The 144,179-nt window shown below is 41.6% G+C and overlaps 2 protein-coding genes across 3 annotated transcripts; both read right to left on the bottom strand.

Moving 5' to 3' along the window:
* Nucleotides 1–59,062: 59,062 nt before the first annotated feature.
* ADRA2A (adrenoceptor alpha 2A) lies at nucleotides 59,063–62,869 on the bottom strand. Its single transcript, XM_079312678.1, has one exon. It carries the CDS (start codon nucleotides 62,384–62,386, stop codon nucleotides 61,052–61,054), a length of 1,335 nt encoding a protein of 444 aa, XP_079168804.1. The 5' UTR covers nucleotides 62,387–62,869; the 3' UTR covers nucleotides 59,063–61,051.
* Nucleotides 62,870–78,527: 15,658 nt separating this feature from the next.
* On the bottom strand, nucleotides 78,528–140,195 carry SHOC2 (SHOC2 leucine rich repeat scaffold protein). 2 transcript variants are annotated; one of them, XM_079313234.1, is made up of 10 exons: nucleotides 140,044–140,191; nucleotides 139,161–139,311; nucleotides 115,421–116,355; nucleotides 102,358–102,495; nucleotides 90,264–90,394; nucleotides 87,360–87,548; nucleotides 85,971–86,093; nucleotides 83,756–83,893; nucleotides 83,150–83,267; nucleotides 78,528–81,322 (listed from the first exon to the last, which is right to left on the bottom strand). In XM_079313234.1, exons 3-10 carry the CDS (start codon nucleotides 116,121–116,123, stop codon nucleotides 81,114–81,116), a joined length of 1,749 nt encoding a protein of 582 aa, XP_079169360.1. In that variant the 5' UTR covers nucleotides 116,124–116,355; nucleotides 139,161–139,311; nucleotides 140,044–140,191; the 3' UTR covers nucleotides 78,528–81,113. The 2 variants fall into 2 exon arrangements, with proteins under 2 accessions (XP_079169360.1, XP_079169359.1); XM_079313233.1 differs by lacking the exon at nucleotides 139,161–139,311 and having other exon boundaries at nucleotides 140,044–140,195.
* Between the last annotated feature and the right edge of the window lie 3,984 nt (nucleotides 140,196–144,179).

Here is a 144,179-nt window from a genome sequence, read left to right as displayed (position 1 = left end):
ATATGGAATATTTTTAAATGGTCTCATAAGTGGCAAATTTTAGAACACAACATTACAAAATATGAGAAAAAAAAAAGAAAAATGTGACTCCAGTCTAATTTCCCTGCAGCATTGAATTTGGTTTTAAAGAAAAAGAAACTGTGAACACAGACAAAGACATAGCTCTGTTTTTACAAGGATGAAAAAGAAAATATAAAAACTTGTCATTTTATTTGCTATTTACCCAGAATTTTCTAAATTCTTTGTATAAGTTCAAAGTATATCAAGTAAGAAGAAAAATAGACAGTTTCTCTATTAAACTTTTTGTGAAAACACATAACATTCTTTTTATGTTGTATCTCTTTCTGAAATGTCACAGAGAAGTCTCAACAAACAATGATTACCTTTTTCACTGCCAGCCATAAGAAAATCCAGCCAGAAAGAGGGCATTGATTCAGAATATTCCTCATTTTCCCACAAAACATCTGATGATGTAGCATCAGCATCTTTTCCTTGGCAGGGTTGCTTTTTACAGGCTAAAAATATGGATCAAGCATAGTTCAGTTTTCTTTGTGGTTCTCCATTGTCTCAGTACACAATTATGTAACAATGAGGGTGATCTGGGATAAGAGCAACAGCAAAGGGGGATGTCAGGATCTCTGCCTCTTGGGGTCTTCTGGTTAAGACAGAAGCAGCACTAGAAGCTCTGTTTGGATGAAGACTGGACCTGCTGGACTCCAAACAGGAGGAAAGAGGAAATTCTGTGTTTAATGTTATAAATACCTCAAAGATCCATTTTGATCTTTAAATCTCAGTTGACAGCCTATGTGTTACCTTGCAACTTGAACTCATGCTCAAGCTCAAGCCTGTGATCTGAAACACACCAAGTGTCTCAAGCAAAGCTTATAGCAGCAGATGAAAGGAATTGCCTTGAACTGATTTTCACCCATTTTGACCCAGGGTACATGAACAGTGCAGCAGAATTTGGTATCACGTTAAAGATCATAGCTTATGAAACACAGGAAAATGTTTGCAAAAAAATCTCAGAGGCTGCACTTCATGATCAGCTCTTCTAAATAAACAGATCACCTCTGAACAGAGTCTAGTCCTAATTGCTACACCACAGCAATATTAAACATATTAATATTTTAACATATTAAACATTTCTTTCACTTGATTGAGGAGCAGATTTACTGTCCTGTGGACAAGACAGTAATAACAGGAGCAACACCTGAGAAATGGCACAATTTAGGATCTAGCCAGTGTTTCACATTTATTTCTACATTAATGTATAATTATGTGCAGTGGATAGACATGGAAAACAATTATAGCCTTGGCATGGAGAATTTCTGTACAGACATAGCATTTACAAAGTATATTATTACTGACACCTAATTTAGTCTGTCAGAGCAGCACTATGAGGGACTAATTAAAGTCAAAGCAGAACAAATGCTTGTACTCAAGAAAAACACCAGGGAAAACACAAACAGATTTTACCCATCTGCACATAGTTCATGCCTGTCAGTGTGAAGTGTGTCTGAGGTGGTACATTTTATACATTTTACCTGCTTCAAAGCAGAGCCTGTTCCACTAAGATAGCTCTCAATTTCAAAAGAGCAGATCACTGGCACTCACTGTTTGCCCAGGCTTGCTTACTTAACCAAGCTTAAGATTTTGAATTTTGAGCCTTCAATTACATTTTTAAAGTTTTCTCTGGCTTTTCATGGTCCCAGAAATCTATATCCCAAATATGACAAATCTCCCATGCCAAGAAGGAAAAAACAAAGCAAACAAACAAACAAAAATGACAGGGAGGATGAAGAGAAGATGGAGGTAAAGATACAACATGGTATTTCCAGCAAAACTGTTGGACCAACTTACTGTAAGTTGCTTGTATGAAGTAAGAGCCCAGAACTACCAGGATATTTTTCAGGGCACAAAATTCACTCAATATAGGGCTGGGGCAAAGGGAGAAAGGCTGCTGAGGCTGTTATATGCCAAGTTTTGATTATTTCAGCAAATGAGGATCTTTCTTGCCAGAGGCCAGTATTTTGAAGATGCCCTAAAAAGTTCTGTTTTAAAACTCACTGAAGCTACAGGATTGCAAGTCAACTAGTCAAAGAGCCTGGTACTCCTGAGTAGCTGTTTGCTGTTTGCAGTACATATGCAAGGAATGGGAATTTGCAATTATTCATTCTCAGCACCTGAAATTACCCCAGTTCTGCTACCAGCATTTGGGATATGGAACCTACAAAGTGTGAAAGAAGACCACATATTTCTGCTTAGGCTTCTGAGGTTCAGCAAGCCAGGGAGACAGGACCCAAAGCTGTGCATGCCAAAATCCACCACTTTTCCATATCAATTAGCTGTGTGATATTCAGTGGGTGTTCCCAGCATGGGCTTTGGTCACAGAGCAGTGCAACATTGGTGATAGCTCCAAGTGAGACTAAGCTCCATCCTTTCCCAATGGTCAGACCACTTGAATGACAAAAAAAAATAGTCTGTGTGATGGCTTAGGGTAAGAGTGACAAAGAGGTTTCATGATTGCACAGGAAGGCTTTCAGAACTGAGTTATGAAAGACATTTCAACAATCACCCAGGAGCTTAAAAAAGAAAGTCAGCCCAATGCTGGCTTTCTTAGCTTGGCTGCAGAGTATTTTTCAAAGTCCAACCCTTTCAAATTAGTCCTGCAGGGCCTCATGTACCCTTCATCAAGGCCAAGCTGCTCCCCTCTATTGCTACATTCACAGAATAATTCAGTTATTGTTATTCCCTGTACAGTCACTGGATCCCATTCCTCTGCCTTGTTCTGTGCTAGAGCTGCTCCTCACAGCCTACACAATGTGTACATCCAGGCAGCAGGATTTTATACAGCCTGAAGGAACAGTGGCTGAGTTTAGAGCAGCTCCTGTCCTCATGCTTGAGATGGTTTTCAGAAGGACAGGAGCTGAGCTTTCCTAGAAGAACAATCAGAGGCTGACGTACAATTACACTGTATTACTTCAGTCAGATAAATCACTTTTGGGAAAAGAGGTTCATAACAACTCCAGACATGCCTAATAGTCCTACTGTGAGTCTCTGGACAAAGCCAGGGACTGGAAACAAAATGAAATCATTACATGAAATTATTTGTACTACTGTAATGTTTGAGAGCTGCAGCTAAAATGAGACCTTACTTCAGCAGGTGCTTGCAGAGCCAGACAGAGGCAGTTTCTGCCTGAATTATTTTGCCATCTCAACACAAAGGAGAAAGGCAGGGGTGCACTTGTTCCCTCTCTTCCCACGGGCATAGGCACAGAGGAGCTCTGGGGCCAGCCAAGGCTGGTGTGAATGACAGCTGAGAGCAGAGGTTTTGCAACCTCATATAACCCAGATAGCCTTTTTGTTGTTGTTGTTGTTGTTGTTATTAAATACATTATCAGAGCCTCCTCAAGCAGTGTAAACCAAGATGATTTCCTCAAGCTATGCTCCAAGAGGCATATTACACCCCCCACCAAACTTATTGAATTAAGTGAAGTGTGCATATTATCTTTGCTTATGGCTTTCAAGGCTCATGAATGCTACCATAATTGTTTCATAACACAGATCAATAAGTACAGCCCAAATATGCCCTGTCTGCCTCAGGGAAGGCATTAAGAGTAGCTGGGTAGCAGCTTTTTCAAGATCTTTCTGCCCATCAAACAATGGGAACTCACTGTAAACTCACTTCTCAGGAAAAGATCTGATTTGCAAGTCAGTCTATGCATTGTTTTTAAACAGAAGTTTTTATTTGGAATTAAGGGATCAAGTTAACTGGCTAGGGTTTTCTTAAAAAGTCCTAAATCTTAAACCATTTTAAAGGGCCTCCCTTTGCCCCACATCAGTGTTGTCAGGTTTCATGTGTCATTTGGATACAAACAGAGATCTGCTAGATATTCCAGAAAGATCACATGGATGAAGTTTGTGTTTACTTGAGGACAATAAGAAACACAAAAATACCAAAGGATAGTAAAATAAATGGAAAAAAAAATCCTCATTTCTTGCTATGTTAAGAAATTTTTGATTATGTTTGTCATTTGCTCTAAGAAGAAATATGCTTTGCTCTTTATGCAGCAAGTTAGCATATTTCTGAAGCCATAAATAAAAAAAACCAAGGTGAAACACTGAGGACTTTATTAGCTTAGTTATTAAGAGCTCTTTACACTTAACAACCTAAAGCATACACAGAGTAATTTGCAATCAGCACTTTTTAAGCTCTGAATAATCCATTCCTTAAGCAAGCTTTCTTTCTTCCTGGAAAACATCTTTCATGTCTTTAAACTTTCAAGTAGGAAAGCCAAATTCATTAAAGCAAGTTCTTAGCTATGCTTTCCTCTCTCTCCCTTATTCCATCATATCTCCTGCTCTCAAGTGAGCTAATTACTTTGTAATTGGAGCTACAGAGCCTCCTGCCAGGGCAGGTCTCAGCCCAGCAAGAACATCTCTCGTGGATGGGATCCAGCTGGATAAGGGACCAGGGCAACCCAGGGATGTGACAAGTGGCAGAGCTGTTGGCCTGGGACTCCTGGTCCCCTTTTCTGGTTACACTTTCTCCTCTAATCAGAAATCCCCTCCAGATTCCCTCCTTCCACTGCCATCTCCTCTGCCATCCAGACTGCTCTATTCTTCCCTCATACACAAACTCCCATCTCCCATCTCCTTCAGCCCTTCCAATCCCTGCAGCACCTGAATACCTCCTCTCCCTTCACTCATCAGTTTTTTCTTTCAACCTCCTCTCTTTTCCCCTTTTTCCTTATTGGTTTTGTCTCTTTTCAACACAATCGACACTGGAAAAAAAAATATTTCTGCTGCTAAATATAATTTCTGAGATGTGCTGTGCTTATTCAAGCTTTGCATCCACAATACCCAGGTTAGCTTAATATATTCTCTTAATTATCCTGCTGGCTGGCTGCAATATATCATCTTAAACCAAGCTAGCAACATGCAGTGCACTTACAGATAGCTCATGGAGTGTAAATGATCCTACAGGTCCTTGCAATGATCATGCAAGTGAGACACCTTCTGGCAAGGGTAACATGAAACAGATAGTTTTAACATAAGACCCTTTTTTTTTAAGTAATCCATGAAAACATACCCAATAAAAAGAAATGAGTAGCAACAGAGAAGCAAAATTCATGTTTCAGATATAAATCCTGAAATTCTGACCTTTTAACAGACTTTCTTAGATCTGAGAATCACAGCACTTCAACTTCTCTCCCTGACTGTTTAAATAACACTTCTCTCTTTCTCTGGACTGGAAGCCTTTAGCAATCATCTCATAGCAGTCCCTTAAATTTTCCTGAAATTCAAGAGAAGAATGTAAGTTTCTGCAACACCCACCTGGTAGCTTTCAGGACAGCTCCAACACCAGAGGCACAACAAGGTGCTCTGTGACCTCTCCTATAGGCTGTGCATTCACTTGTTCTTTATGTTGTTACCATTAATCTGAAATAATTATTAGACAGAGAGCATATGGTGAATCTAAGAACCTAATACAGGCAGTCTATTCGAGTTGATAGGAGAAGAGATGGTTTTACAAGAAGACAATGAGAAAAGGAATCAGTAGAAAAAAAATGACATAATAACTCTCTTTATCATGAGCCAGGCCAAGAATCCCACTAAAATAAAAAAAAAAAAATACTAAAACTATAGCAGAGAACACTCTGGGCAGCACCTCATTTGTTTTGACATAACACAATACCAAAAAGTCATGGTGTAATACTCAGTTCTTTTGGTTGCTTTTCAAATCTCTATGCTTCTCAGTCTTGTATGAACATATTTTTCTGAGGACAAGAAAAAAAGAGACCCAGGAGATTTGTTCCGAAATAGTGCAGTATTTCCCAAATCTGCAATGAGTAAAAATATTTTCATAAACTAACTTAATTAAACTTTGAAGAGAAAATATTAAAAAAATATTCTGTTTAGGTGATAATGCAACAGCTCAGGTGAAAATTAGTATAAACTAATCAATGTAAACTAAAGGGAGTACTAAAACAGTTCCTCATTCTTGCATTTATACTGCCAACACTGAATTCAAATAGGATCGTGCTGACAGCAATATAAAGAATATCCAAAAATTAATCCTAGGCAGCCAAAATGCAGGATACAATATTGAAACAGAAATGATACATACAGAGCATCATCACTGAGATAATTTTATTTAATTTGACAGCATCGTGAATTATTAGAAAAACTACTTCAGTAGATAGGAAATTCCAACACAGACATCAGCTTCCTGAACTCTCACCACCTGTTTCTAAATTCATGAACATTTTAGACATATACAAGGAGAGTCTATTCAACTGATTGCAAATAGGAAAAGAACAGATTCTGACACACAGCTCTGTTTGCCATTTGTGGATGTGATTGAAAACAAGACCTCCCTTGCACTGTATTTGGCTGATTGAGTTGCAGAGTCCTTGTTGTATTATCAGGGGTTTGGAGACCATTGGATCTGAATGCAGGAAATAATTTTCTCCCTGTTCAGATTCACAGTAGTTTATTGCTGACAGAGGGAAGGACAACTTTTGCATTTTTCTGCAACATGGCAAAATGTTTTCACAATCACTTTCTGCCCCTTTCTTTTTCCTCCCACAGTAGTTTTAAAGGATTCTTAACTTTGATGACATCTTTTCTCCCTGCTGGTGATTAATTTCTAGTTAACAGAAGACATTACACAAAGCTATCAGTGAGCAAATTAAAATGATCTAATAGTCCTTTCTGGCTTCATACTTTCTGAAACCATTAGAGAGGCAAGCATACCTGTGCCATTGCAATGGAAAAGATCCTGTAGTGTTTAATCTGCTTGTGATTTCTGGGCACCTGTCCAGTGATGTAGGACTGCCAGGGGAAGACAGTATTGTGTCCCTGGGGACTGCACTGGAGCAGGGCTTCCCAGCACCTCATCATCCTGCACTGCACAAAGTTCAGGAGGTGCCTTCCCTTAAAAAGAGACAGCAGTGAAGGGAGGTGGGTCCAAAGACAGGTTTGCCTGAACCTTCAGAGATTTGACAGTTCAGCCAAAGGGGGTTTTTTTTTTAGGTTTTACTTAAAAAAAAAAAATAATAATAAATCTATTTTCCACATTTTAAAAATGGACAGATGTTGTTGTTAGAAAAACATTTTTTACAGATTGACTGAAATGATAAGCTCTTGGAGCTTGGGTTTCTGCAAAAAGCTATAATATTTTCTGAAAAATCAATCAATTAATAATAGTTAGCACACGGGAACAGCCCCAGAGCAAATTCTTCCTCCTGGTATTTGACTCTTTAGAAGTTGTACAGAATACACCTCCTTCTCCTACCGACAGGGGATCGTTCCACTCCTCCCATTCCTGCCTTCCAGAAACCAGCTGAAAACTTGGCAACAGAGAGAAATAAACCTCAGCCCCCATGTTTTCCCTGCTCCCTGGAGGAGCGGGCTGCTCTGGGGCCATGGAGAACAGCAGAGAGGAGCGGGCTGCGCTGGGGCCATGGAGAACAGCAGAGAGGAGCGGGCTGCGCTGGGGCCATGGAGAGCAGCAGAGAGAGGAGCGGGCTGCGCTGGGGCCATGGAGAACAGCAGAGAGGAGCGGGCTGCGCTGGGGCCATGGAGAGCAGCAGAGAGGAGCGGGCTGGGCTGGGGCCATGGAGAACAGCAGAGAGGAGCGGGCTGCTCTGGGGCCATGGAGAACAGCAGAGAGGAGCGGGCTGCGCTGGGGCCGCGGAGAGCAGCAGAGAGGAGCGGGCTGCTCTGGGGCCGCGGAGAGCACCAGAGGGCTCTGTGGCTGCTCTGGGGCCATGGAGAACAGCAGAGGGCTCTGTGGCCGCGCCGAGCCGCTCCAGCGCCGCCGTGCCCGCTGCCGCTCCTCCGAGCAGCCCGGCCGCCGGCAGCCCCTTGCCGCGGCCCGGGCGGGCAGAGCGCTCCTGCTGCCTCCAGCACCGCCCGGCTCGCAGGGAGCGCGGCAGGGAGGGCTGCGACACTGCAACTGCCTGTCCCCTCTCCCCAGTATCTTTCCACAGAGGCTCAAAGCAGGCAAAGCGCTTGGTTTCATTTCAGCTCTTTCTCGCCTGAGATCATTAAGGCTTGTGCTGCAGGCAGAGCTGGCCACGTGGATGGTGTCAGCAGTGTGTGGCCAGAGTAGTTCCTTCTTGTTCCTGATCCTGCTCCCTTCTTGTTCCTGATCCTGCTCCCATCTCCTTCCTGATCCTGCTCCCATCTCCTTCCTCGTGCTTTCTCCCAACTTGCTCTTGATATCTGCTCCCATCTTGTTCCTGATGCCTGCTCCCATCTCATCCCCATCTCCATCCCGTGGTTTCTCCCCCAACCTGCAGTCACCACTTTTGCTGCAGGAGCCACAGTCTGAGTGAGCTATGAGTTTGTTTTCCATTATTACCATTTTGCCACCACAGCTTCCACAGGTTTTTTGCAGGAGAACTTTCTGGAAAATTTCCCCGCTTGTCTCAAAAATCTGTGGAATTTGTTACAGTGAGAAAAATCTCCCCTTTTCACTGACAAGCTCTGACATTTGAAAATCAGGTAGTTGCTGGCCCTATCATAGCTCTGGCATAGGTGGGCTCCTCTCTGTTCCTGCAAAAGACAGCTGTGAATGCCCTCCTCAGAAATTCCCCTGGACCACAGAGCCATGGCTCTTGCCTTGCTAACTGCCCTTGTTTTTTCTAGCCACCAGAAGTCATAGATGGCATTTTTTCTAAATTATCTCCTTTACTCTTTTGAAACTGACACCAAATAAAATCTCAACCTATTGATGGAGAAAATAAACAAAACAAAAACCAAAAAAAAAAAAAGAAAAAACACCAGCAAACCAAGAGCTAAATCGGGTAGAAACCAAAATTCCCTGATCTCTTCAGAATGTGGAGAGTGCTATTGCAATAGCTGTCACAGTTTAATAAACTGTCAAAGACAGGGTAACCCAAGCACATGTGACACCATCTCACTTCAGACCGTGCAGGTGCATCCATCCATGCAGGCAAGAGCAGCAGGAGCCTGCACTGAGGAGCCTTACAGCATTAACCTGTGTTTGTTTGAAGCATAGACAGGCTGTAACCACATCAGTGCAGGGCACTGGCCCTTACCCAGGGATTCTCTGAGTGTGTGGCTGTCAAAACTCCATCATCCCCATCTGGTCTCACCTGCACAACATGCCCAAAGGAAGACATAAACACCTCTTCATCAACAGTTTCTCCAAGGACAACAACAAAACATTTAATTAATGTCATCTTCCTCCCCTGGACAAAGGGCAGTACAGCCCACATGGAGATCTCCAGCTGGTGTCTGTAGCACCAAATGGCAGGGTCAAGGGAGGGCAGGGAATCAGTGCCCTGCCTGCCCCCCATCCCCTCCCACACATGCACAAGCCTTTTTCCAGGCTGCTTCCATGAACACACTTGAATCTCTTCACTACAAGAGGATCCCTGGAGCCTGCTGCACTGCTAGGAGTTGTGCATCTTCTTCCCAGCCCATGACATCCTCTAACAGCATCCAGCAGATCCCAAAGGAGTGGGGACAGGGGTAAGTTTCCCCCCTGCCTGCAGGGTGACAGCAGAGATGGCACAGCTGGAGGAGCACTGGTCTGCCCTGCCTGCAGACACATTCCCTGTCAGCCAAGTCTCCAGGTAGCAGATCAGAGGAGCCAGCTGCTCTCATGGAAATGAACCTGTTTTCTCCCTCTCATACACAAATACAAGCCACAGATAAAAGAAGTCATGCTGGAAGCTGCTGTTTATGAGGAGCAGTTTAACACAGATTACTTAGACGGCAAGTTTAAACTAAGGCTCAGGCTGAGATCACAGATAAGAGGGGCAATGGGGAGGAGGTCATTTCTAGACATAGATCTCAATGCACAGTGATGAGAAAAATGTTGAGGCCAGCTCAGGGCTCTCAGGAGCAGAGTTTCCACTCACAGCTTGAAAGTCTGCTGTGGAAACCACAAGGAGAGACATGGGACTGCAATGGAGCACAGGGAGAGACAAGGCAGGAGGGAGGGAGAGGGGACTCTGTGGTGAACCTGACACCAAAAATCCATTTTTCCTGTGTCCAAGCTCCAGCCTTCACAAGATCCTCACAAATATTTCTAGATTACAGAAATACTAACAGCATCCTTAAACCTGATGGAAAGAGCCTGGGGAGGAGTGGGTAAAGTAAAGGGATGTCATCTTCATGAAACAAGCCACTGCTCTGTGCCTGTGAGCTACTCAGTGCCCAGTCTTGCCACCCCCACACCCAGCAGGGCCCCTTCTAGGAAAAAACCTGATTGATGCTACTTTTCCTTGAACATGCTTGGAGAAGTGCAATGAAGTTTCCTTTCCAGAGTGACAGGACATGGAACATTCTAGCTGAGAGCCCACAAACCTGCCCTCCACAATGGCACAACCTCCTCCTCTCCCTCTCCTCTCATTCATGCTATTGTGTCCGTGACTGAGCTCTGCCTGCAGAGACAATTCCATTTCAGTGCAACAGATTCAAACTCTAATTGAGTTTTCCCATTTAAATCCAGGCAGGAACAGCTCTGCCAGCCTGCAATCATGAGAGCTATTTTTGAAGAGAATTTTCAAACTAGCCAGGAAGTCAAATATAACATTTTTATAACATTTTTAAGTGTGTGTATGTGTGCACACGTGAGTGCATTTCCTTCTGCAAGCAAAGGAACAATTGCTCCCTGAGCATGAAAAGAGCCAGGTTGCTTTAATTGTGTGGCTGCTGATATGACTTCTCTGTGGCAGTTGAAAACAAAAAAATCTTCAGTTTATGTGTGTATTCCTGCTTTAAGTGACTCACTGTAATGGAAAAAACCATAATGCTGCTTTTCTTCTTTCAGCCCTCTCTCATCCCAGGCACCATCTATCTTCATGCCACTCTACTTGCTGCTTGTAGAGTGATGTCCCTTCCCTTGTGCTCCTTAATTCAAGTGCACAGTCTGGGGATTATTTGGAATATCTTATCCCCATGTCTGTACAGCACAAGGAAGAACTGTTTTATGATAAAGCTATCAGATATGGGCTCACACCCAGATTTTGCATTCAATACTGATTCAAGCTTCTCATGGAACTCAGCCTTTCATCTTCTATTATGCAAAAGTGCAAAAAATCCTTTGTCTTTCATTCTATTCTCTTTCAAGGCAAAGTTGAAGCCATTTTCTCTTTGCCAAGATTCAGCACACTGAACACCTATGAACCTTTCATCACTACTTGTATTGCAAACCTGTATTTTCTATCACTTTCCCTATATTATCTTCTAAATACTGTGGGTTTTTTTAAAGACCTAAGTGAACTCTTTGATAGATGTTTTGATCTCTAGTTTAATAGGCCTTTACAGTTTAAATCTGTGACAGGAATAAAAGTCAATACTTGCATACTGAGATAGCTTCAATTTCATTGATCCTTTAGTAAGGACAAGTGTGCTTTGCAGGGTTTACCATCTTATAGATAAATTGACTGGAATGTTTTGAAGGTTCAAATACTTTAAGAAAGATGTTTTTCCTAGGATAAAAATGTTTGCACAAAAGCATACATTTTGCTGTAGAACAATTAACAATTAAATGATGATGAACCCATCATCATTCTGTGCTATAAACACAAACTCTCAGCTAAGAGAAACTCTGGATTTCTCTCTAAGCTGAGCCAGTTCACCTCATGTCATTTCCATTTATCATTTCCCTACTTCAGCTTTTTTCTGAGGACCTAATGTAAAACAATGTTGAAAGTCTCTCCCTAAAATTAAGATAACCAATGTCCACCTCTCTCCTCTCATCCTCTAAGCCAGTCACCTCACTGGAGAGCTTATCATCATTCCTCTGTGCAAGGAAGAAGAAGGTCTGAAAGTCAAGATGGACAGACCAGTTTTGTTTTCCTACTGCTTGCAATTGTTTATTCCTGTGATGAGTCAATTCTGTCATGAAGAAGGTAGAAGTGATATCTTCATTTTTGTTTTAAGTTAGCAGATCTTGTTTAACCTCAATCTCAGATACTTAAATGCATTGTAATATTCTGGGCTTAAAATTGTGCAGTGACCTTTAGAAAAGGATCCTGAGGCTAAAATATCAGTTGTGCCATTCCAAGGACAGCTCATTTCCCCATACAGAGCTTTTTGTGTTGCTAACAAGGAGCCTGGTTTTTATGTTGTTCTTCACGAAAACAGAGCTCAGCCTTGGCATCAGCTCTCCTTGAAGTAACTGAGAAGTGAAATTGGCCCATGTTTTATGACAAATGCAGTTGAAAGCTTAGTTGAAAATTGGATTTTCTTTAGAACAGGAACAATAAGGACAAACGTCAATGGAAATACTCTTTTTGGCATCTCTGTGCCTTGGAGCAGCTCCCTGAAGATGGGTTTTCCTGGGGAGAGAATCTATGATGAACTAGGCTCTGAAATTACTTCCATAGTCTAAATTCTTAAATATTTTACCACCACATTAAAGAGGAAGACTCTCCCTGCCACCCTCAGTCCTTCAAAGCCAGAGATGTGAAGGAGCAGACAACAGGTATCACCAACACAGATTAATTTGGAGATCAGGAAATAAGAGTATACAGGTGTATAGCACTGCTCAGAGCTCAGACATACCTGGAGCAGTGAAATCAGCACTGTGGTGTGGCACACACAAGAGGCACCAGGTTTGCTGACAGCCTGGGGAGGGCCCAGCTGAAGGAAACAGGATGAGAGGAGGAAACACAAGGGATGCTCAGCCTGGCAGGGAGAAGCTTCAGGAGAAACTTGCTGCCTTCTACTGCCTGAAAGGATTTTATAAAAAACGAGCCAAGCTCCTCTTGTAGAATCACAAGGACAGGATGAAGGAAATGACCACAAAGGCACAAAGAAATAAATCTCTATGGACTACAATAACCACTGAAACACAGGGCCAGTGAGTTTTTGGATTCTCCATGCTCAGTCCAAAGTCCTGAGCAACCTGACCTGCCTTGGGAGTTTCCCTTGTTTTGGGATGGAGATTTGGATTTGGCTGGACAATCTCCAGAGGTCTGTTCTAGCCTCAACCACTCCTTGAGCCAGTGACTTACACAGGATTTAATAAAACTTAATTATCCCAGGCTAAGACAGGATATCCAAACACTTACTGAGATTTAGAGATGCACAACAACAGTGAGAGTCCTGCTTACATCAGAAAAGATACTGAAAACTTTGGTTAAAATTCTTTCAGCAGTAAGTGAAGTTTCAGTAAGTCCAGGGCTATTACTAATATAAGTAAACATTGAGATTATATAGACATTTCAAATAAGCAGAAAATGTCTAAATTATATGTCTACCCTTTACTTAGTTTCCTGATAGCAGAGCTGTTCTTGCTATAAACTGGTATATTTTTCTCTTGGGAGACATTTTTTTCAGATATTCATTATGGCATAATTTGAGAGAAAATGCTCATTTTTTTGTCAGCAGTCTGTTGTATCACATGAAGCATCAAATGCTAGGAAAATGTTCTGATAACTGAATATGAAAATTATATATATATATATACATATATATCTATAAATATAGGATATTTCAAAGATGTCTTTTTAAAAGTCTGTGTTAGATACAGACCACTCTTCCTTTGCATGCTGCTGCTGCTTTCTCAATAATTTATCTGTAATCAATTATTGAGATACATTTTTTTAAATATAAGTAAAATCTTCACAGAACAAAACACAGAATCATGAATCCAACATTGAACTGCTCAAGCAGAAACAGAGTAGAAAGGCAAAACAATTGTTATTAGCATACAAATAGATGAGATAATGGAAAAGGGGATATACTGCTCAGGAAGCAGTTTTACAAATGTTATTTTTCAAGTGTTCTACAGGATGGAAGTCCCCATTTAATAACAGCATTTTAAAAATTGTCATTAAACCCTTAATCCTTTAATGTGCCACATGTGGGTGGCTGCTGTCCAGATGCCAAGTGAGGCTGGGGAGGAGGTGAGATTCATGAGAAGGGGGAGTTCTTCAGATAAGCACCACATTGTCCTGCAGCTTACAGATCCTCCCTGCACCATCCCCCAGAGACCTCTGAGATGATTTTCAGCCAAGTGCAACAAGAGAAATTAAAAAAAAAAAAAAAAAATATATATATATATATATATATATATATATATACACATATATATTTTTTTTTAATAATGTGAAAAAAAAATATGAAGTGCATTCCTCTCAACAACAACCTTCTAAGGTTTCTCTGTCACTCTTTAGCAAAGGTACAGTCACGGGTCCCCAGAAATAACAATGATTTTTAATATTAATGTACATTGATACTAATACCTATTAAAAGAATTTACTTACCTTTAGCTGAACCACAGAAACTGAAAGCTGCTGGGCTTCCAGCAACCTGCAATGCAATATAAAATGGATTATCTCAAACAATCTTTTCTGGAAATGGTTGGCACAAAATTATGCAGAAAATTGCATCTTCTCACCTGAGAGATGATAATTTCATTGCTTGCAACAATCTGACCATAATTATAAGGAATTCCTTGTGGACCTCAAAAGGAACCTTGCATTGCACCCTTATGCCAAGGCAGTGGATGCAGTCTGAACAAGAAAAACCCTCATTAAAATACTCTTTACAAAATAACTGCATATTCCACCTAACATCCTGCATTCTTGGCCCAGTCTAATCACTCAGGAAAATGTTGAGATATCTGTGACTGAATGTCACATAGGTAAGTACACAGAAGAGCTAATCACTGTGCAGGATATTAGGCTATTTTTGCTTACACATACAAGCCATTGAAGCCATTGCAATGGAGTGCAGCAAGATGTGTTTCAATCACAGAATGGTTAAATTACAGCTACTGCTCTCAACATTAGGAAAAAATAGTATAAAAAGGATACCTCAAGGACCTAAGCTCTTTATAACCTCTGAAGCAGCAAATCTGACAATACTTCATAGAGTAAGTACTGGAAGATAAACAGCTGCACCAGTACACATTATTATCAGTTAAATTATCAGATTCCAGCTGGCACAAAAGTCAAGTCAAGCAAATAATTAAAACTTCCAGGAGGAGCTATGTGCCTATGGGGTTCATCCTGAAAGTCACTGGAGTGATTCACTCACAGAAGTCCTGATGCCTAAATATCTAAAAGAAGATATTTGTAACTAGAATATCCATTGCTCAGATTTTGGTCAGAAGATTAAAAGGAAATTGGAGCTAATAGAAAGCTCAACAAAATTAATATCCCATGTCACTGACCTGAGTATTTGTAGCTGTTCTATACCTTTGATCTAGTGGGTGAAACACAATATGTCTCAGGACTCCTTGATCCTACCTCTAATGTTGATATTAACATCTTGATTACAATTACCCAGGCACTGTAATCTAGACATGTACACACCAACAGTTAAAATAACCAGTGCTATTTTATATGCCAAAGCTGCTTTCCAGTTGGTGTCAATATAAGAAATTAAACTTAGTGTAAATAAACCAAACTGCCTGAAAATTACAGAAAAGACAGCTGGGAAGCTGCTGAGAACCTGAGAGAGCAGAAGTTTTTCTGTGTTGCTGGATGATATTGCAGCATTCAAAGAAATCTCCCTTTGAGATAGATCACTGCCAATCCTGTTCCAATTCTCACCTTTTTGTTGAAATATTTCTTGAGCTTGAATACCCTCCCAAAAATGGCAAGGAGGAGTGAGTTGAAACTGAAAATTGGGGATTTTAATCTTCTGTGCTCTCTTTGTTGTCACTGGAGAGATATCCTTAGTGCTTCTCCCCATGGCAACCTGGAGGTAAAGTGGCAACACAGTACTGAAATAACCCTTTTTCCACAAATTTTCACCTACATCCAAGGTGACAGAGACTGTGTAGTGGACAGATTTGGAAGCTGTAATAAATGAGGTCCCCAGGTGCAGAGCCCTGATGCCTCACTTCAACAATTCAAAAAGATGTCCACAAAAACCATCTGAAACTCGTGCTGAAAAGATTTAGATAGAAGAAAGTAAGAAAGGAAGCAGAAGAAAAAATGAAAGGGGAGAAAAAACCAAAACAAAAGGAATGGTGAAAGAGGAGCTCAACAGAAGAACATCTGAGTCACTTTTTTATTAAAACTTTCTGTAAAGTTCAAAAACCTTACTGCATTTTATCTGTGAGTCCGAAAAGATGAAAGGAGCAAGGAGCAGAAGGTTGTAACTTTCATGTTTACCCACAAGTACTTAGAAGGAACCTACCCTTACCTTACAACCTCATTCAGTACTTAGAAGTGCAAACACAAATTAAGCAAAGGCTTTGAAGTCCTCAGCCACGCAGAAATCCCAGCAGAACAAGGAGTTCTGAGCTGAGGCAGAAAGGTGCCTGCAGTGCTGGAGGAACATGAGTGCAAGCAGGCAGAGACAGAAGATATGTCTGCTAATCCTCTGAGTTTCATTTGTGCCAAAAGTCACGCTGAATCCGTAGGGGGAGCTGGTCTTGGAATGCCAGGAGAGCTGCTGGCCTGGCTGCCAGCATTGTCCAAAGCCTCTCTGCCAGCCAGCTCTGCTGGCCTCAAGAGCACAGGGTGAGCACACACTTCCAGGGCTGGAAGGTTGGGAGTGAATGCAGCAGGAAGGGAGGCACCAAGCAGAAGAGGCTCTGCTCACATCCCCAGCTGTGCACAGCAGGAAATGCTGCTGCAGCCAAAACACCTCAGCTGTCAGTGGAGGTACCAGATATCTCCACATCAGCCCTGCTGGGGAAGGTGTGAGAAATCCTCCACAGCCACAGGGCACCAAAAATACCCCAAGAGAGTCCTCCAAGCAAAAAAGCTCAAAATAGATGGTATTCAATGCACTGTCTCCAGGCTAGACTGTCTCCATGGGCCATCTCTATCCCTTCCCTCTGACTATGTGGTTCTGTATTGCTCTGGTCTTGCCCCAGCCAGACTTTACCCAGAAAGGTTTACTGAGCTTTCAATGACTGTTAGCATAACTAGGGAATTAGAGAGAGGAAAAATAACCAACATCAGCAGAGATGTGCTACAAATATCCAGGTTGGTAGAGAACACTGGAAGAGAAAGTAAAATTACAATAGTATTATTGTGCACACAAGAACTAAAATTCTACATCCCATATGAGAAGATAAAGCAAAAAACCTGCAGAAAATGAGTTATTCTATTTGTTCCTGGAGCCTGATGATGCCTTGTTTTGTGTATAAAGGGAATATTGACTTTAGCAGCACAGGGTACATCCTACAGGCCTCCAAGTCTCTTAAACCCACTGCCCCTACTTTTTACTCCTATAAATTCCTCTTAAGAATGAATAAACTTTATTATTAAAAAAAAAAAAAACCCAAAAAAACAACTGCATAATGAGTTTTCTCAAGTATGGTCAAGATGAAAAAGCAAATGTTTAGCCTCTGAACTCAGGGCTAAATGACAGCATGGTAAGTGAAGAGAACCTGTTGCTCACTATTTATTTTCTTTAGAACAGTAACAATGTCACCATTTCCAGCCAGCAGTTATCACTCTGCTGGGTTAGTACTGGAGGGTTTTTTTCTCAGTGGAATCAAACAGTTCAGGGCTTTTCCTCTCAAATTTACAGAATATCTCTGTAAATGCAAGTCATCAAAATCCTGCTGATCATCCAGATGTTGCTGTTAAACTACATGGCCATATATACATATATGAGTGTTTATATATACATAAATATAAAAATATAAAAATGTGCATATATAAGCTCTATTCATGTAAATTTTAAAAGTATATAAATATGTCTATGTGTGCTTGAATATACACATGCAATGGAAGAAAACAGATCCTGCTGTTGGACTTACTGAAAAGTCATCTGGACATTGTTCTGTGCAACTGGTTGTAGGTGGACCTGCTTGAGTAGAGGGGTGGATAAGAAGACCTTGGGAGGTCTCTTCCCATTCCAGATATTCTGTGGTCCTGCAATTCTAAAATTCTAAAATACCTAAAAGCAATTATTCAAGTTGGTTGTCTTCTAATGGCATCCATCTCTGGAGCATAGGAACAATTTAGCAGCAGCAGCAGTTTATCTAGTTGCTAAGGTCCCAGAAGTTTTTCTTTGTTTTTTCTTTTGGGACCTGCTGTGAAAAGTTCATTGTTTTACTGTTAGCAGTTCAATATGCTCCAGGCTGCAACACTGAGCCCAATGACAAAAGTTAAATATCCCTACATTCAACAACTTCATGGAAGATTTTAATCTCTAAAGTAAAATCCTTCTAACTGCTTTGCCCAGAAGGACAGATTCTGCAAACATAAATTTTACAAAAAAGCTTTTCTTCCACTCAGTGGTGAGCTTTTCTTCCTTATAGCTGTCTCTAGGTTAAAATTAGATGGAAGAGAAAACTTTTCTAAGCTTGTCATGAGAAATGTTGTATCCCAAGTCACTGAGAAATATTAATGAGTGTACTAATGGATAGAATTAGGAGCTTTAATGACTTACATTCAGCTGCCCGGAGCCTTACAATCTATGAAGGGCTGAGGGAAGGCTCCCAGAGGGTCTCATGATGTGCTGATTCTCAAATCAATCCTTGGATTGGTTTCCTGGGAGTGCTCACAGGCTCAGTAGTTTCAGGCACCAATTCAAGAAAATTGTCTTATTCACTATCTGCCACTGCAGATACTCCAGAGTGTTCAGCACCCAGCAACTAAAACAGGAAAAGCTCCTGATTTCTAACAATTTTGCAACGTGCTTAAAAACATGCATAGGTTTTAAATCCTTGGATTAGGCCATATTCCTAACAGCTTTCCATAGTTTGACCATTTTTGGGACTGGGTTACACAGTTCTAAATCTGGCATATGATGCCTCATAACCAAGTGAATTCCAGATTCTTGCTGTTCCAGCTAGGAAGAGATTTTAGGTTGATTTGGGACCTTTATTGCACAAACTCTATTTTGTGTCTACTTGAACACAATTTCAGTTTTAGTTTCTTTGTAGGCCTCAAATAAGATAAATAGTTGTCATTATTTACTATTGATTTTTTTCTTAATTTTATTGCCCTTTGGCAGTAAATGCATTTTGCTTAACCACAGCAAAGCCCCAGGGACTCTGCTGCAAGAGCCCTGAAATCTCCAGCAAAGAAGAATGACCCATCTTCTTTACATCTAGAGCAGGGTCCAGCATTAGTGTAAAGAAAAAGTGACACTTTACATTTTTAGGAGATATTCATGTTTCATCTTAGCCATTTGAAACCCCATTGTTCTCTGCCACAGCAAAAGAATGTCTTGAGTTCCTACAGAAGCAGAAGCCTGATAGGATATTTGAAGGGAGAAAACCAGGTAGCCCTAATTGTGATCTTGCAGAGAGTGTCAAGAAAGAAATCACAGTTGAGAGGAAAGGCAGGTAATCTTTGTGTGGTTGAAAGGAAAAGTCTGGCGCCGACTGCCAGAGAATAGTACAATCAATGGCACCACCAGCCTATGGAAATGGAGAAATTATTTTCATAATGCTGCATAATGATAAAAGAATGGCTGGATTTGCTGCTTGTGGTTTCTTATACTGAGGAACATCAGAAATGCCTCGACATTTTCAGCACTTCAGACAGAAGTCCAGGTCATGGCAGACAACAGCTGAGCTAATTCTGAGGAAAGTGTAGGGCAAAAAAAAAGAAAGGCTCCTCCCAGCATGTCACAGCTTTTCTCACTCAGGACTTCTTGTGACATGAAGAAGATAGAAGCAAATTTTTCTCCCTTAAGTCTTTTGTGTCCCTCGGACAGCCTGAGCTGGCAGTGCTATTACAGGACTATGATACCCCTCAGCCACACTCCACAGCTTTGCTAAAGCACTTTCTGCAGCAAAATAAAGACATCATTCACTATGGGAAGCTGCCAGCATGCAGCCATTACTGCAGGTTTGCTTTCTGATTCCTAAGGATCAGAGTTTCACAGCCTCTAGGAGGGACAGCAGGAAGCTCAGCCCCAGCATTCCCTCTATTCCTGCTTCATATCTATAGAGATACTGGATTAATTCCCTGCAGCTTCACTCCACGGCTCCTCTGAAATCCACCCATGCTGGAGAAGATGCTCTCAGTTAAATTTGCAATCAGCAGTATCTGCTGCTATATACCATCAAAGAACCAACTCTGAAAGTTTGTACTGAGCTGAAAAATCTCTCTGAATTATTCTCTCTTGCCCAAGATGAGGAATTTAATGTTTTATTTTTCTCCCCAGAGGCAGTAAAGATGAGTGAACAATGGACATGTAAAATGGAAACAAAAATACAGGGGGATGTATCATCTCCATGAAGTGGAATCTGCTTGGGTCTTTTCAGATGTTCACATTGCAGCCTGGTGGGATCATCAACAACCACTGAGCTCCTGCATGTCCAGACTATACCAATAATGTGACTGCACAAAGGCTGGAGGTGCTCACTGACCAACACATCTCCCTGACTGCTATTTAAGCACTGAAGATATGGCTGGCCCTAGTTAGGCTGTGCTGCATTTTATTTCAGTGCTCCATGGTGGGGTTTGCTCTATCTGAACTCAGGTTATGATGCTACAGAGATGGCTCTAGTGGAGAGCATGCTACCCCTTTACTTCATTTCTGTGGTATTTCATGAGGCAGAATGTAGGCAAGGTAGAAAAGCTGTGATTCAAATCATCTCACAAGTAACATTGCTCTGCTCTGAGTCACTGAGGTGACTTTGGCCCACAGCTGACAGCTAACACAGCTCTACCCCTCCAGTACATCAGCTTAAAAGTGAGTCCTGTGGGCTCCTCACTTCTTTTGAAACTATCCTGTAAGAGATGTACAACCAAGGAATAAATACAATTTCTCAGAGTGCTTAGTTTTCACCTTGGCACAATCTGTAGGTATTGTGTTCCAAAAACCCCATGGGAATTGAATTATCCCAAGTCCTACTGTCCTTCTCCCCTTCACCTAAATTGTCTGAAATTGGTTAATATACTTAGAAGTATGAGACATTACAAACAGAGAATGAAACTGAACAAACTATACTGAACCAAGCAGCTGTTTTCCTTCTGGGGTTCCTTTCAGTGACTAAGATTGTCATTTTCAAGAGTCAATTAAAAATACTAAGAAAGTCTCTTCAAGAAAATCAGTATCTCCCTCTGTGTTCCCTGAGTGATGCTCAGTGCTTGCCACAACCTCCCCATCTGTGAGACATCCTGACACCCTGATTTATGTGAGAAATGGGTAAGTAGGTCCTTGGGATCAAGGCACAATACAGAATGAATGTGTTTAAACCAGCTTTTAATGCTATTATTATTAGGTTTTCTTTGCACAAATAATCTTCTTCTCTCTCAGTCCTTGCCAAAGTGTCACCTTCCACTGGAAGGCCCCTGTAGGAACCACTAGGAGATATAAAGTATGATATCAAGAGGCTAAAAAGAGCCCTCAAGAAAGAAACAAAAAACAAAAAACAAAAAACACCAAAACAAACCAAAAAAAAATTTAAAAAAAAAAACAACCACACACACACAAAAAAAACCTTCTGAAAACTTCTGGCAAAGCCAGAAACTGTCTGTGAATCCACACTGAAAAAAACTTCCACCAATAACTCTCAGTTCCACCTGTCCCAGGCAGACAGACTTCCCATGGGTTTTCCCACTTTTGGTAATTATCTGGATACTATAAAATATAATTACCAGCTTTATAAATACCAGTTCAGATGACACCTTAGTCTTTTAGTTCTTTTAAGAGTTGGGCAATCTAAACTTGTTTCATACTTATTCAATTAGTTGAATTCCACCATGGAACTAGAAAACAAATTGAGTTTAGTGTTTAATATCTCTGCAGTTGCAAGACAAAGAAAACACAATTTCATAAAGCAAAACTTCCCAACTTCCATATCCAATAAGCATTTTTTTCATAGGATCTAATGGGAAAAAACTTTTTGCTTGCTCTTCCATAACTGCACAGAATTGACCTAGATTACCATAAAACCTGAACTCTAGAGGAAACTGAATTCTGACAAGGCAATCCAGATTTTAGCCCAAATGACATGTACCTGGAGGTACCCTTTGTACATCACTTAAACACTGCTGCCAGTCTGCATCAACTGAAGGATAAAAGGCTATAAGTTGACCTCTAACAGTTCTGAAATCTGGGGGAAGTGAGGGAGTTTAAATGATAGATGCTTTTGGTTAGAAATACATCATCATCATTCATTTCATCAGCTGCAGGAAAATGAAAAATGAAAATAGCAGAGATGATAGTTTAATGGTCTAGTAGGATGTGTATTACAAGACTCTGAAAGCACAAGGATTGTTTAAACATGGAATGATGAATATGACCTTATCTCACAAAGAGTCAGAACAGCTGCATCCTGATGCCAAATGTAAACAAAAGCAAGGCAAGATGTGCAGTGAATAATCTGGATTTGCTTCTCTAGTCAGCAGTGGAAAGTAGAGCACAGCAAAGACATCTCAGTTTCCCACCTCTCCAGCATCTATACATAAATATAAAAGAGCACAACCCATACGTGTTTAAACAGACACTCAAAAATATTTGAACTTCAGGGAAGCTCAAGAGATGTCCTAGAGATTCTCTCAGGGAAAGAAAACTTCAGAACTCATTTATGCCAAATTGCACAAAATGCCCAGCTTTCTAGCATTATTCAAAGCTTTTTCATCCACAGGAGGGGATAACTCGTGAGGAAGATCCACAAATTTCATAAACACTATGATTTTCAAGTGATCTCTCCATGCCCATTCTTCAGTATATTCAATACTCTGACTGAGAAACAGGTGGGGGTTTTTTTGGCCTTTTTTTTTTTTTTTTTTTTTTTTTTTTTTTTTTTTTTTTTTTTTTTTTTTTTTTTTTTTTTGAGGTAGGACTCTAATTTTGGAAGTAGAAGAGTGACAATAGGATCTCCACTGATTGGACAGCTCTTCTATATGAAAAAATATATGTTGGCTCCAGAGAGTTCTTTATAAAAGAATGAACTGAAAAGGCCAGTGAGTGCAAAATAAACTTCATAGCATTTAAAAAATCATATAGGCAATAAGAATATGAGCCTTTTTTAGGAAAGAGAAAAGCAGAAGGAGGTAGCTTAGATGAATCTGTGCATTCTAAGAAACCCTAAGGTGAGAAGAAATAAAAAAAATAAGGAATTTCATCAAGGAATATGCTCAGGTATCAAGGAGGAAATTATTTTGAGGGGGGGTTTCTAATTTAAAGACACCAGTGATGAAAAATATAAAAACTAAAACCCAAGGTATCACCAGCTCAGCAGGGCTTTGAGAGATCTCTGAATAAGACAAGAGAAGTAATGAGTGTCATTTGAGAGACAATTCTCTGAAGAGCCTTGAAGAGAAGAGACATGACAGGAGATACAGACAGAAATCCTGCCATCAGCAACCACTCCAAAGCAGGGATATTTCCTCATCAAAATACTCAGAACAGTGCTATAAGCTCTGTAAGGGAACAGATTGACAGGCAGCACAGAATCAAGATTAATGATGAGTCTCTAACCATCTAATTGCAGCTGAATATCTGAGTGCAGCAAATCACACCAAATATAGTGAATATAATCAAATGCACTTCCCATGCAGGGAAAATATCTCTCTGAGGCTCCTGTACTTGCCTGGTTCCCAGATGAATCAGTCAAATTCCTGCTTTAAGCTTCCAAGACCCAGTCAGAGATGCTGTCTATATGAGGGTAGTTACTCACAGAAGAGCAAATCCCATTCACCTGGGGTGAATTCAGCTGCTGCTCCTGCTGCCATGGCTGATCCATGGCTGCAGTGTCATGCAGGATCAGAAGCCCCACTCTGGGATTTTTCAGCATATGTTTTTCCTGTTTTTACTGTTTTCTCCAGCAATCTGATCACCACCATGAATTCCCCTCTCCCTCTGTGCCACCAAAACACAAGATATGGTCCTGGAAATGACCCACAAATAGCCTGGAAATAACTCTGTAAATGCTGCCCCTTATTCAGGAGGAGCGAATGGCAGCACTGACATTGCTCTGGGAAGAGACAAAGCCCACACATTCTGACTGCTGATCCACACACACTGCAGCAAATTAAACTTGACATGCACTCCTATAAATCCAGCCTGGCAGTGGAAGAGCTGGATACAGAGCTCTTCAGCAGTATAATATAAAATAAATAATATAATATAAAAGCGTGAGGATCTGATAGCCCACCTGGAGAAGGAAGATGGGATGGGACCATTGCTACCATCTTCTCCCAAAAAAAGGAAAGAAACTTTCCTATTGCACAATTCAAGGAGTATCAGAAGTATTACAGGAGCTTTATCTCCAGGGTAGCCCTTGTTTTTGGGAGAAAACTGCCAAGAAACCATAATTTTATTGCCACAGTTTGTAACACAGTGGGCAGTGGTGAATGCAAAATGATGCCTGTTCACATTCAGGTGCCAAGTGAGTGCTTTAGGTACATTACCTGTTTGTTCTTTTCTAAGGAGCTAAAATAGGTGTATTTGCATTTACTTCTTTTTGTGCAAACATTCTCATTTGTGTTTCCCTGATAGTCAAAACATTTTAGAGCCATGCAATGATTACATTTATCCTAGAGGTATTCTGCCTACACTGGGTACACTCCTAAGGTGCTTTAACACTGTCTTGAACCCAAACCTTTAAAAAGACTCATCATACCCTGGATGATCAAGGGAATATTATATTCAGTTCTAATGCACATCTAAGGAGACTTTTGGCAATAACCTTTGCTTTGACCCATGTTCAGCTCCAAGGCAGCCCTAATTATTGAAGAGCCATAGCCCCTCTCTTATACAAAGCAAGAAACACTGAATTCCTTTCAGTTCCTCCTTAATTCACATTTGTCAATGTTATAGACCACCCTCAGAAAAATTATTGCAAGACAAATATACACAGATGCAGAGATTTTATTTGCTACTGCACTATTTTATGAGTGTGTACCGCAGAGCCCAACTTCAAGGCAAGAAGATTTATGATGTAATTACTTTAGTATATTGTTGTACAATTTGCAACTAATGGAAAAGAAATTTACTGGCTACACTTCAGCTGTCAGAAAGTCTGTCTGCAGAATAAGAGTGGAGGGAATGTGTGCTTCTCCCCATGAGTGGAAATGTTAAATGACAGGCATCACTTAACCTGATCAAACATTTTAAACCTGTTCAGCTACCCATGTCACAATAAGTAAATTTTACAGCAAAGAAAATTTATTCTTTTTCATAAGGCAACAGAAGCATGCGATATCAAGAAGCAAATAAAAACCTACCCAGCACAACTACTCCCAGGAGAGTCAAAGCCAGTCAATCAACTTTCCAGTCAAGTGTAAAAATTAAGAATTTCATGTCCTTTTTTAAATTGCTTTAATTGGTGGTATTTCCCAGTGGACTTTCATGTTTCACTTAGCCTTTTTTCCCTCCAAGTTGAAAAAAATGAATCTGATTAATAATCATGTAATTGGATTTCCAGTTCAATGTTTAATGTCTAACATCCCGTAATTAGGAAGAGCAAAAGCAGAGACTTGTCTTCACTTTTGACATAAGATCTTTTTGATGGAGAAAAAAAATCATTCATATCAAATGTTTTGCAACTTACATTTCTCAGCAGCTTGCCAAATCTGTTCAAGTGAGATGCCTGGTAGTAAACATCCCTTTCATTACAAACAGAGAAATTGGAGGCATGAAATTGAATGGAGGAGGATGGAAGGGTTCAGTTGCAGTTTTCACTGGCCCTAATACACAACTTAATTTAGAAGGAACCCAAACTCAAGTCCCTTGGAAATAAAATCAAAGTTTCATGTTGCAGCAGAGATGAAAAAGCTGATGCAATCTGATGGGTTTCTAAGCCTAAAGTGAATTTAGCCTGTATCAAATCGCAGTGAATGTGAAGATTTTTGTTTAATCTTTATATTTTGGACACTTAAATGCTCTCTGAAGCAGAGAGGCAGCTGTGGCTCTCTCTGTTCCTTTCTCCATTTTCTACCCTTTGCTCTCTACAACTACCATTGGTTAAAGAATTCTGATTAATAATAATAACAATAATAATAATAACAACAGGAATTCTGGACTCCTGTTACAGAGATAGTAATATAACATGTCTGCATCATAAAACTTCCCCTTACACAATTAGAATTGGAACTATTAAACAAACCAATTAAAATGCAGAAATACCTTTGTTCCATATCGAATATTCAATGAAACCAAGGAAAACTTGAAACGAAAATAAGTCAGGCTACCATCCAGGATCATGCATAGTGGGCAGGTTTCATATGCTCAACTTCAGCCTATTTCCTGGCCAATTTAATGTAATTATGAGGGTATTAAACAAATCTTGATATAAGGCAGGCTACGAAGCCACATAACCATGTCCATATCAGAAGGAAACCATGATAAGTTTCCAGTCCCAAATATTTCAAAAAAGCCTTTCAAGTCCCTTTAAACAGTCAGCTACCATCTTATCACAAGTTCAGCAAATGGGAGCTGAAAACACTGAGGTGCTGCCATATTTTGGACTGGAGTGTAATGGTGGTGATCTGCACCTTGACAAAGTCTTCACCTACAACCAATTTTTAGTCAGGACCTTCAAAAGGCAGTGAAGTGTTTCCCTTGACTTCTTATTTCTTGTTCATCACACTCCAAGTTTCTGATCTCTTCCCACATATTAAGTATCAGCAGCAATCCTCTGACCATGCCCTGAGCTGATGGACAGACCTGCACAGGAGCAGAGGCACCCCAAAAGGACTCATTGAGGAATTCAGTCAAGAATTCATAGGTAAAATAAGCTAATACCTGGTAATAACCATAACAACAAAAATTATAATAATAACAAAATGTTTTTTTATTGTCTCTGGGCACACATTTTCTATTCCCTTAGAACATCCTGAAGGCACATTTCATTGAGAGGTGACTGTATTTCTCCAACATCTTGCCTCCTCCCAGGGTGAATTCAAATTCAAGGCATATTTCTGGAACAGGATTATAGCTCATACAGAAGAAATCAAGGCATTAAAAGGTACTTTACCCTGCAGTATGAGACATGTGAGTATTTAAACATCTTTTAGTGTGCACAGCACATTGCAGGCATAGGGCAACCTGTGACCTGAGACAGTCTCAAGCCCAAAGGACAGCCTGTTCTCTCATGCCTGGTCCTTTTCCTCTGCTCCTTTGGGACTCCAGGGTGCCCAGAACATTGGCCTCCAAGGTCACATATGCCAGCATATCCCACTCATCACTACTGCAGCACAAACCAAAATAAGTAATTTAACCTCTTCCTTGACTAATTTTTCATTTTGCATAAAAATGGCAATGATATTGATATCTCTTCCAGAATAATGAAAAAACTCCTACTCAAATGTTTATGCAAAAAAAGAGAAAATATTTTTGTAGTAAAATGGAAGATATTCTGTAGAAAAAAATCTCTCATTATGTAAGTAAAAGGCAACAAAAATTACAGGACCCTTGTTGAAAAGGCCTGAAACAGAAAAGCCAAATAATTTCTTAGCAATAGCAGTCTCAACAATGGCTTAGGGAAAAGAATTTATGAACCAATTATAAGTCTCCATAGCTCTATAAACCTAACTGAGATGAGCATTGACTAACATCTCAAATTCCTGGTAGGGATTGGATTGCTAATGTGGACACCAAGATATGGCCACACCATTCAGCACCCAGGCCAGTGAGACTGTTGTGTGCTGCTTTTCCCTGAGTTAGCTTCCACCTCTGTGCTTGGTTGGGTTTGGGAGAGGAACTGTTTCTTTTTTCATGCTCCACTGAGCTGGAGACATAGAAATTACAAATTAAGTTAGACCCTCCCAAAGGGTTACTTTTTTAAAAACTGTAGATTGGCTGTGAGGCAGCCTTTTATATGTGCAGTCTTCTCTGCTTCCTATGAATTGAAATATGGCTTTTAAAAATAATGTGAGTTTGGGGGTGAGTAGATCTAATAATCTTGCCCTGATGAAATTATTTACATGACATTAGTCCATTCCTGAGCATTATACTAACAAGCAGTATGCAAAAATAAGGAATGTCTATGTATGACATATTGACCTGAATGCCAAATACCTGAGATTTCTATATTAAGAGGCTGATGGGTACTATTACAGCAATTATGTGAAATAAACCAAAGCTGACTTTGAAGGTCTGCCTAAAAAATGAGAGCCAAGAACATAATCATTGATGAGTCTGCAGCTGTGCTGAAGCTTATTCTGTATTAAACAACTCATATACTTTTATTTTGGTATGGCTTGTAGGATACCTCCAAGACCAAAAAGTTCTGCTTTTCCCATGATTCAGAGCTGGTAGAAATGGGAATGCAAGCAAAGGAGGAGCTCTGTAAGGCACTGGGGGCATCTTCTGCCTCAGGAGAGGAAACAGCTGCCCTAATTCTCACAAGCAGGCTGCCTGGGAAGCCAGCACAGCCCTGCACAAACCCTGTCAGAGGAACCCTGGCAGATGAAGAGTTAATAAATCTCCTGGCCAGAAGGGCTGTATCTCTCCAATGTAGCTGTACCCACCAGATAACACTGTGCTCCAGCAGCAGCTTTTTTCTGCCCCATATCTGATCCAAGCTGACTTACCAGAACTGGTCTGACTCACAAGTACCAACAGCCTGCTCTCCTGCAGGAGCCAGGGATGAAGACAGAGCTTCCCTCAGATGTGTGTTGGTGGGATTGCAGCCACTTCAAAGAAATTGGGGTGCCAGGGACTGGCCATGTACTTTATCATCCTACATGCAGCTGTATTTTCATTTTCTGACAATTTTTCAAACCAGTAACCCCAGGGCAGCATACAGACTCTCTCCATGAAATTCAGGTTCCCCATTAGATTACTGTAGCTTCACAAGCAAAATCCATCAACTATAAGTTATCACTTTAATCCCTCTATTATTATTTTGCTTTCCAGATTACAATACTGAAGACCATGCTGTTGCCTTTCTGTTTTATCTGTCTAGAGTGAGTCTGAAGTTAGCAAATGTGATGCCCATCTATAGGAGGGGTTGGAAGGAGGATCCAGGGAACTACAGATCTGTCAGTCTGACCTCAGGCCCAGGGAAGGCTATGGAACAGATTATCTGGTCTGTTTAGACTGAATATTAAGAAAACTTCTTCACCAAAGGGTTGTCATGCATTGAAACAGGCTGCCAAGGGAAGTGGTGGAGTCACCATCCCTGCAGGTATTTAGAAGATATGTACACTTGGCACTTAATGACATTTTTTAGTCCTTTTCTTCTGTATATCAGGCTCTAGATTCACTTTATACTATTTTGCTGTTGTCCAAGTGACTTGAAGGCTACACTGTTTTCTATATTAGCTGTACCCAGGAGAATGTGATACACAAAAATGTAATTTAAAATCAGGCAAGAGGAATTCTTGATTGATATTCATCCCTCCTCTTTTGTGTGTACATCGCTTCAATTGTAAGTCTGGACATTGCTCAGTGTTACCAGGATCCCTGCAGATTTTCTTTACACATTTAATTGACAGAGACCAGATTCTAACAGGAGAAACAGCAGTATGCCATTTGTCACTCCACGAAGGACTTTGGGAAAGCAAGAGATGTGAACTATATTCCCCAATAATTCAGCAAGACTGCACAATCTGTAACTTCCTGCTCTGTTTCCAACTCACTCCCTCTCATAAATCTATCAACATTTATAATGAGCTTTTGATACTTTATATAATAGGGGATACCATACAAAGGGCTTAGTTACATGTAGCTAGTTTATATCTCCAAATATTCTTTTTAGTTTGTTTTTTTTTTTAACACTGGCCTTCCCTTCCTTTCTCCCACTGCTAAAACTGGTCAGTATTAACACCACTGATGGTCAATGAACCCAGAATGATCTGAACTGGTAATCTCACTGACATACACACAGCAGCAAAACCACTGTCAGCCACCAGCACATCTTTCCACAGCATCTTCAAGTCTCAAGTCCCTCAAAACCCAAGCAGAAATTACATTTCCTAGTGAGGTCTATGACTTGTTTCTGACAAAGTAAGAAATGCCCATGAGTTGCCATCTGTTGCACATCACCTCTCCCCACACCTCACTAAACCATTCCTTCACACAGTTTGAGAAACCTGTCCCAGGTCAAAAGTACCACAAAGCTGGAAGAGAAGCATTAAATTGATTTTCCATGACAATTTAGGTGAAGGTCTGCTGTGGTATGTTTGCACAGCACTTTGTACAGCAGAGCCATGATTTTAATACCAGATATATTGTGATCCAAAAGACAGCCAGCAAGACCTAAAATGTTTCTTGGATTCCTTAAGTTTTGCAGTCTGGTAATACTACAGGAAACCCCTTTTCCTTCTGTTGGTACATCATATCTGTAATTATGGTGCCAGTAACATGGTACAAACTCAGGAGAATATAGGAAAGAGGATTTGCCCAATGCCTCTTTGCTCCAACCTTGTTCAGATGCTATTGCTCTCTCTGATTTCTTATTTACCTTCATATAATACATCCCAACTGATATCAAATTGCAGTTTCTTCAAGACAAAAACTTGTGGCTTTATTTCTGTACTAGCTACTCAGTACTACTGTTTTCTTATTCAAGACAGTTCCAAGAAAAGATCTTCCTTCATGTTGCCCTGCCATTAGTCCCCATCAATCACAGCCCTGTCTGCACTGAGTGACCAGCACTGAATGCCTCAGAAAAGGTTACAAAACTTCCATAATTGGGTAATAATTCACCTTAGGGAAGTTTGTGCCTAGTGACAGGATGCTAGTGGGCAGCTTAAGCACTCATAGGCAGAGCTAATGGAATTAGAGGCTATCTGCAGTGTTTGGGAGGCAGCAGGCAATACAGTGAAGAAGGAAACAATGAGATGATTGAAAAGGATCTTGGACCACAGACACCTTTTCTTGTTTTTAAGCAGTCATTCTCTTCCTTACAATAATACATGCCAAGGTGCTCAGAGTCTCAGAATCTGTATAGCTAGAGATGAGGAGAGTTATAGCATGTACAATATGATCACCATAGACCTGGGATATATATTTTAGATATTTATGTACCCATGAAAGGTCTTGCTTTTCCTTTCCTGAAGCTGCCATATGCTGCCATCATGAGAGCTGACAGTCAGACTGGTTTGGAGACTGAGTCTATCTAACACCATAGGCTATCACCAACAGCCTTGAAATTTCCCCAACACACCTTCACAGCCTCTGGTAGTTTTGTCCTGAATGCACATACACTTTCAGATCCAATAACATCTTACAGCAATCAGTCCAACAGCAAAACTCCCCTGAACTTCATCACCTTTCCTGCAGGTGATGACAGGCAATTAATCCAAGGCTTTCCAGGAAAATTTGAAAGGCTCAAATTAACACAAACTATAAAATGAGCAATGTGCACCTATGTCTCTTAATAATTAGTGTAACATTGGCCAGTTTGTTGTACTTTAGGCCCCAGGTTTCACAGGCAGTTGAATAACTTCCCTGGAATGCAATAACAGCAAAAGAGGACTGACCAGGGATGAATCCTTTTCATCTGAGTCACTCAGTAACACATAACTACTCTGTAAACATAACAGTAAATGTTGCTTCATCAGTTCCTTCCAAGCTTATCTGCTGTAGAAAAGGTTAAACATATTGACCAGGTGTTGCCTTTTGTGATATGTTTATTTTATTAGTGCATGTCCTTGAACTAACACTGCATTTCATGTACCTGTCAGGTAAGTAAGGAACTGAGATCTGGGATTGAGAACTCAGGGGAGGGAGAAGGGTGAATTTTAGTACAGATAAGGAGTTCCAATTCTCATGCTCATGCAAATGGCAGGGACAGAAGTGGCTCACCTTGTGGAGGACAGATTTGCAAGTATTTTACTCTTCAAAACTGATTTTGGAGTACCAGGAATCAGGTCCCATTCCAAAATCTCACTGATTTTTTCCTAATAATGCTATCATCTACTTGAGCCTGTGAGGCTGTCTCTGTTAGATGAGACATTTTGGGATAAAAAGACATACTGAGCAATCTCCCAAAGGTCTATCCATAGCCTTAGACAGACAGGAGGGTAAACCTGAGGAATTCCTTTCTGTGAACAGTCACTGATGGTACTAATCCCAGGCTGATGGCTGAACCATGCCATGGGCACTTCCCAGTGCAGACTGGTTTGCAGTCTGCACACACCACCTTACATGGATTCATTGCTTCCAGAGGAGCCTGGGGCTGACCTGGGCTCAGGCATGTACCAAGCTTAGAGACAAAAACTACTCTAGCACAGTGAAGGCTTAATTAAGTTCTCAGCTACCAAGCTGAAGACTTGAAAAAGATAATCAGAGACATTGAAAAGAATGTGCTTGGCACTGACCTTCTGTCCCATGGTCCCAGTTTGACCCCCTTGAAGGCACTGCTGCAAAGGGAGCTCAGCATCCTCCACCAGCTGACAAGACTTCAGGTTCAGCCAAGTTCAGGTGGGTCCAGCCCCACACCAAGGAGCTCCCTGCAAGTCAGCTCTTTGTCCTCTTGCTCAAGACAGACTGCTTCTCTCTCACTCCTGACTTCTGCACCTTTCTTCCTTCAGGAATGCAGCTTCAGCAGCCCCATCCAGCAATGATCACTGCAGCTCCCTCAGTCCTTTTTCCTTTTGTGTGTATGTTGCATATGGAAGCATAGCAAGGGAAACCTTCTCCTCACAGGTGTCTCTGAACTCAAATTGCTGCTTTGTTACAGAACTAGCAAATGTCTTTTATTTTAAATAACCTTTTTGTCAGATACATATTTTAGAGGCCACTACAACACTTTGTGGTTTTAAATTACTTCCTTTGCACATGTTCACAGTTAGCCATTAGAGTGATTTCCTATCCCTTCAGTTGCCAACAGCTACTGGCCTCACACAGATTCACTCTCACTTTACTCTGGGGGCTTGGTTTCACAACTCTCCAGCAGAAATTAAAACAGAGATTGAGCAGATCAGCTGGGAATTTCAGGACTTCTGGTTTTGCAGAAATTCACTTCTGTTAGAAGGTGGAGACAGAGACCACTAGATCATCTCCTGTCTATCACTAAATGTCTCAGTAGGTAAACAACATTCCCTAACAAGTGCTGTGGAATCTATGGAATGTGTTCTCAGCTCATCTGACTGCAGATGCTGAGGTTTGATGCTTGTTATAAACCAAGCACAGTTAGCACACAGGCATTAGGTCTGTGGTCCTGCAGTATCAATAACTCCACAGCTTCTCTCTGGTGTTCCTCTCTTTTTTTCTTCCTCTGCCTCCATACCATTTTATTCTCCTTATACTTTCTCAAGCCTGAAATGGCCTCCTGTTTTATTATTTCTGTCTACTTTGGTTTTCCTTAGCAGGGATTTGCCCTCCTTCTCTCAGTTCTCTTGGCGAATCTCCATCTTCCTTGTGTGAACCAAGAAATTCCTGACAGCTGCACTTCCCATCTTGTGTTTTGCCATCACACATTTTGTTTGTGTGCATGAAGGGGAGCGTGAGAGGAGCCCAGCCAGGCAGTGACATGGTTTGAATCCCACAACAACTGCAGGTGGAGCCAAACACTCCCTCCATCCTTACAGCAGCTGCTTCCCTGGAGCAGGGCAGCCCCAGCTCGGTGACAAAACCCCAGCTCAGAGCCTCGAGCACCTGGGAGAGCCCAGAGCTCCTGCCTTGGCACCACATTTACCACCAGATTTGTTTGAGCTGTGCAGCTGCACATCCCCCTGCACTGTTCTATTGCTCTGTGCTGGATTCCTCCTTTCATAGCAGACAGCTGTGCTCCATGAAGAGATTGGGCAGGATTTAATAAATAAATGTTACAAAACTGACCAGTTTTACCTTTATTCACTCTCCAGACTCTCAGCACTGCTTTCCCCCCCCTATGCACTGGCTGGTTTTTCAGTCTATCTCTCTCCTGCCCTAAGACCTGCACCAGCTGGAGCTGTTGCTGTGGCAGGGTCAGATGCTGCCCCACATTGACCAGAAATTATAACTGGCATTGATCCTGGACAAGCAAGAACCATTGGTGATATATATTGATGATTTTGAGTAAGGATAAATACTGAATCCTACAAACTCTATCTATAATCCATTACTTCTGAAACATCTCTCTCTTTATGACTCAGCGTCTAGTAGTCAGCTGGCAGTCAGAATCCAAACTTTTATAGTATTGCATTAAAGCCATCTTCAGAATGTTTTCTTCACATTCCTAGAACTGTACAAAACCACAGGAGCAGTTAAGTAAAATATGCAATAATTCATAGTTATCGCTGCAACAACGGTATAATATATGCTTCCTGCTTTTTTCTTTTTTTTTTTTAATTAAGAAAATTATTCACATGGCATCAGATGTTTGGAAAGAAATCCATCTTGTGGTCTGTTAATCAGAACAATATACTCTAAACTACTGAGAGAGAATTCTCAGGGCTGAAAGGCTCTGCCAGTTATTTCCTAGAGGAAGATGATGAGACTACATGCATTGGTTAGCCTGGAATTTGATGCTGTCTATCCATAAACATTTTCAACCTGAAAGCACTTAAACATAAGATTAATTTTAAGCATAAAAAGAGTAACAAAAATTCAAGCTGAGCAGTTATGACCTGGAACACAAACTGCATGAGTTGCTGAAAACACTCAAAAAAATCACAGTGGCCAACATATCTCAGAGATTCAGTTGGGAAGTTTTATATAGATTACTTTTTTCTCATATTTTGTCTTTATCATTAGCCCATGCATGTGCCATCCCCAAGCACTACAGTGTCTCTCTAGAGGAATGGCTGCATTTCAGCTGTCTCTGCAAAGCTTATCAATTTTGCTGTTACTCTAGGGCTCCTGGTAAAGCTGTTCCATAATGGTGTGATCTTGTAAATAATCCATTATAAATTATTCTTTGTCTGCACACAGGTAAGCAAACGTCTCACACCTTGCAGATGTTGTTAGCTGAGGTGAAAAATCACCAGCTGGCTGTTGGTTTTAGCAGAACAATCAGCACAAAGTAGCAAAAGGTGGTTTTGTCTCTGCCCTACCGTGTGGTGTGATCAGCTCGAGGCTGATGCATTTTTTAGGTATGTCCTTTGTTTAGCAAAACGAGACAGCTGAGGACAGGATGCAGTCCTAGAGGCATGGTGAGCAGATCACATCTATCTTGTTCATCCATTTTTCCAGCTTCTGAGAGATCCACTGGAACACAGTATCACCAGAAAGATACGTGTTTTATAAACAAGCAATGACAGGCAAAAAGCAATTGAATTAGATCCCCAAAGCTTTACTAAGACAGATGATCTTTGAAACCACAGCTAAGATATTAAACATAGTGAAAGTATAATTCTTAATTTCTAGGCATCTGTGAGAATAATTACCATTCTTTTGGGAGCATTGTAGTGACTGTAGCTGGTAGATGTCTAAATGAGACAATATTTCCTTTTGGTATTGCATCATTAAGATAACTGATTCCTATACCCAGACAAATGCTTCATATAACTCTTTCCTCCCTTTTCTTAATGTGTGCAATTGTGAAAGAGGAGCACTGTGGGGATTTAGTGGCTGTATCTCTTTATGAATCTGAACTGTGACATGGAGAACTCAGTGAGTTTATTGATTTTAATTTCTTATATTTGGGATTTATCTTCTCAGCTCTTACTTAACAGCTGAGAATACTCACAGTATTGATACAGAAGGCTGGCTACCCAAGGGCAAATTTCAGATCCTCATTTCTACACCTGTGTACTTATTTTTCTGTTCCTGGATGGATACCAGCTGCCAGGCTTTGATCCAGACTTTGATCAAGAGTGGCTGACTGGTACACTCTGTGAGAGAGCATTCCTCTCTGTGCCTCCATAACCAGAGCTCAGAGTAGGGGGGGACATTAAGGGGATTTCCATGAGCACCAGAGAGAAAGATCAGGCATTCCCTTTGAAGATCCTTTGTTATTGACATTGAGATTACAACTTCAAATTTGGCTTGAAAACCCTTAAACTACAAGGCAGGCAGTACTTCTAGGGGGTAAAAGGGTCTGAAAGGCAGGGGTTGATAGCTGTAGGTGCCAAGATATTTATTTTCCCAGGAAGACAGCCAGAATGGTCTTGGAAGCAAAGACCCAGAAAACCTGGTGAGAAATCCCCTTTCCAGGCTGTTACATAAGAACCATCCTGTTTTGCAGTAGTGAGGAAAAGTTTCCAGTTTTTGTTTAAACCAAACTCAGCAATTCTCAGGCTGTTCCAGTATAGGAAGGAGAGTTAGGCTGATTTCCTTACTGGATCATTTAAAGATCTAGCTAATAAGGAGCATTATGACTGAGAAATCATGTGACAATATAAAAATGTAAAGAGATATGAAACAATAGATGGAGCTCATCTATCACCCTCAGAAGAGGTGTTTCTTCCAGTGGATCACTGAACTCTGATGCCAGAAGGAGCAATATCTGTCAATGATTTGTGGTTCCCTTTGCTCACTTAACTGTTCTTTTCCCCTTGGCACCATTTTTATCTTCTTCAACTTCCTTGACATCTATGAGGAAAATACTTGTGCCCTATGGTGTCTCTTCATTCCAGCACTCAGAGTCATAGTCTGGATGTTCCTCCTCCCTTAGGTATTGCTGCCAGAGAGAATTAATGGCCATAGGTTGCCAGGGGTAATAAACTCTAATGACTTCTCACTTGAGACTGTCTTGGTCCAGTAACACAGGGATTGATGTAAGATTTTCTTTAAAAGGTATTTCACTTACATGATTCCTCGCCTTCTTTGGTTGCTCCTCCCTCCCTTCCTTTCCCTTCTCTCTGCCAGTACTGCCAAGCCTGGCAGACCATTAGTGCTGTTTCCATCTTCTATTTTGGGATGGGTTCAACACCAACCAGCCACAGGGCTCCACCCAAATGCTTTTTCAGCCCTCCCACGTGCAAAGGGCCAGCACACATTTATGCCCATTATGGTGCTACAGTGGGCTCATTCATGGATTTCTTCCTGCTATGAGATTGCCTTGCTTCAGTGCTGTTTTCCTTGGCACAATCCATGAGCCAAGAAGGAATTTTTACATCGAAATTGCTCTATCTCTGGGAAACATTTCCCCATGCACACATCCTAGCAAGAGATCTACTGCATCCATGATTGCACTCAGCACTTGGAATGCAGTGACGTCCCCACATTTCATGACCAAGCATAGTCTTTGTCCTTGTCCAAGGGTGGAATAGGTTCTACCAGCATTGCCCTGTGGTTATCTTCTGCTTTCCTCATGCTTATTTTTATGTATTTGGAGGAAAGTTGTGCTGTCTGCTGCTGTGATACCCCACTGCCTGGCAAAGGAGATTTGCTGTGTTCATGGTATTTCTGCTCTTCTCCTTTCAGCTTTCTAGGCTGCAACAAGTCAGTGTTCTGCTTTCTGGTTCTGTCCTTCCCAACGCTTCTGGTCTCGTGAAAGACTTTTCTAAAATTCATGAATGCTCATTGCAAGCTGACACATAAGAGGCTCAGTGCTCCAGCTTTCCTTTCTTCTGGGACAAATTAAGTAAGGACAAGCCACTGTTTTATCTGATGAGAGGATACTGCAAAGAGATGCAGTTCTACCACACAGTACTCAAGCCTGGATGCCACACCAGCTGAGACCAGTGTCACAGCAAGTCTGTCATCAGAGGTGCCAGAATGCACCCTTTGTACAGTAGCTTCAGGTTAATCCTGGTATTAGTGAGTCCTGAAAACAACCACAGCAAGTTTCAATCAACCAAAGCACAAGCAATTCTCACCTAGGATGGGAGGGGAAATGACAAGGGTGATTTCATCTAATGCAGACTATGACAGATGGGGGAACCATGAAGCATACCAAGAAAATGGGATAGGAAGGAGAGCCTTCATGGTGGGAGCACCTGACTGCTGAGTTATCCTTCATCCCAGGTACCTCCTGGCTGTTTGAACAGGAGTAGCTGCATTTGCAGTCATGAGCACACACAGTTCCTCCCACTAACTGGTTGTGCACTTACTCCTGTCCAGCTCAGTGCTTCTCACACAAAGTGCCTTTCCTTGGGTAAAGCTGCTTCAGCTTTCCCCACACTTAAAAGTGAGATTTCAATTTCCAGCATCAGACTGGACATGTTCATTGCCAATGGCTCTCTTACATCCCTGTGCCCACAGCAAATAGACCCCACTGATTAACACAGATGCAAACTATCCTTTTAGCACTGTGATTAGTAAAATCAGAATTAAGAAACCAGAGCTTTCCCATTCTTCCTTTTTCCCTGCTCCACAAATAAAATCTATGGATATAAAATATGAATAAGTCTATGGAGAGTGTTTGGTAAAATATTAATAAATCTATGGAATTATGGATCTATTCATGATAGGTTTTTTGTTTCTTCTGCAAAGTGTACCTGAGCTTGAGTTTTGGATGAACATTCAAACATTAGAAAATTCATTTCACCTACCAAATTGAGATTTGTCTTTGCTGATCTTCTGAAGGGGTAAATGAGCCCTTTAGCAGCCCCATGGCAGTCTGACTAAACTGCTTATTGTGCTAACTAAATTGATTATGGTTAGTTTGATAAATCTCCACTACATCATGCAATATAGATATAACTCAAGTCAATGGAGCAGCACTACCCTTTAATAACTGCACTTGAATCAGATTGTAGGTGAGCTCATGAGCTGCAGTCCAGGAGAAGCAGTTTGCTCCAGGCATCTCTGCAGAGAGATGGAGGTTGAATATGAGAATTGAGTCAAATAATTCTGAAAGAGTTTTTAGAGGAGCTTCAGACAGAAAGAAGAGAAAGGTTTGGTAACAAAGAAGATGTACAGGTGAGGACTGAAAAAAGAGAAAGCAACCACTGTCAGGAACAATTCCACAGCCCAGCAGTCAGCATCAAACCCCTGTCTCTTTTTCCATGCTCTCAAGACACTCCTAAAAAAGCAGCAGAGCTGTGCACTGGCAGAGATATTTCCCTGCCTGACCCCTGCACAGGGACTGAGCCCTGCAACAAGGCTGGGGCAGCCCAGAGGTTGGAGCAGAGGAAATGTCCTGCAGGGAAAGCTTTTCCCTGCATCACTACATCAGACCAGCACTCATGCAGGAGGCATAATTAAAACACAGTGCATTGACAGATAGCTGCTTAATGAAAAAATTAACGAACCTGCTCTGGAAGATACAAATCTAAGGAAAAACAAACAACACACTGGTGCCCAGCCTGACAGGCTATCACAAAAAAAATTGGTTTCATCATTTAACCACTGTTTTGTCCTTCCCAACACTTACTGTGCTGTGCATTTTTTTCTCCATTTTTCTAGCAGTTTGCACCCTTGAAACCCAACTCTATGTGGTTCTGGGGAGAAAATGTTCAGTCCAGGCTGCCCCTGCAATGACAAAGAAAAATCTTTCCAGGCAGAGGAGGGCAAAAGGCATATATTCCACTTTTCAGGTTATTTAGCTGCATCAAAAGAAATCTGAAAGACAATGATGCAGGAGATGAGCTAAAATTGGAGATGAGAATTAACACCATCTCACTGGGGAAGGAGATTTCCAACTGGCCTATGCAAACAAAGCCAGGGGTGAGTTCAACTCATTAACTCAGCATAACCCATCTTCTTTCCTGTTGTACTGTTTGTTCTGCCACATTAGTGAGCTGAATCAGCATGGAGAGGGTCCTACTGGTGCCAGAGCTTGGATAAATGGCAGAATCTTAAATGCTGGACTAGAAAGAAGCTTAGTGAGCAGTAGGCATCAAGGAGATCTTACCCCACCTGAGGGTACTGTTAGTCTGTAAAATTGGTGACACAGCACTTCTGTGCACTTTTTGATCTGTGCTTACATCTGTGGAAGACAGAATTAATAATACAACCAGAATAAAATATAAACTATGATGAACACACCACCACCTCTACATAAGAGTATAATGTAATCTCTGCAATAAATTTGGTAGGTGGGTGTGAAAAGCAGTAATCAAGGTTATGTACAGGAGCTGCTGGTCCTGCAGGACCAGTGACACTTGTGAATTGTGCATGGATCCTCCCAGAAGTGTGTTTAACATCTGATGGGTTGGCTCCAGTTGAAGTACAAACCATTGCCATTTTCTGCTCCTTTGGCTGCTGGACAGAGATCTCCAGCCTCCACAGAGGACACCTGGCCTCCCTAGGACCAGCTTAGCAGGATTGTGCTAGTCCTGATCTCCTGCCTGCCAAGGGGAGTGGCAGAGTCCCCTGCAGACACCCTCCCCTACTTACTGCACCTCTTGTCAGTGGGAGAGGTGCCTCGAAGGCAGCAGAGGAGAACAGGCTGGCTCTTCAGCACCAGCTCAGCACCCCCACACTGCCAAGCTGCCCTCCAGACTGGCCTGGGGTAGGTGCCACAGCCACACAGCCACTTGCATCATGAAGCCAAACAGCCTCCTTGGTGCCACTGAGCCCTGGGCACTCAGGAGTGAGTCACAGCCCTGGCCATGGCTTTCCCCTGCTCCAGAGAGTCCCAGCATACACATTTGTCATTTGCTGACCATATGCTCAGAGATTTTCACTTTTTCCTGTTCTTCTTTCTTTTTTTTTTTTTTTTTTTTTTTTTTACAAGATAGTGAAGCTTATGGTGTATCTGATTAGCTAACATCTTCCTGGTGCCTGTGGGAATTACTATATCCAATGCTTTTAGGGAAGGTATTTATACTGCTTTTACCTGCCACTCTCCATATCGATCAATTGCAGCTTTCAGGAATTTATTTCTACCATATTACAAAGATCACCTTACTTCAAATCCACTCTGTCTCCTGGATACATGCTAGCAGGAGAAGTATGGTTTGTGTTGCATTTTCTTAGACTATTATTCTATATTAAAAGAAGATTAATTATAATGACTTTGCTTAAAATGTCATGGTGCAGTGAGATGACTTTCAGTTCGCCCAATTTAAGGTACTTAAGGCTACTCCTCCTGTTGTGCCTGTGTTTGCATTATTTATATATATATCTTTTTATCCAGTAATTTTTCCTTCTGGTGAAGTCTGCTGGGTAACAGCCCTGGAGCCTGCAGGCTCACATCTGCAACCAGCTCTCCCTCTCCAGTACTCTGAGTGTCCCCTGGGAAGGGTGATGCCAGAGGAGCAGCTCTAGGAGGAAAGCAAGGAGCTTTCTCCAGGTCCAGGGCTGCCCCACCCCTGCCAGGCTTTGGCAGAGACACACGGGCAACTCAACACAGGGAGAGAAATTCAACATGAACCCTCTGCCAGGTAGAACGTTATAAAGAACAAATAATAAAGAGAGTGAAGAATGCTAGGTTATAATCTCATCTGGTACAGAAATTATATAATATATAGTGTTATACTGCATGATATATAGGGTATTTCAATGGGGTTTCAGTGTCTGGAAACAAAACTTCAGAAGAACTGTTTTCTGTTTTCCAGCATTTTATGAGGAGGTACATTCTTTCCTTACAAGGTCCCCACACCTAAAATCCAAATACTGGATCAAAAAGTATGGTGACTTTTAGTCAAACCTTCTGCTTCTCAATGCATTCTCACACTGAAATTTATAAGCTTCTGCTCATTCTTTTTTACCAAATAATAAAAATTTGAAAGTGACCTAAGCACAGTCATTATTGCTTGGCTGTTTGCCATTTTAGACAGAAATCTGCTCAGAAGGGAAGTCCTGGGCATTATAGTCACACTAACAGGAGATATTTGTCCATGGTGAAGACCTCCCTGAAGACAACAGCAATACTTCATTGGTAAATTTAATCCATGGCATCACAAGTTTGACACTCCCAGCAGCCACTTGCAGAGAGTTCCCAGGGCTCAGCACTGACCCTACTCACCTGCTGCCTATATCCATGGTGATATATCCAAGGATGAAGTGGGAAGGAATGCTTTGGAAAATACCACCACATAAATGGAAAACAATGGAAAATTCCTAGTTTGGGTTAATTTCAGAAATTGTCCAAGAATCTAGTGTCAGCAAGCTTTCAACTTGATGATGAAGTGGAAAAAGGAAAAAAAAAAAAGCAAAGTTAAAAAAAAATATTCCTAGCTGACGGAAAGAGAGATATATATGTATATATATTAAAATTCATGGAAATATAGTAGCTTCCAAGTCAGTTACTGCCAATAAAGCAAGTGCTGTTGACTGCAGAGTATCCAGGATATGTCATTTGTTTATATTAATGAAGGAAAAAAAATCCAGCAAATTGGGAGCATGGTGCAGAGAGAAACTTCCTGGGTCATAAAGTCCAGACTATGAGTATCCCAGGCACCACATAATTGACTCCTTTTCATCTGAGTTATCTCTGGTATCCTAGATTGATGTGGAAAGAATGTAAACCAGGAGATATTAGCAATCAGAAAGTAAAAAAATGACTGTATCATAAACAAAGCCACACCAGCACTGAGAGCAGCCACAAACATAACAATGTGTAAAGCTCAGACAGGTAAGGCAAAAACTAAGGTGTAATGAAAAGTCTGATTGATTTTTGAAGAAATGTGTTGTGGTCTCAACAGAAGGGCAGAAGGGCTCCTGGGCAGGGCACTGAAGGAGGGACCATGGGTGGGGCTGCTTGGTGCCCCCTGTGCTCTGGGGTTTCTTCCACTCCCACCTGATGGTGTGTGAACACTCTCCACTCAGAGTTTCAGCCCATGGTGATGAAATGTTCAGCCTGAGGTTGTCAGGGATGGGAGCACAGCTGTGCCCTGCAGGGATAAACCATGTGTCTGCCAAAGATGTTCAGATCTGCTGATTCACTGCTTCTACCAAGTGGTTTACCATCACTGTAGCAGGCATCAGCATCCACCCTCTCTTCCCTGCCCTGCAGTGCCCACTAAACTGCAGAGTTCTGTTTCCATTCAGTCTTCTTGCCTCCATCCCCTATAATCACCTCTAATTCACCTCTGTGAAAACTGAGATTTAGGAACTCAGTTCTCCTTGGGTAGAGGTGAAAATCAAAGTCTTTATTTTTTGTCAAATTAAAACCTCATGTCTTTTTCAGGAAGGGAAGGAAAGGGGGAAACAATAGCAAACTCCATGAGGCAGAGGGAATTGATTGCAACCAGCCATGTGTAATTGTATTGTGGAGGACATTTAATATTTCAGCTTGATCTTTGCTGTATCAGGAGAGCAAAGAAAATCAACATATGAGGAAGAGAGAGGCTGCAACATCTCAATTTGAATTGTAAATGCCCACAAGCAAAACCATGAGGTGCTTTACAATCTGTACTGCTGTTGACTGAATGTATGTGACCCAGACTGCAGGGAGAACCAGAAAGCCACTGCACCTGCTTGGAGACATCATGGCAGGTATTTAATCCAATTCTAGTCACGAATTTCTCTCTCTCCTTCACTCCCAGGTAGATACAAAGGCTCTCAGACCCCTGCAAGGAGCAAAGAGCTTTGCATCCTATAGTCTTCAATGGCCCTACCCTCAAAGCCAGACCTTATAACTCTGACTGGACCAACTTGTCTGTAGCACTTTGGCCACCTGCCACAGAAATGCAGCTCCCTGAGGTGGATCAGAGCTGGCTGGAGCTACAGTTTACATTGCAGAGGGAATAATTGCCCCAAGAGCTCCATATGCTCATCCCTTCCCACAGCCCAAAGCTGCCAAACACCTCTCTGTTTGCCTTGATCATTTCCACGCCACTCAGCCAACTGCAATCCAGCTGTACATATTCATTATTGCAAAAGAGGGGGAGATTTACTCATTGCTCCAGATGATTAATCAGCTAGTCAGGCATAACACCACCCATGCTATTGTAATTGCAGTCAAATAATAATGTTCTATGTACTGCAATCATAGCCATCATCAAACACCAGAGGAGCCTGGTAATATAAGCAATGTTATCTGTTCACAGTCTCTACAACCTGAAATTATCTAGAATGTGGAAAAAATTCTTAAAGACAGCACATAAGATCAAAGTCTTGGTACAGAGAAAGATTGGAAACAGACCAGTGATGGAAGCCAAAACAGGAGAGGTTTTTTGGGGCAGCATGTCCCCACAAGGATGCAAATTGCTTTCAGTTTTGGTTCTCCTGAGCTGGTAGCACACATGTGCAGACAGGAGTCGGTCAAGAGGTCAGTGCACTACAAAATGCTGCTGCAAGCACTGCCCCAGTCCCTGCTGCTGGGACACATTCCCCCAGCCCTGAGCATGCTGCTCATCCCAGGGTGTGAGGTGGGAGCCACCCCTCACCATCTAATGGAGAAGAGATGGGCAGGGCCAAGCTCACCAGCATTCCATGCATCCAAAATCTTCTCTCGAGGATGACCTCCACAAAGGTGAGCTGGAGAGAGAAGACAGATTTCTTGGCTGATTACTCCCTTAAAACAAACTCAGTCTTCCTTTTGTTATCCATTCTGCTTTTGAAGCAGCCTGTAAATAGCCAAGAGAGGGAATTTGTTTAACAGAATTTACCAGCTTTGCATCTTTGCATCCTTATCCGTAGCTCTTCCTGGTTTGCTGAGTAAATACCCAGCTCTTGGTTACCTTCTCAGTAATTCTCCATGCACAACTGGCCCTCCCATCTTACTGACCTTGTCACTGAACCTGCTGCAGTGAAATGTCTCCACTAAATTTCTGTTCATTCTCTTTATTCAGATCTCAAACCAAAACCATAAAAATACAATTATTTAGCCCCCAATCCTATTGCTCAATGTGCATTTTTTTTCTCTGCATTCTCCATTTCACAAAGTATCAATCCCTCCTCCAACTTTCTAAACTAGCAAACTTCTGAGAAGGGATGGTAGTGTTGGATCCTGAAACTGGGCTGCACAAGGAGCCATTTTCACTGCCTATATATTCATATGAGCAGCCAAAGTACTTATTTCCTAGGGGATGCAGGTGAGGATGCCCCCAATCCAGATCCTGCACACACACAGTGGCCAGCAGTGCAGTCCCCAAAGCCACACACACACACAGAGTAGGCAAGGGCACTGCCAACTCTGTCAACCCCTCTCAGATTCCAAAGCTGCTTTGAAACACTTTGAGTGCTTACATAAATGCCTTGAACTCATCATAAGTTTGGGCCAAGCACTTGACTTCTGTCTCACCACTCAAAATAGACTCAACAAAGAATATTTGGCTATCTGTCAGCCTTGTAGCACTACATCTTGTATCTTAGCACTGAAATGAAAAGACTTGATGATGTAGCCAGAGCCTAAAAGAAAGGATATAATGAAGAAGCAGCATGAGAGCTTACAGTCATCACAGCAAGTGTAAAAAAGTGTCTTCTGTGTTGTTACTTTTTTTCCCCAGTGTGTATTTTGCCCCAGGCTGGTGGTATTCTCTTGTTGTGAGCAGCTCTTTGGTGGTCTGCGGGAAGCTGATCAGCCTTCTCAGTGGGACAGTTTTGCTTTAGAACAGATAATTTAAGACAAAGCCATCAGCCTGTTGTCTGGCTTACAAACAGTGGCTGAGCCTGCTCAAGGCCTGCCTTCAGTGGAACTGACACAGGGATCTTTTCTCGGCTAAGTAATGAGCTGTATTGATTTTCCTCAAAAAGAAAATTGGACTTTTACAAACAACACAACAACCTCCTTGAGACAGGATGTTGCTGAACAGATCTTGTGACCACCACAGGTTCTTGTGCTTATCATGAAAGAGAGAAAAAAAACAAACCTCAGCAGGTTTTCTCTGCCAGGGCAGGTTACACTGTCAAAAGTAAATCTCCCTCTTAATACCTTGGACAGTACCAGACTAACATACCCAGCCAAGGCAAATGACATTCTCTCATTTGAAAAGCATCTGAATTAAAACTTAGTGCTTGTTCTTGTGACTGAAGGCCCAAAGACTGCACCAGGAGGCCACGTCTCTCTCCAGCCTTTTCCCAGTCTCTTCCCAGTCTCCTGGAAATGCCCCACTGCTGGCTGGCCACCTCAGCAGCAAGGAGCACTGGGCACTCCATTCAGGCCACCTGGCAGATCACTGCTGTTCATCTAGGCAAAATAACTCCAAGGGTTGAGCCCCTGGCAACATCTCTCTGCTCCTCCCTGAGCATTTTGGACCTTCTGAGGAAGTCTCATCACATGGCAGAGCACATGGGATTGTCCTCTTCATTTACACCAGACTATTCAGGTCTGGCCAGCATAGGTTTAGTTCTTACCTCCTAAAGCTTAAAATTCACTGTGATCTCCATTCCAATCTCCAAATCTACAGCATGTTCCTGAAGCTGATCTGCCAGGAGAACATTCAGCCAGCTCCTCAGTGGTCAGTGGTCACTACTCCTGCCCCATAGCTCTCCAAAGGTTCTGGTGGCCTGGAACAGAGCACAGAGCTCACACCCAGCCCCTGGCTGTGTGCACAGCTTGCTCAGGCTCACCTGCACACCTCTGTCCCCTCTGACCCTCCCCACTTGCCAGGACAGAACACCCATCTCTCTTCCAGAGGATGCCACTCTCTGGGCACCCTGATATGCAAGGATGCAAAGGAAATCCCCTTCCTCCACTGAAAGGGATCATTGAAGAGCATCTGAAAGAATGCACCTAACCATGGAGAGACAATGAAGCTGGTCTGATGGGTCAGGAACCAAACCCCAGCAGGGTTCTGAGTGTGCCCCAGCCCTTTGGGGGCTGTCACATCCTCACATCAATACCACCAGTGCCATCTCCAGCCCCCCAAGAGGCACCACCAGCACCAAGGCAGGCAGGAAGGCTGGGAGGGTATTCCCTGGACACCCCAATCCCAAGGCTTTGCCATGCAGTGCAGCCTCAGGCACCCAGTGCTTCCCATGGCCCCAGAAGGCAGCAAGACACCCACACAAGCAGGAGGCAGCTCCAGCCTTGCCCTGTCAGGAGCCTGGCTGTTAACTGCCATGGCATCCAATTGTTTTTGCAGTTTCACCCAGAGATCAGGACTTCTAGCTCTGTCTTAAATTTTAAGCCTTTGGACTCTGAAATTAAGCACAATCTCTCTGAACAGGCATGGACACCTATAGAAGCATACAGAGGAAAAAAACTAATAAAAGTTTGCATAATTAGAAAAGTAATGAAAAAAATCAGTAGCAGTAAGCTCAGCAGGGACAAGAAGTGTTAATTTTGTGTTGGTAAATGGCAATTACAAGAAAATGGAAAATACATAATATGCAAATTCAAAGTCACAAAAAAAAAAAAAAAAAAAGCAATTAGAAGAAGTAACTGACATGTTTACCTGGGCCAGAAAGGCAATTAAAACCACAAAATAGACTTTTCTCATATTTTCCATTCAGTCATTTTTGTGTATTATTTAGTGCATTATAAAATCTGGAGAAATATTAAAATCTCTCCAGTAAACCAATATCTTATTATTTCATTTTAACACATGAGGGGAAGAAGGTTTTACAAGACCTCTGGCTTGTCTTCCTTCCTAATGGGATAAATAGAGATCATGGCAGTAAGTAAACTAGAAGGAGCTAAATCTGAAACACAAGAGCTTTGGTGATGCATGGAAAGGTGAGCACCATGTTGTAGTGATGTGCTCAGGTCCCAGCTCCTGTATGGGGCATTTCCCCAGGAACCAGGAGCAATTTGCTGTGCCCAACCCCACTGGCAGCACCTTGAAAGGAGGGGTGGGAAAGCTGAGGTGATCACCAGCTCAGAGCAGACATAATAATCCCATTTTCCAAAGATTCTCCATTTACAATCCCTCTTCCCTTTAATACAGACTGGGTTGTTTTAGTGATGAATGAGCTTCTTTGACCTAGTTTTGGGAAGTAACAGATCTCCAAAGCTCAGGCTAGCGATGCCTTTTGCAGACAAAAAAAAAAAAAAAAAAAAAAAAAAGAAAAAAAAAAAAAAAAAAAAAAAAAAAAAGAAAAACAGTGACAAATTTTGCTCCCTGCCTTATTTAAAAAATAAGATGTTGATGTCACCTAACCAGATTTACACGACACCTGTCCTCCTTCCTAAAAATATTTTAAAAGTAGCAAGATATCTCCTCTCCCCTTGCTATCATCCCTTCAATAATTCTGCAGAATTAGGCTGAATGCACTGATTATTTTCCATGTGCATTAATCATGGCTAAATCATGCTAGAGAAGAAAAATGTGCAGCCTGCTGTTCCTTCTCAGCATCCTCCTCTCACCCTGCTCTCAGAACAGTCTCAGCCTGGAGGGCATCCTGCCAGTGTGATTAACAGTGCAAAGTGGGGAAGGGAAAGAGATGGGAAGATGAAGCAAAAAGACCTTTCCTTAAAACTCAGATATTTCTTTTGGTGTATAAGAGCAGCAAACCCTTGAGAGCATCATGGACCTGCTCCCATGAGCTTCCTCAGCCCATGAAATCCAGACAGGATGGACTGCTGTCATCTTCTGCAGTCTCCTTCCTGTCCCTGTCCAGAGCCCCACTCCAACCTTACATACCCCAACATTAGATTCATGAGAAATGCTTTTTCTCTTTTTCTGCTGTGGCTGTGCTCATTAAAATATTCAGTAAAGATTTAATAAATTATGAAGAGTTGAGAATGGTCAGCCTATTGAGCTGGATGGAGCCCACCAGGACAAAAAGTAGAAGGAAAGCAGGTTATTCCCTCCTTGACTGGATTTCTCTCTCCCAGTGTTGCTCTAGAGAGAGGATTTTCCTAGAGCTGGCCAGGAGGTTCCCTTCACCATGGACCAAGAAAAAGTGAGTGTTCAGGGTGACTCAGCTTTCACACAGACATTTAAACAGGCTGAATCTATTAAGTCCTGGACTGGCTGGTCACCGAGGAAGTTCCTAGACTACCTTTTGGCAAGCACTGGAAGATACATTCACCTGCTTGGGCTGGATTCTGGAGTCAAAGTGAAACTGCAAATATCTAATTAGAGCTGTGATTGTCACATTTCAAGCTTGATTTGGCTACCACCTCTTCCTGCTGGGTGGCAGCTTGTGCTACCAAGCAAGGAGAGAAGTATAAGCTCTGATCCTCAGCCTGTAAACTCCTCCAGAGAGGATCCCTGCTGCTGGCTCTCCTCCACAGCAGCTGCTGCTGTGTCAGAAGAATGGGTCCTGCCAGGAAGAATTTTCCATTTTGCTTTTCTTTTGCCAGAATCCTTGAGGGCACTGTCACTTAAAAAAATTGCATCCAAAAGAAAGCAGATCTTGAGTGGAGATGACCTGGCAGAAGGAATGGATGGCAAGGCCAGGAAGTGAGCAGTTAGTGCTGGGCTTTTTCCAGACACTGTGGTCATGCCACACATTAATAAGTTGTGACAGGCATAAAGATGAGCAAACATCTGCCTACAAAGCCAGCTGCTTCATCCATAGATGCAGTCACTGAGAAGCTCAGGAGAAGGTTTAGTCCCTGTTTTTGCAGCATAAGGCTAGAGAGTGGGGATCCAGAATAGGGGAAACCCAGAGTTCAATTATAAAGCCTCCAGAGGCTGTTGATGCAGCTGGGGATGGATAAACACACTCAAGTTTCATGTACCATGGCAAAAGGATTAAGGTGCATGTCAGAGCACTCAGCACACAGTGCCTGAGTTTTTCCCAGACAAGTACAAAAGTGTCTCAGAGAGACAAAAGGGTTTTTGCTGAAGGATGTTCCTCTTCCTCTGGCCTGGAAATCCAAATCCTCTAAGCATTTGCACATGAGATTCACATTCTATGTTACAGATGTTTCATGCTTATAGCAGAATGTTTTGGGCTACATCCAAAACATGCTGAAAATTTTGCACTGTGAGGTGGATCAGATAGCAGAAGGCATGGAACACAACCTGAAATTTCAGATTTACAATGGTTTTGTTCTCTGGGAACAGAGACACGCAGCAATCTGCTGTGACAGCAGGTGGCTTGAGGAGTATTTACTGAAAGATGGATTTTCCTCCCCATCATGCCCAGAGCAACACAGTTGGGCAAAACAAAGTGATCACAAAAACTGCACACAGTGGCAGAATCAAAACATGGCACAAAAAAATCACCTTCTGGTGTTATTTTGGTTTTGAGGGGGGCATCCTGGTTGGGTACTGAAAACCTCCCAACACTGCCATCGATCATTCAACCAGTTTCAAAACAGCTCAAAGAAATATTGCAGCTTTGTCCCTGTGATAGTTCAGGCACAGTTTGGGTGAAGTTGTGATGACTTGAAGCCATCCAGCTTTCAGGATATGGGATGTTCCAGCTTGCAGGGTCTATTTAAGTCCCAGGAACATTTATATGTTTTTGGGCAAGTCATCTTGAAGACAGGACTACCAAGCAAGGGCAAAGAGGGTGAGCTTGCTCACTACCCTCAGCCCAAGGGACTTGCTGTCTGGCCCTCCCTGTACTACCTGGCAGCTCTCTTGGCTTTAGGCATCATGCCAAAGGATTTTTCTGATGGGCTAGCAAAGGTGAGAGCAGCTGAGGCCACTATAAACCCCTGGGGAAGTACAGCTGACACCCACAGACCTTTTCCATTGGATCACCTATTGCTGACTCCTGGTGTGATCTTGGCCTCTCAGTCCCATCATGACATCATCTACATTTTCAAGCAGACAGAGGCAGATGAATTAAATCCCTTTAAGGAGATCCAAGGGAAAATTTTCTCTCCAGAGACATACACTGATTCATACCTAGGAAAGGTCCAGTGCTACCCAATGCAAACACTGCACAGGCTGGTGGTCTCAGTGCTGCATCATTGTGTTCTCTCAGACACTGATCACAAAGGGCACAGGGAGGCTTTTCCCCAGCATACATTGCAAAGGTCAGGTGAAGCCATCAGGCAGAACTGTGCACTCTGTAGGGTGCATGTCCTCATACTCCTGCCTGAGGTGGAGTGCTCTGAGCAGTACATTTCAAATAAAACACACTCACACTCACTGGCTCCAAAGGAAGAAAAAGCTTCTTGTAAGCTTTTCACTGAAGGGCAGGGGACAGCTGGATCACTGCTTGGAAAGGGCGAAGTTGGAGCATCACTTAATATTAGATTAGTGAGAAGTCTATGAAAACACTCCAAAACTGCTTGTATGCTGTCTGAGTTAGTATTGAAGGGTACCCTGAAGGTTTTCAATCATTTGCAAGGTTTTGGCACCAGCACTGATGTTTCCAATCTGAACTCAGTTTGAACACAGTGTTCTCAGCTGTTGGCTGATGAAAAAGAACCGCTTGAGATGCTGAGGAAAAGATGTGCAAAAATAAGATAAACCTACCTTGCTGCTCCTACAAGATTCTCAGGAACAGTGCACCAGAGAGGCAAGGACAGCCAAAAGGGCTTGGAATAGTTGAACAGGAAGAGAGCTCTGATGTGGCCTCTCTTGCAAGGACCATTCCTTCTTCTACCCCATCCTTTGATATTGCTCCTGCTTCTACTTGGAAAATTAAAACCACCAGAAGTTAACAGTGGGCTCCTCCTTTTCTCACACCAATGCCATTGCTGATGGGAAGCATGGCCATCCTGGTGCCATTCCCCTGATCCTCAGAAACTCTCACATACTCAAAATACTCCCAGGGCCATGACTGAAGATGCTGCCAGCACAAGTGTGAACCTGAATTCAGCAGTCTGTGGGCAAATTCTGCTCGTTGACATCCCCATTTCTTTCCAAAGCTGTGCTTTGGATTCCACACAGGCTGATTTCTGCTGTGGCTCTGAGAGCCTGCAGCTCCAATGAGAGGCCTCCATCCCTCCTCCTCTGGAGTGACAGGCTGCATTAGACCGTTCAGAATCACATTTGGTTCTCATTTTCAAACAGACATCCAAGATACTATTTTTAGAAGAAGCTATACTGGTATTTGCAAAAAATAGCCTTCTTTGCTTTTATCCCAAATGGGGTCTTTTCCAAGTTTCTTTTCCTACTTTAGTCATATCTCTAAAGCTGTTTGCATTAAACACTCCAATTCCAAAAGCACATTAATCAGCCTCTCTTTGGGCTCCTATTGCATGTGCCTTTCTCTGTGTCACAAGGCAAAAACACAACCAGCTCAGCTGTCACCTAATTCTCTTCCCCAGCAGATGAAGCCCCAATTTGAGGGCCATGTATGAGTGATAGCAAGTCCATTCAGCATTGGCCTGGTGCCACTGACATCCATGAATCAAGAGGGCAGCCTCCCAGGACCTGTGCCCAGCTCTGGGGAGTCAGCCCTCACCAGTCCCTCACAGTTAAAAATGCAGATCAAAAGCTTGGTGCAATTCACCAAAATGAGAGGAGAGCTGCCAGCAATGGTTGGCTTTCCCAGGTGCTGACCTGCCTTCCTGGCTGTAATCCTGTGGGGGCCCTCAGAAATCTGCTCTGGAAATGGTTTTCTCTGCTTGGCTATGTTTACAGCTCTGAGAAAACCTGGCAGGATAAGTGAAAAAAACATCCCTGATGGGTATGGGGGTTCTGCTGCCTGCTGGCAATGAAGCTCAAGGCAATTCAGCAGCACAGAGATAAACCATAAAAACAAAGACAGGTTTGTTTGGGTTTTCTTCAGCAGATTCCTAGAAAAAGACCTGGATTTAATGAGGTATTGCTGCAGCATCCAGAGGCAAGGCAAGCCTGGAGTGCTGGTGTCTGGAGACAGGCTGCCAGTCAGCCTGCAGCCACAGAACAGGGAGGCAGAGAAAAGCTGGAAGCCCCACAGTCTGCATCCTTCCCCAGCCCCTCAGGTGATGCTGTGAGCACTGGGGATGCACATTCCTCAAGCAGGGACCAGCACCATGGGCCTCTGTGACCTGGGAATCCAGGCTCCCTTGCCCACCACCAGCAAACTGTAGAGCTGCCTTTCCCAGGCACCATGAACAACATGGACTCACAAGCCCACCCAGACCAGGGTGCTCTTTACTGGGAGGAAACCCAAAAGCACCCTAAAAACATCAAAGGACAATTGCCACCACACCAAACACAAATCCACCATCCCCAACCAATCTCTGAGAATCACAGTGAGATTAGAAATGGGGTGGGCAAACATGCCCATAGATCATGAGACCCCTCCCAGAGGTCCTCAGCATCCCTTCCCTCCTGCCAAAAAGCTGGCCAGACACTGCTGCACACCAAGCTGAATGAGATCAGCTTTCTGGTCCTGTTAAGCTCCTTCAGCTGGTCCATGCTGAATTATTTAAAACCATCTTTTATTAATCTACCACAGCTTTTTTCACTCAACCTCTAGCAAGTCACTTAACCACTGTGAATGGGTTGCACTGGCTTCATCCCCATGCAGTGATGCTGGCAGAGGTGAGAGGGACAAGCCATTGCTCTGCTACTGCTTCTGAAGCATTCCAGTAGAACAAAGAGCTCTGTTGGACAACAAGAGCACTGGATCTCTTGATGGGAGGTCTTATCTAAACTCAAAAGTATTTTTGCTGGGTTATAACAATACTTTTGTTTAGAAAGCTCCTACTAGGATCATGCACATACTTTTAAAACAAGCTCAATATAGCCAAAACCAAGTAAATTCTGGCTACTGCCAGTGCCAGCACAGGGGCCAAGCAGCAGCACTAGAAGTTGAGCACTGCAGGAAATGCATCCCCATTCCCTCCCCTCCCAGTGTCCATCATCACCTGAGCCCTGGGTACAGGACAGGCAGGCAGGGGCTGTAGCTCCAAGCCATCATTGCTTGGACCAAACCATTTTTTCAGTCTCTCCACACTGGCAGGTGGATTTTGACAGGAAGACTATTTCTAGTTAAGCATTCACCACCAAGGCCAAGCAGCTGATTTCTGATTTGTGGGCAGTGGTCCCACTCTTGCTCTGGTGGGGGATACACAGCACCAGCCTGCACCACTGGTGAGGACTTAGCTGCCCTCCTTCAGGCAAGATGCTGCTTTCCCACATTTTCTTCTTCAGGAACATAATTAATCTGTATGAAGCAATGTTGTTTTCTTCTCAGTTTGTGTCCACTGCCTTGATAAATGAGAAGCATGGGACAAAACCCTTCCCCATGAGGCCTCTTTCCCCACTGAAGATGAATGTGGCAGGAGAACTTCAGCCTGCAATGAAGTGGTACCTGAAGTCCCAGCAGGTCTTGGCTCAATAATCCCAGAGGAAGGAAGACCACATTCCCATATGGGCTGCCAAAGACAAGGATCCAAGAGAAATTTAATTCATACCCACAGATGATATTCCCATGTAACTCTGATCTTTGAACACACTCTGACATTCAAAAGATGTTCTAGCTTTACTGCTCACATAAACATCCACTGGGTCTGCTATGTGGGGGGAAGAGGGATGTAAATATTTAATTTCAGTCCATTTCATCAAATATTTAATATATTTATTATTAATTAAATCTTGGTCTGAGTACACAACAGCTAAAAATTCACCTCTCCCCCAAACATCTGATAGCTTGAAGATGTCAGTCTATGCAATCCCAAATGAGATGTCAATTAATAAGAGGGGAGGGTCCTATCTTTATGTTCTCTGTTGCTGTAATTGCTGTGGTGGGTTGTTTGCCTCCCATCACATTTCAGACTGAATCCTTTTATGTACAGTACAAAATCTAGTTTACACCAACCATTTACACACACAGCTTCACTGAGTCTCATTTTCATCACTTAATTTGTACACCCCCAAGTGTGTGCCCTCCTCCACTCCCAGCCACTGCCACATCCTCAGCAGTGGGGATCCATGAAGCCAAGGGGATCAACACAGCTATTGGACTTAGGGCAAACAAAACCCAGGCCCCTCATGGGTGGACATCACTGATGTGGATTGTCTCCTAGTCCTTGATCACCCTCCTGACAGGGCTGCACATCTCACATCAGCCAGCAGCCTTGTCAGGAGCAGGCATTGCTGGGAACAATGAGCAGCAGCTGCAGCAGGAGCAGATCATTTCCAATGCCAATGTTTAAGCAATCAACACAGGGCTTTAAAGGCAGTTGCCACCATTGCAGCTGCTGCTACAACCATCTTATTTCACTACAGAAAACCCTGTTTGGACCAAATTCCATCCAATACGAGTCACATCAGCCAGAACACACCCTCTAATTACCCCCCACAGAGCCAAGAGTGGTGGAACATTGCCCTGCATCCAGCCCTGCTTACCTTGCTCTCCTTGGTGCCCAGCTCAGCGCAGCAGGATTTAACTTTTCTTTTCTGCTGCACTGTTTAAAATCCATCTCACCCAAACACTGACTGGTGTTGATGAAAGCAATTATACTGCTTCTCAAAATGTATCAGATGTATCTTCATTATCCTGAGACAGCAATGCCAAAGGCCCTAGATGGTAAATCTTTCAAAGTAAGCAAGTCAGGTGATTTCATTTAAACTGGACATTTTTGCTCTTCTGTCCCCACTAAATTTTGAGACTGGTTTAAAGCCACAAGATATTTGTTTTAAAATAATACATGCAGGATTACTTTTAACTGACATCTCTGAAGTAGAAATCTTTGGGTTGTGCTTAGGTTACAGGTCAAACCTATAACCAAGAGAAAAACAGGGAGACTCCATTCCCTTTTCATTTTGGCCTTGTGGCTGACTGTGACACTTCTCTGTGTTTTGGGTACTCCCTGGGGAAGAGCTCAGTGCTGCATTTGGTGTCCCCTGTGGAAGTGTGCCCTGTCTGGGTAAGAGCACAGCAGAGACAACGAGCATGGAGAAGTGTTTGTGCCAAGGAAAGGCTGCCTAAATTAACAGGAACTTCATTCTGGCAAACCCTGCTCAAGGAGCCATTTCAGGTCAGGTATCTGCATCGTGGAACCAAGAACAAACTCAGCCTTACACAGAGAGGACTCATCACTAGATTACCCAGGAATTGTGGCTGCAGGAATAAGCTGGGAAAGGGAAGCTCCAGCAGAGTATAAATCAGCATCCCAGCAGCCAAGCTGCCAGATCTGCCACACTGAGGGTCCAACCCTGCACAGTTTGCTCTGCAAGAATAGTTTGTCCAAATTTTTCTAGTTCCAAAAGTTATCCTGGTAGCAAAGACCAGAATTCAGCTTTCAATCCTTCAAAAAAGTTCAGTCAGTTCAGAAAAGAAGTTTGGGTGCAGCATTCTAAATATTTATCTCTACATTTATTTCGTTCTTTACTCAGGCAACCTTTAGGTAACACCTTATGGTATCAAAATTAAGATGAATACTTTGCAGCAAGGCTACATGCACAGATGAAGAAAAGGCAGCCTTCACCAGAAATTATTTTATCAGAGATGTCCAGCAGAGAGAAACTAGTTCTTTTCTTCTTTTCTGTGGAGATCAATTGAAAAACAAACAAGAAAAAAGGCCATAAAGTCATGGTCCAGCAAAACACAACTGTTTCAAACAGCAACACAGCAATCAATTCCTCCATGTAGCAGCTGACTCAAAGCAAATGTTTCTCATGTCTGGGAGTGAACCCTGCAGCAGGTCACAGTGTTCTGGAGGACCTCAAGGCTGCTCCTGCCACTGCAATATCCTGGGCTGGCCCAAAGCAGTTTGGGCCAAAGGCTGCAGGCACTGCACACGGGAAAGCAGGGATGCCCAGGTCAGCTCACCTCACCTCCTGATAAAACCCATTCACCCCATTGCTCTCACACAGACCCAGCTGCTAGCTTTTGACTCAAACATGCTCCTGAAAGCCATCCAGACCTCCTGCTGCACAGCCCTGCTGACAGGAAACACATGTCAGTGGAATTTCTGCACTAGTGCAAAAGGCACTGCTGACCCCAGGAAATCCCAGAGCACCTAATGACCCCGAGCCTCCTGGGAAGGGTTCTTGCTCTTCACTATTCCCTAAAATCTGCTGCAGGCCACTCTCAGAGCCACAGAAGCAAAGCAGGACCTTGGATCCAAGGCAGCACAGAGGCTCCCTCTGAACTTGGCCAACATGGAATTGACAATCAAACCAACAGACTCCACTAGAGCCAGCTTAAGCAGTTTTAAGCTAGTTTAAGCCAAGTTTAAACCTTTGCTGATGACACCTGTGCTCAAGTGAGGGAGTTGTCCTCCTGCTCCCTTTTATGGTCTATCTTCATGTCTCTCTGTTAGATTTGGGTGCTGAAACCCATCTCACACCCCCATACTCCTGGATGTGAGATGATGTCCTCAATATCTGTGGTCCTCCTTGGGAAATAAGTTCTCCTAGGGGACAACTGAAATGGCCAAGAAGGTGTCCCAAGATGGAAGGATGTTGAATGACCAGCTCAAACATCAGCATTTCCATTCAACACCTCTCAACAACCCCTGCTCCACAGCAGCAGGCCTCCTCCTCCTCTGCTTGCATGACACCTCCCTCCAGGGACTAGCCATGGTCTGACACAAAAAGGAATGGATTTTTGTGCCCTGCACAGCCCTGCTCACCATCCCCTCTGCTCAGCCTTGAGGATATTGGGCATTGAGCTGTATTCTCCCTGTACTGTGTCTTCCTGCACTATGACCTCCAGATGGAATTTTACCTGGACTTCCCAGGGCTCACACTACAACACTTTCTGTTCCCAGAGGGGCTGGGATCTGGTCCTGAGCATTTGTGACCTGAGTGAGTACCAGTGGCTACTGCAAGGGTTGGGCTGATCCAAATTCTGTTCTCTCTTCATTCCACTTCTACAACCTGAGATAAGGCACAGAAATCACAGCTACTACTAACATTTCACAAGTCACAGAGATGTTCCTATAAACCAGCTGCAAAGAGCAGTTTGTATCAGAGATGATGAGAGCTGCAAGTGGAGCTGTCTGCCAGGACACTGGCTGTAATAAAGGAGCAATCCTAACAGACTTTGAACTTTTCCAAAGAACAGAGAACGTTAAGAAATAAGACAAAGAGCTTCAACTGGTGAAAGCTGCACAGGCAGCAGGGCTGTCACCCAACCCAGAGGGAACCTTCCCCTAGGCAGGGGGATGCAGGGTGGGACTGGGGGTACTTACAGCACAGGAAGGCTGATGGACACTGTCTGAAATCCACCAAGGCCCCTCTGGGTCTGGGAAACTCATTTTGTGTAAGCAGAGTGACCCAGGCCAAGTCCCTCCCTCACTGGAAAGAAGCTCCTCTATGTGAGCAGCTCCTTGGCCCCCTGAGAACAGGGACCAAAGCCCCATGGAAACACAGGAATACATCAGTACTTCTGAGGGGAACAGGGACAAGCCCTGGGCAGGGAGCCACAGGTCTCTGCAAGGGCAGCCCTGCTGCTCATGCAGCTCTCCCAGAAGCATTTTAGGACATTTGCTCCACCACAACAACTCACCTGAGCCCCTCCTGCACATCCCTTGTCTGGCACAGCTGTGCCCTCCTTGGGGGTCCCCACACAAGGGGTGATGGGCAGGGTCACCCCACAGAGGAAGGTGGTGGAGAAACATCTCCCAGGGCACAGCTGGCAGTGGCATCTCTGCCTGGAGTTTGCTCTGCCAGCCTGGCTGGCTCCCTCTCAGCTGGGGAGACAGGTCCCTCCCCCTCCCTCACACCATTAACCTTTCAGCCCCAAAATAAAAGGTTATAAAAAACAATCAAAGTTCATTACATCCCTTAATGCATAATTTGCAAGGGAATGACCTGGAAACAAGGATGGAGAAGGAGTCAGGAGGGGGAAGGGGAAAAGCCTCAGTGTCCCAGCCCCAAACCCACCAAAATACTCTATGCTGTCCACACTAGGATTTGGCAGGAAGGACAACTGACAGCAGAGGGGTGGAGCAAGTGCAGTCAGTGGCTCTGGATCCCCTCATGTCCCAGGAACTGACCTGGAGTCTCCCATGGGATCTGCTTTGTAAAATCCTCCAAGGCCATCAGGTGGAAGCAGGACACTCTGCCCAAACCAAGCTCCCCTGGCCTGCAAAAGCCACCACGATGCTCATCTCTGGGCCACCATCAGGTGTCCTACACCCAGCAGGGATGCTGCCTGCACACCCTGGCCCCCTGGCACCTTCCAAGCACCTCCAGCTGCAGCCCAGGGCACTGGCAGAGTGGGGCCACTGGACCAGCAGCTCCCACACAGGGCTCTGGGCATTTATTTTCTCACCAGGAGCAGTTCCACATTAGAGGGAGAATGTTCCCCCATCTCCTCCTTCAGGGAGGGTCTTGGCAGCACTGGTGGAAGGGTAACCACACTCTCTCCTGGGGGGTGGGAACAAAGGCAGACTCAGGTGGACACTCCTGCGTGTACCACCAAGTGTTGCCTTCCAGCCTGATTGTTTCTAATCCCAACTGATTATTAAAACCCCTCACAACAGCTGCAAACGCCATGCCAGGCAGGCATCCCCAGGCTGCACTGCCAGGGTGCAAATCACACCTCAAACCCTGCACTCTTCTCTTTAACAAACACATTAATCACTTACTGTGGCACAAAGAGGGGGGGTGGAAATACCCAAGAAATATAAGGGACTCATTTGTTATTATGCCACTGCACAATGAACAGAGCCATTGTTCCTACCTGGGCTAACAATCCCTTTCAGACAGCACAGTGCTTTTCCCAGTGTGTTCTTCAAAAAATGGCAAGACAAAACTACCAGTAGATCAGCGAACAGTTCAGGAAATAAAATACAACAAAATAAAACAAATTAAAACAGCTAATATTATTCAGAGGATTTTCACACTTGATCTGTAAACGCTCTTTTATTTAATAAAAATAATCATCCATTATAGCAACTTCTGCTTGTGGTTTGGTTTTGTTTTAGTTGGGTTTTTTTGTTGTTTTTTTTTTACATTAAAGCACAGTTTATTTGCTTTCCTCACCTCTTGAGGATACAGTTCTGAAAATGCAAGTGAATGTAAACACTGCTCTCCAAGTCCCAAGATGCATCCAGGGATTCTTGGAGTTAATTAGAAAGTCAAAAGAGAGAGCAAAATCAACAAAACACTTTCCAAAAGTAAAAACATATTTTTAAAGTCTCTTCTTGTGTACCATACAACTCCAGAGAAGGCAAATTCACTCATACATTCAAAGTATACAAACTTTGCTTTCTCCAAACCCTTTCTGTTACTTGTCAGCATTTGATAAAGCTGTTTTCCTATCACTGCAGATTAATTTACTTATTTATTGTGATAAATCAAAAGTTTTTCCTATAAATGTTCTCCAGAAATTTATTCATGGCACAAGAATGTTAGATTTGTTCTGTCCATTTTTGTTTTGGGTCTTGTTTTTTTTAGCACAAAGAATTGAAAGCTATTTCAGGAAAGAGTGTAAAAGCAGTATTAACTCCCTCTCCTGCTCTGATCCCACAATATTTACACTTTAATTAAAAAAAAAAAAAGAAAGAAAAGTTTAATTACATTATAAAATAATGGAGAAACTGGAAGTTAAGTTTCCCACTTCAGAGTTTTGCCTTATACAAGACTGAAAGAGGGATGCTTCCCTATTTCCTAGGAAAGATGAGACTGGCAGGTTAAAAACCGACCTCTTTCTTAATTGAGAAAGACGAATGGCCACTGTGCACAAACCCCTTCCTCTCTGCAGGAAATCCTGCAGAAGTTAAACGATCACAAATCAGCACAGATGAGATAACATGATATGCAGAGCCCTGCTGTTTGCTTTGAACGTTACCTATTTACAGTCGAGGTGGAGGAAGCGAGTGAGCATCGAACACATTTCAGTGCTGCAGAGTGGTGTAATATCAAACAAGATTAACTCCTGGGGAGCTTGGCAGGGTCCCAAGGCTCACCTTGCAAGGGAGACAGTCTCTGTTGCCTGGGACATCCCTGCCTGCACAGCAAAGCCACCGCTCTGCCGGGCTCTGCTCTCATGAGTAACGAGATGGCAGGTGCCATCTCAGCTGTGTTGTGTCACAGGCAACACAGAAATTAAACAGAAACAGGTATGACATAAAAAAAGCAGCAGCTTTAGCAGCAGTTAAAAAATAGCCAGTCTGGTGAGGTCTGTGATCATAAGCTTAATAGCTAAAAAAAAAAAAATTACAGGAATTTTGGAATTTTGGTAATATTATCAAACTGTCAGGTAGGGGGATGGCTCTAGTTGTTCAGTGGTTTTGAGTGAAGGGCTTTGCATGGGGTAAGAAAAGAAAGACTTCTAAGGTATCAAAGATAATTAAAGCATTCACAGTTTCAAAGCTGCTTGCCTTACAAAAATTAAGCATTCAAATTCAAGAATACAATACTGTATTTTACAAGGGGGTCAAAATTCATTACATGTACAACGTGGGGGGGGGGGGGGGGAAAAGACACAACAAAATAAAAAAGCCAACACCTCTGGTGTGGCATACTCCCTCTTTGTTGTTCATCTCGCAGAGCTGCACGATGTTTGCCTTTAAAGAGTCAAACTGAGCAGTCATGAAAATATCCACTGAGAGATTCTGGCAAAAGGAGAAAAAAACAAAAAAACAACCCTAACAAAATAAACCAAGCAAGTCAAAGGCCATCCTCCCCTGGCAAGCCAAGTGCCACAGCTCAGACCTCCACTTGCCTGCTGCTCCTCTCTGCTGCTGCCCGGTGCTCCCACAGGCTCATCTCAGGTTTTAAAGGCTTCCTGCTCATGAGCTGAAGGAAACCATCCCACGCAAGCACAGCCCGAGAGAGACTCACTTCTTTACACTCCTACAAAGTCTTGATTAGTCCTGCCGGTAGCACAGGGTCCTTCAAACACTTCTTTTCCTCTCTATCCTGCAGAGGATCCTTTTGAAGGCCCGTCTGAAGTCATGGTTGAAAATGGTGTAGATGACAGGGTTCAAGGAGCTATTGCAGTAACCGAACCAGAAGAAGAACTTGAAGAGGGTGTCGGGCACGGAGCAGCTCTCGCAGACGGCCGTCAGTGTGTAGGTGAAGAAGAAGGGGAACCAGCAGATGACAAACACCCCGATCACCACTGCGAGCACAAAGGTGAAGCGCTTCTCCCGGTTCTGCCTGCCTTTCCAGCGGGACCCTTTGGTGTTCCTCTCCTCCTCTGTCTTCCTGGGCAAACTGTCCCCAGGCTTAATTTGGCTCAGCTTAGTCTTGGTCTTTCCTCTCGATGGTCTCTCTGACTTCTTACACTGGTTGTTCTCCTGGTGCTCGGAGGAAGAGGTCTCCTCCATGTCTATGCCATTGACCTCTCCCTCTTGCCCACCACTGCCTCCTGCTGCCTTCTCCCCATTGAGCTGTGCTGTGGCTGGCAGGTCCTCCTTGTCAGTCAGGCCATTCTGCTTCTTCTCGGGGCGCTCTGCCCGCTTGTTCGGCGGGACCCTTGTCCTCCTCTTGGCTATCTGGTAGATGCGCATGTAGACCAGGATCATGATGAGGCACGGGGCAAAGAAGGAGCCAATGCTAGAAGAGATGATGTACCACTTCTCATCGTTGATCTTGCACTCTGCCACCCCCTGGTCAGCCTGCTGCCCGCTCTTCTTCTCGATGGAGATGAGTGGTGGGAAGGAGATGACGGCTGAGATGACCCAGACGATGAAGATGATGCATTTGATGCGTCGTGGGGTACGCTTGAGGTTGTACTCGATGGCTTGTGTGATGGACCAGTACCGGTCCAGGCTGATGGCACAGAGGTGCACAATGGAGGAGGTGCAGAACAGCACATCCAAGGCCAGGTAGATCTCACACCAGACTTTACCGAAGTACCAGTACCCCATCACCTCATTTGCCAGCGAGAAGGGGATGACCAGAGTGGCCACCAGGATGTCAGCTGAGGCTAAGGAGACCAGGAAGAGGTTCTGGGGGGCTTTGAGCGCCCGGCTGGTGAAGACAGCGATGATGACCAGGACGTTGCCAAAGACGGTGAAGAGCATGAGCAAGCCTGCCAGGCTGATGAGAGTGATGGTGGTGTGCAGAGGGTACGGCGTGCCCCAGCCCGGCCCGGCCCCGCTGTCGTTGAAAGTCCCATTAGTGCCGGGAGGGGGGTAGCCCTCCTCCTCCTCCAGCTGCCGCTGGTACTCCATGGAGGAGAAGAAGTGTCCCCTCTCCGTGAACGGGCGCTCCAGGTTAAACATCAACCCCGGCTGCGCGGACACCCCCGCCCTTCGCCCCGGCTCCACCCGCGCCGCGCCCGGCTCCGAGCGCGGCTCCTCCGCGTCCTACAGCCCCGGCCGGGGCGGAGCGGCGCGCCGGGGGCCGGGGGGCTGCGGGCGGGCACGGCGCATGCTGCGCGCTGCCGCGGGACCCCCGAGCGCGGCGGGGCGGGCGGAGCGGGGCCGAGCCTGGAGCTGCAGCCGGCCGCGGCTGCTCTGCCTCGCTCGCCGCCCAGCAGCTTTATAGCCCCGGATCGGGCCGGGGCTGCCGCGTCAGCCCCACGTGGGGAGCTGCCCCCGGTGCGCGCTCACGCACACACAGACACAGAGACAGACACGCATGGACAGGCGGACACACACGGACACACACAGCCCGACTCGCACACCGCGCACCCCTGCACCGGCACGGAGCCGCGCGTCCCCGCACAGCCCCTCGCTGCGCTCTCAGCGCGCTCCGCGCACACCGCACCCGCTCGCACCGCCCATATTTGCACACTCGCTAGCACTGCTTGTATTTGCACACTTGCTCGCTCCCCGGCAGCTCCGCGCACACACCCGCACCCACTGTCACGCTGTCCCCATCCCACGGTCTCCCCCAGCCCGGCTCTCCGCCCCGCCCGGAGCGAGCCCCGCTGTCCCCGGGGATGGGCGTGCGAGGAGGGGTTGGAAGCGAGAGCCGTGCGGGCGCAGCGCAGTCTCCGCAGACCGGCCGGGGGTGCACAAAGCCGGGCAGTGAAAGCCGCCGCCCCGTTCCCCCTGTGCGCCGGGGAACGGACGGGCTCCGCTCCGGCTGCGGGCTGTGCTTGCTGGGAGCCCCGAGGGCAGCGCTTTCCCCACGGCCTCGTGTGTCAGCCCGGAGGGCTGAGCTGCCGGCCCCGAGGGCGGGGGACCCCGCAGGGATGGAGGGTCCCCGCAGGGATGGAGGGTCCCCGCGGTGCCAGAGGGTCCCCGCAGGGATGGAGGGTCCCCGCGGTGCCGGAGGGTCCCCACGCACGGAGGGTTCCCCGGGCGGGCGCTGCCGGCGGCCCCGGGCAGCGCGGGGGGGCAGTGGCACCTGGTGGCCGCGGTGCCTCACTGCAGCCACCGGGCCGAGCGGCGGCCCCCGCTGCAGCATCCCCCCAGCGCAGCATCCCCCAGCGCAGCATCCCCCCAGCGCAGCATCCCCCAGCGCGCATCCTCCAGCGCAGCATCCCCCAGTGCAGCATCCCCCAGCGCAGCATCCCCCAGCGCAGCATCCCCCCAGCGCAACATCCCCCAGCGCAGCATCCCCCAGCGCAGCATCCCCCAGTGCAGCATCCCCCAGCGCAGCATCCCCCAGCGCAGCATCCCCCAGTGCAGCATCCCCCAGCGCAGCATCCCCCAGCGCAGCATTCCCCAGCGCAGCATCCCCCAGCACAGCATCCCCCCGACGGCCGAGGGGAGGATGAGCTGCCGGAGCAGCTGGGGATGGGGCAGCCCCGCACTGCCGCACCGACCCCGCTGCACGGGCGGCCCCATGCCACAGCACAGGCTCAGCACACTCTCAGCACGCTGGCCTGGGCTGCCCCACACCTGGAAAGCCTCCCCAGCAGCACCGGGGCTGGCATCACCCACTTCCATGGCTGAAGCAGCAGCGTGGGAGCTCTGTAACAGCAAAGGAACAACAGTGACCTCCAGGTATCCTGCCCAGCCCCAGCTCTGCCAGCTCTCAGCACGTACAGGTCACTCACCTGCAGAGCACACAGTCTCCAGCCCCAATCCTTTCACTCCCAGCCTCTTTTCCCTCGTTTTCAGTTGGTTCTGGTGATGCTCACTTGGTGCTCCAGATTCAGGCTGCTCTCAATCGCCACGCTGAATGCTCGGGCCAATGAACCGATTTCCTCTGCAAGAGGAAAGCCTTAGGGAGGAAGGCCTGTCATCTTTGTCCCTGTGCCACACACCGTGTTATAAGCCAGGCCCAGGAGCAGTGACGCCCAAGAGAGGGAATGGGAATAGAAGAGACGGGGTCTGGGAGCCAGACAGCAGAGCCTCTGGGACTGGCACAGGGCTGAGTGATGGAAAAGGAGGGGGAATCCCATTGCCTGAGTGAGTGAGTGCAGGGCCCACCACACTGGTGTGTCTGGGAAAAGGGCAAAATGCAGAGAGTAACTGCAAACCTGTAAATTGAACCCAAGATGACAGACATTCCCACAGAAAAGATCTCTGTCTGAAGGTAAATGTGACATACAACCACAGACTTCACTGCAAGATGAGAGAACTAAGTCACCTAAGTCTTTGGCAAGGCCAGGTGGGAGGTCAAGGATATGCTGGGCTTTGCAAACCTCCTGCCTTCTGCTGTTTGCAGGGGGCTGCTGTGCTCTGCAGGGTGCCTTGCTGTGCCTGGCAGAGGGTCTTCCTCATATAGGGAGTCTTCATCACTCCTGGCAGAAGCTTCCTTGGTCACTGCTGGGGTGGAAGGACCCAGACAGGGAAGGGTTCAGGCTGTGCCCTGCCTGCATGGTGAGCCCCTGTGATCAGTTCATCCCAGTTCTAACACTTCACTGCGAGGGACTGTCTGAAATGCTTTGCTCAGATCTGGGATGGTGCCTTTCTGGGAGCACCCTGCCTTCTCCCCATGCTCTCTGCATTTCCCAACACAGACAGAGTGCTGTGACCAGCACTGACCAGCTACCTTGATTTTCTGTCACTTTTTGTAGCTAGACACCCCCATCTGCCTGAAGCTGAGCACAGCCAACAACCTTGCTCCCTGATCCACTGCATGGCAAAAGCAGCTTTCATCAGTTCAGTTTGCTGGGACAAAGAGCTTGAGGGGAACATGAGGCCAAAAGGCTGAAGGAAAGGGTTTATCCCAGAAACACCACTAGGAAGAGAGCTCTCTGCAAGTGGGGAACAGCTGGGATGGCATTGTGTTCATCTCAGGGGGAAAACCTGCCTCATCAAAGGCACTTGCCTCTTGTTGCCACCATTATGTGCGTGTGACATCTCTGTGATTTTATTGACACCAGAAGTGCTCAGCCCTGTCTGCAAAGTGACTCAGTAAAGCTAAGTCTCCCCTTGATTTTCTCTGCAGGTATCTCATGATTCTGCCCAGTTGTTGAGATGAAGACTGGTCAGAAATAGCAAGGGCTGGCAAGTGCCCTGAAGATCTCACATGACAACCCATGGTACACCTTTTCCTACAGGACAGCTGTCTTTACAAGTCTATACCATGCTTGATGATAATTTGCAATATTCATAAAGCCATAACTCCCAGAATCCTGGGATTAGGCAAGAAACTTGAATTTTTAGCCCCTGGAAGACTGTAGAGAAAAGTTCCACAGGGACAAAAAACAGCTAGCAAAGAACATTTTTATAACAATTCCCTGGCATTTGCATCCAGACGCTCAATTTTTGCATGCTGACAACATTAATATGAGCAATAAGAGTCTGCAGATCAAACTCAGTCGACAAGTGCCTGACAAGACAGCCCAGAAAACAGCCTATTCTCTGCAGCATCCCCCAGCAAAGAGCTGCAGGAGCCTGCCCTTTCCCCAGGAAGCAGCCTGGCTTCTCAGCAGATACCCACGAGGAGTGGGGCTCTCCAGACGGGGGGGATGGCCTGGGTGCACACTAATGAGCGAGGCTGAAGCTGCCAGGCTCCTGTGCTGGCTCCCTGCAGCAGTGCCATCCCGGCAGGGCAGCTCTGCCCTTTCCAGACACCAGTTCACATTCAGCTCGCGTGCCCCCGCAAACAAACTGACCTTTACAGCTGCTTTAGGTCATTAATTAGACATGCTGCCTCCATGTTTACACATCTCCACCCCAGCATCATCTCCATTGTGGGAGCTGGGACCACTCTTCCCTGGTGCCTCTGGAGAAGGAGCTGAGGAGCGCTCGTGCGGTCTCGGAGCTGCTCACAGCACGAAGCAAACCACACATGGAGAGAGAAACTCTGGAAAGAAACACTATGGTAATAAGGCTGCAAAATGTGTGTTTTGAGCAAGCAGCCCCAGGAATTGTTTATTTCCAGAAGAGCAGTGAGATTCTGGCAGGGGAAAATTTAAAAAATGCCAGTGAAGTACCAAGGCTTGGTTTTTAGACAGTCTGGTTCAGGCCTAAGAAACTGGCCAAACCTAAGACTGTGTCAGCAGCACAGACTCCTGGGGGGGACCACATGAAAGGGGCAGCCATTGGAACAGGGTGCAGAAATTATTGCTCAGCAGAAAAGCTTTCAAGAGCAACTTGACACAAGCATAAAAGAGGGAAGCCTTGTAGCTGTGGGTGCTGTGCACCCGGAGGTAAACAGCAGTCACAGTTTGCTTTGCATGAGGTCTGTGATTTGCACTGATCTCAATATTTGCATATCCGTGGCAGGAAGCCCTTGTTGTAGCTGTGTATTTTGATCATGCTACTGGGCTTATCTGAATATATCAAAGCAAGGTATTGTTCAGGAGGATTTGCCTTACTAACTGTTCAGTTACCCTTGGGAGCAAGGCACTTAAATCCCATGGCTTGGGACACCCTGTGCTGTCAATGACTGAGTAACCCTTCACAGCAACTTCTATTTGGTCAGCTTTCCTGCAGGTCCAGGATAAGCCAGCAGAAGAGATGCACCCAAGTCACACACAAAAAAAAAAATGGTTTTCCCTTTTACTGTATTAACCCCAGGAGATGAAACAGCATAGGAGCTATCAGGGAAGAGGCACAGACATTCTGCAGACAAACCTGGCTTTGATGGGTTTATGATTTTGCTGGGTTTATGCAAGTAATACATCAAGCACACCATCATTTCCAGGCAGAAGTTTCAAATGTTGTGATTCTTATTTTCCTTCTATTTCTAACTGCCTAGTGTGGCCACCCCTCCAGCTGCTTTGAGACCCCCGGCACTTTTCGTCCTACACACATTCAGACCCACAGCCCTTCTATTCCCCTGCTGCACATGAGAGTTTGGGGTTTGCTCTTTTCACAGATCTCACAGCAATAGCTCCTGCAGAGCCAGGCATGTTTTTCAACATGTTTTCAGGCAAGTTTTTCTGAATTCAGCTGCTGGATGTACTTTTCCAAGTTTTTTGAATAAATCAGTAGGAAAGGGATAGCTGCAGCAGTGGTCTGTGCTAGCACCTAATCCCCTTGTGAGCAGGGATGCTGCTGTGGTATCAGATGTTCAGAGGGGAAGGAAAGGAGACACACTGAATATTACCTACAGTAGCAGCTCTTCACTCCCCCATCTGCAGACAGCTGGCTCAAAACAGCACAAGATGGATGTGTGACCACCTGCTCCTCAGGTGGTTTTTTTTTTTTGCAAACAACTTGAAAGCTCTGGTTGCCTTTCCTCTGCTGTTTGGGTTGCCTGCCCTGTTCAGCAGGATTTTAACTACCAGATTTGATTGCACAGCCCTAAACCAACAGCCAAGAGAAACATTTCCATGCTACAGATTATAGCGTGGCAGAGTCAGGGTGAGGCTGACATGGGGATTGTGCTCATGCAAGCCTCTGGTTTATTTGTTCAGTATTTTCCCTCTTGCTTCTGCCTGGTGTCACGGTGGCCTCTGGAACATAAAAAGCTTGTTTCAGCACTGCAGGAGGAGTGATGCATAAGAAACCTCCCTGGCTGCCTGCATGTTACTGGCTTGTGCCCCTCAGGCACTTCAATGCCTGTGGGAGAAGGGAGAGTGATGTGCATTTTCTCTCTGCAGTACCCACAAATACACACACACATGTACCTCTGTGCCAAGCACAAGGTGAGTGTGTTTGATGAATGTTGTTTTTTTTATTTAGTTCCCTGTTTGGGACTTCTCCTTCCTCACTGCATCCTGCAACATGGCCAGAACTAAGCACCAAGGGGCCATCCCTCAGGAATTTGGAGCAGCTCCAAATTCCCCTCCCCAAGCTTCCCAGTGAGCCAGCTCACAAGATAGATCTCACTGAAATTAGCCAAGAACAGTGGAAATATAGTAAAAAAAAACCCAAACTGTCTCTGGACCATTCCTAATATACTACAGGGACCTTCCATACCACTCACTGTCTTGCTCAGGGAACTGAGTCACTGCCTCTCATAAAACCCTGTACCAGACTACAATGGGCTTTTCCATACCTAAGGACCATATAGCCAAAGCACAGTGAAAACACAGCCAAATCCTTCCAGCCCTGCTCAGACCTAGGGCAGGTGGTACTCCCCAACCTCTGGCTCCACTCCTGCCTGGAGGTTGCCCACACACAGCCTTGCTCCTGTGGGCACTCCTTGATCTGGTCCCACACAAAAACTCCCCTCAGCAGCAATGCACAGCAAGAAATGACCAAGCCTGAAGCATTGCCACACTCCTGGAACCAGGGCAAGCAGGTCAGCCAGTCACAGAGGGAGGTGCTCTCCACGCCTGCACTACAGCAACTCACCCCAAGAGGTGGAAGATTGCTGAAAGTGTTCATGGTCAGGTTGGTTGGGAGGCTGAGCAACCTGACCTAGCTGAAGATGTCCCTGCTCGTTGCTGGGGAGTTGGATTGGACTATATGACCTTTAAAATGCCTTCCAACCCAAACCATTCTATGATTCTATAAAAAGCAGGTTATCCTGGGCATGTAGAGTGGTACCCAGGCCAGTATTCAGAGAGCAGAAAAGGTTGGGCACGTATAACCTTCCCCATATGAAAGCAATAAAGTTTCTGAAGCTCAACAAGTTCCCCTTCATGAGCAGAGTCAGCCTATGTTTAAGACAAAATTGAAACTGCATCCCTATACAACATTTAATTTCCCAGCTGGGAGACCCTGGCATTCAGTTACTCAGCTGAGGAGTAACTCATTCCTTCAAGTTCCACCCCCCAGTGCCCAAATGTGTGCACCTGCCCTTTCCCCCCCTCCATTCTCCACCATCTATTTCACTGCCTCTGGGGCAGGGGCTGCTGTCATCAATATTCACTGGATCCCTCTGGTGAAGGCAGAGTGCCCCAGGTGAGCTGTCCATCACCCATCCCCTGCAAACACCGCTGGCACAGCCAGAGCAAAGCTTCCAGTGAAGCACAGCTCTGAAAAGAGAAGGAACAGTAGAGAGCAGCCACTCAGAGATTGCAATTCCCACCTGCCAAGGTGTGAGTCTGACAACAGGCTCAGGTCCCCGTGGGAAAGGGGAAGCAGATCATACACCCTCTGCAAAAACCAGAGCAAAGTAAATTACTACAGCAGGAGTCAGCTCTCTGTACATCCCTGCATCAGGCAGGTTTGACATCTGTGTCTAACACAGCTCACCATGGCTACATTAATGCAGGGTGGCAGCAGCAATTTTTGAAAGCTGAGCTGTACAAAAATGTCCAAGGAATAATTTCCTGAAATTGCCAGGTTCCCAGAAAGCAGAGCACGTCAGCATGGTTTCACAGGGAGGGAGAGAGGCCAGAGAACACAGCAAGACTTCCTGTGTTTTCCCTTATTCCTTACTTCACCATCTAGTGGCAAAAGCAAATAACACTGAGGAGCCATCCAGGAACTGCAGCAGCTCTGGAGGGAGACTGTGCTTTGCACCAGCTCCTTCTGCTTAGATCAGCTGCCTCAGCTGGGGACAAAGAGGAGGACACAAGCAGCATCCAAGCCCCCAGTCCTAAATCATGGCCCTGTATAAACACTCCTCTGCACAGGCTGACTCCCCTCCCAGATGGATCACCACCCACCCCGTGCCGCTGTGTCCCTGCTGTCCCCACGCTGGCTGCAGCCCACAGGCTCCTGTAATTCCTCCCCCAGGCACAGTTCTTCCATCCCCAGTCCTGGCCCAGCCTCTCCTTAGAATGGCCCCAGCTCCCAAGGGGACAGTAAGCACAGACAGCAGGACAAACCCAGGTCTCCTGGCAATCAAACCCAGCACAGGCTGAGCCAAGTCCCCAGGAAAAGTTGACATGCTGAGCAGAACCCTTCCAAGTTGAGACTCTGCCTTCACCATCTCAGCTGAATTGCTAACCAGGGGTGCAGTGAGTAGAGGACAAAAGGTGGCAATGGACACATACCTCCAAGGAAAAACCTTCACTGTGGACTCAGCTTGGTGTTACAAGTACCTGAGGTGCTGGGGAGAGCTTACTTTCAGCAGCTTTCCAGAGCTGTTTCTCCCTGTGCTGCCCCTTTGCCATCAGGCCATGCCAAAGGGGAGAGTTCCACCAAGTTTCTTTCCACATCCCAGCCACAACTCACCCATTTGGACATGGCAGGAATGCTTGTACATGATCTGTTCCATGGGAGGGAAGGACAGGGCACCTGTCTCTGCAGGGAGACCACCCAGAATGGGGAGATCACAGCGGGTTCAGCCCCCAGAGCAGGGCCAAGTGCTGCCCCATGGTCCAATACCTTCCTGGCCTGTGTGGTGGTAGCCAGGCAAGCCAAAACCAGAGCAAAACCATCTTCATCTGGTGGGCAGAGGATGCAGGGTTCTTCTTTCCAGGGCCAGAGTTTCCATTCTCACAGTGCTTTGAAGGTTCTGCATCCATCATCATTACTGTGCTCATTCCCACACTGCCTACAAGACAATTGCCCCATGCAGATTGCACTGGGATATTGCAGATTGCAAGACACAGTCACAGGAATATTGCACAGGGATATTACAGATAGCAAGGCACAACTTGTTTTTTTCCCTGAGAGGCTCAAATTAAGTTTAAACACCAGCTTTTGATGTATTTGCTTATTCAGCACTGTCAGTTGCTTTTCAGCAATACAAACTGGCTCTCTCCCCAGGAAACATTTATCCTATCTGGGAATCAAGGGTGGTAATGTGTAATGAGGGCAAAGCACTTAGAGAAGGCAGCTGAGTGAAGCACTATAACTCCACTTGCAACTTTTTCAACTCAGATTTTCCTTTTCCCTGGAAGCATCCTAGGTACCAAGGGAAATTCCTGCCATACAAAATTCAAGAGCAAAATAATCCATGTCATTCCCTGAAGTGTAACAGAAAACCGAGCACATGTCAGCAAGCATTAATCTCTGCTGCTTCAAACTCTTACTCCTTTTTTTTTTTTTTTTTCCCTGAGAAGTCATTTTCAACCCTGAACAGAACAACAGCAGATTCTTCTGCCACAACTTTGTCTTTGCACTCTGATGAAGGGTACAGCAGGTCAGTGCTCCCATCAACACAGGACACCACCCCCATTTTCACAAGGCTTGATGTCTTTAACACCCTCTGCCACTCCAAGAAAAACCAACAGGAGCCATAGCTGAGGGAAGGGAAAGGAGAAATCTTTGCTATTTCATGTATATTTTTCTGTTCAGCTTGTCAGACCCAGTGAAACTTAAGGGCAGGAGGAGGAGCAAGAGGTAAAGCAATCCATGAGAAACACTGGAGCTCCCCAGACAGGGAGAACTGAACTCATCCTGAACTCTTTCTTTCCACTTGCTGAAGCCAAGCCTTTTGCTGGGCAACAATCACAAGTGGAAATTGCCATACAGCATCCAAGCACTTCCAGAGCCATAGCACCAGTGCCCTCAGATATGCACAGGAAAATAGCAAACTAAAAACTCAGCACCCTTTCATTCTAGCTGGGCTAAAAATACCCCCTCAAATCTTCAGAAAAGCAGCTCATTACTACTGCAACTGGCTTGAACTAAGAGCACTCAAAACCATTTTGTTGAGGAGCCCTTCTGAGCTCCCCACCCAGGCACCAGGCTCACGTGCTTCCCTAAGCACTGGGACACCCTGCCAGGCCAGCAAAGTCCTCTGGAGCTGAAGTCACTGATCACCATTGATTCCTCACTACAATCCAATTTCACTTTTCCTTAAGAAGAGTAAAAGACAAAAATGGTAAAAAGCAATTGTGGCAAATTTAACAAATATATTTTAAAAATGCAAGTGTTTAAATTTTCTGTGTGAAATGAGAATGTAATTTTCTTATTAATACTTCATGAACAGTTTAACTGTGGGAGCATGTGGGTTTCTCTAAAGCAGAAGTGATGAATATTATCAAGCATTACACATATTTCAGAACTCTTTATCGGACTGTTAAGCATTTTGTGTCACTTCAAAAATTAAATCATCCATCCTTATTCCTAAATGGTTTGGAGCACAGATTTGCCACAGAATTGCCATTTAATCAAAATTCATTCCTTTCTGAGTCTTGACATGTATCCCAAGCCAACTCTTTTATCTGGCAGGTACTCAGACATCCATCCCTTTACAGGCACTCTGAGACACAATGTAAAAACCTGGCTGTGTCCAAGGAGCCAACAGAGAAGCTGTACAGCAATGCACAGCTGTGCCATGTGCAGCTGATCCATCTCTTTTATTTTCCTCTCTCAGCCATCTGTTCCCAAATCCTGTTTTTCTCTTGGTGTTTCCATTCTGCAATAGAACTGGAGTAAAGGGGCTCATAACCAATACAAAGCAAGTTCAGAAGAACTGGCTGCACCAGCAGGAACATGGGGCAGAAGTCACTGCTCCTACATCATCTTTTTGCTCTCCCTGCCTTCCCCCACTTGCTTCAGTTTAGTGGTGTGGGAGGCATGGGGGTGAGACACCTGGCTGCTGGCAAAAGAGTGAAATCTGAAGTAAGAGAGTTGGCAGGTAAGAGCACAAGTGGAGAGGCTGAGATCAGAGTTGATAGGAGTTCAAGAGCTCACAGGGGAAAAGAAGCAATGCTAGAGAAACCCCTCCTTCTCATGGGGGATTCTGCTACTTCCAGACACAGTTCTGTTTCAAATTGACATCCACCTCCCCCAAAATTTCAAAAGCTTCTTCAGAAGAAGCAGTGGCCTGGCCTCAGGACCATCCATCTGGTGGAGCCACAGACCCAAGAATCTTGGCTGTGCCTGGAGCTGCAGCCTGGGCTACCAAAAGCATCAATCAGGAGAGGCTGGCAGGCTACCACCCGCTCTCCACTTGCTCAATTTGCTTTTAGGGAATTGCCTCCAGTGCTTTTCAGTCTTTCCAGGCAAACCTCTGACTCTCTGGAGCTGCTAGGACTCTCTTGGTCCCGACATCAGAGCCCCATGGCACTGTCTGATGAGGCTTTTTGGGAGGCTGGAAATGCCTGGCAGGCCTAAAAAGAAGTGCTTGACTTGGAGATGATTAAAAAGCCTGAAATCAGAGCTGCCTCACTGACCAGAAGCTCCATACCTAGTTAAATTTCTTGCCCACTACTGTTCTGGCAAGGATAGATAATTCTAAGTTAGCTATAACTTCCCACTCAGTTAATTGGCAAGGACCAAAAAAGATGAAAGGCATCCAAAACCTTGGGTCATATGGAAAAGAATTTTACTGCACTGTCTTTACCATGGTTGTTTTCAAACAACATCTTAAGATTTTCAAGGAAAAAAATGTATTTTCATTAAATCTGACCACATGAAGTTTGGAAATCATTTCAGGCAGTACAGCTGTAATAATGCAGGACAAAATGCAAACCAGCTACTGCTAGGTCAAGCAAAGCCAAGTACCAAACTACAGCAAATTAAGCATTCATTATGAGTCTTAACAAAGAAATACTTTACTAACAGAAAGGAAAAAGAGGGTGTTGTGGAAAGAGCTTTTAAAAGGGAACACTTGTCTGCAATTTTGCAGATAGAATCTTATTTGGAGGCAGTGGGGTAGATTGATCTCTGAAGACTCTTAAAAGGTTTTGCAGCAGAAAAAAATAGTTGCAAGGCACATAGTCAGATCATTAACTGTGCAGCCCAGGCTGCCAGCTGCTCACTCAGAAACTCCAGATGGCTCCTCCTCTAAAACATCATCATTTTGATCTTGGTAATCAAATTATCTCCCACTCTTACAATCCAAAGTGAGGCAAGGGTTGAAGGAAGAGATGATGTATTTTGTTTGACTGAGATGGATTGTGAAAATGAAACAAATTAGCTTTCAAGGCACTCAGCCTGTTCCAGTTGTATCAAAGCTAACCATCTCCAACCCTCTAACACCTTTTTTTGTACCATGGCCATCACAAAGAGTTCACAGCACCAGGGATGCTCTACAGAGTTCAGATTTTATGCAGTATTTGTACACTAAACAATATACAGTGGGTATCTAAAATGCTCAACTCCCACCAGTGGAGAGCAGCACCTGTCACTGCAGAGCAGTGCTGGGACACTGAGTATCCTGAAGCACTTGGGCTGGATTAATCACACAAACATATCATCTGTTTGTCTCTCCACAGACACACAAGACACCATCTGCATATTTCTGAGGCCTTCTGTACAGCCTTAAGGACACAGGGTGGCAGAAACAAGACACATTCTTCACTTCTCACTCAATTAGAGCCAAACAGAGTGGTTCTTGAGGCCAGGCTCATCTGGGGATGCTCACTTCAACCATCTGAACAAAAAGTGAACAGCCAGCAAGCTCCCCCCAGTCCAGGTGGCTGCCAAGCTCTGGCTGACACCAATTGCTGGCAGGATGCTCCCTGTCATGGAAGGGTCAGGGAAGGTTCCTTCTCTCTTTTTTAAATATAAGAATTTCTTATGTAGCTTTCTACAAAGACTCAAAGGAAAAAAATAAAATACAATTAGTGCAGTTACCAATTTCTGTTCCAAAAAAAGTAATACCAGAAATTTCTCAGTATTTTCAAAAAAATGTTTGGCTTTGACAGTTTAAAAAGGTCCAGTGAAATAATCAAAAGCCACATCTTTCAAAACAATGAACTCTTAGCATGAAGAGAGTATTTTAAATCCTGGCATTATTTAAATTAGCACACTATGAAAAAAAATCCATATTAGTTCTGGTTTTTTATACCTAGTTGCAAGAGATGATCGAAGACAATTATAGCTAATCAGAGGAAACAATTAATTATGGCAGAGGGTGGCCTGCTTCTGAAGTATAAATCCCAATATGATCCTTGCCTAGTGGGAGTATTCCTTACCAGATCTTTAGTATTAAACTTTATCATCCACTCAACTTTAATTTTCATAACAGAACTGTACTTTTATTTCACAAAGCAGAAGTACAGGAAGAACAAAAGAGGTTGCTAAAGGCCAGAAACTAGGAAAAAGACTCAGAGCTGGGACTAGAAAACCACAGAGAAAGGCATCAAGAGAATGGAAGAGGTTTAGTTTGAAGTGAAGTTAAAAAGTTAGAACTATGACTTTGAGAAAAAATGTATGAAAATAAACCCTAAACCTTCAAGAGTGGTAAAAAGCAGTTGAACAGGAAAAAAACTGTTCATAAATTTCTAGTTCTACAAGAACTAGGAGTTTCCAAATGAAATAAGGTGGCACAGTTTGAAACAAACAAAAGGAAGTACTTCTTCACCCAGCACATAATTATATTGTAGAATTATTAGACACAGGATGTCCCAGAGGCCAGAAATACACAGAGATGTAAAACTAAAAAAAAAAAACCCTAAAAAAAAAAAACCCCTAAAAAAAAAAAAAAAAAAAGGAAAAGCAAAAGTGAATTTGCTCCATCTATCAAGGCTACTAAATGCCTTTGTGATGCAGATGCTGTTTCCTTTTTGCAAGCCCTTCAAACTGTGGTTGGTGAAGTCTGGAGCAGTGCAGCAGAGGAACTGCAGAGCCTGTTCTGCACACCTGCACAGCCCTGTCACAGGGGTGGAGGGCAGGTGGTCCAGCACACAGCATGGGACTGCCATGGTTAGGACACTGGCTTGATCTCATGGTTACAGGGACTGACACCTCAAGGACCAAAATTTAGGTATTTTGATCAGAGCCTCTACTGATTTTAATCAGCAGGGATCTGATTAAATGGCAGAAGCACTGTTATTGCACAGGTGACTGCTGCACACTGTGAGAGCTGGTTCCAGCTTTTCAAAGCAACCACTACAGTCCCCTCCCTCTTTCCTCATGTCCAAACTGCTGAGGTCTTTCTGTTCTGACTTCCAAGGACATTTGCTTTTTGTTTGTTTGTTCATAGGGCACGATGCAAGCATGACTTTCTCAAAGCAGTCTGTGCAATGAGCTTCACAGAGATAAAGGTATCAGTTTAATCAGTGCCATGGCAGCTTGGCAATACAGTTTTTTATTAAACCTGAAGATTAAATGCTGGTGTCTGCTTTTTAGGCATCACAATTCCATACCTACTTTAATTTTGTTGCTGCTGAAATGCATTTTGCACTAAAATCCAAGATTGATTTTCCCCATCAGAGAGAAAGCTGTGGGATTTTTTTACTATGTGTTCTACTAAACCATACCAAAATGAATACAAAAATTTTTACCAATATTTGCTTTACAAGAGGTCTCCAGTCTACATGACTGAGTAAAGAAGTGACTATCATCCAACTTTTGAAGTTTCCTGCAACTGCTCCACATGAAAATCTGTATTTTGAGATCTTTTGAAGAGTGATAAGTATATAATGAGAAAGCAGTTCTTAATATTTGAGGTGCTGTAAAAGTAGATTTATATCCAGGTTAGACTAGAAAACTTTGAAAAGACTCAGTGGCAGCTTATTTACAAATATACTATTTATAATGAATGCATTGATACAGAATGACTCTTTTAAAAAAGCAAGGCAATCTTTTATATAGACATAACAACATTACAATAATTCAGATTAAAAGTACATTTTTGTAGACTGTTTACACTCTCACTTAGCTTTTAACCACAAAATTAGTGTGGTCTGATATTTTTCCACAGCAAAGGTCCTTTGCAGTCCTGCTTAAGATCTAAATCAAAATAATAATAAACATAATTTTTTTATATTTGCTAATGTCAAAACAAACCCATTCATAGATCCTATTATTTGTTTGTAATCTTCCTTACTGTGCCTTGAAGTTTGTGTTGTGCAAATTACTGCCAACTGCACATTTCTAACTAGAAGCTATTCTGGCATGTCTATTTGATACAGCTGAGGTGTGACACTGACAGGAAAATTCTTCATTGCATCCAGATATGAAAATTCTCCTGATATGGATTTGTGCTGATTCAGAAGTTTAATTTATTTTTGGGTTAAAAAAAGCGGGGGGGAGGAGAAAAAAATTACCTCTCAAAATTTTCTAATTGTGAAGTAAAAGATATTTCTTTCTCAAACTCCAAGGATTGAAGATGACACTTGAATTCCAGGTGACACAATGAGTCTAAGCACTAACCAGAGACAACCTAAGTACTAATTGTCTAAAGCATGTACATGAGCAAACACAACCTTCAAGATGTCTAAACATGCAAGTTCCTAAAAAATATTAAATCAAAGAGAGGCACTGAAGCAAATATTCTACAATCCAAATCTTTCTAAAAAGGGTGTATGAAGGTCAACATTTCCATTGACATCTGCCAGAATGAAACACCCCAATTTTACAAATGTGTGACCCAACTTTACTAGCAGCATTTTCACTGCACTTATACCAGACAATTTTGGTGACAAACTTGAACATGGGACAGCAAGAGACAAATTTAACAGGCTTATACTAAAAAAAATTTGCAAAGAATTATCAAGCAAATTCCTATTTAGTGAATTAAAATGCAATATGTGACCAATGTGAGTCACAACAGCAACTGTTCCTTCTTTCCATGGTTTAGCAAATCTCTGATCTGCTTTATACCTCTCCAGACTTCCATAACACTACATAATCTATAATAATTTAGCTTATTAAATCAAGGCATGATTGAGGATAGTGTCTATGGGGCATGAGTACACATGTACACAGGCACAGACACATACAAAATTGATATTTTGGCTATGGACAAGCAATCAAGGTCATGATTTTCACCCAAAGTAAAGATTGTCACACTTCTCAATAACCATTTTAAATTATTTCCCTCAGTATAGCAAGGAGGATAAACATTTAATACAATATCTGAGAATTGCTTGTTTCTCAATCTTAATTTTTAAAAATGCTATAAATAATTTATTTCTCCACCTTGTCTATGCTTTCATACACATATAGATACACAAATACATATTTGTATTTATGTATACATACAGTGGTCAGAATGAAGTTCTTTCCACTCATACTTTAACTGATATGGGCAAATAAAATTCTTAAACCTATGTAAGCCAGTATGTGTGTTCAAGTGAATGCCACCAGGCAATAAAACCATTTAGAATCTATACCAGTTAATAACCCAGTATCCTGGGAAATGCAAGAGTCTGTTATTTCAGGAGGTAAGATTTTGAATGATCAAATGGCTGGATTTAAATGGATCTATGTATAGATCTGGATATAAATCCATGTATTGTACCTATATGAATTTAAATGCATGTATTCCCAATCTATGCCAGGTATTTAATGCTTTAAACTTTCAGACAATTTTTAAGAACTTTTCAGATTCTTCTGACTTGATTTCTCTTGTACCAGAACTTCTTTCACACTGCTGTTATACAAATCTCCCTTGAGATACTGAAAAAATAAGCATCCACCTGAAAGTGTATAAAATTAAACTCCTAAAACAGGGCTCAGGATTGCATTGCAACAACCATACTAGTACAAAGATAGTTTGAAAAAAATATCCTGTTTTTAATATAGTAATGAATTAAAACATAGCTTTATTTATTCCTATAAGTGTACTGAAAAGAATAGCTTGTTTTTAAGTGAGTGTAACGAGAGCTATTTTGGTAGCCAACTTCTCCACAGGAATTTATGTGAGAGGGGGTCAGCTCCAATCATACAGTCATTAACCATGTACCTTAACAAGGTGAATAATCAACATATTTACAAACTAAACAAATTCAATCCCTTGAACTCTTATAAAAACGGGATTGAGGAAAGGACAGGGAGTGAGACCAAGACGTTTGGAAACACAAGGGGTCGCCACTTTTGCTTTAAGGAACCATAATAATCAAATCAGTTTCCCCCTTTAGTGACCTGAGGGCACAAACACAGACTTTGCAGTATATTCAGAATTTAGATTACAGTCTTGATACTAAGCATTTCAGCATCTTCATATTTTAACACCTTAGTGCTGAGAATGATTAACTCAGGCAGAACTGTAAGGAACTAGCTTTTTATAAACTAAAGTCTAAACTGAAAAGCTACAGTAGATGTAAAAAACATGGGAAGGGGTGGGGGGGAATGACAGAGAGTGTGTGAGAAAGAATAGAACATTACTTAGTAAAATCCAGTGACATCTACAATAGTTTTACAGCATGTTTAAGCCCTCTAAGGTTTTATATCTCCACCTGCCTTCCATTTAAAACTTACTCCTTGTTAATGAAAAGACATACAACAAAACAAAATGTAAGTAGATAGAAGAAATATGTCTAAATAAGCATGCCTGAAAGCCAGAAATAAAATTCCCAAACTTCTGCATGTGAAACAGATTTCCCATGGCATCCATTGATTTGATTTTGTGCAAAAGGTACAGTCCTGTAAGTCACACTATCCCAGCAGCAATTCCAGTGAGTATAAACTGAACAGTTCTGGAGTAACCATGGAATGTGACTGCCTCGAGTTCTTACCCTCCTGAAAAAGGACAACTGGCCCTGCAAGTGCAGCAATAGTGTCAATCTCCCCTGAAGCATCTTCTGCCTTCTAAACAGCCAAGAAATTCATGATACAACTGAATGTCCACTACTTACAGTGCTTCTCTTGAGCTACCAACATCTCTGCACAAATGAAAAAGGTGCCTCTTTTTTAATAGATCGGTTTAATACTGAAACAGAGAGGATGAAGTTTAAAAAAGAATAATCAAGATACTGAACTGAATATTTTGAAGCAAGTGCCCCAGCTGTGGGGAAAAGTGCATTTAGTTCAGCAGCAAAACAGCACAGTGTGAAGATATTGTGCTTGGACACAGAAGTTCCATAATGGAAGGAGGTACAAGGCAAGTCAAGATATAAAACCATAGTACATTGTTAACCAACCTTAAAACTTACATATATTGCAGTGTTTAAAAGTAAGACACATTCATTTATTGTACAAGGTCTATAAGGAATCCTTAAAATTGCCTGTTGTAGTTTATGACTCAACATTGTAATAAAAATGTACATATATATTATTTCCTTGTCACTTAACTGTACTGTTAGACCTCATGGACTTGTTACTTCACACAATGAAAACCGCTCTTCACTGAGGATACTCCACATTTTACCAATCTGAAAAGGTTTACTTGTGCTAGAAAAGACCAACTGCAAAAGGCTCAGTTCAGATATGTTATGCCTGCAACTGGTAACTCAGGGAAGCAAGACTTAAAGGAATTCAAGCTTTTTTTTTTTCTTTTCTTTTTGTTTTGACTGCATCCTTTTCACCTGCCAGTTGTTTTGATGAGTATGTTTTTAGTATACAAACTGGTTGATAAAAATTCATCAGCAGAGGCATATAAACTCTAGATATGATTGATTAAAACAGAGCAAATCAGAATAAAACAAAATCCAGTGATTTACTCTGACTGTAAACAATATAAAAACACCATTTGCTTCAAATCTCAAAATAAGTTAAAAGAAAATCCCAACCTCAGGGCACGTGACCCTTTCAGGTTTTGACACAAAAAAAAAAAAAAAAGTGGGGGGGGGAGGAAAACAGAAAAGTTCATTATATAAAGGTTATACATTTCTCTTAACTGAAAGTAAATCTAAGCAAAACTGTTTTTTCCCTTAAATTTAAACTTTGAGTTCATTGGCAATTGCTTTAAATGAACTGGCATTTTCAGATTATTCAGACAACTTCCATCAAGTTCAGCAAAGAAAACTTAGACAAGCATTTTTACAGAATAAAAAAAAAATCTAAATGGCTATGATTCCTCTATTAGCAGAAACACATAATGCAGTCTTAAATTTGCCTTTTTATATTATTTATATATTTATATATATATAATATAATATAAACCACATATATTATATTATATATACATATACAGACAATTACAACATTAATGCAGTTTGTATTTTGTACAGTGTATTGGACAAGTCGATGAGCATCAGACCATGGCACGATATGGTCCCTGCATTTTTAGGAACTGAATGATGAAGGAGGGTCCTCCTGCAACAATCTGAGGTGGAAGGTGGCTGAGTGGGCAGTTCTCAATACTCATTATTGACAGTTTGCTGCAAAGAGCCAGCTCAAAGGGAAGGCTGTGCAGATTGGGGTTGTCATTCAAATACAGTTCTTCCAGATTCTCCAGTGTACCTGGTTAAAATAAAATAATAAGTAGTAGTAGTATCTTTTTAATTCATGCAGTTTATAACTTTCAGACAGAGGCTCCAAGTCCACTTGAGGATTCTTTCCTATACAGAACCTTGTGCAAGTGAGACTCCAGTTCTGAAGCACAGCAAGTTCTGTTCACCAGTATCTAAGCAAGGACCAATTTGCTTTAGTTTTCCTGTAAAAATATCCATTGGTGCATGTCCTTTAGCTAATAAATGAATTGCAAATATAGAGAGTAACATAACTGAGAGAGACTTCACCATTGCCATTCAAGAGCCATGCAAGTGCAGGCAACATGGAACAGCTATCTAGTGAAAAGAACCCAGGAATACTTACACCATATAGAATCTATTCTCCCTTTAAAAATATCTGTCATTCCTTTTATGCCACTAGAATCCATATATCAAAGATCTGAAGCTATAACTGTCGTGTCACAGGAAAAAAAGCAGAAGAGTGTGACTTCTTTGCACAGAAAGATTAATTTATGAATTTATTAAATGGAACTAACAAATGTGAAAATTTTTTCCTGAATTCAAATTTTACAGTCTGCCCCTACTACAGATACTGCAATACAGATTAACCAGAAGCTGGAAAACAGAATAATTTCTTCTTAAGATTTCCATTCCTGCTTTCAAACTCATAGAAGTCCTCCCCAAAATATTCCCCACTTTCCAATCTTATATGCCATAAACATCTCCTATAACCTAAGAGACTATTTAATCTTTCACAAGAAAAAGCAGTAGACAGGACTCATGGCATGGAGAACCAAACAAAAGGAGAAGCTACAGAAAAAACAATGAGAAACAGTTGATAGCATGAAACAGTCTGACTATAAGTAATTATTCCCTCATCTGTGAGGATAACCAGCTTTAATAACCAAACTGTACTCCTGCAATGGTATTTAAATTTTTCTTACTGATTTTAATTCCACAGTTTGTTTCCACAGCATTCAAACTCTCTCCACTAGCTTATAAATTACAAAATTCTGGGTTTAGATTATTTTAGGTTTTTCTCACATTGAGGCACATACAAGATGAGCAGCTGTAATGGTTCCTCACCAAAGATGATGTGAGAGACAAACCATACCTTCTTCATCTGTACATCACCATTTCTCACCACATTTTGCTTGGTGTAGCTTGTCCTATCGTTTTTTCCTCCTTAAGACCAAACTATAATTTTTTAACTTAAGTGATCAGAATCATGCTCTGGATTAATATCATGGAGACCAATTATAGAAGAAACACAGGCTCCAGGTTCAGATGCTCTGAAACACACTGAGTATGAATGTCTCAGGTAGGCAAAAAAAAATCCTAGTCCTTCCCTAGATTTCTTCCACTTCCTTTTCTAACCTCATCAAGGTGAAAAACAGTTATGAGGGCCTATAAAGAAAGTGTGTGCAGAAAGACTACCAGGAGAAACATTTGCTCTAGCAGTCTACACCTTACAAGGGTTTTGCCTACACCATGGCATTAGAGCAGGATTAGTGCACTTCCTTTCTCTCCAAGAATAGATTTATGAAGTGGAGTCATGGATAACACAAAAATTGTGGGAGAATCAGGAGATAAGGAATGCCACCATTACAATTTGGTGTGTATTCAGCAGCTTTCTGCAGCAGACTGAAAGATAATAGTGCATCCTTTCACTGCAGTTCAGCAAGATAAACATTGTACACTCCAGCACTGTTCCTGTCACACATGCTTCACATCAGGCTGTACATATTTGGAAGCTTCAAACGAATTTTGTGGCTTTTACTGATGAGCAGAAGAGCTGGCTATGATATATGCTTTGCATCAGACAACAGGATCTTACCAATTTCCTCAGGAAGGTGTGTGAGAAGGTTCTCTCCGAGCCCAAGGTGCGTCAGATTGGTAAGGTGACCGATTCCTCTGGGAAGGGTGGTCAGCTGATTGTTAGTCAGAACCAATTTCTAAGGGAAAAGCACATTTTTACAAATTAACTTAATGATTTTTTCCTTGAAATCACAGCAAGTAACAAGATAGGTAGCTGACAAATGAATGGGTTCTACTCTCCTGAATTTGAACAAGAAAAATTTCAACCATTCAGCAACATTGCAAATCTCTATTAAGCATCCTTGAATGAAAAACAAAAAGTTGCCTAATAAAACATATGCCTAAACATAGAAGATTTCATGAGCATGACTGAAATAATTCCTGGGGTGGTACTGCACTCATGGCACAACAGTTAAAATCCTCAAAAATTTTTTGTTCAGTATCAAATAATAAAGCTAGGGAACAGTTAATGGGGACTAATTGTGGGTGAAGTTGCACAAGACTCTTAACTTTTGTTTCTATGTCCAGTCTCAAATGGTTTCCATTCATCTAACAAGCTGCAATTAAATCAGCATGGTGTAAATAAAGGACATAAGATGTTTATCTCAACCAATTATTGTTTCACCTGCAGATCCTTGAGGTAAGCTATTTCATTTGGCAAGGATTCCAGTTTGTTTTCCTCCAGATCCAACTCTCGGAGTTTCCGTAGATTCCCAATTCCATGCGGAAGTTTCTTTAGGAGATTGTTTGACAAGATAAGAACCTCAAAAAAGAAACAACAACCAAACACAGAATTTCAGCAACACAATAAGTAAATAACAGATTAAGATACATTATTTTTAAAATATTTGCAAGTAATCAAGTCCAGTATTACCCTACACTTACATTAAGGAAGTAGCTGAAAATTTTAAAGAATAAAACAAGTCAGTGACTTAACAATTTTTTTCAAATCTTTAATGATACAAATGCATATATTTAGAGTATACTTCTTTCAAATATTATATATAAAATAATAAATGCAAAGCAAAACCAATAGAAACCTTATTTCTTCAAATGACCAAAGAAAAACAATTTCTTCCTGAATTTGCCTATCATTTTGTAATGCTTCCTTATAGCCATCTTATAATCATGTTTTACCTTATTTGCTTTGGTTGCCAAGTTCTCCTTAAAAAGCTTAGTACTTCCTCTTCTCCCTATGTCCCTTTGGTTAGGAGCAGCAGCAAATAAACACACAGATGGGAGCACCTAAGCAGAGCCCTGGCTTTCCAAAACAGGCTGCCATCACACACCCACGCCTACTACAGAGCTGTCCTCTTGTTTTTCTCCTCCTTTCTGAGTTCAATTATAAATACCCCAAGTTCAAGATGTGTACCCTTATTTGCAGGGTCAGTTAACAGTTATTCATAATTCCACAGGCAAGTTAACAGGGGTTACACTAATACACCATTTTTCCTCCAGAGAAACTCTGCAGCTCTTGGAAGTAATCAAGTCTCATAACAGCATCGTGAGTAGTCAGGTAACTAATTACTGTTTAAACAATGCTATTATCTAGTTCTTTAAGAAGGCACATTGAAACATGAGGATGTGAGAGCAGCCAGCATGGACCCTTGTGCCAGCCACACACAACCAGCCAGATTCCAAGTGCCTGTCTTCCACCAATGATCCCAACTCTCACTGGCTTCAGGTAATGTGAAAACACCACAGGCAGGAACAAGATAAAGACATGGTGAGAATCAAAGTGAAAATCAAAAGCCAGTGCCTGAGCACAAGCAGCATTTCAGTGACCATCCTTTATGCACCTCACATGCACAGAGCTGTGAGAACAGTCATGTTTTAATCATGTATCAAGAAACAAAGGCAGGAACAGACAATATTACCTACGTGCAATGCAGCTGACTTAGCACTGCTATGGGAACCTTCACTTTTGTGCAAACACTGCCCAAACGGCCCTTTGTACTTGATTTTTTAATTACAGAGAAACACAGTGGTAACAGGTCAGCAGACCAAGCAGCTCTCCAGCTTCAGCAGCCCACAGACCACCAGCAAACCCAGTTTTTAGAGGTTACTAATTTCTCAATCACATCAACCACAGCCTTAACTTAAAAGGGAACTGGGCTATTAAGTAACTATTACTCTGTCATTATTTTTGCCCCACACTACAGGAATAATTAAATATTCACAGAAGTCACATTGGAAATTTGCAATTTCAAATAAGCCATTTGTTATAGTTCTTTAACAGATTTTTCCCAGCAACTCACAGGGCCTACAAAGTCCCCTCAACTGCCCAAACAAGTACCTCTATCTTTCTGTCCCTCCAAGGCAATAATTTGTCTCTGCTGATGGTACCCTGAGAAACAGGATGAGGGGACAGAGCAGGTTTAGTTCAAGCTTTTAACCTACAAGTTCTTTCCCCTCAAAGGCTGAGAACTCCCACCTGGCTGCCTAGGAGATTCACAGAGCTACACTCAAGCCACCCCCGGCTGTAGAATACTTCATTATGTTTTTATGATCCCTGCTGCTTCCATGCTGGTCTCCAGGAATTGAACCAAGTTCAGCAACACTGCATTCACAACACTAATTCCTGTTGAGAAAAATTTTCTTTCTACATGGCTAAAAATACACCTGTACAAAGTGGTTTGTGCACACTCATCGAGAGCCTAAAGAACAACATTCAAAAGCTGTTTACAACAGCCACAAACAGCTGCAAGAGGGGGTTAAACAGCACAGATATATGTATTTATTTAGCTTTATTTGACCCAAAAGTAATACTACTTACACCTGAAGTAGAGAATCCCTATGTTGCAAATATTCACTTAGCTGTTAATTTATACTCTTCTCACCTCAAGGGAAACAAGCCCAGACACATCCTCAGGGATTTTTGTGAGCTGGTTAGTTGCTAAGTTCAGTTCTACCATACTTGTCCAAGTCCCGAAGTCCAAGGGGAGAGACGTCAGCTGATTGTCCTGTGATTTAACACACCAAACATTTAGGGTCTGCCCATGCAAAAAGTTGGGAAGGCATCTGACAGATTAAACAAACTGCTAACAGAAATACTTCATAACAACATAGTCAATAATAAAATCAGAAGAACAAAATGTTGGTAATTGGCCAATTTTTTTTTTCAAATTCCAAGTATTAGTGGTAGCAATCTAGAGTTACAGAATTGACTCTCTGTTACTAATATGAACTGAAGTGGAAAAATTAGAAGCACGTAGTTCTCAAGAACTCACACAGTGGTTAAAACATTTTTGGTTCTATTTCTGCTGAATACAATGGCCGGTGGGTTAAAAAAAAAAAGAACTGAAAGTTCACCATAACTTACAAAGGTGCTATGAGCAAATGTTTGAAACCTAAAAATATACAGAGTTTAGAAAAAAAAATCCAACAAACCAACCAAGAGAATAAACACTATCACTAAAAAAACCCACCAGAACCCACACACAAACTCCTCTGAGGGGAAAAAACAACAACAAAAAAAAAAGAATCAAAAAAACTCCTTTACACTTTAATGGCTCAGAGTAAAAGCCACTGAAATTACTCTGAACATGTTACTGCTCAAAATGTTTCTAAAATACATTATTTAGACCAGACCATCTTTTTTAAAAGGGTCATACAAAGTTTTGGTGAAAAGGCAAAGTTACAAATGAATATGCAATAAAAACTATACTCAATGCAAATTGAGGATTCATTTGTGTAAAACTGTATTTTAAAACAGCAGTTGAGCTTAGCTACTGCTCAATCTATTAATAGATATATATAATCTCTTTTCCCTACTTTAACAGTATTAGCACACTTAAAAGTTCTTTTGCTGTGCTCTTCAACTATTGCCAAGTCTCTAGACTTAAGTTTTGAAAGACTGTATTTTAAAAAAAAATTATTTTACATAAATCTGTTTATAGTGTAAACTGAAACAGTGTCTGAGAGAGAAATAAGCTAATCTACACGCTTGTGTCCCACGTGGATATTCAAGAACTTTGCAGCCAGCTTTCTTATTTCCATTGTTCAAACTCAGCAAATGTGACAAAATCTTAACTAACAAACATTAAAACAAATTAGTAACATCTTGACAGCACAGTTTTAGACTAATACAGATTTATATATGTGATAGCAGCGGCATCCACTTCAGCATGATAAATTCATTCCTTACATTATTAAGTCTGCCAGAATTCATGGAGCAGCAAACAGAGCTCCTCATTGATTTTACACAGTAGCATGTTTCTATGCCTCACCTTCATGTTCAGCTTACTTAATACTTTAGCTCTAGAGAAAATTCCAAAGGGGATTTTATTGATGCGGTTGTGCTCCATATTGAGAGAGTAGATTGTGGAGAACTGGGACGGGCCACCCACAGGATAGGACTGGAAGCAGTTCCTGGCCAATGTTAAACTAGTCAGTTTGACAAGGCTGGATAAAAGACCCTGTAGAAAGAAGAAAACCACCCAAGAACTTAGGACTGATTTATGTGAATGCATCTCTTTTCCCTTATGGGTCTAATTAGAAATGTTTTTCCCCCCTCAAGTCCATCTCTTGAAGAAGTGTTGCAACACACAAACCAGTGTTAAATTTGATAAAACTTCCACCAGCAACAATCTCTGCTCACCATCAACAGCCACTACCTTATTTCTCCCTTCCTCCCTGCATACTGACAGATACAAAAACAGCAAACATACCACATTTAAAAGCACAAGTTTGGGAGGTTTGGTAACTCTTTTCTCCTCTGAAAGCAATTTTTCTAATGACACATTGCTTCAGGAGCACAGGGGCAGAGTCCATCCCATCCCCAGCAGCTGTTCTGGCTCCAGCAGCTCACCCACATCCAAACAGGGCCCAAAGAAATATCAACCCCACACAATGGCTCCCAATAGAGGCATTTGATAATTTCAGCACTAATCTTTGGTAACTTCATAAAAATCCATATTGTGATCACAACTTGCCACTGTCTTGTAATTATACCATAATATTTTCAGATAATCAGACAGAGAAAAAGAATAGGATGGTTTGAAAATTCAGTTGTTTTTCCCATTTTCTACAATATTCCTAAGTACTTCATGCTCTATTTTCCCCCCACTTAAAAAATGAAAAGCAAGAAGCCTGTAGTTAAACTGGATAGCAATGGCTGTCCATTGAATCCAGAGTTCCATTTCTCTTGACAATCTAATTAGATTCTGAAATTCCAGCAGCCCATATCTCAGTTTATCTGTTAGTCATGTGCTAAGCACGTTGCTGGAACTGTGGAGATGAATGAGATCTAAATTACTGCTGAAGTGTCACCTTTGCTTATTACTACACCAACTTGAATCCAGCCCTATTTGCTTAAGTATTACAGAAATTGGAGATTTATGCATGGCATTACATACCATAAATAATGCAACATCTGCAATCAGGAATGAGCAGTAACAAGATAATGATTTCAACCATATTCCTAATGTCAGTATTTCTGTATTATGATTTGAGCTCCATATTCACTGTAAATGCTTTAAGAACACGGCTTTCCTGTTTCACCAGGAAAGCTTTGTTACTTTTATAAATAGTTTATTAACACTATTGTAAATAAAATAGGATCTAACAGGGACTTATCTACATGCCCCAGCTAAAACTTTAGATGCTGGGGGCATCTCAGCAAATATCAGTGAAGCATTTTCCCCACTACATATAAAATAATGGATCTTCAAATCAGTATTAATCGAACCTAATCATTAATTAGTATAATCTTTGGTTAGGAAATATTGTTTCTACCTATACTTTAATTAACAGATATTAGTTGTAGGGTTAGGCAGTCCCTGAGCTCTAACACACTTTATTGCTTCAGATGGATCTTGGCCTTTCAAGCAGCTGGTTTTGAAGTCTGCTTGTATACCAAAAAAAAATCTGAAATATGTTAGCTAATTCACTCTAATAGCCTGGAGTAATTAAATGCATTTGAAGAGAAACAAGAGAGCTTTGGCAGTACAAAGAGAACAATGCTCTTACATCTATGAGAGCTGTGGCAGTGCTGCCTTCCTCCAGCCCATCCTTTTAAGATAAAATATTTATTAGGCATTGTGTCAGCAAGTTCAGCTGTGTTTTGAAATTTAGAAATTTCTTCTACAAATACAGTTCTTTGTCTTATAGCAGAGCATGTTTTATTTTAAACAGATTACACTATAAACTATACACTTCTGCAAATTTAAGTATTCACATATCATTGGCAAATACACCTGAAGAAGGCAGCACAGCCAAGAGGTTTGTATTATGACTGAACGTGTTTTAAAGCAAGCAAGCATCCTTCACATTAGCTTTTTGTAATTACACCCTTGTTGCTTTTGTAACATGTCTGGGTGGGGTGGGCTAGCTTAGCTCTCATCCTAAAACCAGCCTGGTGGCTTTCATTCAGGCATTTTCTTAAATTATAGTCTTGCCCAAACATTTATTAAATTCTGTTTTAGTCTATCATTGCTGAGCTTAGAAATTTTTCTGAGGAAATTTAGTTACTTACTGCCCTTTGTTACTGTAAATACTCTGCCTAATTCTGAGTGCATTTTTTTTCTCTTCTATTTATAGTTTGCTATATACATCTTTAGATAACCTTTAAACTCATTTTATACTAGGAATTTAGACAACTTGGAGTCATGAAGATGACATCTTAGGAAAGCAGTTTGACCATCATTAAACCAGTAGAAACGATAAACTTTATGTTGTGTTATGAAGTCTTCATCTAAAAAGGTTCTAAAGAAATTTAATAAATATCCAAAATAAGAAGCAATCACATCAGATTTTTCTCTGTCATCTGAGCAATTAATTCCAGGCACTAATGCTTCATGAAGCAGAAACACTGAGAAACACTTATCTGGCTTGAAGGGTGGGAATCTGAACTCATTAGTTAAGGTTTTCTAAAGATACAAGACAGCAAATACAACCACATGTGTTGCTCCCAGTTTTGATTCAAATTGTATGACATTAGTCCTTCTGTACTGATGAAATATACCTAATATTTACACAATTGACATAATTCACATTACTTTTAGGTTAAAACAAAGGGTAGTTCTCAGAGTTAAGGTGCAAGATGAAATAATTCCCTGTGTTCCACTCCATTTATAAAACACTGATGCCCTCCAGCAGCACCCCCTCCCCAGTTCATTCCCTCTGCTCCTCACCTCTGGTAAAGTAGAAATGTTGTTGTTCTCCAAGTTCAGCTCATCAAGTTCACTGCATTTTGCTAAAGACTTGGGAATTGCTGACAGCCTATTGTACCTCAGGCCAAGACGACTTAGACTGGACAGATTTCCTATGGGTAGAAAACATGTGTTAATATACTGGGAGAATCACATAAATGTACAGAACAAGGTGTGACTTCTAATTCTGCTGTTGTCTCTCCCTCTACACTTCAGAATTCCAAAAAGTGAAATGCAGCTATCATCCCAAAACAGGATATACACAGATTTCCAATGCTGAAGTCAACCATGCATAAGTAGATTGTGCATATTAAATATTATTCTGAAGTTCTGCATAATATAAGCAAGCAAGGCTTATGTCCTACTGTAAAAGTTCTTCTATCCTGATCCTACTATCAACAAAAAGTATTATCATCTTCCAGATGTCCCCAAAATGACTTTTTAAAATTACAGACAGTATCATTCAATGCCATGACTCATATTTCCAGAACCTAGGCATGCATCATACAACTCAAGTCCTGGCAAAACAATTTCCTCTGCAGGGAAAAAAAAAAAAACCCACAGCTTTACCATCCTCCAACAGCAAGAAAGCCTTTAATAGATGATAGGAAAACCCCAAAATTTCCAAGTTTTTGAGTGATACTGAAGGGAAAGTCTGCAGGAAGTTTACAAAACTCTGGACAGTAATGCATGTAAAAATATTCCTGAATATTGCTAGTCTGAGTGTCCCAGTTGATACATCTTTCTGTTAGGGGGAAAAAAGTCTTGAGAAACTTGCAACTTGAAAATTTCCCATCCAAAGCTCCCTTTAGCTCCAATGTTTACCATCTAATAATTACTAAATACCAAAACCAACTGCTCAAGGATGGTGTTGAACCACAGGGTGCTGGAGCATTTAGCCTCTCCTGCAGGTAACAAAGCCTTGAACTCCACTGAAAAGTCAACAGTCAAACTGTACAAAAACTTGACCTCTGGCTCATCCCTACAGTCAGAAAGGTGTCAGTGCAGGTGTGGACATATCACACCAGGGCAGCTTGTGAACAGGTTGACACAACCAGCTCCTTGCAAAACATTTGCTGTTTTACACTCACTTTTACAACCACCCATGGCACAACACCTTTGTTCTGCAAACTGAAATACCAGACAGACACATTAGAAAGGAAACACAGGATTTAACAGATGGTAGAATGAATAACCAGAAGTAATTTTAAAATATGAAGGGGTCTTAATATGTACAATGTAACTGCTCATTAAGTGAAGGCTGTATTAGTGTCCATGCATGTGCACTTATACAAAGGTTACTGAAGCACAGTAAATGAAGAAGTAAATGTAGAGTATTTCTGCCAGACAGAGAAAAACTTTCAACAAAGCAAGCAGCAAAATATCTCTTTCCCGAACCTGGTCAAAGCATACAGCAAAAATGCCCCTATATCACCAAATAGTTGGGAATGTAGATAATAAAAAACTGAAACTGGAAAAAATGTTGTATGATTCACTGTAGTTTATAAAGCAGAGAAGTCACAAGAGCAGTGAAAGTAAAACAAAAAAAAAAAAGCACCAAAAAAGAGCAGAAAACAAAAAAACTTAGCTCCTCCATAAAACTGCAACTGAAAAAAATCCAAAACCCACAAACACCTTAATATGGAACAAATATTATTTACATCTACAAATCAAGAAAAAAAGAGGATGAGTTTCCACTGCATATCTGATAATTATCTAACAGGCTTGGCAACAAATTTTATTTAGTACCATCAACAACGAAAGGAAAGTCAAAACAGGCAGCTACACACCATTGCTTAACGAGTAGTATCTTCAATTGGGATTTTGAGTTCTATTTTTTAAAGTGTTGGATTCTAAGCAAGTAAAATTAATTGTTATAGAAGCAGCAAAGAAAGTCTTCACTTAATCAGAAAAAGGCATTTAAAATCCAAGGTTATCAATATTGCACTCCAGTGCACAAATTTTCATCTTTTCTTTTTAAATCCTGCAATGTATATAATACACTAAAGAGAATAATTAGGACCTATTCTGATCCTACAGTCCACAAGTATAAAGGCACAGATTTGTACCTAACTTAGCTATTTCATGCTGTATGCATGAGATCAGGCATTGCAAGCTGAATAAAAAATTGGCCTCACTTCACACAAAAAACATTCTACTGCAAGGCTCCAAGATGACTAGGATCTGCCATCCCAGGGATGAACAAAGCATATCCTGACTATATTCTCTGAATTTTTTCTCCAAAAATTCTCTGAATTTTTATTTAATATTTTACTAAAGGATGAACAACAAACTTTACACCAAATAAGATATAAACCGAATATTCTTTTCACTAGCTAAAACACGCCCTGGATGCTGATCTGGATTTTTCAGGCGAAAAGGACGGCCAGAGAAGTAGACAGCATGATGCCAACTGTTGCTTAGCAATACAACATTGCTGTGCCAGTTCCAGATTGTGAGCACAGGCTGTATGTATATGGCTCTCTTCCTACCAGCAATGTGGCATTTCAGAAAAATGAAACAAGGCAGCCACTAGAGAGAAGTCAAAATGTACCATAAAGAAGAGAATGACACACGTTGGCGATCCTCATGACATTATCAGAAAGGAGGCATAAATAGCAGCTCCCAGTAATTTCTCCTTATCATAAGTAGCATTTCTTAATAGAACTTTATCACTGTTTCTTTACTAGTTATCTTTCTTCTCCATGGGAAAGGCACACAAGGCATAACAGAAGACACATCCTGTGTGCACCACATTCCTTATGATTGTTTCACACATCACAGCACTAAATACAATTACTCCTGAGGACAAAACCAGCAAGACTCAAGCTGGAGCTGGATCAGTAGCACCTCTCCCACTGCTCCTGGAAGGACTGTCCTGGGCCCAGCTGATGCAGGCAACATGAGCTACCTTCTTATTTCAAGACAGAATTTATTTGCAGCCAACTTACAGCCACCCAATCTTCTGTCAACAAGGCTCAAATACCTTTTCATCCTCTCACACCTCAATGTGAATGCATCACAGTATGAAACCCTCATTAGCTTTTATCTTCACATGCTGGACAAGCCAGATCTTAGTCCCACCTTCACAAAATAGGATGCCCTTTACAGTTCTTCCCTCTGCCCAGTGTGTACAAGTTAACTTTTCTTTTTAACAGGAATGCACCAGTACAACATTAACATTTGCCTCCACGGTCCAGGGGCCAGCTGGCTAACACAAAAACTAAGTGACAAACTGTTTTACCGCAGAAACTGTTTCATGTTGCTCAGGACCACACCTAGTGCACTCAACCATCACACCATCCCACTTACAGCTCCCTGAGCTCAGGGTTACCTAGCTGATACTCGTGTTTGGAGTTGCTTTACAATGCTTACAGTCATCTCAATCATTTCCAGCTCAGCTACTGCTTTCCCAGATGGAACAGCACTAGGTGTGTGCTGATGGGCTGTCAGGGTAGGTCTAAGGAATAAGGCAAGGAAGGCAACACCTGATCATGATCTGCTCAGACTGTCATCAGGACCATTTGCAGCTGTACTCTTGTCACTGAAGCTGAACCTGGGCAGCTCCTCTGAAACAGCCCTCGCAGGTAATGACTCAGAAAATGCTGCACTAGATGTTCATGTACGTGACAGTTTGATAACCACAAGCAAAAGGCAGATACCAGCAGGAAAAGCAACAGGCAAAACCTCTTCAACTTGTTTTCTTAGAGAGCCCATTAAAAAACACCCTTGTAAACTCAACTGCCTTATTCATCAGCACTTCTAAAAATAAGATCCCAAAGCCTAAACCCTAAACTCACACTAGGCCTAAGCAAGTCACTGAAAAGTTGGTGTAGTTCAACTTTTGTCAGAAACAGTCACTCCTGGGAATCAGGTTTCACAGACACCTTGTCTCAGGATGTGAAATAGATGGTTTAAATCAATTATTTATTAAAGGTACTTTAAAAATATTAATCAAAGGAAAAGCAGGTGTTTGCCAAACCCAAAACAAAGAGAAGACAGAAAAGCAGGAAACTATACTAACAAAACTATTTTTTAGAAAGACCACCTGAAATGGTCTCCGCATTTCTTTTTTAAGTATTTCAAAATCAAGAGGAAAAAAAACCTCGTAAACTGAATAATATAAAGAAATACAAGTTCCTAATTCAAAATCCTACCAGTGCTTTTCAAAGGGAGTGATAAATGCTCTCTTCCTTCCCTTCCCTTAGTTAAAGTAATCCTGCAAATTCCCCATCTTTAGATGAAGAGTCATTATTAGTGTGGAACTTCATTCACTGAGCTGATTTGCTATCAGGACCAGTTGCTTTCTTTTAAATAAAACCAAAAGCATCAGATCAATTTAAAAATCTGTTCACTAGAGAAAACTTCTACAGATAATGTTCAAAACACCAATTTGACTTATAAGAGCTGTGCACATCAAAACCCCATAAGATCATAATCAACAATATACGTGAGCTTCAGCACACAATAGAAAATTGCAGGAACTTGTCAGAAACAACATGGCACTATTAAGCATTTCAGATGGTCTAACTTGTATAAATATTTTTAGATTTTGATTTCACTCAACTTGGCACACAATGAGCAGTCACCTTCTAAAGAACATGTTCTACATGGTCACATTACTTTAGAGTGCCATGTGCTTAATTCACTGAGGGATTTTCTTGCAAAGAAAAATTGCTGGTATGCATACAAAATATACCAGGTGTCATTTTTAACTGCCTGAAAGAAAGAGGTATATCCAAAATTAATAATACTTTAAAAAAAAAAATTAAACTTGGTGTCACCTTAAAAAAAACCATACATGAATTAAATTTAATACATCACATGGTGTTAACCTTGAAGTGAGAATAACAAAGATGATAATATTAAATAAATTTCAAATTGTATGAGAGATAGTAGACATTCTAGGGATGGGCAGCTGTGGACAGAGATTAAACACTGCTTTCAGGTATTTAAACAGCAGCTCCTGGTCTAAAATAGCCCTGAGTCAGAAGATGCCTGTACCACACTTTGTATTTACTATATACTAGTTTTTCAGATGTCAGCCAAACTCTGACAACTTTTAAGTGTTCAACAGATTTTTAGGTGAAAGGAGCTGTTGGTTAATCTAATCTCTTATCAGAAAGCAAACTGGTTCCCCTGATAGCTGTACAGCAAAATGAAAGGCTTCAGATAAAGTCTTTTAACCTTCAGTTGTACTCCACAAGCAGAGAGCATCAGCACAAAGTGACTGGTCCAACAAGACACCCCCCAAAAGAGGTCTCAGTGATCTTGCTGCAGAGGAAACAAGAACAAAATCCCATAGTCATTATTCATCTAGTCTGGGGGCACCTTCTTCCTAAATTGGAGCCTGTAGGTTTGTATGAATTTAAAAACTTGTGTCCCAGATCATCATCTGAGAGACAACAAATCCCTTCTACAATTCCTACACCCCTAATGTTTAATATGCTCTGGCTAAAGGCTGATGCCCTAGAAAAATCAGGAATGGGGACAGAAAGGTGATGGTGGTGGGAGGGCAACCACTCTCAACAGAACTACAGAAGAGAAGAGAATTCCTCCTGATCATTGACAACAACTAACAAAGCCAAAGCATGTAATGTAATTATTCTGTTCCAAATACAAAAGTATAGTTAAAAACAATACAAAATTCAAGTTAATATCACTGATTTAACAGTAAAGTGATTTTTAGTGTATTTTAGTTTTTCTTTTCAGCCACAAACACCTCCTGATATACCAGGCAGGCCAGTGTAGGAAGCAGAAACAAATTCACAAATCACCAAAGTCAGCAGGGTCCATCATTTTTTGCCTTGCTCAAACCAAAGTGCATTATCCTCCTTCTGCAAAGTCTAGGAGTTCTGATGAAGATGTTATCTATTAGAAAGCTACTTAACCTTAACTTAAAATTAGTCTCTACCACCCCTATGAGTTTAAATGCCATCTGAGTAGAACAAAGTTCTTTCTACTTTCAGTCCAACTATCATCCAAAGACGGGTCTTCCCTCATTGTATCAATATTGAAACGCTGAACTGTGACCATATCAGCAGTTATTTTCCAGGTCTGATTCCAGATGTATTTTGCTGACTATGTGAAAGATGCATATGCAAGATACTTGAAAAGCTGAGCAACAGAGGCTCAGGTACCCAACATGCACTACACACACCTGCATAAGAATAGAGAGCACAAACTCTTAGTGACATGTTTCTGAAACTGTCTGAGCAATGAAAATTCAACTTAAAACTCATTTAATATGCATTCATCAAAATGCATGTAACTCACAGACCTGCTCATCTCAATTCTCATGTGTTCCTTTGAATCACTCTTCCCTTGTGCCTGCTTCTCACAGAAAGAAAATGAGATTATAGGCTTTTGCTTTCTGCAGTATACTAATCATTCCAAAAATGCTGAGCTGCAGTTATAATATATCTGTACACATTGGTCTCCACATCTAATTACTGTATCATGGTACATGCATTCACTAAAAGAAACTGTCCCCACTCTAGTCTTAACCAGGATGAATAGCCAACCAAAATACAAAAAAAAAAAAAGGTATTTTCATAAATAGATTGAATCAGCAAACTCAGAATTACTTAGCCACTAGAAGCTATCCTAACTTTTAATGAAACAGTATATATGTATTTAACTATATTGGGTTTTGCATTGAAAATGTATTAATTAAAACATAAAATGGAAATTATAATTAGCTGAAAATGATACAAAAATACAAAACCACTTCACATTGCAAAAGAGACAAAACCAACAGCTGGACCTTATTTTGAGCTATCAATGAAAGCATTGCATTTTACTCAAATCATGCTGCATACAGTAAGAAAAAGTAACTGAGATTTATTTAATTTAATTTTTCATTGGTAGTCTTTTCTTTTTCCTTTACAAATGACTATTTAAAGCATTTCTGTGAAATTAAAGATTTATATAAATGTAAATCATATTGTATGAACAGTTTATACCTAAGTGGCAATGCAATAAAAACATTAACCTTTCCTAAATGAAAGATGTGTTTAATTTTTTAAGTCTGCCCTACTATATAAAGCAAACATATAAAATGCACAACACACAAATATATCTTTACAATTTTAGCTAATTAAGCAATGTGAGAATTATTTTATGGAGACCAGGATTCCACTTTGCATCTTCCCTGCAGCTGAATGCTGTCCAACAGCAGATACTGGGAGATGAACCTACAGAAAGGGGAAAGGACACCCTGAAACTTTCTGAAGAGTGAGGGAAGGTTCAACAGTGACTTCCCAAATGTAGAAGCAACTCTAATGATTTTCTTCTGCACAACTGCCATGCTACACTGTGAGCTTTTAGCATTTACCTCAACCTGTGCAAACACTGAGACCCAAATGTCCTCTGCCCATCACAGGCAGTTCTGTCTGATCTTCACTAGTGACAGGCAACACCTCACAGTCTCATCCCTGCCCTTCTGAACTTGGAGGACAAAATGAGCAAGTCATTTCCCATTCACCCTCCACTTGACATTTTCCAGTCAATTTTGCTACTTTACACTTACTAAGTCTAGAATTGAAGGCAACAAGAACCAGAAGTTTTCCTTTATAAGAACACCACGACAACTAGACAGGGCTTAAAGTAATACAGAAATTAGGGTATAAGAGTAGGAGCCACTACTTTCAATCAGATAAAGAAAAGACTGAATTTATTGCAATTGCCCAATAGTAGCAGAATCCAATTAAAGAAGTTTAATTAACAGCATAGTCCAAGAAAAAAACCTTGGACAAAACACAGAATGTTGATCAGCTCTCCCAAAGTAAGCCTATGGAAACAGGCTTGATGCCACAAAGCACAGAATGCTCACTGACCAAAGCACAAGGTTCTGCTTAAATGCTGAGAACATGAATATAGAATGAATAGATGCCTGTAACTTTGCTCCTTCAGAACAGTGAGTAATTAATAACATCAAACCCATCAGTTGCATCTGAACGTTGCCCCTGATCACTGAGGGAGCTGCAGGTGCTCAGACGTTTCAGAAAAAGACTCCTGCTTTTGCTAAACCTGCCAAATTCAACATACCCTTTTAAAATAGTTTCACATTTCTTCAGAAATATCTTTACTTCTAGGGACTTAAAGCTCTTGACCACAATTTTGCATAACCTGAGTTGTACCAATGCCAATATGTCTGGTTCTGGTCAGTGCTTCATGTTTTATCATCTGTAGGTTTAAAGAGCACTATTGTGCTTTCAGAAGTGCACTGGGATTAAACAGGTTAGAAGCATTATTTGGAGCACAATTTCAACCAGTAAAACAAAAAAATAAATACTACTTAATTTAATGAAAACTGTGATTTCAGCTTCTGAGCTATAGTGCCACAGTGAAGGGCAGGAGGGTAGTGCAGAGTTGTAAATTCACCTCCCATTTTGCTAGCCATCTCTTAGGAACAGTGCTATGTCAGACACTGGAAAGTGTGGCCATTGACATAATTTTTTCTGTTTTTGAAGTATAATTTTGGAACAATTATCACTGACTTCTCTTTTTCTTATTAAAATTTCTGTTGCCTTAGATGTCCATGAATACGGCACATTTGACTACAATCAAACTGCACACATAAGCACATGAAACTAGAAAATTACAAAGCAGATGAAGAATCTGGTATTTTTAAAAGTTCTAACTCTGTTTCTGTTACATTTCTTTCTCAAGTTAAGTTTCTCTGTACTTTTACATGTGAAATTTTGAACATATTTGTACAGAGTGCTAAAATGAAAAGTTCAAAGAGGGAACACTCACAACATGGTATTTACAGGACAAAATTATCTAAGTTATCTTGTAATCATAAGAAACTATTTACTCCACCCAAAATTTGTTTTCAGTCTCAAAAGTTCAATTAATAATTTTAATATAAATGGTATGTTGTTCACCTTCTTCTACATAGCTTTTGGATACATTAGCATGCCAGCTAAGTATACAGAGATAAGACACTCTGTAAATAAAAGTCGACAACAATTCCACCACCCTCCAGAAGAACAAAAAAAGCCCCACCACAACATGGGAGGGGGGAGCAATCTGCAATGAAAACACTAAACAGCTACGATCCCACCATGATTTTGATTCTGGGCTTGAGACTCTCAGAATGTGCTAAGCCACTCCACAAAGCTCATTTTTCTTACAGGAAGTGATCTAATATAAAAAGTACTTTACAATTTTCAATCAACAGAAATACAGATATGAATGTATTAAGCCAATATCTATAAAGCAAGGCATTAGGTCACTTCCTGACAACTAATATCTAAAATTGACATTTGCTACTCCACAAAAGCATGCTTCTGCAGCATTAGCTGAGAGAAGAACTTGGTATTTTTACAGAGTATATTGGCTCTGCACCTCTGTAATCACTGCTGATGCATAATCCCTTCCCTGCCACTCCCCTGCATGTCACCCTCATGTCCCTTTCTCCCAGCTCCAGTACATTTCAGTACATGCTGTTAGTTATCAAACAAGCATTTTTTAAAATTTGGCACATTCTGAAATCTTTCTGTGGGGAACCCAAAACTTGTTTAGATAGTCCAGCAGCTACTTTAAGAAGGTTTTTTGATGGAGAGCAAGGAAGGGGTCCTTTCTGAGGGGAGGGAGAAGCAGAAAGCAAAGGGGGCTGCTTGTTTTTTCAAGCAGTGTGCCAAAAACATCCTTGTAAAAAAAAATGAGTCTCCCATCAAAAGGGTGCCAGTGGGGGAGGAGGGGACAGACCTGGCAGTAATGGAAAGTCTGGTCCATAAGTGGAGGCTCATGGGCTCACAGAACATCAAATATTTATAACAAGCAAATGTGCTTGGTGTGTTTTGTCCCTGGTCTGTAAAACCCAGAGTCTGAGTGAACCGAGAACCATCAACAGCACTCATACAGCAAGTGTCCTGACACCTGGAAGCTGGTAAATGTTGCAAGAGCAGCCAGTGGTGGCAAACACCAGGCAGACACCCAGGAGCAGGGCAGACAGAAAGTGCAGGAGAGCTGCAGGGGCCGCCCCAGCCGCGCACGCAGGCGGCCACGCGCCATTGACTCGCCGCCTTCTCCTCTGCTCACAGCTTCTCGCTGAACAACCCCAACCACAAAGCAAGCTGCAATCTCAAAATCATGCCACAACTCGCTTTAATATGTTGAACCATAACTGTGATGACTAAGAAATAAAGCCAATGTTGCTGAACTGGCTAGGGCTGCCTTTTCTGCAACGTGCATAAATGTAGGCTGATCGTTATCATTTAAGATGGAACCTAAAGTTCTTCCCTTCACTATTAAATTCTGTTTGAGAACCACTGAGACACAAACATGAATTTCTGATTTTAAGTTCTTATTTAAATGCTTCTTTTTTAACTTACTATTTACAAGAGAGATTGTCCAGTGGAGTAAAAAGTGAATTAGAATAAGGTTAATGACACTATGGCTCACTGCTGTCTCCTACCATTATTCAGCTGCCTTTGGTGGTTTCTTGAGCTCTGAAACATTGATACTCAGCTCAGATAAGCATGTAAAGAGACAGCTACCAACATTTAAAAGCAAGTAACTTCTAAACATTATAAAGGCAACGCAAGGGAAAAACAAAACAAAGAAAATAGAAAATCCAGTCCAACCAGGTATGAACCTGACTCAAAAGAAACCACCTAAGCTTACAGAACTTTCTGAAGAAATAGGTGAGCCCAAACTATCTTTAGTGCAGAGTGAGCAATTTCCTATCTATCACAACTGACTTAACTGCCTAATAACTTTGTGCCTCTCCTACCCCAAGACCTTTCCCTCTCAGTACAGTCTTGCAGCATATTACAAGTGAGATTTTTCTGGTCTTTTGACAAGTTCAGTGACTACCAGGCACTAAACAATTTAGTAAACCAAACTGCTGCTCTGCACAGGAATTAACAGCATCAGTCTATAAGCCTTGAATATGGAAATCCCACACTTGCTTAGAGAATTTTTCCCATAATTAACAGTTTATCCAGGGAACTCACTCCCTAAATGTGACACATACATTACACATAAGTGTTATGTAAAACAACATTCAGCAAGATTTACAAAATAGCAACAAAAATAAAGGCTGTACTTATGAATGGTGTAAGTTAGATGCAAACTCCAGATGGAATGGGATCTCCAGATCCCATTAAAATTATCACCAATCCAGGAAGGAAGCTTAGTTCCAGTGGATACATCATCAGTGTAAACTCTGCTCAGGTCAAACTTTCTCAACCAAAAACCACAGTAACTTCATCCTCGACAATTTACTACTAGAAGAAAAGCTGAAGTGTCACTAAATGGTTACCCACTTTACTAAGCAATTAAGTATATTAATAAGTTCTCAACACTGAATCCCATTAAACTGACAATGTCCATTCTTCTGTGTATGTTCTGGTGACAGAGCTTAAAATCATGATGCCCTCGTTTTTAGTCTTTTTTAATCACAGCAGCCATCATTTTCTGCCATCTGTTTAAAATTGATTTAATGAGATAGGAAAAGTCATATTTTGTTGCTTTATCCCATATAAGATTCTGAAACCAACCAGGACTGTGCTCATCTTAGTCTATTATTCCCAATGTAAGATGCAAACTTTCTGTATTCTATTGCATAAGAGCATGATGACTTTGTGGACTTGGGAGATTTTTTAGATGTTCCACCAAAGAATGTTTTATATATATACATATATATATGAATAATTTAAAACATTATTTTAGTTCTGTTTTTCTTTAGGCAACTTGTAACTTGAAATTATCTGCCAAAGTACTACACTTCAACTATAAGTGAGCCTTCCATTTCTTTATATGCTCAGTTTCATTACAGAATGAACAGACAAGCAGTAGACATTTGCTTATAACCACAGAACACCTTAAGATTTAGAAGTAACGGATTTAGACTTTTTTTCATTGTAACTCTCATTCTTAAAATATTTAAGGTAACATTTAAGGCAACAAGCATACCTTGCTTTAAATCTCAAGTGTGAAGCTATGTTGAGCTGAACACCAGTCATTCTAGAGCCACCAACAAATACTCATCCTTAAATTAGTTCCCCTTACTGAACATTTTGAAATAGTGATTTATTTTCCCTTCTCCAGCCTCTTCACATACCTATGGTTTCTGGCAGGTCCAGGAGCTCATTGTGCTGCAAGTCAAGGTTGGTGATCTGCGTGCAGCTTCCAATCTCTTCTGGAAGATGTTCAAGCTGATTGTGCGCTACATCCAGCGTTATGAGGTTACACAACTCACCTAAAAGCAGCAGGAAAAGCAAAACATAAAGGACTTTAATGTACAGCTCTCACCAGTGACCTCCACACAGAGATTAATAGAATCAGACGGATTTTGAGATAAGCTGAAAAAAAGCTACTGCTACCATAAAGTTATACATATAAAATAAGGTATTACTGGATCATAATTTCATCAGTCAGATCTAAAACCTGATCAACAATTTTTGAAAAGCTCAGATAAAGCTTTAATAGATTCTCCAAAGAAATGTTATTTATTGATTGATTTTATTCTGACAGCTCAAGCTGTGGAACACAAGTACAACACTCACATCTTATACTTGTTTCAGGTTGTCCAGAAGTTTAAAACACCACTAAGTAAATTAATTTAATTAAATTTTGAAAAATTAAGAACTGGTTTTATATCATTAATTATTCCTAGGCACAAAATCAACAGTTGAGTGACAGCAAAATTATCTGGCTGACAACCTAGATAATCCAAAGTCCAGAATGCTATTTTTAAACATTTTTAGTCATCACAAAAAAGACAACTTATGATAAGTAAAGTCTATGCAAGCAGACCTACAGCAAACAAAAGTTTGAAATGAAAAGCTTATCTGTTAAGCATTAAAAAAGTTTGGATTTGCTTGGAGTTTGGAGCCACTTTACACAGAACTGCTTCATTTCTGACATTTATAAATTAATTTAAAAGCAGAGCTAGGCACAACTCCCTGAACAGTAGTTTCACCTATTTTTATGTCAAACACACTGTGTTCTGAACAGAAGATTGTTGGGTTTGAAGAAAAGAAAAAAACCAACTGTGTGCATCAATACAGGCGTATGTATTCACATTTTTTGAATCTGATGGAGGTGAAATTAATGCATATGATCTGAACAGCTTCTACTCTCTCCAGTAAAGATGAGGTCACTGCATTTGTATATTAGAGTATGACTCAGTGAGTAACAAATTTGGAAGAGTAGCAAATTCCTTTTGAGGAGCAGATGTCTATTTTTAAGCTTCAGCATTGTATCTTTGACATAAGGATTTTCTCACAGGCCTACAGGATTATCCTGGGCAAGTTCTGACGTGTAGAGTGTCTACTCATTAGGTCAGCATATAATCACAACTGCTGACTTAATAAATCATAAAATTCAGACTCTGTATAGAGTTCAGAGTCATGTAGCCACAATACTCACTATGTATCAAAGAACAATTGTGAAAGATAAGGAAAAAAAACTCAACTTCAAACATCATTATTCTGTTTTTCTTAAATTGTTAACGTACGAACTGATATGTTATTGGTGCATTAATTAACCCAAAATGGGATATTTTTCTAGAAACTAAGAAGATGGAAATGGAAAGCAGGTGTTCAATCAGCTACTCCATCACTGTGTGCCCCCTCTCTTACATCAGCAATCGAGTGCAGTCCAGGCAACCAGAGGCAACAGCTAAATGGGCTGTATCCAGCACTACATAACCCATGTCAGTGCCATTACCATGCAGAAGAAAGCAAACATCAGAAAAAATTGAGCAAGAGTTAATGGTCTGTGGCAATGGCATCTTTATTATTCATGGAAAAAGTGTAGAATGCAATACGAGGAAGAAAAGCTTGAGGAAGACTTAAACAACCCTCCCTTTAAACAAACAAAAAAAGAGCCTCACAAAACTTTACTGAGGTAACTCAAGAACCTTCACACACTTCAGGGCAGCAGTTTTAATTTCATGATTGCTGTTTTCATTTGTTTTCACTTCATACCTTAACCAATGATGTCAAATTTGAAATATGGCATAAATTCCATTTCATGCCACTGAGTTCTCATTTACTTGACTCTTCCCACTCTACATCTGCTGAAGTCTAAGAAGTACTTGGGGGTTTTGCAGTAACATGTGCTGCACTTCATTTTTGCACCTGCTGATATCTTTGACAACAGCATGCTAAATGTTAGAAACAAACATCTTACTACCTAATCCTGAGGAGGAAAAATAATTAAAAGTAATGCCTATGTCTCTCTAGAAAATTAAGGGCTACCAAACACTTTAGTTTAATTTGGATGGCCATACTTAATATTGTTACAATAAAGATGCAGGCATTATTTTAAAAAGCAACACTGGTAAACACTTAATAAAAACATTGAACATTAAAACAGATTGAGGACTGTTCAACAAATTTTAGATTTTAGACCAGAAATCAAAAGTTAACGCCCTATCACAAAGCATAGTGACTTAAGGAAAGGAATTCAAGAGATACAGAAATACTCAGCTTTTAATTAAATTCCTCAGTAAGGAATCTTGTTCTTGGACATAAAGATACAGCTTGACAGCATTTCATCAAAATGGGTTTATTGCCCTCTCTTAGGGTAGAAGAAGAGGGAAGATGAAATGCTGTTGGCACTGAATTTTTTTCAATACTTTAACCTGAATTACTGAGACACAACAGAGAGCATGCAAGTCAACAAAAATCATTCAAGGTACATTTCTCCTTTTGCTCTCCATGACGTATGGCAAAAAAAAAAAAATCTTACATCTAATATGCTTAACAAAGTGAAAAACGTTTGGGTGATGTGATAGAGACTCAGATTACAGAAGTGAAAAGCATTAACCCAGCCTATCAACATAAACACTCCATTTGAGATAGAAATGAAAGAAAGTCAGAATCAATTCATACCCCTAACAGTACACATATAAAGAGTTTAACTCAGGAGCTCAGGATCAAGTCTACCTCTTTAGTGAATGGCCCACAGGGAGACAAAACCCACATCCCTGGTGTCATGAGCACCACGCTCTAATCAACTGAGCTAAATGTTTTTTATATCTTCACATAGAAAGGCATACAGAGGACCAGCTGTGGCCTAAGAACTAAAATAAAAATCTAGGTGTCCCAGTAGGTGTGAGACCCAAGACAGTGGAAAAAAATAAAAAAATAGATGGAAAGAGTCTTCAGAACACCTGGCAGACTGAGGGCTGTGACTGCACGTGGAGCTTGAACACCTACTATGAGCTAAAAGGAAGAGCAAAAAGGGATGGTGAGAGCTGCTAGGGAATTTTTAGGGAATGGGAAAGGGAAAAATCAATGTAGCTTAAAAAGGCAAGTGTAGGAAACCAGAGGAATAAGGAAATAAAAGGGTCAAGTCCTTTACAAACCAATGCTGGTCACATCCTGTGAAAAAAGAAAAAAAAAGAAAAAAAAAAAAAAGGTGAAAATAACTTTCACCAAGATACAACTGAAATCTGCCGTTTTTGCTTTGCCAAGGTAAGAGGCATATGTCAAACTCCAAAAGAAAGTTTTCCTGAAACAAAGATCTGTTCAGATACAAAAAGAAAAATGCCTAATGAGTAGTGAGTAGTAAGTAGTTCATGATCTTATTGACAGTAGAAGAATCAACATTTGCAAATTTTTTGTGCACTATATAAAGTTTGCTGAAACACATTTTTATCTTGATTTAACAGAAATAAGTCAGCTAGAAATGTGCAGCAGATCAAAATCAGCCTTAACCAAAAAGCAGTTTCCTGAAGAAAAACCCATTCCTTTTCATCATGTGGACAACTCCTGCATCACTTCACTAAAATACTGTTCAAGCACCCAAAATCAGTACAATGAGGCAAGGACTGCTTTAGGAAAGTACTAACCACAGGTTAAATGAACTAACTCTTTCTGCCACAAGTAATATCCCAAACAGACAAGTTCTAAGCTCACAGTAGTGAATAAAGGATTCTCTATAGACTACTTGCAACTGCATTGAAAGGATAAGCAACCCTCACAATAATTAAAAAATAAACTAGGAAGGTGCTAGGGTTTGGAGAAAGTTGTTTTTTGCAGGAGAGATTTTTTGCCTTTTGTTTTGTACTATATTGCACTGTGATTGCAAAGGAAAAAAAAGCAATTAAAGCTCAAAGTCTGCCAAGAAAGCAGACAGGAATTGCATGTACTTGCTGGCTTGACAATAAAAGATTTTAAAGTAGGAGCAATGCCCATTTGAAAAACATAAAACAGTTTCTCTATAAATAACCTTCACAAAACAGTCAGTTACACCCTAGCATGTAGTTTTTAAAAATTTGTATTTTAAAAGGCTCTATAAAAAAGAAAATCATACAATTCAAATGCATTTTTCAGAGACTATAGTGAAGACTTCAACCACCTTCCATTTAAAAAAACACCTAAATATTCACTTCAACAAGCCTTAAAGAAGGTGGAGTGAGCAATCACCTCACTGTTTTTCTCATACACACAAAGAATAAATGTTATAGTATGACAATGCTAAATACACTTGCATTAAAAAAAACAGCACAATGAAATGACTAATATTTTCATCATAATGAGGCAGAATTACAGTCCCATTTCATGACCAACTCTGAAAGCCTGTTATGACAAGAGGGCCAAGTTACATGCCCTGACATACAAAACTCAAAGTTCTTTTTGGCTATTTAAAACACGAAATACTGCTTCATCAAAAAAACACTAAAGTACACATAAATTAACAGCTGGAGAAAGTATATAGGTCAGTAGCAAAGAGGCTTCAGTCTTCAATCACTAATTCAGTCAATGGGCACCACTCTTGGATGGCAAACACAATTTGTAATGTAGCCTGTTTTCCACTGGATTAACAACATGCCTGCCCATGCTTAAGTAGATTGAACATTATGAAATCCTTCACAACATGATAAATCCTAGGCCAGATGACAGAGCAAGGGGATCAAGACTCTTATGGAAAATAGAAGAAAGAGGAGAATGCAAATATTAGTGGGACTTAGGCTGGTGTGTCAGAAGCTGGTTGTAAGCTAATTTGTAAGTATTAATTATCCAAAATCAGCAATGCTGGGAACAGTTCCCATAACTTTCATAGTTTTTCATCTTTCACTTGATTCTCTGCTGGCAAAGGAATAAAAAAAAAGGAAAAACAGTTTGCAGTCCACAAAATGTCTTTAGCAAGAGTTTTTGTAGAAAAAAACTAAAAGCAAGTTTCCTGCTTTTAGAAAAAAAAAAAATTAAACAATTTTACAGTTTTGGAATCTTCTGCCTCTCTATGAGATCCAAGTACATCACTGTGACAGACAGCCTGAGCTCTCTGTTCTGCATTACCAACTGCCAAAAGAACAGGTAAGCAGAGGTAAGAGCTAGTCTGAATTATTACTGCACAACTGAAACTTAGAAGAGTTACCAAGGACAAGAAATGCAACTTTAACATGGTCATGAGTGACTTACTGACTACCAAAGTTAAAATACTCACATAAGAAATAAGCACATTAATATTATTCACAATTTGCAAAATGTACACCAGCATCTAGTTGTGGGAACCACTCAAAAACACAGAACTAAAGCTCAGCTGAAACGACTTCAAATCTGCTCTAAAACAAGCTTCAACAAGACACAACAGCAGACCTTTTATTTATTACTTATAACTGAAAGCAACAAACACAAATAAAATTGAAAACATGTTCAAACAAAATCCCAAACATGCGAAATGTAGAAAAAAGCCTTAGCAAGGGCTCAAGAGAGGATTTGAGGCAGACAGCAGAACCTCATCTGAGTGCCAAGGCAAAGGCAAAGCCTGGCACCTAGCAGGGAATAACCCTGTAAAGAGGTACAACCTTGCACCAGGAGGTGAGAAACTGCTCTGCAGGAAGGACCAGGGGGTCCTGGTGATGCTGAACCTGGGCTAACATCTGGATCCCATCCATTCTCAGTGTCAAACAAGCCCTCAAATAATAAAGGCTAACCACCTTCCAGGCTACACTAGCAAATGCAGCCTAAGGAAAGTGATTTCTTTTTCCCTCTGTTCTTATGAAAGTATTCAAACAGTTAAAATAATTGCAGCATTGAATAAAAAAACCAAAAAAAAGAAAAAAAAAATAACCAAAAAAAAAAATAACCAAAAAAAAAAACCCTGGACTTCTAACAAGCTGTCAGTATTTACTGGAATTACACTTGGGGCATCGTCCCAGTAAGCTCTGCCAGTAGATCAAAAAGGCAGAACCACTTTATCATTATCCTAAAGCTAGTCTGAAGAAAATGTAATCAGGAGGAATTTGACTAGCTGGCAAGGCAGAACTGCATCCCCACAAGAGCTTTCACAAGAATCAGAACCCAGATACTAAAGCTGAAGCTAGTCAAAAGGAGTTCTACACTCTTCCTGGAGCTCAAGAAAACCACCAGAACTTTATCAAATAAGCAGTCATTATCTCTGACTCCTAGAGAGCAACACACATACATCAATGCCTATATTTATTCCACTCACAACTTCATGCTTTTATCATATTAAAGTACAAATATATAAAAGTATTCTCAACCACACCAATTAAGCCCAGAAACACAACTTTTTTCCCCTTCAAATTGATGAAAAACAGGAGGGTGATTTTAGATAAAATAATATTTAAAAATATATTTCTCTATATTTGCAGGTTTGCTAAAAAAAAAAAAATAAAAAAAAAGGGGAAATTAAATTGACAGCATCACTGAAAATCTTTGCAACTAACAAGTCATTTAATAAGGAGGCACCACATGCAGCATGGAGTGAGTAGACCTGAACTAATGTGGCTGCACACATCTGGTTCACTGTCTATACTACTGAAAACAAAACAGGTGCAAGTGTTATGAAAAAAGAGTTTCAAAGCAGTGAAGAAACCACAAATGATCTAAATATTGGGTAGATAGGGGAAGAGAAGAACAGAAGAGAGTCTTGAAGACATTCCTAGTCTGGTGTAGGCAGATTCCCCAAATTGCATTCTAAAAATATTTCCCTTGCAGAACAGCCTTGACCAGATTCCCCCCAGAAAAAGAGTTGCATTCACAGACAGAAAACACAATATTTGGAGTCTCAAGAAACTTGCAGAAACTATGTAAATGTATTTTCAAGCACGCTGACAATACTATTTTTATTTGAGTTGTGTGTGCTAACACAACAAAAATACTCAAAACTGGTGTAAGATGTAACCTTGTCTTTGCAAAGAAAATATTATCAAATTGATTGTGCAAAACAATTGCTTCAACACAACATGGAGGAATGCAATAAAACTCCAAATATAAGAAATGCAAAAGGCTTGCTTCAGTAACAGCCTGCAAACTGAAACATTTGCTTGGCCTCATCCCAAGATAATTCCTCTGGTTTTCATCCTTCTCATGCTGACTGCCTGACTCACCAAAGCACTCACATTCTTCCATTCTAATCTTCCACTTTTTGATCTCAGTGGAATGGACAATTTACCAGATAAGGAGATGAAGCTGATGTCCACCTTGTGAACCCATCCCCACAATTATCCCTCCAGACTGTCTTTTGGCAAAGTTTTCACATAGAAACCTTTCTGTCAAGGTTTCATTTCATGGATGCCACCAGAGACTGAAGAGCCAGGAGAACAGCTAAGTTCTGTCTTGCACTTGGGGTGGGTGGGTGGGTGTGTATGTCCATATATATATATATATATATATACATACACACACACATACATGTATATACATGTATGTGTATACATACATATATATATATGTGTGTATATGTATATATATACATATATATTTAACAACTGTGTAACAGTAACATTTACAGTCAGGAACAACATTCAAAATAAACTTGCAGACCTTGCTAAAGATGAACTGCATTTATAGGAGTTTAAACGGAAAGAAATGGCCGAGCCCTTGGAAGAAGAGTACTGAGAATTACTAAAAAAACAAGCTGCACCAGATTCCAGAAATCCCTGACAGGAAAACAGCTGGATGTGGGCAAGGAGTCAGGTAAAGCCTCACATCTGAACTTCCTCTGTTTCTAGGCACATGTTTGCTTCGGGCTAGTGTCAGAACCAGGATACAGGGTAAGAGGCACTCTGAAGCAATTCATCACCAATGTCAGGTAGGATGCAATTTGTACAACAGAACAACATAGAGTAGCTTCACCATGAAGAAACTCCCATCAATGGATTCTCACCACTATGCATAAAAACATTACAAAAAATGGTTTCAGGAAGGTGCAGCTGAGCTAATGCTACCAGGATTCCAAGAAGCCACACCAGTTTCTGTGGTACAAGACATCAAAAGCAGTGGGAAGGGGAGGAAAAGACTCTGATAGCAAAACTGGATGTATTTTCAATAGCTCTCTGCAGACAGCAATGCACCTGCAGTGCACTTGACATGCTCATACTCAACAAGAGCAATCCTACCTGAGAGGCTTTGCAGTGAGCCCACAGCTCAGTGAGAGCCAAGGCAGGGCTCTCCTTGCTCCAGTTGACTTGTCCCACTCCTCCTCCCACACTTCAGTTCCAGGCTGATCTCAAACTACACTGATTTCAACTACCTAAAGTAATAGACAACAAAAGTAGTAGCTGGGAAGCTGCTAGGAAGGGAGTGGATATTGCCATTTTCAGTATCAAGAAGTTGTTATACATCAGCGCATCCATCTCACAAAAACTCTCACTAATTTACCTGCAGAGCTTTTGGCTAAACATGAAAAAAAAAAAAAAAAAAACAAACCCCAAATTATTTAAGTATTTTTACATCCTTTTCAAACAAATATGTTTGTATTTGAAAATACAACAATGCATACCAAAACCACTGCTTACTATACAGTTGAGTGAAATAAATTTCAGATTTCATTAAAAATCTAGAAGCAATACAGATCTTCTAGAAAAGTGCTAAGAGAAGTCTGATAAATAAAAGCAGAAATTATTTAGTATATGCCTACCTATAATAAAGCTTACCTATAGTAAAACAACTAGATGCAATGGAATGAGGAGTGCTTAATTCTGGGGGGAAAAAGACTAGAAACACACACATCTGTTTTATTATCTACAGATAATAACACTTCCTCTTTTTCTCTAAAATGCTTGTTTTAAATGCAAAGCAACTTTTCGTCATGTGTAGTCACCTAATTAAAGTTTGTGTTAAAACAGAACCAAAATAGAACCAAACTTTAGCTTATTTCCCAGCAGCTCAGAGCTGGCAGGTTCACCTCTTCCAGATTTTCCTCAAAACGACAAACACCTTACTCAGGCCAGTTGCAATGCAGTTTCCAGAACCACCTGAGAACAAATGTAGGCCACAGAGAGAAAAGGCTGCATCTAAGAACAATGGAACATCACTGACACAAAAATCAAATACTCAAAGACATATTGGGTGTTGGAAGAAAGGTCTCAAGTATCAGAGCATTTAAATCCTACATTCAACTTATTTAAATGAGAGTAGAAGGAAAATAAACTTTATTTTATAAAGCTGGAGACTAAAGATTCCTAGGTCCTAAAGTTGGAAAGCCATTGATCCTTACACAAAACTGAAAATTTCTGTCTAGTAACAGTGAAAGCCATCATAAGTCTGTAGCACCAGGGTAAGATTTCATGCCATCCCTCTTTGAGGGAACAATAGCAACATTTTTCAAACTGAAGTCTGGATCTTTAATTTTATTTTTTTTTTGTCCAGACTGACCTTTTGTAGCACATCTACTTTCAAAAGACAAGGTAAAGAAAACCCAGGATTCTTTGCACAGTGTGCACCAGATCAGCAACATGAGCACATCGAAGTTAACTGCTACAAAACTCTTCCTTGCTGGACGAGTCAGTGGGTTACATAAGCTTTGAATTTTTAAAAATATGAACAAGCACACTAGCATGCCATTGTGAGCCTTAGGCCCTAGAACAATGGGGCATTTTTAAAAAGAATTTGAAATGCTCCGCATGATATTGCTTTATAAAAGATAATGGCTTCATTTTACTCACCGCTCTGCAGCAACAAAAATTTCTGTTATTTACAAGCTGATAATATGAGTGCTTGCTAGTTTATAGTATTTAGATACTGCATTATAAAACATACAAAGGATTAAAAGCATTGAGACTTAAAAGGGAAGGGTTTTTTTAAGTGGATATGTGAAATGTAGATAAATACTAAGTGTTTAAAGAAACAGAAATTCCATTGGAAAGCTAGAAATACAGTTCTCAGTTTCATTTTTCAGCCGTGCTTTCAACTCAAGCATTTCATTAAAAAAAGTGACATGAAAGTCAGTGAGTAGAAATCAATTACAGAAGTTAAACTATCTCATCTGGTCTTACTCTGATGAAAAAAAAAATTCAAATGCTTGTACTATGTGTCTTGGCAATTTAAATTATTTGTATTAAACACCAATTCATTTTATTTTTCACCTGATTCAATTTCAGGCAACCTAGCCTGAGAAATTTACTTCGTATTAAAAAGGATGCTTTTGAATATCATGATTTCCCTTTGATATTCTTCATAAGGTGACAGTTGTCCTGCATTTGTGTTTCTAGAAGGCTTTCCACAATGAGGTGCTGACCCGTATCAAGGAACACGAGCATTATCACAACTCAAACAAAGGCAGGACTAACTGCTGGATACAAAGACAGAAGTAAAGTAGTTAATGTTCTCAAGCTAGGGTTTTATTGAGAACTGAGAACACTGCCTGTACACATATCAAGACAATAAAAAAAATACAAAAGAAAGAAACAAGTCACATGCTCATGACACAAGTAACTACTAATTTTCCCATGAAGCAGTGACACATTATCTCTTTCAAAACTACTGTGAACAAACACATACAGACATTACACACTTCAATGCAAACCATATTCAACAAACAAAAGAAATAAAAAGGTTTCAGCAACAGCAGTGCCTGCAGTATCAAACACACCTAAGAGAAGTTTCTAAAGCACCAGGATCAAACACCAGGATCCAACACCTCACAGAAGGTCTTTTCTTCACACACTACTAGCACTACTTTAAGTTTATGCAGCACTATCCTCAGCTGAACCTCAGAAGACAGTTCATTGCTAGATTAACTAATAACTGAGCCAGGTACAACACTGACAATTGTCTAACAGCTCAACCAGCTAAATTGGCCACAATTTCTTCAATGAATGTAGAAACACACAGTATGCTGAGTTTTCTGTAAACATCAGCCCCATGGTTTCCAGTATGATTTGTTGATCAGTAAAAAATTCATTGAGGCTATTGAACTTAAACTGAAGTGTCAAAATAGTGTAGCAATGTATCTGAACAATCTAGGCCATAATCTGTATCAAGTGCACCAGCCAAACAGTATTTAACTGTTTTCTACATCTTTTAGTTTAGATCACTGTTTATAACAGGTACAGTGGATAAGCCATTTTTAGGTGTTTTTCTGCAGTCTATCAAACTTTCTGAAACTCTTCAAAGGCTACTGAAACATAAATTGTGCTAAATTAGGAGAGAAAAAGCTAAAAAACAGAATACCAAGACTAAAAAACCCAAAATAAAGGTGGGCAATGATGCTCTAGACTGCAACTAATCATCTTACCTGCAAAGCTCGTATAAAGCACATAAACAAAATAATATCACCAATCAAAAAACATGTAATTGCATAAACAGTAGTTTTAAAATGTATAAATAAAGTTAAAAGTAAACAATAAATCAACTTCTAGATAATCATATTAATTTACTGTCCAAAAGTCCTTCATTCCCACAAAATACGTGAAAATTGTAATTCCTTCATTCTCCCAGGGGAAATTTAAAGAATTGTTCATGACAACTCAAAAATGACATGGATCAGAAAATAGCACATCAACCATTTCATTTCTGCCTAGTAAAAACAACTAGACTAGGCTGCTCCAGCAGCTGCCACAGGGAACCAAAGGCTCAGACCAACAGCTGGCATCACCACTGCATTTCTTCACTGCTGTACCACAGACAAAGCCTGTCCTGGGCATTGCTGGTAACTGCATTAGCAGTTTCAGGCATGTCCAGGAGTTCCTGCCATCAACAACCTGTTATCTTATGTATCCTTCATATCAACATGCAAGATAAAGAGTAAACACTGCTGGCTTGAAAAAGATCTATCAGGTAGACAAACGAGCATTTCCCAAGTTTTGCAAAATTAGTGACCATAGGGGCCACTTCAGTAGCAACACACTGGCCTGGACAACAGGAAAAATCCCACAGTAGCCTTTGAAAACAGGGCATGGGAATTATTGCTCACAGTTATAATTACAAGGGCTTTCACAAGGGTTTTTTTTTCACACTTGAGGAAATTCAAAGCAGTTCCTTAATTGTGTGAAGTTTGTTTACCCACCCCCTAAAAGGGCTAAACTATACTTGCATTTTAAAAACTGGTGATATATAGAAGAAAAAACTACTGATTAACAGAATCACACTTTTATAGGGCACACACATTATTCAAACATTGCTTGAGAACAGTGTTATAAAGACATATTTTCCATGAAGCAAAACGTATTAGGAACAACATAGAAGTTCTTGATATACAGCTAGTCCATCACTTTTTGTGTAATAAACTATTTAAATTAATGCACTTTCATACTAGTTCACCATCTTTTTAACTTTTGTAACAAGGTTTGGAAAAACAAATACTACTCATTACAAGGTCATAAGAATCTTCAGCTATGGGTACCACATTTAGTCACTTCAGAGTCCATGTATTAATAGATTCATGACTTATAAAAGGCAGACACTTGCACAAATCATTAACCTAGATTATTAACTGTTACAGCACCCAACAGCTTGTTCATGATAATAGCACGTAGCTGCCTATTCTATCTTGTATTACTGTGGCCACACCCCTCTGTTACATGCCCATAGTGTCTTTATAACTTGGAACAGTTCATAAAGGATTTATAAAAAAAATCTTAAATTAAAAAGTGCCCCTGTATCTGTTTTTTTTTTTTTTAAACCATCTGGGCTTTCAAGACACAATATGTGAAAGCACAAAGCAAAGATGAAAACAAGATACATTTGATTTCAAGATGACAGATGAAGAAAAAGGGCTTTTGTTGTTTAAAAATTAAAAATATATATATATACAAGGTATTGACTATTCTTAAGCTAACAGTGGAACAGTATGATCAAGAGCCTAATTGCATGCAGTTTTAAATGAAGCACAGTTGGAAAAGTGACAGTTTATGTACAATTAACTGAACTGCAAAGTGAATGTAAAAACAGCATCGCATTTCAGTCAGTATAATCACTTACCAATTTCAGCAGGTAGTTGCTTGATTTTGTTCTCTCGTATGCTAAGCATGGTGAGTTTTGACAAGTTTTTGATATCCTTTTCCACAGTAGTTATACGATTAAAGCGCAGGTACAGAGTGGCCAGGGAGCTTAGCCTGTACACCACCGAGGGGATTTCTCGCAGTTTGTTATGCCGCAGGTCAAGCATGCGCAGTTTCTTCAAGTTATCAAGAGAGTCAGGCAAACTGGTGAGTGAGTTTTCACTCAGAGCCAGTGTCACCAGGTTCACAAGACAGCCCACCTCTGCTGGTAGGCACTGCAGTTTGTTACTGTATAAATAAAGTTCTGTTAACTGCGTTAGCTCTTTGATAGCTGATGGAAGTAAGTGTATAGACCTCTTGGACAAGTCCAAGCGCATAGAATTCTCTTCCCGGCATTTATTTAGCTCTTTGATCACTTCAGCATTGCTGGATTTTTTGCGAGTACCTGTGGCAGGATTAGGTCTCTTTATCGTATTGTCCACTGAAAAAGCTACCCCAGGCTGCGTGCTACTGGAGTCCTTCTTTCCATCTTTGGCATCTTTCCCTTTGGTCTTCGGCTCCTTTTCTTTGCTCTCTTTCCCAAATCCTCCAGAGGCCTTAGCCTCCTTCTCCCTTTCTTTTGACGATTGGACTTTTGGATCCTTCTCTTTACAGTCCTTTTCTTTTCCTAGATTACTACTCATGGTGATTCAACGTTCAGCAAGCACCACATGAAATCTGTTTCTGAAGTCCACAAGAACAATTCAATGCTGAGGCAACGAGGATCCTTAAAACACGCAAGTGTTCAACCCAGGCAGCAGCTTCAGAGGTGTGACACCCATTTGCTACATATTGGTTCTGAAGGCACTCTTTCCTAATCCTACTATCAGGAGATTCAGCTGCAGAGATCAGGTTAAATGCTCCGTATTAGTATTTCTGGAACACAGAGAAGAGAAACCAAAGTTAGCGTAAATATAACACTTCCAGTTAAATATTGAGTGTTTCTACATCAAACCCGTGCTCACTAACTCAGGTTAATGATTTGTCCTTCTGTTCAAATGTCAATGAAAAACCCAAGGCTAAACCGAAAATACTACACATATTGCTCACAAGACCCACTGTGGTACAAGAATTGTACTAATTAGTATATGAGAGGGAAGAAAAATCACAATTCTTAAACATAATATTGCCTTCACTACTACATTTGAGTTAACATCTTACATCTTATATTTGAAGATACAACAATGTATTCTACTTCTTACAATAACCCCCTGGTCATCAATACAAATATTCTCTCTTCCCTCAATGCCCAATCAGCCAATAAATATCTGCTATAATTTTAAGTGCCTGCCTCTTCAAACAAACCTGTACAGGCTTATTCTTTCAACACAAAAGAATCTCAGTTCAATCTACAGTAACATCTAATATGCTCCAGTAACACAAACACTTTGCCTTGAGATCTCTCTTCTGACCAGCTCTGAACTGCAGGTCTCTTCTTTTCATGTGGAGCAGAACGTTCTCACCAGCTTCACAAGCTTTGAAGAACCAAGCACAAGGATTTTTAAAATACACCTAATAAAAAATCAGCTGAAAGCCCAGAATAAATAACATATTATGCTTCAAGATAAGTAAAATTATGAAGGAATTTCTCTTGGCTGTAGGACACAATATATCTTTACCACATCTTGTATTTTCCCCCTCAATGATTACAGTGCAGCCTAGTAAGTGAACAAAGGTCTGAAACCTATAAAGACCTATTTACATTTTTACAAAATCATTATGTATCATGGAAAATAGCTTTTCTTCATATTTCAATTCAAAGTGCATGCCCAAGAACTTCATGATTCTAAGTAATGTGGAAATGTATCTTTGTGGAAGAAAACAAAACAATCGATGGTAAATATAATTTCATGCCTCCATATTAATCCACCTTTTAGCTTTGATATCCACTGCTGAAGAAAGGCCTCTTGTTTTCCAGCCACCTTTGTTTGCTCTTAAAACTTCCACAGGAGCTCTGTCACTGTCCTGCACAAGTTCATAAAGCTTGCAATCAAAACTAATTAAATAATATTTTGCATACTTAAGCCATCAGCAAGTACTATAAACATTTTTTAGCAAAGCTCAAGTAACCATTTTTAACTGTGGTCATGCTGCATATGCTTACCTTCAAATAGAAAAATATACATGGCGAACACAAAGCTGCACACTTTGTATATATATATTCATTCATATATTTTTAAAGGAAAAACAAAATCTATTTAAAGATGATCAGAAGGACAATGCACTTTACTTCAGCTGCAAATCCAGCTGTTTAGTAACAACATTTGAAAGAGAAAGAAAAAAAAATAAAAGAAAGAAAGAAAGAAAGAATGTACCTCTACCCCCCAAAAGAAACCCAAGATTGCCTCCAGTTCCTGTGCTCTGGACAATTCTGTTGCAATGGACCATGGCTGAACGCTAGCAGCAGCAAGCAAAAACAGTTTTTAACTTGGAAATTTTTTGCACTGTTGAGTTTTCTAAAGTAGCACAAGCCAGCTCTTTACTGTATCCTTAAGATTTCCACATAGCTTTTACACTATCCATTAATTTGACCTCTCCTTAAGATTACTAACCTCACCAGATTATATTTAAAACTACTTCTCAGCAATGTATAATCTACAGGCTTGTAAAACGCCAGTAATAGGAAATGTAATGACTCCCAATGCAAAAACACAGCTGACTAAAGGGTGGGAGCCCGAAAGGCTTGACAACATGTTTTCATTACGAAACAGTAACACAAAGAATCAGGCACTAACACAGTTTCTGAATCCGATAATACAGAAAAGAGACACGTAGCAGTGCCAGAACAGCCGCTGCTCCTCAGCCCGTCCCCCAAGTGTGAAATGCTCAAAGGGCTGATGCTCTCTTGAGCTTTCAGTTTAATCAAATTTAGGATCCACCAAGAGATTTGTTTCATTCCTTACGTGCACAGCAGCTGGAGGAGGTTAAGAAAGAGACTCAGAAAGGAAAGACTGCTGGAGATTAGTGCCACTGAAAGCAGCTCGGCACTGCAAGTGCTCCAAATAATCTGCACCCATTTCACTGTGCTTGGCAGCGATAACTTTAATTGTACCTAGAAAGAAATTAAATGTTCAACTTCACGTAAGTTGCTCTACATGAACACTACTGCAGATTATTCAAACTGATGGGGTTACTCACATGAAGTCAAACACATGTAAACTTTGGGTGGGTGTGAGTATAATTACATATACTACAGAGGAAGTTAAATATGTTTCTAAAGGTTATGCATATTTTTTCAAGCCCTTTCGGTTTAGGGACAAGAGTCACCATCAATTCTAAACTACAGACAAACAAGCATTCATTGTATCTCAAAAGGAGAGCTTCTTTTAGTGATATTTTTAGCAAAAGGAAATTCAGTGAAATTAGCTAGTTCTGCCAACTACTTCCATTTTCCAATGCTGTTCAAACTGACTTCCTGTCAATATTAATTGACATAAAAACATTTAACTATTATGTCCTGGAGAACTTGGAAAATTTAATAACTCTTGCTTGGCACAGTACGTGAGGGGAAAAAAAAAGCTTTTAGACAAGTTAGGGAAAATCTCTTCCCTGTTCTGAATATCATTTTTTTTTAAAGTAAAATATTTGTAAACAGCTCTAAATAATCATCGTCAGAGTTTTGATTCACTCCTCCTGATGTCTGGTGAACATAAACCAGATGTACTTAGTTTTTGCTGTCATCTGTAACTGATGAAACTTCAGAAACAGGAGCAACTTCAGCCTAAACTGTATCACCTGCCTCACTGTCGGGAAAAGAGGAACATATTTACCTTGTATATTTTAATGTTTTGGGTTTTTTTCAATATGTACAAGTAATCAAAAAGTTATTTCAGTTTTTCTGAGCAATACGACCTAAACCATTTATGCAATAAATGCTTTATTAAAAGCGTAGTAATGTAGGAACATTTGCAGTTCGAGGAATAAAACGACACTAATCACTGCAATTTGGCAATATAAATACCAATGTCTCCTGGTCACTATGTAACACAATATGAGGCTTGAGATAAAGGATTTCAGCCAACTGCTATTCAAGTAAAGCCATAAAAGCCTTAACTGTCTCCTACCCAGTACTGCAGAGCAGTGGGACCCCCCCAGAACAGGCTTTCCCTGCATGAATTACTCTCCCTCACTTCCCAGAGGATGTGTTCAAGTGTCTTGTGACTCCCAATTATATGAAAGTTTCCTGTGAGTTCACAGAGATGTTTGAAAAAGAAATTGTTAAATGAAATAAAAGTCTCCCACAGCTGAAACATTTCTCTCTCAAGTGTGGAGGCGAACCAACAGCAGTCTTCTCTGCCAAAGGAAAATCATCATGGCACGTCATCTTACAAAATGGTCACTTTATAGCTCCACCTAAACTCTTACTGGTTCCCCTTCTGTGTTTTGGTAGCCAAACCAGGCACTTCAAACCATAAACATTTCTGATATTCTAAGCACTTAAGATCTAAGGCATCATTTTCACTACAATGTAACACATTACATTCAACTGTAACAAAATTTTACTTCTGTAATGTAGCAAGAGACATACAGGCCCGCATTTGAAAAGAATTTTTTTTACTACATGCAGAACTTCTTATCACAATAGGAATTATTTTTCTCTTCATTCTGCATTTGTATCAAACTTAACCCACACCACAGCTAGGGCTTTTTATCAACCAAAATAACAGCAGAGGAACATTCCAAATATTAAACAAGTCGAACAAATAAGGAATCAGCTCTTACTTGACACTCTGGAGTAAGCAGACAATTATTCTACTACATAATAATAAATAAAATGTTCTGAGACTGCAATTCTGATCTAAGTATTTCTGATTAGTCAGCCGTAAGTGATTCTTAACAACAAGGCAGAGTTCAAATGCTATCTGATAATTGCAGCAACACCTCTTCACAAACAAACATACTCTAAAAAAATTCTACCTTGTTAGAAGTATTTACCTTTTAATTAGAGCAGTATGGAACACCTCAAAAGTATTTCATTTTCCAGTACACCACAAAGATGAACACATCAATAAGCAATGGATGAAATTTAAAGCTTAGCCCAAGTAGCTACAACGAATTTCCATTCTCAATACCACATATGCAAAAAGAAAAAAAAAAAAAAAAAAAAGCCAACCAAAAAAAACCAACCATAGTCACCACTTTCATTTGGAAACCCAAATAGCTTAAGCCAACGAGTCACTTGCAAACAAAGCACATTCTCTCCTACAATTTGCTAGCTTCAAACATCTGACCTACAGAGTTTTCATGTGCATAAGTTGCATTTCAGCTTCTGCCACTGCAGCCACTACAGACCAGCTGGGAGCAAACTGCTGAATCAGTCACCAGCGGTTGCACAGCTCCTCTGAACACAAAACCTCATTCAGAGGTATGGAGACAGCAAGGGAACAACCAGCCATCACTCCACCAGAGATCAAAAACCACCTCATCTATCTCAAAAGCAGTACTGCTGAAATATGCCAACTAGACAGCTTCTCTTCTTTGGGAGGAAACCTGCTGTTCCAGAGTGCAGGGTGCTCAGCAGCAGCAGGGCAGTACTGTTATGGTTCATCGTGCCAGCTACCCTGGTTGGCTTGTTCAATAAAGAAGGCTGACCATCAAATTCATCTCAGTCCTGTAAGTGGATGGCCAGCAGATGGTCGCTGACAGACTAACAATTTAGCCTGATTTCAACACCCCAGGATGTGGCACAGCGTTCACCCTAATCCCCTCTCACACTGAGGGAGCGGCTTGTTCACTGCAGGCACAGCCTGAGCCTGTGGAGCTGGGTAAGGAGGAGCCTGGGCTCTGACAGCCCTCCAAGCCCTTTAGAACATCTTCATCTGCCACAGGACTGCAGCCAAGGCCATCCCGACTGTTTGCTGCTTCCACGGCTGCCAAACAGCCGAGCACAACCCAGCTTCGAGCAAAACCTGCAGGTCAAGGGAATAAGTGAACAAACGTCAGTCCAAAGGGACAACAACTCCATTTAGACCATCTCTGAGGGCCTCCTTACACTTCATCTGTGGTGTCTTAAATCCACAAGCACATCTGTAACTGTAGCACCTAAATACAATATATGTGCAATTACATGCAGAGTTACTATAAATAAGCAAATGAGTTTCTATAGATTTTGAAGGTTGATCACTGTGTGCTTGCAGAACCAGGCAGATCTCCCAGGACATCCCATCCCAGCTTCTGACAATACTATGCCCTTCCAGGACAAATGGGCAGGCACATGGACATCACTGCTGGGTTTGAAGCTTTGAAATCCATCTCTTCACTGGTCACCAGCTTTCCTGCTCTCTGGAAGTACTTCCCTGCACTAAGTGCCAGGTCACATACCAAAGTCCAGAGCAGTCAGGACAAAAAGGCTCCACACTTGCAGACAGAAAGTCACCTACGTCTTAAGTTCCTAGGAGGCAGAAATAATCTTTTGTGCCCTGCCTTTGAACTCACCTAGCAAGTACAAAAATATACATACTGTGATTCATTCTGTGCACTCCAACATTATTTTTACGAAGCACTCTATCTTCTCCTTTGCAGGAACAAAAACCCACTAATTTTTTAGCCAAGCTATAAAATACCATTACACATTTGTGCAGAAATATACTCCGAGAGCAAAGAATTCTGCTAACTCCATGCAGCAGCTTATTTTAATATGTAAAAGGTACTTTTACATGTATGCCCCCCCAGCATGTACCTTTTGAGCTGCATGTCTCCATTTCCATGGTAACTCACTGTATCAGCAGGCTGTGTAATCCCCCATAATACATGAAATTTGAAAATCCTAACTTTCTAGATGAAACAAATTTCCAGGATTTAGTGCAGGGTCTAATAACTCTTAAAAGGGTCATTCTAAATGGATATATTAGTCTAGTTTCAGTTCTTGTTTATGTGACCATAGAACTTCTCCATCTACAATGGCATACAACCTTCTACAAGAGCAAGTGCTCCCAACCCACCCAATACTCTCCTTTGAATAAAGACCACCCACTTGTAGCAAAAATTTAATTCCCAGTATAAAACAACCTGTCACTATTACCACTACACAGCACCCAGACACAACTATTCAGATCCCTCAACAGCTCCTATAAACAAAGGAAACAACCTGCCACACAGTGTTTTGTTACAAATTTGACAGAAAATGGCACTGGTCCCACCAAAGGTGATGATACAAACTACAAACCAGCATCAAATATATTTTGTTGATTCATCATTTCCTCTGAGCAATAAAAACAACTTATCTAAACAAAACCTACTAAAACGAAGACTAAACTTGAATGACCAGCAAGTAAGAAGGTAAACACACATAGCAACAGCAGAATAACATTATCTACAAATTATCTGTATTATCAACAAATTAAGTCATGTTGATCCTACAGAAATAAAGACAAAGCACACACAAAACCCCATCACAGCTAAACAAAAAATTACCCAATTACTATCTAGGGTACCATCCCACCCTGGCCCCTAACAGCAACACAGAATTATCTACCAAAAATCTTTTTTTATTGTAGTATTCTCTGTTTATTTATCTCTGAATTTGACAGAATAAGTTTGTTCACCTTCAACATGCTTTTCAGTAATAATTACGACTATTTCACAAAGTTCAGTGCTGGATGATTCTCAGTCCCTGAAATTTTCAGACCATAATTAGAGACTGTAAATCTCAAGATCCTTTTGCAGAGGAATATTACACTAACAAAAAAAAAAAAAAAAAAAAAAAAAAAAAATCCCAAAAAAACCCCCAGAAAAAGAAGACTCTTTACCTTCTATGTTCTAGCAGACAAAGCCACAATAACTACATTATTGCAGCTCAGCACTGAACAATATCTGGCCTCTCTTCCATTTTTTTGTTTTTAGCTAAAATTATTTGCAGTTCTTGATCTTCAGTTAAGACGACAAAAGCCCAGACATATTTGTTTTATTGAACACCTAGTTTAAATATAACTAATGCATTGAAAAGGAAATCTGCAGTAACATTTACTTTTGAACTAACATTGTGAATTTGGAAGATATGGAGGTGTCTGTCAAAGTTCAAAAAACACTTTATCCAAAAGTTTCCAACTACACATCTCCCCACCTTTAAAATCATTAATATATTTTGGATCTGACCAGTTCTTAGAAAATAACTAGCTCCTTGAACAGATCAGCATTCTTCCCAGAGAAAAGATAACAACCACAATCAGCAGCAAATTTGCTCTAATCTAAGTGCACATTTCTGCTTCATTACAACTAAATTAAGTCATTTTTTTAAAACTGCACAATGATCAGCTACAGTTGTTTCTTAATGACAGCATATTTCTTCAAAAGGTTACATTATATATTTATACATTACAAGGAAATCAAAACCAGTGTAGACTATCCAAATGAAAAGTCAAAAAATTCTACACATCTTCCCCCATTACTGCTTCAGCAGTGTTCTTTCCAGCAAGTTTTTTTGTTTGCTTTTGTAATCTAACTCTTTCAGATAAATGCATCTTGCCTGGAGAAAGCAAACTGATTCAGGCCATATATATTTTATATATATATATATATGTATATATAAAACATAAGGACAAACAAATTGCTGTATTTCAGCTAACCAGATATAAGTTAAAATACTCTCATCTCTTTTATCCAGCAATCATTTGCCTAAACATGATGTGACCAACTACTTCTGCCATCCAAATACTCAGATGCAAGAACTAGAAACTGTCAAAGAGAAATGGCATTTTTCTGTATTATGTGTGCCCACTCCAGCTGGAGTCTCATTTTTAACTGCTACATTTCTGAGGTTAATTGCATTCTGCCCACTCAGTTTCAAGTGGATTTTGCATTATTCCCTCCCTGTCCTCACCCTCTTATGCTGCATTACTGCACATGGTTAAGCAGATTACCACATTCCAATGGGCACCACATTCCAAGGGATTCCATGTTCCTGCACCACTGCTTAGAACAACACTGAAGAAGCCAAAGCAACTCAGAAATACCTTGGAGAACTTCCCAAATTAATGTGGAAATGTAGACTCATCATACACCCTGAGGAGGTGATGAAGAACAAAATCACTCCCAAGCTTCTTTCAAGGGTTTCAACTGCTTTCCCATTGAGCATAACAGAATTAAACACAGTGACATAAAGCAGTGAAGTATTATTGAAACAAATAGATGCATCCCATAGGTGATTCAGGTAGCCCTGCATACAGCCAGTGCTCATAGCAAAGGCTTCTTCAATCATGTTGATCTGTATAAGACTTCACTCCTTCAAGCTGATATTTATCAGCATCTGCCTCAGGGTTTTTTGGATTGTTTTGGGGTTGGAGAGAGAGGCCTTGAAGAAACATAAGAATAGAGGGAAAAGGTAAGATAATTTACTTGGTTCAGCTGGTAAAATCACGATGCTTTGCTAAAGTTGAAGGCAATCTTAACACCAATTTCATAACTATAGTATTTTTAGTTTAGATTAGAGGCTTCAAATCTATTATAATGTCTGGTGCCACAGTCAATTCCACCACATATTCACTCCTGACCACTCAAAGTCTAATAAGAAAACAACCAGGAGCTCCTGTGGCAACAAAGCTCTGAGTATTTTGTACAGCCTGAGCCTGCTTCACCGCAACAACAACAGCATCTGATACAAGGCATTTTCACAGAGCAAGTCAAAGCCAGAGGGGCCAAACAACCTTTCCTTTCAGCTGAGATACCTTCCTACTGTCCTCCCCACCTTCCCCTGGGTCACAGCAGCCACACAGAGGAAAAAGTTCCTGCCTGGAGCACAGGCAAGCTGAAAGACAGGCAGGAGCTGGAGCAAGAACAAGGATGGGAGACAGGCAGGCAGAAGTGATGGGCAAGAAGCAGCTGGTAAGAAATTCAACATAAGAGAGTATCACAGACATAAAAATACTGAGAAAATAGTCAACAGGCACCACTCCTGCTCCTACACACTGTGTGGAAAAGGGGTCTTGGAGATGGCAAAAGTATGTAGTGATTGGAGAGGTATTACTCTAACAAGTATGGTCACCTACAGCACTGGAAGCCATCTCATTCACACCTAATTCTGATTGCTTTATACTGAAAAAAGAATTTTCATAACTTCTTAAGAGTATTTTTATTTAGCTTTTTACATGTTTTCTTCCCCACTCAACATAGAATGCATTAGCAATACAAAAAAAACCCCAAAAATGACAGCATTTGAATTCATTGCAAGTTCATCCACATTCTTACAGATTCCCAAGATGATCCCAGAGATTTCTTTCCCAGGATAGCAGATAAAAGTGAAACACACAAGGATGAGAAAAAAAGCTCTGTCCACCTTCCTGTGAAGAACCTTGAAATGTTGTCCAGACCTATCAGGAACACTCCTTATCCTCACCCCCACTACCATGGAGCCTGATGCACAAAACACCCTCAGCCCCAGCACTGAATATTCTGCTCATAGCTTTGAGCTTGATTAAAAGATTATTTCACATATACTAACAATTCTGGGAAACACATGATAAATTGGGTCCCTTCACAGGAACAAGATGTTTTCCTTCAAAATAAAAAAAATTAAAAAGAAAACCACTATGATCCCTTCCAAGCAGATTCTTCAAAATCTGTTCAGATGAGGCATCCTTCTCTTTTCTTCTTAAAAAAAATAATAAAAAAACCACAAAAGGTCTCCAATTACATTTTTCCTAGAAACAGTGAAAAATATGATTTCTGCCTGTCAAAAATCAGCTCAGTGATAGATTCAGCACACTGGAAAGGCTTGTGTACTGCAAAGGTAGAAAAAGCAGCAGTGCTAACCTGAAAAATGCCATGGAAAAAATTTAGATGCAATCTGAATAAAACAACATTGCATAAATATTGCAACAATAACTTTTACCTCACCACTTTCCAAAAAAATTAAATAAGATAATGGAAATCCGAAAAAACTGATGAATAAGCAGACTGGCTTAGAGCTACACTAAAGTCCATATCATTATTCTAAAAAAAATTAAAATCAAAAGTGCCTATTTATACTGAGTAGCATTTTTGTACCTTAGTGCCCGTTGTTTCAGACAGAAAACAGATGTCATAAATGTCTACATAATTCAGCAAGAAATTGTCTGTTTGTGAACATTTTTAAATGCAACCTTTACAGCAGCTCAGGTACAACAGTGTCTCACCAGGCCTGCTGGTCTCCAGATATTTGTGCCTTGCAGAATCTCTTCCCATTGAATAAATGACCACAGGATTGCACTAAACTTTGCAAGCTGAGAACTGGTGATTTTCTGAACTGGGGTTGCCCACATCTGCTCCTCTCTGACCTGCAGAGATGTGAGGATGCTCTGAGCTCCTTGCAGAGAGACCCTGACCCAACCTCCAGCAAACAGCTCAACAAAGTGATGGAGCCTTAATTTATGCACTAATGCACAGGGCAGGACAGGGGTATTTCAAACACCTATGTGACATTCATGTGAGTTGCACAGGTTGAACCAACTCAGATTAAAAGACAGCAAGTCCTTTTCAAACCAAGTATACTCCAAAAAGTATTAGACATATGCAGAAAGCACTCAGAAAAAATATACAGCCTCACAAATTGACTTGAAGGACTGAACAAATTTTAGTATGACAATATGCTCCAGAACAATATGTTCAAAATGAGGGTACTATATATATATGAACAGTATGAGAATACTAGGAAAATATCTGAGGATGTGAGAACAGAGCTCCTAAACAGAAAGAGTAAGAAGAAACTGAAATACTGTAAACACTGTAACTGAAACTCTAAAAACAAATTATTAAAAATTAGTTTAACAAGTTGATTAATTTTAACTAATACTTGCTACCTCCTTGTTCTTTTTTTATTCAACCATTCTCAAAACAGTAAGAAAAAAAAAAATCACAGGAATGACACTTCCAAGGAAAACATAAAAGATGAGAAAAAGAAAACAAACTAAGGGTAAGGGTAAAAGAGATGAAAACCACCAGCACGTAGCTGAAGTGAGACAGGAGTGCTGGGTACAGGCTGCAAGCAACTCTGACAATGTACAGCAATAACCAAAGAGCAGTAGCAGACAGACAGGCAGGACATCAGACCTGGCTAAGGAGGATGTGTGGAGCAGGACCTCAACTGCTGAGACCCCTGCCACAGGGCATGGCCAGTGCCACCTCCCAGCAAGGCACAGCCTGCCAGAGCTATTCCTCCATCCCATCACAAGCCTTGCTCCATGGCAAGAAACAGCCCAGCTACATCCAGTCTTTTATTCCTCTCTGGGGATAAAGGATCAGCATATGTCTGAAGAAAACCTCCTCCCCACCAGCCCCCAGCTCCTGTGATTCTTGGACATAAGGTTGTGCAAACAGGGGCAGCTTCTCTCCCCCACAATCCCTCCTTCCTCCCCTTCTTACATTCTCTGACAATAATTCTTCACACAGGAGGTGGAGAAGTTGCAATTTGAAGAGCTGAGTATCACTGCGTGTACTGCATGAATTCCTACCATATCAAAAGCTTCTGTAATTCTTACAGAGTAGCATAACTAGTCTGACAACTGTCAGTACTGGCTTAGTATTAAAGCACACTTAAATGCTATAAATATGAATTATCAATTGTTTAAAAACAAATATACACATAAAATCACTTTATATTAGATCAGCATCCTATGGGGATCAAATTCAGACATGATGCAAAGAAGGAAATTTTAATTTTAAATTATTGTTGCTTTCCAAGGCTAAATTTGATCTGTGCTTGTGAGGACTAGCAGTTGACAACACGACTGAGAGAAAGAGGTTTTAACCACAGCCTCTGGTTTTGACACACTGTGTGCTGTCCTCTAACCCCTAAATTCCTCATGTCAGATCTGTGCAGATGATACTATTTCACTGCTCATTTTTCTCACAACCAACTTTTAGCTTGTTTTACAGAGCAAATAACACTACCACTAAATCCAGAGCAGATGATCCCTGCCAACACTCAGACTCATCACTGTGGGCTGCATTACAGCATGATCTTACACGGTACCATCTCGTTCCTACGTCTAGCATTTATCAATAATTATTATTTTGATTCAGGAGCTCTTCATCGCTCTCCAGAAAAATGTAGTATCTTCAAGGGATGCTTCTATGGGTCCATTTCTTCTCATAAACACACCACAACTGTAGGAATCTGCTAGAAAATTGTCTATGCCCTCCAACCTTTAGCCATGCTACCATTATGTCTAGACGTGCTAGATGTACAAAGTGCTATCTAAGAAAAAATTCAGTGTCGAAGTATTTATTGCCCAAATAGCCCTTCCACCTGTCCCTTAGAAAAAGGAAGTAAATCATTGCTCTGCAAGGCAGTCCTGGCCTTTGGACTGCTTCCAAGCCATGCTGCCCTGCATGCTCCAACATATTAGTCACGGATGCATACACAATAAATGAAGTTTCTAATAGAGATACAAAAGATTGAACATTAAACAAAAAAGGGAGATAACACAGCAAATCCAAATTAGGCTGAAAAAATACCATTTGTTTCAGTTAAAATTTCTTCCTTGTCTGTATTATTATCAGGAGCTCCCAATTTGTTATTTATTATTTCTAGATACTGTTTCAAATATTAGGAGGTTTGCATAAAAGCCACATTACTTAATTCAAGCACCACTAGCTGTCAATAAAGTTGGGAGTGATCCACAAGCGAGCTTGGTAAACTTCATTGTGTAAATTAATTCTCCTCCCCACCTTTATATGTATATATGTGTGTGTGTGTGTGTATATATACACACACCTGTGCATATATCATTATAATGGAATAATAACCACATCAGCATATCAGAGCACCTCATACTGAGAAGCAACCCTTAACGGGAAATGAAAGTCTTGACCTAAAAGAACCACTTCCTTGCACTGGCTAATTACTCTGCTCTGTGATCACTTGTTTAAACTTTCATTTGTCACTGCAGTTCAAGCTGGATATTTTATTTACATTTGGCTGGAAGCACTAGGCAGTGGTAAAAGCTGCACATTAATAATAACACTAACAATCAAAAACAAACAGTAGCCTTGGATGAGAAGTGCCCATGATCACAGGAGGTCAGAAAAAGGGGCATACAACCAGCCTCCCACATCTGACTGACAAGAGAACTTACAGTGTTCACTAACTGGTAATTAAGAGTTTTGGCAGCAAGGAAAATGAGAATTCAAATGAATCCTAAATGCTGTGATTCTAGACTAATCATCTCTGTAATGCATCAACAAAAACTTTATTTTGGAGTAGCTGCCTGAAAAGTGGTCAAAAACTGGTGAAAATATTTTCAGCATAAATAATTCAATTCTATTAATCAGGTTCTGCCCATTTACGTTCGGTAACTGAAGAGCAGCACATTTGTAGTGCATGAATATATAGACACCACTGACATACTTGTGGAAGATCCTTCAAAGTGGAAATCCACAAAAGAAAACTTGCTAACCTGTTGCTTAGTTCCAAGTCATAAAACAGGCTATACAACACTGAATTTACATAAAAATCATAACTAAGATATCCAAAGCTGTTGCCCACCTCACCCTCCACTGCTTAAGAAAGTTGCTTGAACAGGAAAGAAAACTTACTTTTAGAAGGGATTTAAAGAGTTTCAGCAGTAATTTTACAACTTGAAATTCAGTCCATGAGCTTTTACAGCCACATACAACCTGAGCAGAACTTTTTGCTCTTTTTGCTCACATGACATACAAGTCACTGCTCCATCACTGGAAAAGTGCATGAGAAGGTTCAAATCATTATTAATTTCTATTTAGAAACAGTAATTTAAAAGTACAACTCACATACAAACTTTCCATGCTTTCTCCTCCTACTTTTATTAGAAAACTTTATACCTCTAGATTTGCAAATGGAGTAATTCAATGATGGAAGCATACCAGTTACTTGGAAAAAGTTCAGGCATGCACACATACCTAAGTGTGTGCATTAAGATGAATGGAGGCAGGATACCTCACATTACCTCAGGATAAGGGAATACAGACAAGCTGCAGCAATGAGTAACTTTTATGCTCTGTACACCTTTTTGCCTTGCATTAACTTGTTTCTGTGTCACAAAATAAGACATTTACAGCGAAGATTAAAAAATTTATTCTGGACCATTTCTTTTTGTTGGAAGGTATTTCAACTATTAATTATGTAGCTTCAAAGATGAAGAAGGAACAAAAATCACGTTGTAAAAGTACAAAGCAATAGGAAAATCAGTAGAAGTAGCTCTCAAGCATACTTTTAGATTACCATGGTATACATCTGATCAGTTTATATTAAATGCTTCTGAAAGACAGACAGCAAGCTGGCCCAAGGAACCAACAGCCTGCAAACTGTGAAAGTCTCCCTGCTAACACAAAGCAGGTTTAAGTGAAAAAAAACAAAACAAACCAGTTTCAGTAGACACTGAACATCACAGGACTGAAATCTGTGACAAACACAGATTTCTCATTCCAAGACTTTACAGGTTGGGAACACCACAAAGATTTGCCTACAGAGACTGAGGGTGTATGTCCACAGTTTATATACACCACATGCTTTGAAGTTAAGATGAGAGCACCTTTCTTTTAGTATTATTAATACAGAGGATCATTAAGAAATAAGAGGTCATATACAGACTACAACCATTTCAGGATCCTTTCAAGCTACATGACTACTTGTTTCCACACAGTATGTTCAAAAATGCAATATGCTACTCTCCATGGTCCCCACAGCCAACAAAGATATCACTGCAGCCATGGTTCTGTGCCCATTGCCTTGCTCCACTTTCCACTTGGCTGGGAGGAGTGAGGAGTCTGGGGTTGGGATTCACCTCTGTTCCTCAACATGGTGAGCTTGGTGTCTCCAAGCCACATCCTACAGTTCATTTTGGCTCCCACTGGCTCACAGGAGGGAAGGCAGAGCTATCCCACTGCCACTGCTGCTGGCAAAAATCCCCCCTATAATTTGTGCCTTAACTTCTCTAATGCAAAAGGGATAGTGCACATCATATATGAAAGCAAGAAAGTTTACTCAAGACTATAAAAGGCTACAAGGTCTTTTTGGTACTACAACAGCAAATTCAGAAGTAAGTATGATTTTTCTCAGGGCTTCTGAAGCAGAACACTTCAGCAAAGGCAAACACACATCTTGAGATGTGAGCAGCTGCTCCAGAAGAGAAAAACTAGTTCCTTGTTCTCCTCTCTCTCTTTTATTTTTACACAACCTGATTTTGAGAAAAACATTTGGGTTTTCATTACCACAGGAGGGCAGGAGCATGTAAAGCTCCTGTCGATTTCTTCTTAGAGACAGCAGAACAAACAGTGGGAGCTGGAATGCAGGAAGAGCCAAGTCAGAGACCCGGAGCGTGATGAAAATTCAGTCCTACCAGCGGAGTTAACTGCTTGTTAATGAAGGCGTATGCATCCCATCTGCTGACTACAGAAGAGCTGGAACGGTTTCAAGAACAGCCCAAGACAGACATACCACCAAATATGTGATGTGAACGTTGTGCTCCATAGTCAGAAGTTTACCCCAGGGATTTTGGCAGGGCACAGCACAGACCCAGACACACACAGGGCACCGAGGCGACAGGACACGAACCGTGCCCTTGTCATGTGTTAACTGTCACTGCCCGGTGAGAACTGCAAAATCCTTCCAGGGGCATTTGTTTGTTCATTAATTCTGATTTCAGGAGAAAGTTCTGGCTTGCACCCAGCAGCTAATTGGTTCAATAAACAGCATCTCGGCTTAGAAGAAGAAAACATGATACTACAGTGAGAGCATGTAACTGAAACCTCGATATCTGGGTATGACTTAGGGCTTCTCCAAAGAGCTGCACTGCAAAGAGAGAATTTTTAAAAGACAAGACAGGATACAGTCTAAATGCAGGAAACAACTACCAACATTTATCTGAAGACTTCTTATGGGGAAGAGAAAATAGAAATCACTACTGTAAGAATGTCCCTAATGATGAACTAAAACACAGAAAATAAATTTACAGATGAAATCACAGGCAAAAAAAAAAATCCATCTTCTTGTATTGAAATTACAACTCATAGGTATAATATTTAAACTTTTGTTCCCTCCTAGCTAGGCCTGCCACACACAATATGCTACGAGAAGAGCTGCCAAACATTTTTTTGAGTATTCCAAAAAGCAAATATGTAGCCCACCGTGAAAAACAAATATGAATACCTGAAATCTGTGATCAGCTGCACACTGTGAGAGTTCAAAAGACCTGGACAGACTTCCAAAACAAAACCTGCTGCACAAAAACAAGCTACCACATATCTTCATTTATGCTATTTACTGATATGAATTTCCCTTTTCATAAAATCTAGAATTTTAAATTCAATAAAGCTTATGCAACTGCCAGTATTATAAAATTCTCTTTAATAAATAATATTTTTGGCTTGGTAAGTACTGAACAATAACCATTTGATTTAAAAAACTATTAGAAAAGTAATTGTCACAGATATATTAGCAAGAACATTTGAGCTGAGGCTTCATTTAACCCATACATCCCCTGAATAAGAAATTGTGCAAATCACTCCAAATTATGCATATTATACATTCTTGGCTTTAGACCCTTTGATTGTACAATCATTTCTTTACATGAACCATTTTTAAAAGTCATGTACTCTAAGTGCTACATCAGAAGCAAAAGTAAAATGAGTTTTAATGGTAAATTCCTTCATATTCTGCTATGATCAGCATTTTGCAGGACTACACAGATGAATTCTCTGTTGGCTCTTCACTTCCTTGTTTAGGAGGTCACTATTCTGCACTATTTCTTTTTATAAAGATCTATTTTTGACTGCAGTGGACTTTTGTTTACATATTAAGCCACCTGATGCCTCCAGGAGACATATAGTTTGCTAGTGAAGTCATTTTCTCTCTGCTACACACAGTGACTCCGTGTAACCACACACTTCTAAACAGGAGTTGGTACTTGCAGCAATCTGCAAGACTCCTGGCTGTGCAGTTATCCCTTGGAACTAAAAGAAATGCACAGTTCTGCTTTTCTGCAGCAGAGGGGGAAGGGGAATATAACAGAGCACAAAACTCTACCACCACAATTTCAGAAAAATAACTTCTCATCTAATGAGGAGAATAATGATCACTCAATTATTTCTTTGCCTTGGACAGCTGCAGGTTGATTGTGGGGGTGTTGAGTTGGGAGAGAAGTATTGAGACAGATTATAAGGTTGCTTTTTTTAAAGAGGATGGAATGATGCTAGATTACACAAAAAAATAAGACTGAAGCTAAGAGTTCTGAACCTTTCCATGGCACAATGCACTTTACTCAAAATGTTGCACTGCACACAGAGCTTTAGCTAATTATCTACAGATTTACTACAACCTTCACTACTGTGCAATATAAGTTTTAAGTTGTGACACACAGAATAGCTTTCTTTGGTTTTAAAAAAAGAAAAATCTATGCAACAGTTAAAAAATAGTAAAATACAGCATTTTTTTTTGCTCTAAACATTTTGACACAACGGGAGTATTTCTTCCCAGGACAATTTTCAATAACCAATTTTCAATAATTAATGTTGTGCATTACAAAACAGATTATGACTTCCAGCATCAAAAAAATTTACAACAGTCAGAAATCCTATTATATAGGAGACTGGACAGCTCACGTGCTACAGTTACACAGACTACCACTACTGGCAGTCACAGGACAGAAGTCTCACAACAAAGAGAAAGCAAAATCCCCTATTTGCCAAGATTTAAATGGCTGGGCACAGGTAAGAGAAAGGAAAAGAGAGAAGTCTGATTCTCCAAGATCACTGCTGCACCTCGGCTACAAACAAATATCAGGCCCTGATTGTTCTGGCTGCCAGTCAGGCATTTCTTCATAAAAGTAATAAATACAATTACTTTTCTTCCCAATCAAGACAACATATCAGACCAATGGATTGTTGTGACTATTTAAACTGTCAGGAAACAACTTTTCAATTTCTGATTTAATACTAATTCCTATTAGGATGGAGACACTGAAAACACAAGACTAAATACAACAGCAAATCCTGAAGTAGTTTTGCCATGTTTTTTGATGTACTAAACCAACATTATCTGCAATATTGCATAGATAATTAAAATTCATATATATCTGTACCTGAAGTATAGATACACTATACACTAGCTTAGTGTTCACAGGTATTGGGGTTTCAAGATTATATGTATGCTTTCACATGACATTATTTAACCAGGCATTTTCATGCCCATCATTATAAATAGTTATTCTAAACTTCCAATAGACACAATTTTTTGACAGGAAAGTGTTAAAAGTACTGTGTTCTAGTATTACATATGCTGTTTGCAGCACTATGCAGAATACTTCATATGTAAGTGAATCATCAATCATCATATAGAAGTCCTAAGTAAATTTAGGATTCCTGCAATACTATCATTTACTGTTTCAGAAAACAGTTTTTGCAATTTTAATTCTTACAACAAGCTCAGTCTGCATATCCTTAACCTGAATAACTCATACGTGCAAAGAAGTGGAAGAGTGACAAGCTACTAACATCAAATACATTTTAAAAAAAACCCTAACACTTGATTTAAACACACCTTTCTTGCTGCAGTTTTCATACATTAAACCACGTAAAACAGAGTGAACCATGTAGAACAGAGTGAACCTTAGGATTAAAACAGATCAGCAAAAAATATAAAAATAGTTCCATGTACTACCATTTCCAAAATGTAACACATTACATTAATAACAAGTCTACAGCCACAAGAAATGCTGGCATTCTCTGATATTAAAAAGTCTCTAATCTATTAATTACTAAGAGTCAAGTACGTGATACTAATCACTGCTCTGTTTAACAACTCTGTAAAGCAAACTTTTGACAGATAGGTGATGGCAATCTGCCACCAGTTCCCAAAAAGAGTGTCTGCCTTCAGTCACATCCCTGTATCGACACTTTCAGTAAGTCAACAAATATTTCAGCACCAAAACAACGGTGGCACAATGTTTCACATTCCTTATGTAGAAAATATTCTCAGACATCCATAGGATTTCTGGAATTAATGCAAAACGAAATCTGTAGCAAACATGTTTTGCAATCCCAAATATAGTGAGTTTAGAAATAGTTGGTGAAAAACTGCTCAAGCTTGAATTTTTTTGCCTCCGAGTGCATGTATCAACCTGTGGGCTGAAAGGAGTGGGAGACCAGAACATGGCTAAGTTAAAATTGCACCTCATCACAAACAAGCCTCACTATTTAACAAGGATGCACTTCAGAACCCCTCTCCAAAGCAATACCAACCACGAACAAGATCTGTGCTACAGAAAGAGCCTATTTTAAAGCCCAGCAGTCAAAGCAGTGAGTGAATTGAGATGTGCTGCAATATTTATGCAGCCATTATAATGCAAATGCGGAAGGTATTAGAAAGGCTATTTGCATTGGTGCGCAGCCCCTTCAGTCTGCGCACAATGCCGACAGAAAGAACAATTAGGATGCATGCATAACAAAAAGCCTCCGACCACAGGGTAGGCAGGTCCACTGAACCGGATACAATATCTACGGGATCAACAGGGCTCCATGGAAATATTGCCTGCTGGATCACACCGTACCTCTTGTTCATACTTAGAATATGAAGCGTCCTTGGGCACAAAAGCAGGCAGAGGATTAGCACAGCAAAGGTGAGAGCGAGTTACAACCAATTCAACGCGAGCACCAGCCCCATGTCTCACAAGGCAGCAACCGGGCTGGAGCACAGCTCGGACCCCAGGCTGCTGCTCTGGGCAAAACCCCACCACCGACAACACACAGCAGCAAACTTTCAACTAGGCTAAAAAATAATAACTAAAAAACGGGTATGTACTTTGCTGTGGCAAAAAAAAAAAGCTCTCCAGCACTGATTGAGACAGAAAAGGAGGCAATTGCAAACCAGATCTAAACTCTGAGAACAGACTACGCTTTTGTAGAGAAAGCAAAAAGCAAACTAAGGGACACAAATATTTCCTTTTTGCTTCCCTAACATGTACACCTTAATGGTAAAACTATACCAAAAGAACCAAGTATACAGGCAAGCCAGATTGTTTAAAAAGTTCTTTGACCGTGCATCCTAATATTTATCTACACCAATTCACAGCCTCTCAATATATTCTCACATCAGTCAGCATGTCTGCAATTATGTGATGGGCTCTGCTCTCTCATTTCTCTTGTAGAGAATACAGATAAAGTACTTCTTAAACTGCAACAATCTTAAAATGGTCTAAAATCACCACACGGCACAAACCTACTGTTTTTAAATAAATTATAAACTGTCCATAATTTCTATACAAAAGATACATTACCTGGAGGTTGATTATGGAAAAAAATCCTAGCAATTAAAATCCACTTTTTATCCAGAGACCCGGATAAACTGAAAATGCCTTTATTGAACCAAATTTGATGCTGGAGAATTCCCAGATTTATAATAGTACGTGATGTGTATTTCGCAACAGAGTCAAGGCAAAGCAATGCAACACAAAACAAGCAAATTAAGGTCAATGGCTAATATTGCAAACATTACTATGCTTATTATAACAACCTGTTACATTTTATTCTGGTCCACTTTGTAACACAGCAAGACCACTGTATCAAACATACTAGATACGTCAGCCAGTACAGTTTCCAAGAAAACCAGAGCTTTTTTTATCTGTACAATCAGTTGTAACTGGCTTTTTAATCTTCACTGCTGCGTCCTCTCCAGCCCTCTCTCACACACACAAAACCACCAAAAAGAAAAAGGCAGAAATATCTCCTCTGAGATGCAGTTGCATGCAGTAAAAATAAATGCAAGGTATACGACGACAGAGCAGAGAGCAAGCCTCGCTTCAATTAAAAGAGCATCCACCAAAAAATAAAATCCAAAGCAATGAGCCTCGAAGCGTTCTGGGTGGGAAATGCCACTGGCCATGCTGAACGGGAAGGTACAGTGGGCTGGACACGGGAACATGGCACCAGCTTTTCCTGCACCCAGGAACAGCACAAACCCAGGTGCTGGGAAGCAGGAACAAGGTGGGCATCAGGGACAGCCATCCCAGGGGCTGTGGTGGGAACATGGGAAGGGACAATGCCACCTTCCCCTGCTGCAAACAGAAGTTTCCATCTTCCCTCAGACACGAAGGACAGCCTGCCCCTAGAGAGACACAGCTCGTTCCTAGCACCCACCCAAATTCTCCACAGTGGTATTTTGGAATCACTGAGGTCTCTTCAGGCAGTTTTATTTCCCTGCTACCATACTAAACCTTCCCAAAACAGAGCTTTGTTATTTACTAGGCTTCCTCAGCCTTGACAAGAAGGGATTGCAGAATGTGATCTTTATTCCAAACATGCAGAAGATGCTATGACAGCCCTAATTCAATTACCATGCATGAGCATTGTGCTCACATGCAAGCACCTACACGCACCCATTTCACGAGTGCTGGACACAGGTCACACAGGCTGGCAGCTGCTGGCTCGCACGGTGACAAGCCAGAACTGCCACACACACAAACATGCTTTTCTAGAAAGCCAAAGCCAAGTCACAATCAATCCAAGGGTTTCCTAAAAGGCACACACACAGCAGAGATCTTCAGAGCAATTAATTTCTGTACACAGGCGAACAGCACAGAAAGACAGCTGGAGAAAATACTGCTTGTCTGAAGGAATCCCTTCAATCACACAAAATTCCTGGAGGAGAATACACCCGTCAGTGCGATTTAAGTGTCAACATAACAAAGGAACGCCCCTCCCAGCACCTCCTGCCTTACAGATATGCCACGCTGGAAAGGGAAAACTACACCGGGAAGAGCAGCAACCAGAACCGTTCATCGACCCTCCCCTGCCATCACCACAAACAAAAAATGCTGGGGATTGTTTCTAGAAAGAGCAGATAGAGGGACGTGGAAGAAGACAGCATCCTTTCTGAGGATGCCTCAGTATTCCTCAAAGGAAGGCTGTGGACACAAGAAGACCTTTGTTTGGAATCATCTTTGTGTATTACAAGGTTACATATAAAATTAGTTTTGCCTAATATACGTGCTTTGCCTTGCCACATGTACAGAAATGCTGATGGTCGACAAACAGCCTAAAATTAAAGGAATACGGCTTTAAATAATCTCCCATTTTACTCATCCAAAGCAAAGAGCAATTACATAGAAAAGTAAAATAGTGAAATCCAAAACATTCAAGGGGAATTAAGATGATAAGGGTGTTACTAAAATTAAAATGTATGCACAGTAGTATAATAACAAATTCATAAGATACTGTAAATTTTTCCCAAAACCAGACTAGGTTTATATCAAGATCATCATACAACATATGCCTGAAATATGGCCATAAATAAGTGTGATTTAATTTGACCACCACCTACTTTAAGCCCTTGATTTTATAAATAGAACTATACCATAATGACTAGTGATTAAAAAAAAAAAAAAAAAAAAGAAACAAACCAACACACACAGTTTAGAAGGTAAAAAGAACAATATTATAAAGTCAAACACGCAAACAAGAAACAGTAGAAAATTAAGACCCTGAAGGTAACTACCAAAACCGTCTTAATTTCTATTCTGATGGTCCAAAAAAATCCCCACGAAGTACTGCAGCAATGACAATACACATAATTACAACTCCTTGATCATGAATATTCTGCCTCAAAAGTCTGCACATGTGCAGAACTCAAAGATTCCACGGCCCCAATCTCAAAAACACAACTTAAAAATTACCAGTGCTATTTCAGCACTTCGCAATTGTCTTCTCACACACTGCGACTTTTTATTCCATGTCCATACCTGCTCCTAAATAGGATGGACAAGTGAAGCAGCAACACAGTTTCACCAAACTTCAGTTCTGCTGAATTGCTGTGCAGCTCACGCCCAGTCGCAATTTTAGCCAAGGCGGCCGCTCACCTTACTAAGGTTACTACAGCTTCTGAAGCATTTCCTAGGGAAAGACACGAACAACTCGGTGAAGACGCCTTCTACAGCCACAAATACACGCGGGAAGCTGTCACACCGCTTTTCTCTGTCACACCTCTCTGTTTTAAATACCGGGAAAATCACCTGGCTAGACAGGAAGGCGACGACTTTTGAAACGAGGTTCTGTCTTTGTGGCTCCATCAGAGCTGCCACAATAAATACACGGGGTGAAACAGGAAAAGAGCCTCACGCCTGAGCGAGAGGGCGGGGGACCGCACTGACACGGGCAGAGCGGAGGCAGCTGTAACCATCGCCCGCCCGCCGGTAATCATTACCCTGCGCGCCACCGCCACTACACACAGCCCGCTTCAATCCCGCCGTGCCAGCTCCCGGCACCGGGAGCCGCCGGGGAGGAGGAGAGGTGAGGCTGTAAGACGGAGCTTCCTCCTTTCTTTTTGTTGTTATTGTTGTTGTTGTGGCGGCCGCTGCCATCGCCCGGCAGCCCCTCAGCCGAGCCCCGCGGGGGCGATGGCCGCCCCCGGCCCGGTCCGGTCCGGTCCCCCCCACCTGCGGCGGGCCCGCGGACCGGGCGGGGCAGCCCCGCCGGGGCGGGCGCGGGCTCCTCGCCACCCCCACCTGCACCCCGGCCCTCCCCGCCTTTGTGCCCGCGGCCTCCCGCCGCCCCCGGCCGCCGCCCGCTGTCAGCCGCCGCCCGGCCGAGCCCCCCGGCCCGCCTGCCCCGTGCCCGAGCCCGTACCGTGCGGCTCCGCCATCCTCCCGCGGCGCGCTCGGCTCCCGCTCCGCGCCCGGCCCTGCCCTGCCGGCCACCGTCTGTGCGCACCGAGCCGTCACGGGACCGCCCGCCCACGGCCCTCCCGCGGCACTCGGGGCGGGCCCGCCGAGCGCGGACCCCGAGCGCTTCCAGGTTACGGCGGAAGCGCCGCGTTGCCCGTGGCGACGGCGGGAGCGGGGCTGTGCGGGGCCGTGAGGGGCTGGCGGGGTCATGCGGGGCTGTGAGGGGCCGTGAGGGGCTGGCGGGGATGGCGGGGCCATGCGGGGCTGTGCGGGGCCGTGAGGGGCTGGCGGGGATGGCGGGGCCATGCGGGGCTGTGCGGGGCCGTGAGGGGCTGGCGGGGATGGCGGGGCCATGCGGGGCCGTGAGGGGCTGGCGGGGATGGCGGGGCCATGCGGGGCTGTGCGGGGCCGTGAGGGGCTGGCGGGGATGGCGGGGTCATGCGGAGCTGTGAGGGGCCCGGGCCGGGCTGCCCCGCGCTGTCCCAGCCGGTCCCGGGGGTGGCTCCCGGCCCCGCAGTCCCCGCCGAAAGCTGCCGTCGTGCCAGCGCTGCCGGGATGTCCGCGGGTGAGGAGGGCAGCCCGGAGCCGTGTCGGTGACCCACTGCAATTCATTAAAGTGTCACAGCAAACACCAAGTGTTTTTTTGCCGTTCTGGCGGTGCCAGCGCAGGCAGGCTCGGCAGTTCTGCTGGGATGGGCTGGTGTGAGCCGCTCTCACAGCTCAGCCACCCGCTCCGGCTGCGAGACGCGGCCCAAGAAGCCGGCACGGGGACCGCCACATTCCCAGGTCTCCTTTTGCCACAAAACCGGGACCATCCCCAGCTGGCAACCGCTGTAACCTCGGAGCAATGTCCTGACTTCTTAAACCCAACCTCGCTGCCTTTGCAAGGGATGCGTGGGAGCTGCAGGAAGGGGCAGCAGCCATTCAGAGGTGACAACCACACCTCTGTGTACACAAATACACCCGTGTGACAGAGCCACTGCCATCACTCGCCCTTTCATTTAGGATGAGCTTTAAAAGCGAGTTCTTTGACGACTTGTTGTAACAGATCTTTCAGTATTTTGCTGAGAAAGGTTTGGCTTTTTAATGCTAAGTTCTCAGATGGCTGCGAGCCTAGATGGATTCTGCACTGCGGTAGTGTCTCAACTTTCTAAGTTCTAAAATACGTCCAAAATAATGGGACTCTACTAATTGATCTCAGTGCTTGCTGGTCTGGACCTACTTCAGCAGAATCAAAACCATGAGTAGATTTGGGAGACATTTCCTACATCAGATAATCAAATCTGAGTATCTGCTATTTCCATCAGGTTTTTTACATCTTTTGGCAATCATCTGGGCTGGTTTCAGAGAAACAAGGCTATTCACATTCAATTATCAAATAACAAAATTCTGCCAATTGCCTTTGTGTGAGTCTTTGGCAAACCGAACAGTTCAATGTGGTTATGTGGTCTTTTACCAATAAATGCTGGACAGCATTAAAAGCAGAATTGGATTTTTGACATATTGGATCATAAGACAGAAACCAGTTGAAATTTCCTAGTGACATTTTTTACAATGACTGGATGTTTATTTGCTGTTATTAATCAATAAAACTTCATTGTGGACACTACAGGATCTTTTATAAGACATGGAAATACACTTTGCCTTGAGAACTAGGAATCAAAAAAAAAATATTTCTTCTGTGACTTAATTGAACACAGCCTTTTGCATTAAAATATTGTAGTGTTGTAGGATCTGAATGTTTTGTTGGCTGTGTACCTTTGCATTTCTCAGGCCCTTTGTGTGCAAAGTGTCACTGCCCAGTTGCCTTAGCATTTAAATATTTACCAAGGATAGGTGCTACATGTGCTCTGGTTCTGTTAGAGATTCTACTTTTGTTTCTACTTACTTTGCTTTAAAAAACATTGAAATCTAAAGAAATGTTACTTTATATTCAGAAAACCCTGATTTCTTCTAAAAAGCTGATATAAAGCAGAGCAGGACAATTGTCACAAGAGATAAATCAGCCAAGAAATTTACACTGACAACTCCACCCTTCTGCTGCAAATCCTTAAATATGTCATATGAGATTAGACTGATACTATGGTAATACTTGTGCCAACAATCAGAACTAACAGACATTTTTGCAAAGGCAGAATTCATGCATGAAAGATTTGTTTTTAATCTGCTCAAATGGAGTAGTTAATTTTATATCCTCCTACTGGATACTGGAAAGCTCAGCTCCAACCTACTCCCAGTCTCTTTCAGCAATGTTTGTCCCCAGATGTCATTGGCACAGACCTGTCCCAGAGCAGAAGATGAATATAAGAGTTCACAATCCTTACAAGTATTAGTGAGGGGTCTCTCAGGATCAGGAGACTGTGATAACAGGCCTGTATTTTGAACCTTGTGGTACTGGGACTGAGGACCTCTCCTTAAGACAAATCCACAGACAGAAAGTCAGAGGTTCCTCAGTCTTTGTTGCCCCAGAAACCCCACAGGACTGTACAAGCACCTTGAGTTATTGCCATGCACACTGAAACAAGCAGGAGAAGAAATATAATTAAAGAACATTTCATAACCTACATGGTTCTGAATTAAGGTTTCACTGGCAACTTCGTTTGGACATTGCCTAACTTTTAAAGGCTTGGCTTTGCAACATTCATAATGTTCCTGTAACACCTGCAGCCCTTCCTGGAAAGGACAGCTGTTGGTGCAGGATCATGCAGCATCACAGCAGATCTGTGGGCCACTAGCTGTGTGTCCCCACCCTTGTGTGTCCAGCACACACTTCTGCCCCTTTCACTGAAAGAGAAACAGCAGCACTGGACTGTTATCCTCTGTCCAGGCCAGCAGCAGAGAGGGATGAGTGTTGGAATTTGGATTATTCAGTGGATTCATAAGACCATTCCTAAGGCTAGTTGGTATTTACACAGTTGTTTCAAGCATGTTTCTACAAAATAGAGTGATTTATTAGGAGCTAGCTCTTACACAATGAACTAAAATAAAGCAATTAATTAGTTAAGCTTGCTTAAGCCGACCACAAGATCAATCTAATAACTTCAGAATCATCTTTGACTGAATTCAGATACCTCTGATATATAGTCCCACTTGCCTCTTCTTAATTTAGTGGCCGCCAGACTAATGAATTGACCCTTTCTCCCTCAGTCATGTGGCCTTTTCATTACCTCCTCCCAGCTGTAAAATTTTTGTCATCCAGCTACCCAAAAGCCTGCTCTCCTCCCCCAGGCAGGCAGCTGCTGCTGCCTCAGCCAAGGACACTGAGCTCCAGTCGTTTCTGCACTGCTGCTGGGGCACACAGCACAAGAGGCAAATTCTTTGCTGGCTGAGCCAACATGAAGACCAGCCTCAGGGAAGCTCTGTTCTGCTTCCAGCTCTGCAAGTCAGGATGTCCCAGCAAGCACAGCCCTTTGTGCCCCTTTCCACCCACATTTCCCTCTGCTCTGTCCCGTGTGGGGCTGCTTCCCACAGCTCTCCCTTCTCCTCTGTTCCTTCCCTGCTGCCTGTGCCCGACTTCCAGACTAGGATCACCTCTCCTTCCCCAGATGTCCCTCCTTTCTTACTCTCCAACTTTGGTTCCCCATGCCAGTCCTAGTCCAGTCACTTGTCTGGTTCTTCATGTCACTGCCTATCCCCCTGACTTTCCACTCCTTTCTTCTTTCCTTGTACTTGTTCTTTTCCTTGTTCTGTTGTGTCTTCTGTCTGACAGTTCCTTGCCAACCAGTCTCAACATAAAACTCTGATTCCCAGTTGTTCTTTCTTTCTGTATCTCAGACTTCCACTATCATGTCTCAAATTTCAAAATTTCATACTAGGTTTTACCTTCCTCTGATATGCACTTCAATCTATCCAGACCTTCTTGTCATATCCTATTTCTTTCCCTTGAATTGTCAGCTTACCAGAAGTTTGGCTTTGGTCTCTTGGCCAAGGGCTGCAAGGAGTTTAGTTATTCTGGGGAAGAGAAGCGTGTTTTGAAGGCTGATGCCACAGAAACCAAACCTGGAGATGCAGACAGAGAACCAGAGCCCTTGTCAATGTCTAGAAGCTGATACTCAATGCACTGGCTGACACCAAGCTCTGTCCCATTGAAATCAGACT

The sequence above is a fragment of the Erithacus rubecula genome (genome assembly GCF_903797595.1).
Source record: "Erithacus rubecula genome assembly, chromosome: 9".
Taxonomy (NCBI): domain Eukaryota; kingdom Metazoa; phylum Chordata; class Aves; order Passeriformes; family Muscicapidae; genus Erithacus; species Erithacus rubecula.
Note: the sequence above shows the minus strand (reverse complement) of the source record. Positions and strands in the feature narration are given on the sequence as shown.

What these genes read in the sequence shown, in the direction of transcription:
- ADRA2A (XM_079312678.1), bottom strand. Translation starts at nt 62,386, where the DNA reads ATGTTTAACCTGGAGCGCCCGTTCACGGAGAGGGGACACTTCTTCTCC.
- SHOC2 (XM_079313233.1), bottom strand. Translation starts at nt 116,123, where the DNA reads ATGAGTAGTAATCTAGGAAAAGAAAAGGACTGTAAAGAGAAGGATCCA. An exon ending in GGACCTGCCAGAAACCATAG is followed by an intron (nt 90,395 to 102,357) that starts GTATGTGAAGAG and finishes TTCTACCCATAG; the next exon opens with GAAATCTGTCCAGTCTAAGT. An exon ending in TAAGTAAGCTGAACATGAAG is followed by an intron (nt 86,094 to 87,359) that starts GTGAGGCATAGA and finishes GTTAAATCACAG; the next exon opens with GACAATCAGCTGACGTCTCT.